Source organism: Barbatula barbatula (assembly GCF_947034865.1).
Source record: "Barbatula barbatula genome assembly, chromosome: 10".
Taxonomy (NCBI): Eukaryota; Metazoa; Chordata; class Actinopteri; order Cypriniformes; family Nemacheilidae; genus Barbatula; species Barbatula barbatula.
This window is the reverse complement of record NC_136773.1, coordinates 939,855-1,084,033: the sequence shown is the minus strand read 5'-3', so window position 1 is coordinate 1,084,033 and position 144,179 is coordinate 939,855. Positions and strand designations below refer to the sequence as shown.

The following is a 144,179-nucleotide window of genomic DNA, read 5'->3' as shown; positions in this document are numbered from 1 at the left end:
TAGCAGGTCAAACAAATAGCCATTGATAACGTCTATCAGATTTTCTGGGCTCCTTCTACTTTTAAGCCCCGTCACACGATCCGAATTCAAGAGAGCATACAGTATTTGCCTTCTCGAAAATCACAGAAGGTACTGCTGGGATCTTTTTTACGACACGTCTTAGCATCCTCTGCATGCATCCTCTACATAGAAAAAATCTTAAACATCCAACAGCGTTGGTGTGGACAATCACACAAAAAACTCCAAACTTCTTAATGCGCAACACAATCTCGGAGACCGACTAACTAGCAGGAGTCGGTTAAGCCGGTGTGCGACAGCAGCCACAAGTCACTGATGACAAGCTTTCCACGCGCAAAGAACCGTTGACCCCGACCTTCAGATCGGGAGTCAGATGCGCGACTTCCGGGAAGCCAAACCAGGGTGGGCTCGATCCCAGCAAACAAACTCCGCGATCGGGGGTCACCTACACGCCCAACGTGGGGCTCGAACCCACGACCCTGAGATTAAGAGTCTCATGCTCTACCGACTGAGCTAGCCGGGCGTTTCGCTGCATGCGACACACTTTTGTGTCGCATTGGGCCGTGGCCAACCCGCACCACCAACTCAGACTCAGACATTAACTGAAGATAAATGCAAGACTTTTTTGGGTATCACAAAAATAGAATAATGGTAAGTGCCCAGCTGGCAAAACGATCCAATGGAGTGCTATTCGGGACTTGGGATGTGTGCAGAAGCAAGGCTGAAAGGTGGGCCCATAAAGAGTGTTGTGCACACTTTCCTGAACCTCCTCTGGTCCACGGTGGGATTCTCACCAGATAATCACACTTTAACCTGTTGTCGAAAAGGAATTCAGTGGAGGAAGAAGGGGGCCTTACCCTATCCTTGTTCTGCTTCAGCTGGAGTTGCCAGAGATTGAAGATTTTTTCTTTGTTTCCTGGGCAGATCCAGATCAGAGCACCTGTGGTCGGCAGGCTGTTAGCTTGAGGAACATTTCTGCAGAGTTGGCGATTGCAGTAGTCTGTAAGTGGAAGAGAACTTCATCTCTTTAGCCCTTCCCAGAGGGAATGATCAGGGAGGAGACTGCACCAAAGATCACCCCCTTGAACGTTGCGGCGCGACATAGGAAGCACACTGGTTCGAGAGCTGGTGGGTGTAGCTCGGGCTTCTCTACGTATACATCTTCCACCTGTTACCAGAGATTTCCGTGAAGTGAAACCGCCGTGTGTTCAGTGTACTTCTGCACGGCTCCGCTCACAGCGGGTCGCCGCGAATGTGTCAAGAACCAGACAGTTCAAGAATCAGCCTCTGCTGGATTGCCTCTGCACATCGTTGTCTCCTGCCTGTTTTTAGGCTCTTGGTTTTCCTCAGCTTGTTGCGACTTTATCGTCAGCCCCCGCTCAGATAGACAAGTGGAGAGTCTTATGCGATGCTCTTCAGATGCGTGTTGTTACTTCGCTTCTTCTGTGCCTGGAAACAGTTGATGTGCACATACTCTCCAGGTTGGGAGGCCAGCGCTGCGGTCTCCCATATGGTCTAGCGGTTAGGATTCCTGGTTTTCACCCAGGCGGCCCAGGTTCAACTCCCGGTATGGGAAACCAAGGTTTACTTAGCTGCCTTTTCATTTGGAAATACCCAATTGTTTCACAGTGAGGCTCTGTCGTGTCAGCTGTGTAGCAGGTCAAACAAATAGCCATTGATCACGTCTATCAGACTTTCTGGGCTCCTTCTACTTTTAAGCCCCGTCACACGATCCGAATTCAAGAGAGCATACAGTATTTGCCTTCTCGAAAATCACAGAAGGTACTGCTGGGATCTTTTTTACGACACGTCTTAGCATCCTCTGCATGCATCCTCTACATAGAAAAAATCTTAAACATCCAACAGCGTTGGTGTGGACAATCACACAAAAAACTCCAAACTTCTTAATGCGCAACACAATCTCGGAGACCGACTAACTAGCAGGAGTCGGTTAAGCCGGTGTGCGACAGCAGCCACAAGTCACTGATGACAAGCTTTCCACGCGCAAAGAACCGTTGACCCCGACCTTCAGATCGGGAGTCAGATGCGCGACTTCCGGGAAGCCAAACCAGGGTGGGCTCGATCCCAGCAAACAAACTCCGCGATCGGGGGTCACCTACACGCCCAACGTGGGGCTCGAACCCACGACCCTGAGATTAAGAGTCTCATGCTCCACCGACTGAGCTAGCCGGGCGTTTCGCTGCATGCGACACACTTTTGTGTCGCATTGGGCCGTGGCCAACCCGCACCATCAACTCAGACTCAGACATTAACTGAAGATAAATGCAAGACTTTTTTGGGGTATCAAAAAAATAGAATAATGGTAAGTGCCCAGCTGGCAAAACGATCCAATGGAGTGCTATTCGGGACTTGGGATGTGTGCAGAAGCAAGGCTGAAAGGTGGGCCCATAAAGAGTGTTGTGCACACGTTCCTGAACCTCCTCTGGTCCACGGTGGGATTCTCACCAGATAATCACACTTTAACCTGTTGTCGAAAAGGAATTCAGTGGAGGAAGAAGGGGGCCTTACCCTATCCTTGTTCTGCTTCAGCTGGAGTTGCCAGAGATTGAAGATTTTTTCTTTGTTTCCTGGGCAGATCCAGATCAGAGCACCTGTGGTCGGCAGGCTGTTAGCTTGAGGAACATTTCTGCAGAGTTGGCGATTGCAGTAGTCTGTAAGTGGAAGAGAACTTCATCTCTTTAGCCCTTCCCAGAGGGAATGATCAGGGAGGAGACTGCACCAAAGATCACCCCCTTGAACGTTGCGGCGCGACATAGGAAGCACACTGGTTCGAGAGCTGGTGGGTGTAGCTCGGGCTTCTCTACGTATACATCTTCCACCTGTTACCAGAGATTTCCGTGAAGTGAAACCGCCGTGTGTTCAGTGTACTTCTGCACGGCTCCGCTCACAGCGGGTCGCCGTGAATGTGTCAAGAACCAGACAGTTCAAGAATCAGCCTCTGCTGGATTGCCTCTGCACATCGTTGTCTCCTGCCTGTTTTTAGGCTCTTGGTTTTCCTCAGCTTGTTGCGACTTTATCGTCAGCCCCCGCTCAGATAGACAAGTGGAGAGTCTTATGCGATGCTCTTCAGATGCGTGTTGTTACTTCGCTTCTTCTGTGCCTGGAAACAGTTGATGTGCACATACTCTCCAAGTTGGGAGGCCAGCGCTGCGGTCTCCCATATGGTCTAGCGGTTAGGATTCCTGGTTTTCACCCAGGCGGCCCGGGTTCAACTCCCGGTATGGGAAACCAAGGTTTACTTAGCTGCCTTTTCATTTGGAAATACCCAATTGTTTCACAGTGAGGCTCTGTCGTGTCAGCTGTGTAGCAGGTCAAACAAATAGCCATTGATCACGTCTATCAGACTTTCTGGGCTCCTTCTACTTTTAAGCCCCGTCACACGATCCGAATTCAAGAGAGCATACAGTATTTGCCTTCTCGAAAATCACAGAAGGTACTGCTGGGATCTTTTTTACGACACTTCTTAGCGTCCTCTGCATGCATCCTCTACATAGAAAAAATCTTAAACATCCAACAGCGTTGGTGTGGACAATCACACAAAAAACTCCAAACTTCTTAATGCGCAACACAATCTCGGAGACCGACTTACTAGCAGGATTCGGTTAAGCCGGTGTGCGACAGCAGCCACAAGTCACTGATGACAAGCTTTCCACGCGCAAAGAACCGTTGACCCCGACCTTCAGATCAGGAGTCAGATGCACGACTTCCGGGAAGCCAAACCAGGGTGGGCTCGATCCCAGCAAACAAACTCCGCGATCGGGGGTCACCTACACGCCCAACGTGGGGCTCGAACCCACGACCCTGAGATTAAGAGTCTCATGCTCTACCGACTGAGCTAGCCGGGCGTTTCGCTGCATGCGACACACTTTTGTGTCGCATTGGGCCGTGGCCAACCCGCACCATCAACTCAGACTCAGACATTAACTGAAGATAAATGCAAGACTTTTTTGGGTATCACAAAAATAGAATAATGGTAAGTGCCCAGCTGGCAAAACGATCCAATGGAGTGCTATTCGGGACTTGGGATGTGTGCAGAAGCAAGGCTGAAAGGTGGGCCCATAAAGAGTGTTGTGCACACTTTCCTGAACCTCCTCTGGTCCACGGTGGGATTCTCACCAGATAATCACACTTTAACCTGTTGTCGAAAAGGAATTCAGTGGAGGAAGAAGGGGGCCTTACCCTATCCTTGTTCTGCTTCAGCTGGAGTTGCCAGAGATTGAAGATTTTTTCTTTGTTTCCTGGGCAGATCCAGATCAGAGCACCTGTGGTCAGCAGGCTGTTAGCTTGAGGAACATTTCTGCAGAGTTGGCGATTGCAGTAGTCTGTAAGTGGAAGAGAACTTCATATCTTTAGCCCTTCCCAGAGGGAATGATCAGGGAGGAGCCTGCACCAAAGATCACCCCCTTGAACGTTGCGGCGCGACATAGGAAGCACACTGGTTCGAGAGCTGGTGGGTGTAGCTCGAGCTTCTCTACGTATACATCTTCCACCTGTTACCAGAGATTTCCGTGAAGTGAAACCGCCGTGTGTTCAGTGTACTTTTGCACGGCTCCGCTCACAGCGGGTCGCCGCGAATGTGTTAAGAACCAGACAGTTCAAGAATCAGCCTCTGCTGGATTGCCTCTGCACATAGTTGTCTCCTGCCTGTTTTTAGGCTCTTGGTTTTCCTCAGCTTGTTGCGACTTTATCGTCAGCCCCCGCTCAGATAGACAAGTGGAGAGTCTTATGCGATGCTCTTCAGATGCGTGTTGTTACTTCGCTTCTTCTGTGCCTGGAAACAGTTGATGTGGTGATGCGGGTTCAACTGTCGTGTCAGCTGTGTAGCAGGTCAAACAAATAGCCATTGATCACGTCTATCAGATTTTCTGGGCTCCTTCTACTTTTAAGCCCCGTCACACGATCCGAATTCAAGAGAGCATACAGTATTTGCCTTCTCGAAAATCACAGAAGGTACTGCTGGGATCTTTTTTACGACACGTCTTAGCGTCCTCTGCATGCATCCTCTACATAGAAAAAATCTTAAACATCCAACAGCGTTGGTGTGGACAATCACACAAAAAACTCCAAACTTCTTAATGCGCAACACAATCTCGGAGACCGACTAACTAGCAGGAGTCGGTTAAGCCGGTGTGCGACAGCAGCCACAAGTCACTGATGACAAGCTTTCAACGCGCAAAGAACCGTTGACCCCGACCTTCAGATCAGGAGTCAGATGCGCGACTTCCGGGAAGCCAAACCAGGGTGGGCTCGATCCCAGCAAACAAACTCCGCGATCGGGGGTCACCTACACGCCCAACGTGGGGCTCGAACCCACGACCCTGAGATTAAGAGTCTCATGCTCTACCGACTGAGCTAGCCGGGCGTTTCGCTGCATGCGACACACTTTTCCGACGGTTGGAATGTGTAGTCCATGCTCAGAGACAACACAAAATTACACACATGCTCCCCGTCGGGGAATCGAACACCGGTCTTCCGCGTGACAGCAGAGATACTGTCCACTATACTAACGAGGACTGGCTCAGTGTTGCGGCGGCGGGCCGTGGCCAACCCGCACTATCAACTCAGACTCAGACATTAACTGAAGATAAATGCAACACTTTTTTGGGGTATCACAAAAATAGAATAATGGTAAGTGCCCAGCTGGCAAAACGATCCAATGGAGTGCTATTCGGGACTTGGGATGTGTGCAGAAGCAAGGCTGAAAGGTGGGCCCATAAAGAGTGTTGTGCACACTTTCCTGAACCTCCTCTGGTCCACGGTGGGATTCTCACCAGATAATCACACTTTAACCTGTTGTCGAAAAGGAATTCAGTGGAGGAAGAAGGGGGCCTTACCCTATCCTTGTTCTGCTTCAGCTTGAGTTGCCAGAGATTGAAGATTTTTTCTTTGTTTCCTGGGCAGATCCAGATCAGAGCACCTGTGGTCGGCAGGCTGTTAGCTTGAGGAACATTTCTGCAGAGTTGGCGATTGCAGTAGTCTGTAAGTGGAAGAGAACTTCATCTCTTTAGCCCTTCCCAGAGGGAATGATCAGGGAGGAGACTGCACCAAAGATCACCCCCTTGAACGTTGCGGCGCGACATAGGAAGCACACTGGTTCGAGAGCTGGTGGGTGTAGCTCGGGCTTCTCTACGTATACATCTTCCACCTGTTACCAGAGATTTCTGTGAAGTGAAACCGCCGTGTGTTCAGTGTACTTCTGCACGGCTCCGCTCACAGCGGGTCGCCGCGAATGTGTCAAGAACCAGACAGTTCAAGAATCAGCCTCTGCTGGATTGCCTCTGCACATCGTTGTCTCCTGCCTGTTTTTAGGCTCTTGGTTTTCCTCAGCTTGTTGCGACTTTATCGTCAGCCCCCGCTCAGATAGACAAGTGGAGAGTCTTATGCTCTTCAGATGCGTGTTGTTACTTCGCTTCTTCTGTGCCTGGAAACAGTTGATGTGCACATACTCTCCAGGTTGGGAGGCCAGCGCTGCGGTCTCCCATATGGTCTAGCGGTTAGGATTCCTGGTTTTCACCCAGGCGGCCCGGGTTCAACTCCCGGTATGGGAAACCAAGGTTTACTTAGCTGCCTTTTCATTTGGAAATACCCAATTGTTTCACAGTGAGGCTCTGTCGTGTCAGCTGTGTAGCAGGTCAAACAAATAGCCATTGATCACGTCTATCAGACTTTCTGGGCTCCTTCTACTTTTGAGCCCCGTAACACGATCCGAATTCAAGAGAGCATACAGTATTTGCCTTCTCGAAAATCACAGAAGGTACTGCTGGGATCTTTTTTACGACACGTCTTAGCGTCCTCTGCATGCATCCTCTACATAGAAAAAATCTTAAACATCCAACAGCGTTGGTGTGGACAATCACACAAAAAACTCCAAACTTCTTAATGCGCAACACAATCTCGGAGACCGAATAACTAGCAGGAGTCGGTTAAGCCGGTGTGCGACAGCAGCCACAAGTCACTGATGACAAGCTTTCAACGCGCAAAGAACCGTTGACCCCGACCTTCAGATCAGGAGTCAGATGCGCGACTTCCGGGAAGCCAAACCAGGGTGGGCTCGATCCCAGCAAACAAACTCCGCGTTTGGGGGTCACCTACACGCCCAACGTGGGGCTCGAACCCACGACCCTGAGATTAAGAGTCTCATGCTCTACCGACTGAGCTAGCCGGGCGTTTCGCTGCATGCGACACACTTTTCCGATGGTTGGAATGTGTAGTCCATGCTCAGAGACAACATAAAATTACACACATGCTCCCCGTCGGGGAATCGAACCCCGGTCTTCCGCGTGACAGGCGGAGATACTGTCCACTATACTAACGAGGACTGGCTCGTTGTTGCGGCGGCGGGCCGTGGCCAACCCGCACCATCAACTCAGACTCAGACATTAACTGAAGATAAATGCAAGTCTTTTTTGGGGTATCAAAAAAATAGAATAACGGTAAGTGCCCAGCTGGCAAAACGATCCAATGGAGTGCTATTCGGGACTTGGGATGTGTGCAGAAGCAAGGCTGAAAGGTGGGCCCATAAAGAGTGTTGTGCACACTTTCCTGAACCTCCTCTGGTCCACGGTGGGATTCTCACCAGATAATCACACTTTAAACTGTTGTCGAAAAGGAATTCAGTGGAGGAAGAAGGGGGCCTTACCCTATCCTTGTTCTGCTTCAGCTGGAGTTGCCAGAGATTGAAGATTTTTTCTTTGTTTCCTGGGCAGATCCAGATCAGAGCACCTGTGGTCGGCAGGCTGTTAGCTTGAGGAACATTTCTGCAGAGTTGGCGATTGCAGTAGTCTGCAAGTGGAAGAGAACTTCATCTCTTTAGCCCTTCCCAGAGGGAATGATCAGGGAGGAGCCTGCACCAAAGATCACCCCCTTGAACGTTGCGGCGCGACATAGGAAGCACACTGGTTCGAGAGCTGGTGGGTGTAGCTCGAGCTTCTCTACGTATACATCTTCCACCTGTTACCAGAGATTTCCGTGAAGTGAAACCGCCGTGTGTTCAGTGTACTTTTGCACCGCTCCGCTCACAGCGGATCGCCGCGAATGTGTCAAGAACAGACAGTTCAAGAATCAGCCTCTGCTGGATTGCCTCTGCACATCGTTGTCTCCTGCCTGTTTTTAGGCTCTTGGTTTTCCTCAGCTTGTTGCGACTTTATCGTCAGCCCCCGCTCAGATAGACAAGTGGAGAGTCTTATGCGATGCTCTTCAGATGCGTGTTGTTACTTCGCTTCTTCTGTGCCTGGAAACAGTTGATGTGCACATACTCTCCAGGTTGGGAGGCCAGCGCTGCGGTCTCCCATATGGTCTAGCGGTTAGGATTCCTGGTTTTCACCCAGGCGGCCCGGGTTCAACTGTCGTGTCAGCTGTGTAGCAGGTCAAACAAATAGCCATTGATCACGTCTATCAGACTTTCTGGGCTCCTTCTACTTTTAAGCCCCGTCAACCGATCCGAATTCAAGAGAGCATACAGTATTTGCCTTCTCGAAAATCACAGAAGGTACTGCTGGGATCTTTTTTACGACACGTCTTAGCGTCCTCTGCATGCATCCTCTACATAGAAAAAATCTTAAACATCCAACAGCGTTGGTGTGGACAATCACACAAAAAACTCCAAACTTCTTAATGCGCAACACAATCTCGGAGACCGACTAACTAGCAGGAGTCGGTTAAGCCGGTGTGCGACAGCAGCCACAAGTCACTGATGACAAGCTTTCCACGCGCAAAGAACCGTTGACCCCGACCTTCAGATCAGGAGTCAGATGCGCGACTTCCGGGAAGCCAAACCAGGGTGGGCTCGATCCCAGCAAACAAACTCCGCGATCGGAGGTCACCTACACGCCCAACGTGGGGCTCGAACCCACGACCCTGAGATTAAGAGTCTCATGCTCTAGCGACTGAGCTAGCCGGGCGTTTCGCTGCATGCGACACACTTTTCCGACGGTTGGAATGTGTAGTCCATGCTCAGAGACAACACAAAATTACACACATGCTCCCCGTCGGGGAATCGAACCCCGGTCTTCCGCGTGACAGGCGGAGATACTGTCCACTATACTAACGAGGACTGGCTCGTTGTTGCGGCGGCGGGCCGTGGCCAACCCGCACCATCAACTCAGACTCAGACATTAACTGAAGATAAATGCAAGACTTTTTTGGGGTATCAAAAAAATAGAATAATGGTAAGTGCCCAGCTGGCAAAACGATCCAATGGAGTGCTATTCGGGACTTGGGATGTGTGCAGAAGCAAGGCTGAAAGGTGGGCCCATAAAGAGTGTTGTGCACACTTTCCTGAACCTCCTCTGGTCCACGGTGGGATTCTCACCAGATAATCACACTTTAACCTGTTGTCGAAAAGGAATTCAGTGGAGGAAGAAGGGGGCCTTACCCTATCCTTGTTCTGCTTCAGCTGGAGTTGCCAGAGATTGAAGATTTTTTCTTTGTTTCCTGGGCAGATCCAGATCAGAGCACCTGTGGTCGGCAGGCTGTTAGCTTGAGGAACATTTCTGCAGAGTTGGCGATTGCAGTAGTCTGTAAGTGGAAGAGAACTTCATCTCTTTAGCCCTTCCCAGAGGGAATGATCAGGGAGGAGACTGCACCAAAAATCACCCCCTTGAACGTTGCGGCGCGACATAGGAAGCACACTGGTTCGAGAGCTGGTGGGTGTAGCTCGGGCTTCTCTACGTATACATCTTCCACCTGTTACCAGAGATTTCCGTGAAGTGAAACCGCCGTGTGTTCAGTGTACTTTTGCACGGCTCCGCTCACAGCGGGTCGCCGCGAATGTGTCAAGAACCAGACAGTTCAAGAATCAGCCTCTGCTGGATTGCCTCTGCACATCGTTGTCTCCTGCCTGTTTTTAGGCTCTTGGTTTTCCTCAGCTTGTTGCGACTTTATCGTCAGCCCCCGCTCAGATAGACAAGTGGAGAGTCTTATGCGATGCTCTTCAGATGCGTGTTGTTACTTCGCTTCTTCTGTGCCTGGAAACAGTTGATGTGCACATACTCTCCAGGTTGGGAGGCTAGCGCTGTGGTCTCCCATATGGTCTAGCGGTTAGGATTCCTGGTTTTCACCCAGGCGGCCCGGGTTCAACTGTCGTGTCAGCTGTGTAGCAGGTCAAACAAATAGCCATTGATCACGTCTATCAGACTTTCTGGGCTCCTTCTACTTTTAAGCCCCGTCACACGATCCGAATTCAAGAGAGCATACAGTATTTGCCTTCTCGAAAATCACAGAAGGTACTGCTGGGATCTTTTTTACGACACGTCTTAGCGTCCTCTGCATGCATCCTCTACATAGAAAAAATCTTAAACATCCAACAGCGTTGGTGTGGACAATCACACAAAAAACTCCAAACTTCTTAATGCGCAACACAATCTCGGAGACCGACTAACTAGCAGGAGTCGGTTAAGCCGGTGTGCGACAGCAGCCACAAGTCACTGATGACAAGCTTTCAACGCTCAAAGAACCGTTGACCCCGACCTTCAGATCAGGAGTCAGATGCGCGACTTCCGGGAAGCCAAACCAGGGTGGGCTCGATCCCAGCAAACAAACTCCGCGATCGGGGGTCACCTACACGCCCAACGTGGGGCTCGAACCCACGACCCTGAGATTAAGAGTCTCATGCTCTACCGACTGAGCTAGCCGGGCGTTTCGCTGCATGCGACACACTTTTCCGACGGTTGGAATGTGTAGTCCATGCTCAGAGACAACACAAAATTACACACATGCTCCCCGTCGGGGAATCGAACACCGATTCCCCGGAGTTTTTTGTGTGATTGTCAGTTTTTTGTGTGGATTGGAGTTTTTTGTGTGATTGTCCACACCAACGCTGTTGGATGTTTAAGATTTAGTCTTCCGCGTGACAGGCGGAGATACTGTCCACTATACTAACGAGGACTGGCTCAGTGTTGCGGCGGCGGGCCGTGGCCAACCCGCACCATCAACTCAGACTCAGACATTAACTGAAGATAAATGCAAGACTTTTTTGGGGTATCACAAAAATAGAATAATGGTAAGTGCCCAGCTGGCAAAACGATCCAATGGAGTGCTATTCGGGACTTGGGATGTGTGCAGAAGCAAGGCTGAAAGGTGGGCCCATAAAGAGTGTTGTGCACACTTTCCTGAACCTCCTCTGGTCCACGGTGGGATTCTCACCAGATAATCACACTTTAACCTGTTGTCGAAAAGGAATTCAGTGGAGGAAGAAGGGGGCCTTACCCTATCCTTGTTCTGCTTCAGCTGGAGTTGCCAGAGATTGAAGATTTTTTCTTTGTTTCCTGGGCAGATCCAGATCAGAGCACCTGTGGTCGGCAGGCTGTTAGCTTGAGGAACATTTCTGCAGAGTTGGCGATTGCAGTAGTCTGTAAGTGGAAGAGAACTTCATCTCTTTAGCCCTTCCCAGAGGGAATGATCAGGGAGGAGACTGCACCAAAGATCACCCCCTTGAACGTTGCGGCGCGAAATAGGAAGCACACTGGTTCGAGAGCTGGTGGGTGTAGCTCGGGCTTCTCTACGTATACATCTTCCACCTGTTACCAGAGATTTCCGTGAAGTGAAACCGCCGTGTGTTCAGTGTACTTCTGCACGGCTCCGCTCACAGCGGGTCGCCGCGAATGTGTCAAGAACCAGACAGTTCAAGAATCAGCCTCTGCTGGATTGCCTCTGCACATCGTTGTCTCCTGCCTGTTTTTAGGCTCTTGGTTTTCCTCAGCTTGTTGCGACTTTATCGTCAGCCCCCGCTCAGATAGACAAGTGGAGAGTCTTATGCGATGCTCTTCAGATGCGTGTTGTTACTTCGCTTCTTCTGTGCCTGGAAACAGTTGATGTGCACATACTCTCCAGGTTGGGAGGCCAGCGCTGTGGTCTCCCATATGGTCTAGCGGTTAGGATTCCTGGTTTTCACCCAGGCGGCCCGGGTTCAACTCCCGGTATGGGAAACCAAGGTTTACTTAGCTGCCTTTTCATTTGGAAATACCCAATTGTTTCACAGTGAGGCTCTGTCGTGTCAGCTGTGTAGCAGGTCAAACAAATAGCCATTGATCACGTCTATCAGACTTTCTGGGCTCCTTCTACTTTTAAGCCCCGTCACACGATCCGAATTCAAGAGAGCATACAGTATTTGCCTTCTCGAAAATCACAGAAGGTACTGCTGGGATCTTTTTTACGACACGTCTTAGCGTCCTCTGCATGCATCCTCTACATAGAAAAAATCTTAAACATCCAACAGCGTTGGTGTGGACAATCACACAAAAAACTCCAAACTTCTTAATGCGCAACACAATCTCGGAGACCGACTAACTAGCAGGAGTCGGTTAAGCCGGTGTGCGACAGCAGCCACAAGTCACTGATGACAAGCTTTCAACGCTCAAAGAACCGTTGACCCCGACCTTCAGATCAGGAGTCAGATGCGCGACTTCCGGGAAGCCAAACCAGGGTGGGCTCGATCCCAGCAAACAAACTCCGCGATCGGGGGTCACCTACACGCCCAACGTGGGGCTCGAACCCACGACCCTGAGATTAAGAGTCTCATGCTCTACCGACTGAGCTAGCCAGGCGTTTCGCTGCATACGACACACTTTTCCGACGGTTGGAATGTGTAGTCCATGCTCAGAGACAACACAAAATTACACACATGCTCCCCGTCGGGGAATCGAACACCGATTCCCCGGAGTTTTTTGTGTGATTGTCAGTTTTTTGTGTGGATTGGAGTTTTTTGTGTGATTGTCCACACCAACGCTGTTGGATGTTTAAGATTTAGTCTTCCGCGTGACAGGCGGAGATACTGTCCACTATACTAACGAGGACTGGCTCAGTGTTGCGGCGGCGGGCCGTGGCCAACCCGCACCATCAACTCAGACTCAGACATTAACTGAAGATAAATGCAAGACTTTTTTGGGGTATCACAAAAATAGAATAATGGTAAGTGCCCAGCTGGCAAAACGATCCAATGGAGTGCTATTCGGGACTTGGGATGTGTGCAGAAGCAAGGCTGAAAGGTGGGCCCATAAAGAGTGTTGTGCACACTTTCCTGAACCTCCTCTGGTCCACGGTGGGATTCTCACCAGATAATCACACTTTAACCTGTTGTCGAAAAGGAATTCAGTGGAGGAAGAAGGGGGCCTTACCCTATCCTTGTTCTGCTTCAGCTGGAGTTGCCAGAGATTGAAGATTTTTTCTTTGTTTCCTGGGCAGATCCAGATCAGAGCACCTGTGGTCGGCAGGCTGTTAGCTTGAGGAACATTTCTGCAGAGTTGGCGATTGCAGTAGTCTGTAAGTGGAAGAGAACTTCATCTCTTTAGCCCTTCCCAGAGGGAATGATCAGGGAGGAGACTGCACCAAAGATCACCCCCTTGAACGTTGCGGCGCGAAATAGGAAGCACACTGGTTCGAGAGCTGGTGGGTGTAGCTCGGGCTTCTCTACGTATACATCTTCCACCTGTTACCAGAGATTTCCGTGAAGTGAAACCGCCGTGTGTTCAGTGTACTTCTGCACGGCTCCGCTCACAGCGGGTCGCCGCGAATGTGTCAAGAACCAGACAGTTCAAGAATCAGCCTCTGCTGGATTGCCTCTGCACATCGTTGTCTCCTGCCTGTTTTTAGGCTCTTGGTTTTCCTCAGCTTGTTGCGACTTTATCGTCAGCCCCCGCTCAGATAGACAAGTGGAGAGTCTTATGCGATGCTCTTCAGATGCGTGTTGTTACTTCGCTTCTTCTGTGCCTGGAAACAGTTGATGTGCACATACTCTCCAGGTTGGGAGGCCAGCGCTGTGGTCTCCCATATGGTCTAGCGGTTAGGATTCCTGGTTTTCACCCAGGCGGCCCGGGTTCAACTCCCGGTATGGGAAACCAAGGTTTACTTAGCTGCCTTTTCATTTGGAAATACCCAATTGTTTCACAGTGAGGCTCTGTCGTGTCAGCTGTGTAGCAGGTCAAACAAATAGCCATTGATCACGTCTATCAGACTTTCTGGGCTCCTTCTACTTTTAAGCCCCGTCACACGATCCGAATTCAAGAGAGCATACAGTATTTGCCTTCTCGAAAATCACAGAAGGTACTGCTGGGATCTTTTTTACGACACGTCTTAGCGTCCTCTGCATGCATCCTCTACATAGAAAAAATCTTAAACATCCAACAGCGTTGGTGTGGACAATCACACAAAAAACTCCAAACTTCTTAATGCGCAACACAATCTCGGAGACCGACTAACTAGCAGGAGTCGGTTAAGCCGGTGTGCGACAGCAGCCACAAGTCACTGATGACAAGCTTTCAACGCGCAAAGAACCGTTGACCCCGACCTTCAGATCAGGAGTCAGATGCGCGACTTCCGGGAAGCCAAACCAGGGTGGGCTCGATCCCAGCAAACAAACTCCGCGATCGGGGGTCACCTACACGCCCAACGTGGGGCTCGAACCCACGACCCTGAGATTAAGAGTCTCATGCTCTACCGACTGATCTAGCCGGGCGTTTCGCTGCATGCGACACACTTTTGTGTCGCATTGGGCCGTGGCCAACCCGCACCATCAACTCAGACTCAGACATTAACTGAAGATAAATGCAAGACTTTTTTGGGTATCACAAAAATAGAATAATGGTAAGTGCCCAGCTGGCAAAACGATCCAATGGAGTGCTATTCGGGACTTGGGATGTGTGCAGAAGCAAGGCTGAAAGGTGGGCCCATAAAGAGTGTTGTGCACACTTTCCTGAACCTCCTCTGGTCCACGGTGGGATTCTCACCAGATAATCACACTTTAACCTGTTGTCGAAAAGGAATTCAGTGGAGGAAGAAGGGGGCCTTACCCTATCCTTGTTCTGCTTCAGCTGGAGTTGCCAGAGATTGAAGATTTTTTCTTTGTTTCCTGGGCAGATCCAGATCAGAGCACCTGTGGTCGGCAGGCTGTTAGCTTGAGGAACATTTCTGCAGAGTTGGCGATTGCAGTAGTCTGTAAGTGGAAGAGAACTTCTTCTCTTTAGCCCTTCCCAGAGGGAATGATCAGGGAGGAGCCTGCACCAAAGATCACCCCCTTGAACGTTGCGGCGCGACACAGGAAGCACACTGGTTCGAGAGCTGGTGGGTGTAGCTCGAGCTTCTCTACGTATACATCTTCCACCTGTTACCAGAGATTTCCGTGAAGTGAAACCTCCGTGTGTTCAGTGAACTTTTGCACGGCTCCGCTCACAGCGGGTCGCCGCGAATGTGTCAAGAACCAGACAGTTCAAGAATCAGCCTCTGCTGGATTGCCTCTGCACATCGTTGTCTCCTGCCTGTTTTTAGGCTCTTGGTTTTCCTCAGCTTGTTGCGACTTTATCGTCAGCCCCCGCTCAGATAGACAAGTGGAGAGTCTTATGCGATGCTCTTCAGATGCGTGTTGTTACTTCGCTTCTTCTGTGCCTGGAAACAGTTGATGTGCACATACTCTCCAGGTTGGGAGGCCAGCGCTGCGGTCTCCCATATGGTCTAGCGGTTAGGATTCCTGGTTTTCACCCAGGCGGCCCGGGTTCAACTCCCGGTATGGGAAACCAAGGTTTACTTAGCTGCCTTTTCATTTGGAAATACCCAATTGTTTCACAGTGAGGCTCTGTCGTGTCAGCTGTGTAGCAGGTCAAACAAATAGCCATTGATCACGTCTATCAGACTTTCTGGGCTCCTTCTACTTTTAAGCCCCGTCACACGATCCGAATTCAAGAGAGCATACAGTATTTGCCTTCTCGAAAATCACAGAAGGTACTGCTGGGATCTTTTTTACGACACGTCTTAGCGTCCTCTGCATGCATCCTCTACATAGAAAAAATCTTAAACATCCAACAGCGTTGGTGTGGACAATCACACAAAAAACTCCAAACTTCTTAATGCGCAACACAATCTCGGAGACCGACTAACTAGCAGGAGTCGGTTAAGCCGGTGTGCGACAGCAGCCACAAGTCACTGATGACAAGCTTTCAACGCGCAAAGAACCGTTGACCCCGACCTTCAGATCAGGAGTCAGATGCGCGACTTCCGGGAAGCCAAACCAGGGTGGGCTCGATCCCAGCAAACAAACTCCGCGATCGGGGGTCACCTACACGCCCAACGTGGGGCTCGAACCCACGACCCTGAGATTAAGAGTCTCATGCTCTACCGACTGATCTAGCCGGGCGTTTCGCTGCATGCGACACACTTTTGTGTCGCATTGGGCCGTGGCCAACCCGCACCATCAACTCAGACTCAGACATTAACTGAAGATAAATGCAAGACTTTTTTGGGTATCACAAAAATAGAATAATGGTAAGTGCCCAGCTGGCAAAACGATCCAATGGAGTGCTATTCGGGACTTGGGATGTGTGCAGAAGCAAGGCTGAAAGGTGGGCCCATAAAGAGTGTTGTGCACACTTTCCTGAACCTCCTCTGGTCCACGGTGGGATTCTCACCAGATAATCACACTTTAACCTGTTGTCGAAAAGGAATTCAGTGGAGGAAGAAGGGGGCCTTACCCTATCCTTGTTCTGCTTCAGCTGGAGTTGCCAGAGATTGAAGATTTTTTCTTTGTTTCCTGGGCAGATCCAGATCAGAGCACCTGTGGTCGGCAGGCTGTTAGCTTGAGGAACATTTCTGCAGAGTTGGCGATTGCAGTAGTCTGTAAGTGGAAGAGAACTTCTTCTCTTTAGCCCTTCCCAGAGGGAATGATCAGGGAGGAGCCTGCACCAAAGATCACCCCCTTGAACGTTGCGGCGCGACACAGGAAGCACACTGGTTCGAGAGCTGGTGGGTGTAGCTCGAGCTTCTCTACGTATACATCTTCCACCTGTTACCAGAGATTTCCGTGAAGTGAAACCTCCGTGTGTTCAGTGTACTTTTGCACGGCTCCGCTCACAGCGGGTCGCCGCGAATGTGTCAAGAACCAGACAGTTCAAGAATCAGCCTCTGCTGGATTGCCTCTGCACATCGTTGTCTCCTGCCTGTTTTTAGGCTCTTGGTTTTCCTCAGCTTGTTGCGACTTTATCGTCAGCCCCCGCTCAGATAGACAAGTGGAGAGTCTTATGCGATGCTCTTCAGATGCGTGTTGTTACTTCGCTTCTTCTGTGCCTGGAAACAGTTGATGTGCACATACTCTCCAGGTTGGGAGGCCAGCGCTGCGGTCTCCCATATGGTCTAGCGGTTAGGATTCCTGGTTTTCACCCAGGCGGCCCGGGTTCAACTGTCGTGTCAGCTGTGTAGCAGGTCAAACAAATAGCCATTGATCACGTCTATCAGACTTTCTGGGCTCCTTCTACTTTTAAGCCCCGTCACACGATCCGAATTCAAGAGAGCATACAGTATTTGCCTTCTCGAAAATCACAGAAGGTACTGCTGGGATCTTTTTTACGACACGTCTTAGCGTCCTCTGCATGCATCCTCTACATAGAAAAAATCTTAAACATCCAACAGCGTTGGTGTGGACAATCACACAAAAAACTCCAAACTTCTTAATGCGCAACACAATCTCGGAGACCGACTAACTAGCAGGAGTCGGTTAAGCCGGTGTGCGACAGCAGCCACAAGTCACTGATGACAAGCTTTCCACGCGCAAAGAACCGTTGACCCCGACCTTCAGATCGGGAGTCAGATGCGCGACTTCCGGGAAGCCAAACCAGGGTGGGCTCGATCCCAGCAAACAAACTCCGCGATCGGGGGTCACCTACACGCCCAACGTGGGGCTCGAACCCACGACCCTGAGATTAAGAGTCTCATGCTCTACCGACTGAGCTAGCCGGGCGTTTCGCTGCATGCACAACACTTTTGTGTCGCATTGGGCCGTGGCCAACCCGCACCATCAACTCAGACTCAGACATTAACTGAAGATAAATGCAAGACTTTTTTGGGTATCACAAAAATAGAATAATGGTAAGTGCCCAGCTGGCAAAACGATCCAATGGAGTGCTATTCGGGACTTGGGATGTGTGCAGAAGCAAGGCTGAAAGGTGGGCCCATAAAGAGTGTTGTGCACACTTTCCTGAACCTCCTCTGGTCCACGGTGGGATTCTCACCAGATAATCACACTTTAACCTGTTGTCGAAAAGGAATTCAGTGGAGGAAGAAGGGGCCTTACCCTATCCTTGTTCTGCTTCAGCTGGAGTTGCCAGAGATTGAAGATTTTTTCTTTGTTTCCTGGGCAGATCCAGATCAGAGCACCTGTGGTCGGTAGGCTGTTAGCTTGAGGAACATTTCTGCAGAGTTGGCGATTGCAGTAGTCTGTAAGTGGAAGAGAACTTCATCTCTTTAGCCCTTCCCAGAGGGAATGATCAGGGAGGAGCCTGCACCAAAGATCACCCCCTTGAACGTTGCGGCGCGACATAGGAAGCACACTGGTTCGAGAGCTGGTGGGTGTAGCTCGAGCTTCTCTACGTATACATCTTCCACCTGTTACCAGAGATTTCCGTGAAGTGAAACCGCCGTGTGTTCAGTGTACTTTTGCACGGCTCCGCTCACAGCGGGTCGCCGCGAATGTGTCAAGAACCAGAAAGTTCAAGAATCAGCCTCTGCTGGATTGCCTCTGCACATCGTTGTCTCCTGCCTGTTTTTAGGCTCTTGGTTTTCCTCAGCTTGTTGCGACTTTATCGTCAGCCCCCGCTCAGATAGACAAGTGGAGAGTCTTATGCGATGCTCTTCAGATGCGTGTTGTTACTTCACTTCTTCTGTGCCTGGAAACAGTTGATGTGCACATACTCTCCAGGTTGGGAGGCCAGCGCTGCGGTCTCTCATATGGTCTAGCAGTTAGGATTCCTGGTTTTCACCCAGGCGGCCCGGGTTCAACTCCCGGTATGGGAAACCAAAGTTTACATAGCTGCCTTTTCATTTGGAAATACCCAATTGTTTCACAGTGAGGCTCTGTCGTGTGAGCTGTGTAGCAGGTCAAACAAATAGCCATTGATCACGTCTATCAGACTTTCTGGGCTCCTTCTACTTTTAAGCCCCGTCACACGATCCGAATTCAAGAGAGCATACAGTATTTGCCTTCTCGAAAATCACAGAAGGTACTGCTGGGATCTTTTTTACGACACGTCTTAGCGTCCTCTGCATGCATCCTCTACATAGAAAAAATCTTAAACATCCAACAGCGTTGGTGTGGACAATCACACAAAAAACTCCAAACTTCTTAATGCGCAACACAATCTCGGAGACCGACTAACTAGCAGGAGTCGGTTAAGCCGGTGTGCGACAGCAGCCACAAGTCACTGATGACAAGCTTTCCACGCGCAAAGAACCGTTGACCCCGACCTTCAGATCAGGAGTCAGATGCGCGACTTCCGGGAAGCCAAACCAGGGTGGGCTCGATCCCAGCAAACAAACTCCGCGATCGGGGGTCACCTACACGCCCAACGTGGGGCTCGAACCCACGACCCTGAGATTAAGAGTCTCATGCTCTACCGACTGAGCTAGCCGGGCGTTTCGCTGCATGCGACACACTTTTCCGACGGTTGGAATGTGTAGTCCATGCTCAGAGACAACACAAAATTACACACACGCTCCCCGTCGGGGAATCGAACCCCGGTCTTCCACGTGACAGGCGGAGATACTGTCCACTATACTAACGAGGACTGGCTCGTTGTTGCGGCGGTGGACCGTGGCCAACCCGCACCATCAACTCAGACTCAGACATTAACTGAAGATAAATGCAAGACTTTTTTGGGGTATCACAAAAATAGAATAATGGTAAGTGCCCAGCTGGCAAAACGATCCAATGGAGTGCTATTCGGGACTTGGGATGTGTGCAGAAGCAAGGCTGAAAGGTGGGCCCATAAAGAGTGTTGTGCACACTTTCCTGAACCTCCTCTGGTCAACGGTGGGATTCTCACCAGATAATCACACTTTAACCTGTTGTCGAAAAGGAATTCAGTGGAGGAAGAAGGGGGCCTTACCCTATCCTTGTTCTGCTTCAGCTGGAGTTGCCAGAGATTGAAGATTTTTTCTTTGTTTCCTGGGCAGATCCAGATCAGAGCACCTGTGGTCGGCAGGCTGTTAGCTTGAGGAACATTTCTGCAGAGTTGGCGATTGCAGTAGTCTGTAAGTGGAAGAGAACTTCATCTCTTTAGCCCTTCCCAGAGGGAATGATCAGGGAGGAGACTGCACCAAAGATCACCCCCTTGAACGTTGCGGCGCGACATAGGAAGCACACTGGTTCGAGAGCTGGTGGGTGTAGCTCGGGCTTCTCTACGTATACATCTTCCACCTGTTACCAGAGATTTCCGTGAAGTGAAACCGCTGTGTGTTCAGTGTACTTTTGCACGGCTCCGCTCACAGCGGGTCGCCGCGAATGTGTCAAGAACCAGACAGTTCAAGAATCAGCCTCTGCTGGATTGCCTCTGCACATCGTTGTCTCCTGCCTGTTTTTAGGCTCTTGGTTTTCCTCAGCTTGTTGCGACTTTATCGTCAGCCCCCGCTCAGATAGACAAGTGGAGAGTCTTATGCGATGCTCTTCAGATGCGTGTTGTTACTTCGCTTCTTCTGTGCCTGGAAACAGTTGATGTGCACATACTCTCCAGGTTGGGAGGCTAGCGCTGTGGTCTCCCATATGGTCTAGCGGTTAGGATTCCTGGTTTTCACCCAGGCGGCCCGGGTTCAACTCCCGGTATGGGAAACCAAGGTTTACTTAGCTGCCTTTTCATTTGGAAATACCCAATTGTTTCACAGTGAGGCTCTGTCGTGTCAGCTGTGTAGCAGGTCAAACAAATAGCCATTGATCACGTCTATCAGATTTTCTGGGCTCCTTCTACTTTTAAGCCCCGTCACACGATCCGAATTCAAGAGAGCATACAGTATTTGCCTTCTCGAAAATCACAGAAGGTACTGCTGGGATCTTTTTTACCACACGTCTTAGCGTCCTCTGCATGCATCCTCTACATAGAAAAAATCTTAAACATCCAACAGCGTTGGTGTGGACAATCACACAAAAAACTCCAAACTTCTTAATGCGCAACACAATCTCGGAGACCGACTAACTAGCAGGAGTCGGTTAAGCCGGTGTGCGACAGCAGCCACAAGTCACTGATGACAAGCTTTCAACGCGCAAAGAACCGTTGACCCCGACCTTCAGATCAGGAGTCAGATGCGCGACTTCTGGGAAGCCAAACCAGGGTGGGCTCGATCCCAGCAAACAAACTCCGCGATCGGGGGTCACCTACACGCCCAACGTGGGGCTCGAACCCACGACCCTGAGATTAAGAGTCTCATGCTCTACCGACTGAGCTAGCCAGGCGTTTCGCTGCATGCGACACACTTTTCCGACGGTTGGAATGTGTAGTCCATGCTCAGAGACAACACAAAATTACACACATGCTCCCCGTCGGGGAATCGAACCCCGGTCTTCCGCGTGACAGGCGGAGATACTGTCCACTATACTAACGAGGACTGGCTCGTTGTTGCGGCGGCGGGCCGACGCCAACCCGCACCATCAACTCAGACTCAGACATTAACTGAAGATAAATGCAACACTTTTTTGGGGTATCACAAAAATAGAATAATGGTAAGTGCCCAGCTGGCAAAACGATCCAATGGAGTGCTATTCGGGACTTGGGATGTGTGCAGAAGCAAGGCTGAAAGGTGGGCCCATAAAGAGTGTTGTGCACACTTTCCTGAACCTCCTCTGGTCCACGGTGGGATTCTCACCAGATAATCACACTTTAACCTGTTGTCGAAAAGGAATTCAGTGGAGGAAGAAGGGGGCCTTACCCTATCCTTGTTCTGCTTCAGCTGGAGTTGCCAGAGATTGAAGATTTTTTCTTTGTTTCCTGGGCAGATCCAGATCAGAGCACCTGTGGTCGGCAGGCTGTTAGCTTGAGGAACATTTCTGCAGAGTTGGCGATTGCAGTAGTCTGTAAGTGGAAGAGAACTTCATCTCTTTAGCCCTTCCCAGAGGGAATGATCAGGGAGGAGACTGCACCAAAGATCACCCCCTTGAACGTTGCGGCGCGACATAGGAAGCACACTGGTTCGAGAGCTGGTGGGTGTAGCTCGGGCTTCTCTACGTATACATCTTCCACCTGTTACCAGAGATTTCCGTGAAGTGAAACCGCCGTGTGTTCAGTGTACTTCTGCACGGCTCCGCTCACAGCGGGTCGCCGCGAATGTGTCAAGAACCAGACAGTTCAAGAATCAGCCTCTGCTGGATTGCCTCTGCACATCGTTGCTCCTGCCTCTTTTTAGGCTCTTGGTTTTCCTCAGCTTGTTGCGACTTTATCGTCAGCCCCCGCTCAGATAGACAAGTGGAGAGTCTTATGCGATGCTCTTCAGATGCGTGTTGTTACTTCGCTTCTTCTGTGCCTGGAAACAGTTGATGTGCACATACTCTCCAGGTTGGGAGGCCAGCGCTGCGGTCTCCCATATGGTCTAGCGGTTAGGATTCCTGGTTTTCACCCAGGCGGCCCAGGTTCAACTCCCGGTATGGGAAACCAAGGTTTACTTAGCTGCCTTTTCATTTGGAAATACCCAATTGTTTCACAGTGAGGCTCTGTCGTGTCAGCTGTGTAGCAGGTCAAACAAATAGCCATTGATAACGTCTATCAGATTTTCTGGGCTCCTTCTACTTTTAAGCCCCGTCACACGATCCGAATTCAAGAGAGCATACAGTATTTGCCTTCTCGAAAATCACAGAAGATACTGCTGGGATCTTTTTTACGACACGTCTTAGCGTCCTCTGCATGCATCCTCTACATAGAAAAAATCTTAAACATCCAACAGCGTTGGTGTGGACAATCACACAAAAAACTCCAAACTTCTTAATGCGCAACACAATCTCGGAGACCGACTAACTAGCAGGAGTCGGTTAAGCCGGTGTGCGACAGAAGCCACAAGTCACTGATGACAAGCTTTCCACGCGCAATGAACCGTTGACCCCGACCTTCAGATCGGGAGTCAGATGCGCGACTTCCGGGAAGCCAAACCAGGGTGGGCTCGATCCCAGCAAACAAACTCCGCGATCGGGGGTCACCTACACGCCCAACGTGGGGCTCGAACCCACGACCTTGAGATTAAGAGTCTCATGCTCTACCGACTGATCTAGCCGGGCGTTTCGCTGCATGCGACACACTTTTGTGTCGCATTGGGCCGTGGCCAACCCGCACCATCAACTCAGACTCAGACATTAACTGAAGATAAATGCAAGACTTTTTTGGGTATCACAAAAATAGAATATTGGTAAGTGCCCAGCTGGCAAAACGATCCAATGGAGTGCTATTCGGGACTTGGGATGTGTGCAGAAGCAAGGCTGATAGGTGGGCCCATAAAGAGTGTTGTGCACACTTTCCTGAACCTCCTCTGGTCCACGGTGGGATTCTCACCAGATAATCACACTTTAACCTGTTGTCGAAAAGGAATTCAGTGGAGGAAGAAGGGGGCCTTACCCTATCCTTGTTCTGCTTCAGCTGGAGTTGCCAGAGATTGAAGATTTTTTCTTTGTTTCCTGGGCAGATCCAGATCAGAGCACCTGTGGTCGGCAGGCTGTTAGCTTGAGGAACATTTCTGCAGAGTTGGCGATTGCAGTAGTCTGTAAGTGGAAGAGAACTTCTTCTCTTTAGCCCTTCCCAGAGGGAATGATCAGGGAGGAGCCTGCACCAAAGATCACCCCCTTGAACGTTGCGGCGCGACACAGGAAGCACACTGGTTCGAGAGCTGGTGGGTGTAGCTCGAGCTTCTCTACGTATACATCTTCCACCTGTTACCAGAGATTTCCGTGAAGTGAAACCTCCGTGTGTTCAGTGTACTTTTGCACGGCTCCGCTCACAGCGGGTCGCCGCGAATGTGTCAAGAACCAGACAGTTCAAGAATCAGCCTCTGCTGGATTGCCTCTGCACATCGTTGTCTCCTGCCTGTTTTTAGGCTCTTGGTTTTCCTCAGCTTGTTGCGACTTTATCGTCAGCCCCCGCTCAGATAGACAAGTGGAGAGTCTTATGCGATGCTCTTCAGATGCGTGTTGTTACTTCGCTTCTTCTGTGCCTGGAAACAGTTGATGTGCACATACTCTCCAGGTTGGGAGGCCAGCGCTGCGGTCTCCCATATGGTCTAGCGGTTAGGATTCCTGGTTTTCACCCAGGCGGCCCTGGTTCAACTGTCGTGTCAGCTGTGTAGCAGGTCAAACAAATAGCCATTGATCACGTCTATCAGACTTTCTGGGCTCCTTCTACTTTTAAGCCCCGTCACACGATCCGAATTCAAGAGAGCATACAGTATTTGCCTTCTCGAAAATCACAGAAGGTACTGCTGGGATCTTTTTTACGACACGTCTTAGCGTCCTCTGCATGCATCCTCTACATAGAAAAAATCTTAAACATCCAACAGCGTTGGTGTGGACAATCACACAAAAAACTCCAAACTTCTTAATGCGCAACACAATCTCGGAGACCGACTAACTAGCAGGAGTCGGTTAAGCCGGTGTGCGACAGCAGCCACAAGTCACTGATGACAAGCTTTCCACGCGCAAAGAACCGTTGACCCCGACCTTCAGATCGGGAGTCAGATGCGCGACTTCCGGGAAGCCAAACCAGGGTGGGCTCGATCCCAGCAAACAAACTCCGCGTTTGGGGGTCACCTACACGCCCAACGTGGGGCTCGAACCCACGACCCTGAGATTAAGAGTCTCATGCTCTACCGACTGAGCTAGCCGGGCGTTTCGCTGCATGCACAACACTTTTGTGTCGCTTTGGGCCGTGGCCAACCCGCACCATCAACTCAGACTCAGACATTAACTGAAGATAAATGCAAGACTTTTTTGGGTATCACAAAAATAGAATAATGGTAAGTGCCCAGCTGGCAAAACGATCCAATGGAGTGCTATTCGGGACTTGGGATGTGTGCAGAAGCAAGGCTGAAAGGTGGGCCCATAAAGAGTGTTGTGCACACTTTCCTGAACCTCCTCTGGTCCACGGTGGGATTCTCACCAGATAATCACACTTTAACCTGTTGTCGAAAAGGAATTCAGTGGAGGAAGAAGGGGGCCTTACCCTATCCTTGTTCTGCTTCAGCTGGAGTTGCCAGAGATTGAAGATTTTTTCTTTGTTTCCTGGGCAGATCCAGATCAGAGCACCTGTGGTCGGTAGGCTGTTAGCTTGAGGAACATTTCTGCAGAGTTGGCGATTGCAGTAGTCTGTAAGTGGAAGAGAACTTCATCTCTTTAGCCCTTCCCAGAGGGAATGATCAGGGAGGAGCCTGCACCAAAGATCACCCCCTTGAACGTTGCGGCGCGACATAGGAAGCACACTGGTTCGAGAGCTGGTGGGTGTAGCTCGAGCTTCTCTACGTATACATCTTCCACCTGTTACCAGAGATTTCCGTGAAGTGAAACCGCCGTGTGTTCAGTGTACTTTTGCACGGCTCCGCTCACAGCGGGTCGCCGCGAATGTGTCAAGAACCAGAAAGTTCAAGAATCAGCCTCTGCTGGATTGCCTCTGCACATCGTTGTCTCCTGCCTGTTTTTAGGCTCTTGGTTTTCCTCAGCTTGTTGCGACTTTATCGTCAGCCCCCGCTCAGATAGACAAGTGGAGAGTCTTATGCGATGCTCTTCAGATGCGTGTTGTTACTTCACTTCTTCTGTGCCTGGAAACAGTTGATGTGCACATACTCTCCAGGTTGGGAGGCCAGCGCTGCGGTCTCCCATATGGTCTAGCAGTTAGGATTCCTGGTTTTCACCCAGGCGGCCCGGGTTCAACTCCCGGTATGGGAAACCAAAGTTTACTTAGCTGCCTTTTCATTTGGAAATACCCAATTGTTTCACAGTGAGGCTCTGTCGTGTGAGCTGTGTAGCAGGTCAAACAAATAGCCATTGATCACGTCTATCAGACTTTCTGGGCTCCTTCTACTTTTAAGCCCCGTCACACGATCCGAATTCAAGAGAGCATACAGTATTTGCCTTCTCGAAAATCACAGAAGGTACTGCTGGGATCTTTTTTACGACACGTCTTAGCGTCCTCTGCATGCATCCTCTACATAGAAAAAATCTTAAACATCCAACAGCGTTGGTGTGGACAATCACACAAAAAACTCCAAACTTCTTAATGCGCAACACAATCTCGGAGACCGACTAACTAGCAGGAGTCGGTTAAGCCGGTGTGCGACAGCAGCCACAAGTCACTGATGACAAGCTTTCCACGCGCAAAGAACCGTTGACCCCGACCTTCAGATCAGGAGTCAGATGCGCGACTTCCGGGAAGCCAAACCAGGGTGGGCTCGATCCCAGCAAACAAACTCCGCGATCGAGGGTCACCTACACGCCCAACGTGGGGCTCGAACCCACGACCCTGAGATTAAGAGTCTCATGCTCTACCGACTGAGCTAGCCGGGCGTTTCGCTGCATGCGACACACTTTTCCGACGGTTGAAATGTGTAGTCCATGCTCAGAGACAACACAAAATTACACACACGCTCCCCGTCGGGGAATCGAACCCCGGTCTTCCACGTGACAGGCGGAGATACTGTCCACTATACTAACGAGGACTGGCTCGTTATTGCGGCGGTGGACCGTGGCCAACCCGCACCATCAACTCAGACTCAGACATTAACTGAAGATAAATGCAAGACTTTTTTGGGGTATCACAAAAATAGAATAATGGTAAGTGCCCAGCTGGCAAAACGATCCAATGGAGTGCTATTCGGGACTTGGGATGTGTGCAGAAGCAAGGCTGAAAGGTGGGCCCATAAAGAGTGTTGTGCACACTTTCCTGAACCTCCTCTGGTCAACGGTGGGATTCTCACCAGATAATCACACTTTAACCTGTTGTCGAAAAGGAATTCAGTGGAGGAAGAAGGGGGCCTTACCCTATCCTTGTTCTGCTTCAGCTGGAGTTGCCAGAGATTGAAGATTTTTTCTTTGTTTCCTGGGCAGATCCAGATCAGAGCACCTGTGGTCGGCAGGCTGTTAGCTTGAGGAACATTTCTGCAGAGTTGGCGATTGCAGTAGTCTGTAAGTGGAAGAGAACTTCATCTCTTTAGCCCTTCCCAGAGGGAATGATCAGGGAGGAGACTGCACCAAAGATCACCCCCTTGAACGTTGCGGCGCGACATAGGAAGCACACTGGTTCGAGAGCTGGTGGGTGTAGCTCGGGCTTCTCTACGTATACATCTTCCACCTGTTACCAGAGATTTCCGTGAAGTGAAACCGCCGTGTGTTCAGTGTACTTTTGCACGGCTCCGCTCACAGCGGGTCGCCGCGAATGTGTCAAGAACCAGACAGTTCAAGAATCAGCCTCTGCTGGATTGCCTCTGCACATCGTTGTCTCCTGCCTGTTTTTAGGCTCTTGGTTTTCCTCAGCTTGTTGCGACTTTATCGTCAGCCCCCGCTCAGATAGACAAGTGGAGAGTCTTTTGCGATGCTCTTCAGATGCGTGTTGTTACTTCGCTTCTTCTGTGCCTGGAAACAGTTGATGTGCACATACTCTCCAGGTTGGGAGGCTAGCGCTGTGGTCTCCCATATGGTCTAGCGGTTAGGATTCCTGGTTTTCACCCAGGCGGCCCGGGTTCAACTCCCGGTATGGGAAACCAAGGTTTACTTAGCTGCCTTTTCATTTGGAAATACCCAATTGTTTCACAGTGAGGCTCTGTCGTGTCAGCTGTGTAGCAGGTCAAACAAATAGCCATTGATCACGTCTATCAGATTTTCTGGGCTCCTTCTACTTTTAAGCCCCGTCACACGATCCGAATTCAAGAGAGCATACAGTATTTGCCTTCTCGAAAATCACAGAAGGTACTGCTGGGATCTTTTTTACCACACGTCTTAGCGTCCTCTGCATGCATCCTCTACATAGAAAAAATCTTAAACATCCAACAGCGTTGGTGTGGACAATCACACAAAAAACTCCAAACTTCTTAATGCGCAACACAATCTCGGAGACCGACTAACTAGCAGGAGTCGGTTAAGCCGGTGTGCGACAGCAGCCACAAGTCACTGATGACAAGCTTTCAACGCGCAAAGAACCGTTGACCCCGACCTTCAGATCAGGAGTCAGATGCGCGACTTCCGGGAAGCCAAACCGGGGTGGGCTCGATCCCAGCAAACAAACTCCGCGATCGGGGGTCACCTACACGCCCAACGTGGGGCTCGAACCCACGACCCTGAGATTAAGAGTCTCATGCTCTACCGACTGAGCTAGCCGGGCGTTTCGCTGCATGCGACACACTTTTCCGACGGTTGGAATGTGTAGTCCATGCTCAGAGACAACACAAAATTACACACATGCTCCCCGTCGGGGAATCGAACCCCGGTCTTCCGCGTGACAGGCGGAGATACTGTCCACTATACTAACGAGGACTGGCTCAGTGTTGCGGCGGCGGGCCGTGGCCAACCCGCACCATCAACTCAGACTCAGACATTAACTGAAGATAAATGCAACACTTTTTTGGGGTATCACAAAAATAGAATAATGGTAAGTGCCCAGCTGGCAAAACGATCCAATGGAGTGCTATTCGGGACTTGGGATGTGTGCAGAAGCAAGGCTGAAAGGTGGGCCCATAAAGAGTGTTGTGCACACTTTCCTGAACCTCCTCTGGTCCACGGTGGGATTCTCACCAGATAATCACACTTTAACCTGTTGTCGAAAAGGAATTCAGTGGAGGAAGAAGGGGGCCTTACCCTATCCTTGTTCTGCTTCAGCTGGAGTTGCCAGAGATTGAAGATTTTTTCTTTGTTTCCTGGGCAGATCCAGATCAGAGCACCTGTGGTCGGCAGGCTGTTAGCTTGAGGAACATTTCTGCAGAGTTGGCGATTGCAGTAGTCTGTAAGTGGAAGAGAACTTCATCTCTTTAGCCCTTCCCAGAGGGAATGATCAGGGAGGAGACTGCACCAAAGATCACCCCCTTGAACGTTGCGGCGCGACATAGGAAGCACACTGGTTCGAGAGCTGGTGGGTGTAGCTCGGGCTTCTCTACGTATACATCTTCCACCTGTTACCAGAGATTTCCGTGAAGTGAAACCGCCGTGTGTTCAGTGTACTTCTGCACGGCTCCGCTCACAGCGGGTCGCCGCGAATGTGTCAAGAACCAGACAGTTCAAGAATCAGCCTCTGCTGGATTGCCTCTGCACATCGTTGTCTCCTGCCTGTTTTTAGGCTCTTGGTTTTCCTCAGCTTGTTGCGACTTTATCGTCAGCCCCCGCTCAGATAGACAAGTGGAGAGTCTTATGCTCTTCAGATGCGTGTTGTTACTTCGCTTCTTCTGTGCCTGGAAACAGTTGATGTGCACATACTCTCCAGGTTGGGAGGCCAGCGCTGCGGTCTCCCATATGGTCTAGCGGTTAGGATTCCTGGTTTTCACCCAGGCGGCCCGGGTTCAACTCCCGGTATGGGAAACCAAGGTTTACTTAGCTGCCTTTTCATTTGGAAATACCCAATTGTTTCACAGTGAGGCTCTGTCGTGTCAGCTGTGTAGCAGGTCAAACAAATAGCCATTGATCACGTCTATCAGACTTTCTGGGCTCCTTCTACTTTTGAGCCCCGTAACACGATCCGAATTCAAGAGAGCATACAGTATTTGCCTTCTCGAAAATCACAGAAGGTACTGCTGGGATCTTTTTTACGACACGTCTTAGCGTCCTCTGCATGCATCCTCTACATAGAAAAAATCTTAAACATCCAACAGCGTTGGTGTGGACAATCACACAAAAAACTCCAAACTTCTTAATGCGCAACACAATCTCGGAGACCGACTAACTAGCAGGAGTCGGTTAAGCCGGTGTGCGACAGCAGCCACAAGTCACTGATGACAAGCTTTCAACGCGCAAAGAACCGTTGACCCCGACCTTCAGATCAGGAGTCAGATGCGCGACTTCCGGGAAGCCAAACCAGGGTGGGCTCGATCCCAGCAAACAAACTCCGCGTTTGGGGGTCACCTACACGCCCAACGTGGGGCTCGAACCCACGACCCTGAGATTAAGAGTCTCATGCTCTACCGACTGAGCTAGCCGGGCGTTTCGCTGCATGCGACACACTTTTCCGATGGTTGGAATGTGTAGTCCATGCTCAGAGACAACATAAAATTACACACATGCTCCCCGTCGGGGAATCGAACCCCGGTCTTCCGCGTGACAGGCGGAGATACTGTCCACTATACTAACGAGGACTGGCTCGTTGTTGCGGCGGCGGGCCGTGGCCAACCCGCACCATCAACTCAGACTCAGACATTAACTGAAGATAAATGCAAGTCTTTTTTGGGGTATCAAAAAAATAGAATAACGGTAAGTGCCCAGCTGGCAAAACGATCCAATGGAGTGCTATTCGGGACTTGGGATGTGTGCAGAAGCAAGGCTGAAAGGTGGGCCCATAAAGAGTGTTGTGCACACTTTCCTGAACCTCCTCTGGTCCACGGTGGGATTCTCACCAGATAATCACACTTTAACCTGTTGTCGAAAAGGAATTCAGTGGAGGAAGAAGGGGGCCTTACCCTATCCTTGTTCTGCTTCAGCTGGAGTTGCCAGAGATTGAAGATTTTTTCTTTGTTTCCTGGGCAGATCCAGATCAGAGCACCTGTGGTCGGCAGGCTGTTAGCTTGAGGAACATTTCTGCAGAGTTGGCGATTGCAGTAGTCTGCAAGTGGAAGAGAACTTCATCTCTTTAGCCCTTCCCAGAGGGAATGATCAGGGAGGAGCCTGCACCAAAGATCACCCCCTTGAACGTTGCGGCGCGACATAGGAAGCACACTGGTTCGAGAGCTGGTGGGTGTAGCTCGAGCTTCTCTACGTATACATCTTCCACCTGTTACCAGAGATTTCCGTGAAGTGAAACCGCCGTGTGTTCAGTGTACTTTTGCACCGCTCCGCTCACAGCGGATCGCCGCGAATGTGTCAAGAACAGACAGTTCAAGAATCAGCCTCTGCTGGATTGCCTCTGCACATCGTTGTCTCCTGCCTGTTTTTAGGCTCTTGGTTTTCCTCAGCTTGTTGCGACTTTATCGTCAGCCCCCGCTCAGATAGACAAGTGGAGAGTCTTATGCGATGCTCTTCAGATGCGTGTTGTTACTTCGCTTCTTCTGTGCCTGGAAACAGTTGATGTGCACATACTCTCCAGGTTGGGAGGCCAGCGCTGCGGTCTCCCATATGGTCTAGCGGTTAGGATTCCTGGTTTTCACCCAGGCGGCCCGGGTTCAACTGTCGTGTCAGCTGTGTAGCAGGTCAAACAAATAGCCATTGATCACGTCTATCAGACTTTCTGGGCTCCTTCTACTTTTAAGCCCCGTCACACGATCCGAATTCAAGAGAGCATACAGTATTTGCCTTCTCGAAAATCACAGAAGGTACTGCTGGGATCTTTTTTACGACACGTCTTAGCGTCCTCTGCATGCATCCTCTACATAGAAAAAATCTTAAACATCCAACAGCGTTGGTGTGGACAATCACACAAAAAACTCCAAACTTCTTAATGCGCAACACAATCTCGGAGACCGACTAACTAGCAGGAGTCGGTTAAGCCGGTGTGCGACAGCAGCCACAAGTCACTGATGACAAGCTTTCAACGCTCAAAGAACCGTTGACCCCGACCTTCAGATCAGGAGTCAGATGCGCGACTTCCGGGAAGCCAAACCAGGGTGGGCTCGATCCCAGCAAACAAACTCCGCGATCGGGGGTCACCTACACGCCCAACGTGGGGCTCGAACCCACGACCCTGAGATTAAGAGTCTCATGCTCTACCGACTGAGCTAGCCGGGCGTTTCGCTGCATGCGACACACTTTTCCGATGGTTGGAATGTGTAGTCCATGCTCAGAGACAACACAAAATTACACACATGCTCCCCGTCGGGGAATCGAACACCGATTCCCCGGAGTTTTTTGTGTGATTGTCAGTTTTTTGTGTGGATTGGAGTTTTTTGTGTGATTGTCCACACCAACGCTGTTGGATGTTTAAGATTTAGTCTTCCGCGTGACAGGCGGAGATACTGTCCACTATACTAACGAGGACTGGCTCAGTGTTGCGGCGGCGGGCCGTGGCCAACCCGCACCATCAACTCAGACTCAGACATTAACTGAAGATAAATGCAAGACTTTTTTGGGGTATCACAAAAATAGAATAATGGTAAGTGCCCAGCTGGCAAAACGATCCAATGGAGTGCTATTCGGGACTTGGGATGTGTGCAGAAGCAAGGCTGAAAGGTGGGCCCATAAAGAGTGTTGTGCACACTTTCCTGAACCTCCTCTGGTCCACGGTGGGATTCTCACCAGATAATCACACTTTAACCTGTTGTCGAAAAGGAATTCAGTGGAGGAAGAAGGGGGCCTTACCCTATCCTTGTTCTGCTTCAGCTGGAGTTGCCAGAGATTGAAGATTTTTTCTTTGTTTCCTGGGCAGATCCAGATCAGAGCACCTGTGGTCGGCAGGCTGTTAGCTTGAGGAACATTTCTGCAGAGTTGGCGATTGCAGTAGTCTGTAAGTGGAAGAGAACTTCATCTCTTTAGCCCTTCCCAGAGGGAATGATCAGGGAGGAGACTGCACCAAAGATCACCCCCTTGAACGTTGCGGCGCGAAATAGGAAGCACACTGGTTCGAGAGCTGGTGGGTGTAGCTCGGGCTTCTCTACGTATACATCTTCCACCTGTTACCAGAGATTTCCGTGAAGTGAAACCGCCGTGTGTTCAGTGTACTTCTGCACGGCTCCGCTCACAGCGGGTCGCCGCGAATGTGTCAAGAACCAGACAGTTCAAGAATCAGCCTCTGCTGGATTGCCTCTGCACATCGTTGTCTCCTGCCTGTTTTTAGGCTCTTGGTTTTCCTCAGCTTGTTGCGACTTTATCGTCAGCCCCCGCTCAGATAGACAAGTGGAGAGTCTTATGCGATGCTCTTCAGATGCGTGTTGTTACTTCGCTTCTTCTGTGCCTGGAAACAGTTGATGTGCACATACTCTCCAGGTTGGGAGGCCAGCGCTGTGGTCTCCCATATGGTCTAGCGGTTAGGATTCCTGGTTTTCACCCAGGCGGCCCGGGTTCAACTCCCGGTATGGGAAACCAAGGTTTACTTAGCTGCCTTTTCATTTGGAAATACCCAATTGTTTCACAGTGAGGCTCTGTCGTGTCAGCTGTGTAGCAGGTCAAACAAATAGCCGTTGATAACGTCTATCAGACTTTCTGGGCTCCTTCTACTTTTAAGCCCCGTCACACGATCCGAATTCAAGAGAGCATACAGTATTTGCCTTCTCGAAAATCACAGAAGGTACTGCTGGGATCTTTTTTACGACACGTCTTAGCGTCCTCTGCATGCATCCTCTACATAGAAAAAATCTTAAACATCCAACAGCGTTGGTGTGGACAATCACACAAAAAACTCCAAACTTCTTAATGCGCAACACAATCTCGGAGACCGACTAACTAGCAGGAGTCGGTTAAGCCGGTGTGCGACAGCAGCCACAAGTCACTGATGACAAGCTTTCAACGCGCAAAGAACCGTTGACCCCGACCTTCAGATCAGGAGTCAGATGCGCGACTTCCGGGAAGCCAAACCAGGGTGGGCTCGATCCCAGCAAACAAACTCCGCGATCGGGGGTCACCTACACGCCCAACGTGGGGCTCAAACCCACGACCCTGAGATTAAGAGTCTCATGCTCTACCGACTGAGCTAGCCGGGCGTTTCGCTGCATGCGACACACTTTTCCGACGGTTGGAATGTGTAGTCCATGCTCAGAGACAACACAAAATTACACACATGCTCCCCGTCGGGGAATCGAACACCGGTCTTCCGCGTGACAGGCGGAGATACTGTCCACTATACTAACGAGGACTGGCTCAGTGTTGCGGCGGCGGGCCGTGGCCAACCCGCACCATCAACTCAGACTCAGACATTAACTGAAGATAAATGCAAGACTTTTTTGGGGTATCACAAAAATAGAATAATGGTAAGTGCCCAGCTGGCAAAACGATCCAATGGAGTGCTATTCGGGACTTGGGATGTGTGCAGAAGCAAGGCTGAAAGGTGGGCCCATAAAGAGTGTTGTGCACACTTTCCTGAACCTCCTCTGGTCCACGGTGGGATTCTCACCAGATAATCACACTTTAACCTGTTGTCGAAAAGGAATTCAGTGGAGGAAGAAGGGGGCCTTACCCTATCCTTGTTCTGCTTCAGCTGGAGTTGCCAGAGATTGAAGATTTTTTCTTTGTTTCCTGGGCAGATCCAGATCAGAGCACCTGTGGTCGGCAGGCTGTTAGCTTGAGGAACATTTCTGCAGAGTTGGCGATTGCAGTAGTCTGTAAGTGGAAGAGAACTTCATCTCTTTAGCCCTTCCCAGAGGGAATGATCAGGGAGGAGACTGCACCAAAGATCACCCCCTTGAACGTTGAGGCGCGACATAGGAAGCACACTGGTTCGAGAGCTGGTGGGTGTAGCTCGGGCTTCTCTACGTATACATCTTCCACCTGTTACCAGAGATTTCCGTGAAGTGAAACCGCCGTGTGTTCAGTGTACTTCTGCACGGCTCCGCTCACAGCGGGTCGCCGCGAATGTGTCAAGAACCAGACAGTTCAAGAATCAGCCTCTGCTGGATTGCCTCTGCACATCGTTGCTCCTGCCTCTTTTTAGGCTCTTGGTTTTCCTCAGCTTGTTGCGACTTTATCGTCAGCCCCCGCTCAGATAGACAAGTGGAGAGTCTTATGCGATGCTCTTCAGATGCGTGTTGTTACTTCGCTTCTTCTGTGCCTGGAAACAGTTGATGTGCACATACTCTCCAGGTTGGGAGGCCAGCGCTGCGGTCTCCCATATGATCTAGCGGTTAGGATTCCTGGTTTTCACCCAGGCGGCCCAGGTTCAACTCCCGGTATGGGAAACCAAGGTTTACTTAGCTGCCTTTTCATTTGGAAATACCCAATTGTTTCACAGTGAGGCTCTGTCGTGTCAGCTGTGTAGCAGGTCAAACAAATAGCCATTGATAACGTCTATCAGATTTTCTGGGCTCCTTCATTTTTTAAAGCCCCGTCACACGATCCGAATTCAAGAGAGCATACAGTATTTGCCTTCTCGAAAATCACAGAAGATACTGCTGGGATCTTTTTTACGACACGTCTTAGCGTCCTCTGCATGCATCCTCTACATAGAAAAAATCTTAAACATCCAACAGCGTTGGTGTGGACAATCACACAAAAAACTCCAAACTTCTTAATGCGCAACACAATCTCGGAGACCGACTAACTAGCAGGAGTCGGTTAAGCCGGTGTGCGACAGCAGCCACAAGTCACTGATGACAAGCTTTCCACGCGCAAAGAACCGTTGACCCTGACCTTCAGATCGGGAGTCAGATGCGCGACTTCCGGGAAGCCAAACCAGGGTGGGCTCGATCCCAGCAAACAAACTCCGCGATCGGGGGTCACCTACACGCCCAACGTGGGGCTCGAACCCACGACCCTGAGATTAAGAGTCTCATGCTCTACCGACTGATCTAGCCGGGCGTTTCGCTGCATGCGACACACTTTTGTGTCGCATTGGGCCGTGGCCAACCCGCACCATCAACTCAGACTCAGACATTAACTGAAGATAAATGCAAGACTTTTTTGGGTATCACAAAAATAGAATAATGGTAAGTGCCCAGCTGGCAAAACGATCCAATGGAGTGCTATTCGGGACTTGGGATGTGTGCAGAAGCAAGGCTGAAAGGTGGGCCCATAAAGAGTGTTGTGCACACTTTCCTGAACCTCCTCTGGTCCACGGTGGGATTCTCACCAGATAATCACACTTTAACCTGTTGTCGAAAAGGAATTCAGTGGAGGAAGAAGGGGGCCTTACCCTATCCTTGTTCTGCTTCAGCTGGAGTTGCCAGAGATTGAAGATTTTTTCTTTGTTTCCTGGGCAGATCCAGATCAGAGCACCTGTGGTCGGTAGGCTGTTAGCTTGAGGAACATTTCTGCAGAGTTGGCGATTGCAGTAGTCTGTAAGTGGAAGAGAACTTCATCTCTTTAGCCCTTCCCAGAGGGAATGATCAGGGAGGAGCCTGCACCAAAGATCACCCCCTTGAACGTTGCGGCGCGACATAGGAAGCACACTGGTTCGAGAGCTGGTGGGTGTAGCTCGAGCTTCTCTACGTATACATCTTCCACCTGTTACCAGAGATTTCCGTTAAGTGAAACCGCCGTGTGTTCAATGTACTTTTGCACGGCTCCGCTCACAGCGGGTCGCCGCGAATGTGTCAAGAACCAGAAAGTTCAAGAATCAGACTCTGCTGGATTGCCTCTGCACATCGTTGTCTCCTGCCTGTTTTTAGGCTCTTGGTTTTCCTCAGCTTGTTGCGACTTTACCGTCAGCCCCCGCTCAGATAGACAAGTGGAGAGTCTTATGCGATGCTCTTCAGATGCGTGTTGTTACTTCACTTCTTCTGTGCCTGGAAACAGTTGATGTGCACATACTCTCCAGGTTGGGAGGCCAGCACTGCGGTCTCCCATATGGTCTAGCGGTTAGGATTCCTGGTTTTCACCCAGGCGGCCCGGGTTCAACTCCCGGTATGGGAAACCAAGGTTTACTTAGCTGCCTTTTCATTTGGAAATACCCAATTGTTTCACAGTGAGGCTCTGTCGTGTGAGCTGTGTAGCAGGTCAAACAAATAGCCATTGATCACGTCTATCAGACTTTCTGGGCTCCTTCTACTTTTAAGCCCCGTCACACGATCCGAATTCAAGAGAGCATACAGTATTTGCCTTCTCGAAAATCACAGAAGGTACTGCTGGGATCTTTTTTTTACGACACGTCTTAGCGTCCTCTGCATGCATCCTCTACATAGAAAAAATCTTAAACATCCAACAGCGTTGGTGTGGACAATCACACAAAAAACTCCAAACTTCTTAATGCGCATCACAATCTCGGAGACCGACTAACTAGCAGGAGTCGGTTAAGCCGGTGTGCGACAGCAGCCACAAGTCACTGATGACAAGCTTTCCACGCGCAAAGAACCGTTGACCCCGACCTTCAGATCGGGAGTCAGATGCGCGACTTCCGGGAAGCCAAACCAGGGTGGGCTCGATCCCAGCAAACAAACTCCGCGATCGGGGGTCACCTACATGCCCAACTTGGGGCTCGAAACCACGACCCTGAGATTAAGAGTCTCATGCTCTACCGACTGAGCTAGCCGGGCGTTTCGCTGCATGCGACACACTTTTCCGACGGTTGGAATGTGTAGTCCATGCTCAGAGACAACACAAAATTACACACATGCTCCCCGTCGGGGAATCGAACCCCGGTCTTCCGCGTGACAGGCGGAGATACTGTCCACTATACTAACGAGGACTGGCTCGTTGTTGCGGCGGCGGGCCGTGGCCAACCCGCACCATCAACTCAGACTCAGACATTAACTGAAGATAAATGCAAGACTTTTTTGGGGTATCACAAAAATAGAATAATGGTAAGTGCCCAGCTGGCAAAACGATCCAATGGAGTGCTATTCGGGACTTGGGATGTGTGCAGAAGCAAGGCTGAAAGGTGGGCCCATAAAGAGTGTTGTGCACACTTTCCTGAACCTCCTCTGGTCCACGGTGGGATTCTCACCAGATAATCACACTTTAACCTGTTGTCGAAAAGGAATTCAGTGGAAGAAGAAGGGGGCCTTACCCTATCCTTGTTCTGCTTCAGCTGGAGTTGCCAGAGATTGAAGATTTTTTCTTTGTTTCCTGGGCAGATCCAGATCAGAGCACCTGTGGTCGGCAGGCTGTTAGCTTGAGGAACATTTCTGCAGAGTTGGCGATTGCAGTAGTCTGTAAGTGGAAGAGAACTTCATCTCTTTAGCCCTTCCCAGAGGGAATGATCAGGGAGGAGCCTGCACCAAAGATCACCCCCTTGAACGTTGCGGCGCGACATAGGAAGCACACTGGTTCGAGAGCTGGTGGGTGTAGCTCGAGCTTCTCTACGTATACATCTTCCACCTGTTACCAGAGATTTCCGTGAAGTGAAACCGCCGTGTGTTCAGTGTACTTTTGCACGGCTCCGCTCACAGCGGGTCGCCGCGAATGTGTCAAGAACCAGACAGTTCAAGAATCAGCCTCTGCTGGATTGCCTCTGCACATCGTTGTCTCCTGCCTGTTTTTAGGCTCTTAGTTTTCCTCAGCTTGTTGCGACTTTATCGTCAGCCCCCGCTCAGATAGACAAGTGGAGAGTCTTATGCGATGCTCTTCAGATGCGTGTTGTTACTTCGCTTCTTCTGTGCCTGGAAACAGTTGATGTGCACATACTCTCCAGGTTGGGAGGCCAGCGCTGCAGTCTCCCATATGGTCTAGCGGTTAGGATTCCTGGTTTTCACCCAGGCGGCCCGGGTTCAACTCCCGGTATGGGAAACCAAGGTTTACTTAGCTGCCTTTTCATTTGGAAATACCCAATTGTTTCACAGTGAGGCTCTGTCGTGTCAGCTGTGTAGCAGGTCAAACAAATAGCCATTGATCACGTCTATCAGACTTTCTGGGCTCCTTCTACTTTTATGCCCCGTCACACGATCCGAATTCAAGAGAGCATACAGTATTTGCCTTCTCGAAAATCACAGAAGGTACTGCTGGGATCTTTTTTACGACACGTCTTAGCGTCCTCTGCATGCATCCTCTACATAGAAAAAATCTTAAACATCCAACAGCGTTGGTGTGGACAATCACACAAAAAACTCCAAACTTCTTAATGCGCAACACAATCTCGGAGACCGACTAACTAGCAGGAGTCGGTTAAGCCGGTGTGCGACAGCAGCCACAAGTCACTGATGACAAGCTTTCCACGCGCAAAGAACCGTTGACCCCGACCTTCAGATCGGGAGTCAGATGCGCGACTTCCGGGAAGCCAAACCAGGGTGGGCTCGATCCCAGCAAACAAACTCCGCGATCGGGGGTCACCTACACGCCCAACGTGGGGCTCGAATCCACGACCCTGAGATTAAGAGTCTCATGCTCTACCGACTGAGCTAGCCGGGCGTTTCGCTGCATGTGACACACTTTTCCGACGGTTGGAATGTGTAGTTCATGCTCAGAGACAACACAAAATTACACACATGCTCCCCGTCGGCCAACCCGCACCATAGGGAACTACTGTCCATCTTTATCAAAAGAATCTTTTGGATAAAAGTCGTTCGACGTATTCTGCCAAGCGGGTGGAGTATCTGGCTGTGTCTGTCTTTTTGCCGCTCCTCTTTTGGGATCACGTCAGCTTGGGGTCCGGAGTAGAAATCTCTCGTCCCTGTATGGGGTTAGAGCTGGATTTGCTATGTCCAGGAATGATCAGTCAACTCTAGTCCGTTCTCCGTCAGCCTTGTGATCCCATACATCGTCGCCAAATTGTTGTGGAATTTTCTTATTCCTTAATCAAGGTGAGTTTGATATACTTTAGACAAATTCAACACACAGAGAGCATGAGTTACCTTGAAAGGTATTTTATATTTTATTGACATTCAGTCTGCCTCACAAGCATGGTGCAGAGAGAAGGTGCCCTCCTTCTCGCTTACAGGGCTTTTATATTATTCTTTATATTACAAAGAAAAAATCTTCAATCTCTGGCAACTCCAGCTGAAGCAGAACAAGGATAGGGTAAGGCCCCCTTCTTCCTCCACTGAATTCCTTTTCGCCAACAGGTTAAAGTGTGATTATCTGGTGAGAATCCAGATAAGCATCCAACAGCGTTTAAGTGGACAATCTGTTGGATGTAGCTGGTGGGTGTAACTTACCTTTCAGGTCAGCCGCTTTCAAACTCTTGCAGGGAGCTCAGGTCTTTACTAAGATAGACCTACACAATGCCTATAACCTGGCTCTTCAGCGGTTCCTGGGTTTCGCCAATTTTTACAAGCGATTTTATTCAATTCAATTCAATTTTATTTATATAGCGCTTTTCACAATTTGCATTGTTCCAAAGCAGCTTTACAGGGGAAAAACCCAAGAAAGGGTAAAACACACTACATGGTGTTTTATATAATAAATCCAATTATTCTAGTAAATAATATCTGATGTCAGCATCTCCTGGTGGTTTATTTAGCATATTTTGCATTAAGTGAATGCTTGGCTGCTTGGGTTGTAGTGTGATAGAAGCTCTGTTAGGTAGGTAGGGGCTAAACAAGATCAGCATCAAGATCAGCAGACAAGATCTGCTACAAGATCAGCAGACTCGGTTGCCATCTTTAAAAAAAACGCCTAAAAACGCATCTCTTCCGTCAACACGTCGCTGATTGATTTTTCCTAATTCTCGTCCCTTTCCTTTAAAAAAAAAAATTACTAACCTCACTATTCTTAGCTTGTGATTAAATTCTTAAGTGATTAAAATAACTTTAAAGTCAATACAATAGTTAATGGGTAGCCAGTGAAGGGTTGATAACGTTGGGGTTATGCGATCGTATTTTCTGGACCTGGTTAGAACTCTGGCAGCTGCGTTCTGAACTAACTGTAGTTTGTTTATTGATGATGCAGGACAAACACTAAGTAGCACATTACAGTAGTCAAGTCTTGAGGTCATAAATGCATGAATAAGCTTCTCCGCGTCAGCAACACACAGAATATCTCGTAACTTGGCAACATTTCTTAGGTGGAAAAAGGCTGTTTTTGTGACATTTGAGATGTGATTTCGAAATGACAGGTTGCTGTCTAATATAACGCCTAGATCTTTTACTGTATTTGTCTGAGTAACAGTACATCCTTCAACTTGCAGTTTATAATCAGAAATATTTGGTTTGCGTGTCTTTGGTCCGATAAGTAATATTTCTGTTTTATTAGAATTTAAAAGAAGGAAATTACAAGTCATCCAATGTTGTATATCTTCAATGCACTCTGCCAATTTGGATAGCTGGGAGGAATCATCTGGTCTTGATGAGATATATAGCTGAGTATCATCTGCATAGCAATGGAAGCTAATTCCATGTTTTTTAATAATGTTTCCGAGGGGAAGCATGTATATGGAGAACAGCACGGGTCCCAGAACCGATCCCTGTGGTAATCCATAATTTACTTGCGTTAGATTGGATGATTCCCCATTTAAATGGACAAATTGATGTCTGTCTGACAAGTAAGATCTAAACCATTGTAGTGCCTGTCCCTCAATACCGGTATAATTGTGTAAGCGATCTAGAAGTATGTTATGGTCTACGGTATCGAACGCAGCACTAAGGTCAAGCAGGACCAGGAGTGAGACCAGATTTTATCTGGGGTTTATCCGTTCAGCCAAGAGGCTAAACTCACGCCAGGCCCGCTGGGCACTCTGGGCAGACTTCTTTGGTTGGTTTTGCTTCACCATCTCGTACCGGCCGGGTTCTAAGAACGTCAATTCAACAACGGTGATAATCAAACAAAGAAAGATTAAAGTGGCAATGCAAGCTGGATAACGTCATAGTAAAAAACTAATTCATACATAGCGGTTGATCTGTGTATTTGAATTAGTTTGATGATCGTCACCATTGTTTATGTTTGCATTATGTGTGTTGATGTCTATTTTGTCACAATGTTTGCATTTGTGAACCAAAACTTTCAAATCAGTCATGAAAGATAAACTTCAACATTATTTAGCATTATTGTTTAATCTTTGTTACATCTTTATTTTGACACCCATCACAAAAAGTAACCCTTATAAACCTATCACTGTTCTTATTAAAAAACCTATTGTAAGCACTTAAAGAGAAAAGTAACTTAATGAACATCGAAAGTCAAAAGCCCAATATAAACAAAATCTGATCACAATAATGGTGGTTTGATGAAATTCCAACATTAATTGCGGATGCATAAATGATATTGATTCAATGCAATTGACATTGATATAAGGGTTTTCACCTGCTTTCTTGTTATCAGGGATGTTATTGCTCTGTGTGTTTCATCAAACTACAGGGTTTAAGATTTACCCAGCTTAAGCTGCACAATTTATGAGAGTTTCTGTTCCATGTTTCTCACTGGCCACTAATTCAGCTGGTAAAACTTCTCCAGGGTATAAACACTAATGCTCCTGTAAGGAGATTACTGACTGTCCGTCTTACAGCTTTAATCCTTTCTCCAACCATTTAGACTGCAGCCTGCTTCAAGCACACATCCATTGAAAGGTAAATATGAATAAATGTATTGTGCTTTCAAAAATACAATTATTTAGGTCATTATAAAAATGTCTGTGGATGAATATAAAGCTTTGGCTTAATGGAATGTCTGACTCTGTTAATAAGGTCACTGAATTGGCTACTATTCTTCTTTAGTGAATAACTTGCATTGGTGGATTTCTGACAGTGACATTACACTAAACATTTGCTTCTGTTATTGATTACTTAAAGGAAACTTAGAAAGCATACATAAAGGTCACTTTTACCTAAATCGTTTCAGCTACAATCGTTACACACACATAAAGCATTTCCCTGTCACACACTTGGTCACAACACGACTAGCTGTGTCTCATTTCAAAAGCTGACAAATGTGACCTGGAGGATGCAGCCTTTAAAATGAGACTGCAAAAGAATTTGAAAATGACAAAATCTGATCATGTCTTGTGTTTAAATAGCTTTTACAATAGAGGGTATGGCCGTGTTGTCACTTTACCACGAAAACACTGCGTGAGTACAGCAGAGCGCAACAAAATGACCGCTTACAATATCTGGAAACGCAATTCCGTGCAACATTTCAGTGTCCCGGAACACCTGATTCCTTCGGCAGTCATAGGGAAGTCTTAAGGATAACCGTCAAGTCCAGCGGCTTGTAATTTCAGCAAAAAATGCATACCCTCTATTGTTATGCGTTACATATTTCCAATAATTCCGAACGCACATGAAGGCAGTATTAAATCCCAGTGTTATCAGTTGTTGTACCTGTTATGGTGGTGTTTCATGTTTTCAGGTCAATACCATTCTCAGGGATCCTGGTTTCTTGTTTCCCTGTTCTCATGTTATTTTGGTACTTAATTATATTCAATGACTGCATTTGGATCCGCTCTTTCTGCCTGTTTTTCCCACACCATAACAATATTCGACAAAGTGACACAGTTTTGTGACGTTATGTAATGACATCATGACGTAATTACCACATATAGTCATTTAGACACTTTAAGCAACAAATCAACCTGCAAATGAACAAAATTGATTAGAAAAAGTGATCTTATCCAAATGACTTGCAGCCACTTATTGCTAGTCAGAGGTATGGTGTATTTTACTGGTGCAACATTAATTCCCAATAGTTTGAGTTTATTTTCCTGTTAGAAAAAGTGTTAAAATTGTGCGAAAATCTTCAAATACTAGCAAATAAACGACCTAAAAGCTAATATTAATTGAGTAAATTTGACATTTTAACTGTACTTATTAGCTGAAGTGAATACATTTGTTTGCTTCTCTTGTTTACAGGCTCATCCTCAACAAGACACAAAGATGTGTGACCAGACGTTTTTGGCCATCACGTTTGGCCCGTGTGATAACTGCAGTCAGAACAAACCTCTGATGAACATCTATCTAAAGAATGAGCCCATCAACTACTGCTCGCTGTGTGTGGAGCTGGTATGTTTTCACAGACTACCCTGCCAATACAGCTTTGTTGTTACAACGTATCTCGACCAAACCATATTTGTTGCAGGGATCTTTTAAATAACATTCCTCCGTGTGATTCCTCCGGGTACTTCTCAAACTGAAGGCTACATCCTTCGAAGCCTGCATATCTTGGCCTCCCTTGTCATTAAGCGTCGTTGTATGACAACTTAATCTGAAGGATCCTTGGAAGACAGTCTTTGTTTTGTGCCCTTTATTCTATCTCTGAAGGACTCAGAGGATACACTTCATGCATTCTAACCCATTCTAAAAAAACATGAGTGAGCTCCGAGCTTCCCCAATTTTATCAAAATAGTTTTCAGAAATTAAAGCGTTTTTTGTTGTTGTATGTTAAGCACATAATGCTTAACTACACATATTATTAAGCGCTTGGAGACCCCAAACGGTATATATATATATATATATATATATATATAAATGTATGTTTGTTAGGGCTCTGTATTTGCATTAGTTTTTTTTCTTCTTCGAAGTTTTCATTCTGTGACTGAGTGGCCAGAAACGGTTATGACACTGCCATGGATACTGACTACAGCGTCTCATTTTAGTGTTTAATGGAAAGAAGTACACCAAAGAGAGGACACAGCCTCAGGTTTGAGAAGCACCCTATATTCGTTTGGGCAACGTAACATCGAACGATGCTGGAACACGACAAAAAGGTCTTAGCGATCAAACTAGCACGTTTTTGAAAATGCAGCTGGATCAGAGCACAATTGTCACAGCGACATACCAAATAATTTTGATGAGATGTGGCAAGTACATCCCAGCAACCAAACTGAACATTGTTTGTCTATTAATTGTCTATTGTATATTAAAAATATATATTAACCATCACATCTGTAAGTTATCAAGTAAAGAAAGAAAATCAACTACTAAACTAAACATTCACGGTCATTTCGTTTTACCTTAGTTAATGAAAATCTGACTTTTTCTATGTTTAAGTGCTATAATCGGGTCTCTGGTGCATCTGTCAATTCAGAAAACACGAAAAAATGACAGCCCAGTAACTTTGTTTATGCAAGCCTATCTCAGCAAGCCTTTGAGAAAGCCATCCATTCAGATTTTGCTCCCCTTAGGTAGCTGTTCTTATTATCATATTACTATGCACCCCCTTTTCTGAACGTGTACGCCATTTTGTTTTCACAAGCGACATACGTGACTTAGTTCCGACACATGGCAAAAGTAAGCAGAGCAAAGCGTGCTAACTGTTCTGTTGTTTGCCGCACAGACCAGCACAGGACACTGTTTCTGTTTCCAGCCTCACGAGAGACAAGAGAGCAATGGATCTATTTTTCTTTCAATGGAAATCATCCAGACCTAAATGAGTAAATGTATTTTAAAACTTTAACTTCTTAAAATATATGTATGTTCGCTGTGTTAAATTATTACTTTGAAAGTATCACTTAATATTTTGTTTTGTATAAATGTGTTAATTTATTGGTTTGTCTCAGAGAAGGATACTTGAAATGCGCCCTCGTGTCATCACTTATAGAAATCACTTGTAGAATGCTTTATCTTCGAACTCTCAAATAACACATCAGTCATGAGAGGGCCTCTGAAGTACAGTGCTATCACGTATCACTTATACGGCTATAGCTTATAAAATATATGCACAATCTTTATATGGCAAATAAACATTATAACAAGAGCACCATCAAAACCATAATCTGCACCATAATAAGTTTATTTCTGTAAAGGTAAGAGTAGCCTATGTAATGCATAGGAATTTACATTATGATTGCATTAAAGTGCTTTGGGTGTAAACGCCTCTTTCTCATGTGTATAGCCTTTAAGATGTGTTTATTTTGTGATTATTATACAGACCATGTGGTGCAAACTCTGAAGTAACGCACACGGAATATTTCGGGCTACAGTCAAAGTGGGCTACAAAAATAAATGTGTGATGCGGATGGTGCTGATTTGTCACGTGACACGCCGGTGCCGGTGACGTTTGCGCAGCATCAGTTTCAGCTCCTGAAAAGCCTGTGTTTATATGATCTAACTTTGTTTCCTTGAAGATGGCCTGTCAGGGACTGGCAAAGGGCGAAACCATAAACACACTTAAAGCCGAGTCTGAGTCTCTCAAAGTCAAGCTGGAGGAGGAGAGAACAAAACTACACGATGTCGAACGTAAGTGAAAACACTTTGCAGCCGATTTACTAAAGTGCGCGTTAGTGCGCATCACAGGCATTGTACTTTCTTCTCAGCATTAATAGTAGCGGAGTTGTGACAAACTTTGACTGTATTTGCAGCAATTTTCACTAAATACTAAAATATTACATTCACTGATTTTTATGTTGATTACATTTAAAATAACATTTTGTCTGGCAAGTGTTAGAAAGACAGTATTAATCAAATGTGTGTGTTTCATTTGACTAGGAAGAATGCATAATTTAGAAACAATAACAGTATGCATGCTTTTATGTTTCTCGTGCTTCTATGATCACCAGTACATCCCAATGTTAAATTATGTTATAATGAAAGTCACCAGATGACATCACACACTATTTAGCATGTCTAGGACTCTACTTATGTTTGGAAAGACATCCGTGTGGCAGTTGTCCAAAACATCCATAAGGGAAAAGAAACAATGACCAACTTATTTCTCCCTATGCAGAAATTGAAAGAAAACGCAAATAAAACGCCGTAGTGTTCACATGGCATCCTCAGTAGTTCAGCCTGAGCCTGGCAGAAACACATCTGCTGCATGCATTAGTCCTTATGGAACGGGCTGTCAAATTGACTGATTTGTCGGCCTAAAATGTCAATCCATAGTTGATTGAGATCTGCATTGTCTTTTATGCCTGTGGATTTGCACAAGGTACACTCTTTTAGTCGGTCCGGTAGCTTCCTCACTCTGGTGCTGCTGACATCCCAGTGGGAAATGTAATTATTATTCCATTAGTTCATCTGTCAACTTTAATACTTTCTCAAAATAATTTCGCGCATTTTCTCGAAACATTTCTCGTGATTGATATTGTGCTGTTCTGTAGCGTATTGGTAGCAACATCACTGGTCTCAAACCTATTTACCAAACGCCACCAATAGAAATAAATTTTTTGGTCGGCATTTGATGCGTAAGAGAATCAGCTTCGGGTTTCGTTTGACCACTTGTTTCAGAGAATTCCGCCAGTGTTTCAGTGACGTGAAATAACGGCAGTACTTTGCTGATTTTGAACTCCACCTTGTATCTATAGATCACTTAAGTTCAAGACACTTTCTGTGAGGATAAAGTTCCTTCTGGTTGAAGTCTGTGCAAGCTGCAGTGGAAGCTGCAGTTTTAGGATCATGTGCACACGTCCTTTGTTACCCGACATGACAGAAGCCTCGTCAAAGCTAAAGCCAACAACGAGAGATGGGTCGAGCTGCAGTGGCTCAATGACTTGCAAATTTTTTGCAGAAATCCCATTTGCGCTCATATCTCCCGATTCAAGAAATCCAACAGCTCTCTCTTTAATGATGCCGGCATGGACATACCTTACACACACAGCCACCAGCTCGCGTTTTGATATGTCCTTGCATTCGTCGGCAAAAATCGTATAGTAGGTGTCTGGAGGCTCATGTAACTCTGCCTTGATTTTTTGTAGAAGTAATGAGGCAGCACATTCAAGGCAGCTCATTTTGAATTTCTGGACTCATTAGTCTGGCATTTCTGGGTATCTGCTCCAGACGATTTTTGAAGTTTGGGTCATGCTTTGCAATTACGCTAAACAACAAAACAAAATTGCCCTTATACAAGGCCTCTTCATTCTCATTGTGCCCGCACAGAACATAACAATGTCAATAACCACTTTAATGTTTTTGTGCGGTCATCCGGAAAGAACTGGTCTAAAACAGTTCCCTTTAATTAACTGGTTGCTTTTATCCCTAGTGTTTAGAAAGGAACAGGGAATGTGATTTACTGGCTTGGTGTCTGATGCATGATCGTGTTTGGAGTCATAGAAAATTTCTGTGCATGGGTCGGGAAAATGCTGACATGCTTTGCAAAATACAGCATTCCTTGTTGCGCTATACTCAAGCCATGTGAATATGGCAAATTAGTGTAAGGGAACGCGGTCATCACTAGTGGCGAAGGGGGTTCGTCAGTCATAGAAAATCTGTTGGTGTGATGTCTCCTCCTGGCTCTGTCTCAGATACTGATGACACATCGTAATTTAATGAAAAAATATTAATATTTGTGTCTCGGAGTCTGTGTGATAAAATTTTGCCTCAAAAGATTTGAGCGTAGGCTACGCACACCCCATGACATACTTAAACCAATAATTAGTTTTAAAAAAGCAGGCCACACTGACTTGCCAATCGATCAAAGTAACAAATCAACACTAACTTATTTTTCCAAAATCTGAGGGGGCCGGACATGTAAATTAGGGGGCCTAGTCCCCTTGTGGCTACGCTACTGGCCTACTGACATGGAGAGAATTAAAACATTTCAATGCTTGTCATTTAAACGCAGGTCAATACTTTCATATTAATGAATGCATATTTCATGAAATGTTTTTCATATTTATATCTTTAAAGGTCTAGTCAATAATATCTAGCAGCAAGGTTGTGAATTGCAACCAAGAGCTCACTAGGGATGTGCATTTTCCACATATATTACATTTGAATATTTGAGCTCATAAAAAACGAAGTAGGTCTACGCGTCTTTGCATTGACTTAACATGCAAATCACTTGTGCTTAACGCTTCATTCGCGTTTGGTGTGAACACTCTATTAGTCTATTAACGATAAGCCCAGCTGCGGAGAAAACACACTCTGCTGGCACAGATGTCGCTGGGACACACAAATAACGGTGCCCTAAGTCACTAAGCTTAATGAACCGCATCGTGTTTTCGTTCCACCACTTGTTTGGGTTCTAATCTGGAGGAATGCATGGTTCCAGCAAGAATTGTTCCCAGCTAGTCTCTTTGTAATCATTGCCGAAGAACTGGTTGGCGTGTGCATCCGCGCTACTCACATCCAGAGAAATGCCCTGATATTGTTCAAAAAGTTTTTTTCTCACTCCTTCTCTCCTGTCTTTCACTGTGCACTCCACCCAGTGAATATACGTATAACTGTTAGTTTTTGTTTACGTGCTTGGCCAGCAGAGCAATATTTTAGCTAAATCCGAATAGCCATTTTATTATTCGAATAACTACTGCAGATCGAATATTCGACCCTCCCTTTCGAAACTCTACGACGGGTGACAGATCTTGACCAATTACATGCAATGAGACCTGCCATGTATGTAGATAGAAATAGCTCATTCTGAGGTAATGAAGACATAACGCTTCATTGTGTACATTCTTTATACACATCTGAAGGCAGAGCTAAAAAATTACACACTGGACCTTTAAAATACATTTACATTAAATTTAGTCATTTAGCAGATGCTTTTATCCAAAGCGACTTACAAAGAGTTCGGGGAGCAATAAGCGGTATGTCCTAAAAGAGCAATAAAACATTAGGTGCTAATATAAAGTTACTAGTTTCAACAAAAGCTAGACCACTACCTGTTGAGAGAAGAGGGTTAGTGTACTTTTCTTCTTTATTTTCTCATTTGTCTGTCAAGTATTCGCCGAAGAGGTGTGATTTAAGTAGTTTTTTGAAGGTTGTGAGAGATGTGTTGTATGCGCACAAAACCAGTGCAAGTGAATGGTGCCAGTAAAAAAAATCTTCAAAATATCTTCTTGTGTGTTCTGCGGAAGAAAGTCATACAGGTTTGAAATGATACGAGTGTGAGAAATCATTTTTGGGTGAACTATCACATAACGGGTGATGTATCTGTCTGGCTGTAGTAAATCAGGTGGCAGAGAAGATAGAGACTCTCGGTCAGCTTGCCATGAAGACGAGGAGAACTTTAAAGGGACACGGAAAAAAGGTGCTGTGTATGGACTGGTGCCTGGACAAGAGAAGAATGGTCAGCTCCTCTCAGGTAACGTTACTCATACTGCTTGATCACAAGAAATAGCTTTTAACATGTGTTGCAAAAGGAAATGTTGTGTTTTGTTCTGAAGGGTTTCATTCCATTTTCTCATGTCTCCTGTAGGATGGAAAAGTCATTGTGTGGGATGCATACACAACTAATAAGGTAAATATTTCAATATGTGTCACTTCTGTATGGAACATAGAGACATTAATATCTGGAAAAAAGACAAAGCTAACTTTGTATAAGACAATCATTTCACTGTCCTTTTCCAGATGTATAACACTATCTTCACTTAACATGCTTATTTGTCTATACAGCTTAATGAAAATAAGTGCATAACTAAAAGTGGAAAGCGATTGTTGTCCTAATTGTGTCCTAAAATGCTCTGATGATTATAATTAAATACAATTAAAAACACAACATTCATGCTCTGATATTTAATGAAACTTATAGTTTTCTCATTTATTTTAAAACTACATTTTAAGAAAACATTAGCAATTGTTTGTATAATCAGTCATTGAGTTTGGCCTGAGATCTCGATGCTTCTACGACATTTTTACCAGTAGGTGGCGCCAGCATGCGGTGTTTCGACAGCTTTGAAAAAATGAATCATTTTGCGAAGCACTTGGTTCAATTGATTCAAAGCTTCGAAAAGCTCTGTTTCTCCATCATTAGTATCTCTACCATAATAGAACACTCTATTGAGAGATTCAGAGTAACACAATACAAGACTTCACGAAGACAGACTGAATCAACAGCGTCTGTAAAGAGAGGTCACAAGGCCAATGAGATGCAGTGGGGGGTAATGAGTCCAGAACTGGGAATAGTCCATGTGATGTGGAGTGTGCCCTCTAGCGGACCTGAGGGGGCACTCCAGCTGGTGATCGTAACATGCAAGCACTGGCATCAAGCCTTCAAAGCACCTGAACAAAACTTAAGAAGTAGGTCACGAACGCATCTTTAGAGAGATCTCGCTTTCTGTCCAGGTCTAAACTAAATATTTAGCACTCCCTGCTTAAGTTGAACAAATAAAAGTTATCCGTCCTAAAATGCGAAATAATGTATTCAATATAATATCATATAAAAAAGTATAATACTAAAAGCATTAAATCTGACTTTTGTGTACACGTCAACACCAATTTCATGTTTTGAAATACATTTTGAGCAAACTGTTTGTGTTGCTTCAAATTATTTTGAGTCTAAAAATCCCTACGTACAAATTTGAGAGGATTTTGGTAAAATACATTTTTACAGTTTCATTTTTGACAACTGCAGTTTAAAAGAGACTTGTTCCCCCCCATTTTTGCTCAATCTATGAAGCTTAATATCGCATAATGACTTTTAGTGCAGATAGAATCTTCTAAATCCAAGGTGATGAATTGAAGAATAAATGTAAATATAAATTTGTAAATTGTAAATGAAAAATAAAATAAACAAGCACAATACATATTCATTTTACTGTGAGCAATGCCTTGATTAAAACAACACTTACATAGTGTAATTCAACATTATAGAGAAAAACAAACAGAATGTGAGATGGTCCACGAGATCGGCCAAATATATTGCATCACGCAGCCAATAGATCTCTAGTATTGGCTGCTTCTGTGCCCTGTCAATCATATGCAAAGGTTTCTTATTTTCCTAACTGCTTCTTGAAAATGTAATTGTTGCCTCAGCTGTTATATCTGCCCGTTGTTTCTTCTGTCCCGCTGGTCACATTTCTAACTGTGATGTGTGTGTTTGTGTGTATTGAACAGGAGCATGTGATCACTATGCCTTGCACGTGGGTGATGGCATGTGCTTACGCCCCTTCTGGCTGTGCTGTGGCGTGTGGGTAGGTCTGAATTTCAATGATTTAGCTATTAAAGGTCGGCAATGTTCTAGCTAGTATTGTATTGTATATAATATGTTTATTAGGGGCGATCACATAGAAAATGTTTTTCATGTTTTGTCACGCGCGCTGCCCTTTTGGTTGACTCTTTGAAAAGAACAGCGTTTATTTTGTTGCTACGTAACCACCGAAGCAGCTGTCAGTCAAGGATTTTAAGGCAGGCACTCTAGTTGCTGTTGACTGTCATATTATCAGAAACTTTAAAACGGTACAAGCAGAGGGCGCTGGCTCTGAACCAGCCAACACAGGATCTCCTCCATCATTCGGTCTTCGGATGTTTTAAGCAATTGTAAAGTTCCGTCACCACAGGGCCGCCTCTCCTTTCATTCCATTGGACAATGGGGGAAAAAGGAGCATGACGTTGAGCGCTTTTCTGGTCAGATTTGAGTTTATTTCAACTTCAACTGAAAACAATTCAAAAGAGATGCGTCTATCTATGTGATCGGCTCCTTATACAGTAATATATATTTTGTTGAATCCAAAGATAATCGCATTTAACCAGCGTCATGCCCATTTATAGGGTCACCTGTCGTCATATGCGTGCGTCATCGGTTTCCACCTTCAGAAATCATGTGGTTTCAACCGCATTGTGGTGGCTCATCTGTGGATGGCATCAAAGTATTGCGAGAGCGCTTTTAATTTCCCTCTCGTGATGCAGTCAAACCCAAATTTATTCAGACACTTTCAGCTATTCTCACATTCTCACAGGTTATTGGCCAAAGTTTAGAAAATGGTCAGGAACGGTGCGCCATCCATGAACGTGACCTGTAAGTCTCATCAGATTGATTTCCATCGGCAGTGGAAGGGAAGACCACAACTCCCACCATTCCGTGCTCCTTCACATAGTCATCAAGCTACGATTTGTTATTTTTTGCAACCTATAGCGCTGAAAAAGCTATACTGTGCCTCTAAATGGAAGTGGCAACACTGAGATGTGAGACGAGAGTAATGTCAACTACTGAAAATTTTACATTCTCTGCTTTCTCTCTTTTCTCCTTCTCTTAGTGGTCTGGATAATAAATGCTCCGTCTATCCTCTCTCTTTGGATAAAAATGAGAATTTGGCAGCTAAGAGGAAATCTGTGGCGATGCACACCAACTATGTGTCTTCCTGCAGCTTTACTAGGTCTGATATGCAGGTGGGTGTGTGTGTGTGTGTGTGTGTTTCGGTGAAGCCGTCTGATATACAGTAGAACAACCAAAACATGTCAGTTTGACATGAAATGACCTGTTTCAGTCATGAAACTCCGTAGGCGCCGGCTGAAAGGTCCTGATGTATAATCAGTCAACCATACACATTGGTTTGAAATGTTTTTCATGATCTTCAAACACTTTGATCTGAAGGCATATGTTTGAAATTAGTCAGGTATATTCATATATAATTGAAGTTATTTTCTTTGATTACAGAGCAAACATTGAAATAGTTTTTTAAAGGGATCATCGGATGAACATTTTTGGCATGATTTATTAGGGTCTTCGTGAAATGTCTGTAACATATTTTGCTTAAAAACACCACACCCTTTATGCTTTGACAAAAGCACCGATACTCACAGCAACCCATTTTGGTGCATGTCTCCTTAAATGTTCGAATTAAACATTCATCCTGATTCAACTCATCAGCTTGTTAAGATATTATAATAAGAACCCCTTTCTATGTCACAAGAAGAGTGAAATCTGATCGTCTCCATTTCTCACATTCTTGCTGCAAAAGGCTGAGAAAGAGAGTATAAGAAAACCTCCTCCACCAGCTTTCACTTTCTTATATTAACTGAGTGGATTTGATTTTATGAAACATAAATGAGCTTCTATACAAAGGTGATGTTTACACAATATATTTCTGACAGAAAACATTTTATGCTTTTGGCTTTTTGTTTACACAGCTCTGTGTAAACGGTGAAAATGCAAAACTGAAATAGCAATAATTGTAATAAATTTGCCTCCAGTAATGTGTGCTTGTGCTATGCAACATACGTATAAACGTTTTCCAGCAAAGTGTAGATTTACTGCACCACTATGACCAATATATTATTTACATAAAACAACTGTTAACACACACAGCAACAAAGATTATTTAAAAATTCCTTTTTGCTTAAAACTGGGTATGTGTATATGCTTTGCATATGTAAATGCAGAACATCATGGTTTGCTCATAAAACTTTTCTAAACACAAACGAAAAACAATTTTGTAATCCATCATTACCATGTAAACATACTCTAAGTGGGCTGGATAGACCTGTGAATACCCAGAGGCCTCGCAAATCGATTTTAATATTGTTACAGAAGAATAAACGGATACAAATTGCAAGAATAAATATCTCTTTATTGAGCCGATAATAAGAGTCCAGCGTGTTGCAGCCAGCCAGAGAGTGATGACGCAGGGACCTCGATGGGCTTCCCGTGATGATGTCCGAGGCGAGCAAGGAAATCTCCGGAGTGAGGTGTGGAGGCTGGTGATATTCCCGGTGTGAAACCTCAGAGGGAGACCAGGCCTAACCAGGGGATTCCAGTTCCCCTCTGGCAAAAACTGCTGCAGCCTCTGCACAAGCTCGACAGTGCTTGCACAACAAGGCAAAATAAACAACAAAGTCAGATTAAAAATGATCATTAATAATCTAATAGCGACTGAAGTTTTGTAGAGTCGCCACATCCTTCGTCCAGCATTTGTCAGGTCTGGGAATGGATTGCGCCCTGCCCGCTCCGGTAACCTTGGACTGCGTCCTGCCCGCTCCGGTAACCTTGGACTGCATTCTGCCCGCTCTGGTAACCTTGGACTGCGTCCTGCCCGCTCTGGTAACCTTGGACTGCATTCTGCCCGCTCTGGTAACCTTGGACTGCGTCCTGCCCGCTCTGGTAACCTTGGACTGCATCCTGCCCGCTCTGGTAACCTTGGAACAATGAGACAAGACTGGCTGAGAGTAGAGTACTGTTCTGCACTCTTTGATGCAACAAATGCATCAGTTATTATTGGAAGTGTTCCTGGTTCCGGTTGATCTAACTAGTGCAGCCTAGATCTTTGAAATATATATATTATGATAGTGTAGTGTATGCAAGATTAAAAAGATGCGTCTTTAGTCTAGATTTACACTGACAGAGTGTGTCTGCCTCCCGGACAGTGCAGGGAAGACTGTTCCAAAGTTTAGGCGCTAGATAGGAAAAGGATCTGCCGCCTGCTCTTGATTTTGAAATTCTAGGTATTACCAACTGACCTGACACCTGAGAGCGTAGTGCACGTGATGGACTATAATACGTTAGAAGTTCTCTCAAGTAGTGAGGAGCTAAACCATGCAAGGCTTTATAGGTAATAAGCAAGATTTTAAAGTTTATGCGATGCTTTACAGGTACAGGTTAGTCCAGGAGGACCAGGAAACAACTCGGGATTCACCAACAACGATCTGACAAACATGAGATGAAAGACAGGGCAATAAATAGGGAGGTAAATTGCTTGCAGATGCCGCTGATCACAGATGATCAGCGATAATGCCCACATGAAACAATCAGCGTAATTAGACAGCCAATATGATTCAATTAAAACCATTTCTTTTTCACTCAGATTGAAACTCAGATGTTTTAAAGGTGGGGATCAGAGTCTGATTCTCTACTTTCAATTAGATTCAGACTTTTACCTTCCAGGTCTTTCTCATAGTTTTGACACATCGCTTTGACCAGACGCATATACAGTAAGTGTAGCATCATCGTTAGCACTTCACAGCTTTAACATTTTTCAGCAGCTTTAAACAGTGGACCAAGTTCAGAAATCTATAAGAATGCACTTTGTTTATGTAACGGAATGACCAAGAACTACAGTTAAACGTGAAGACAGTTTATTGACAGGACGGGAACAGGAAGGTGCACTCGGTAAGTATAATACAACGGTATGAGACAGTCACAGGTATAAACATTCGCAGGTAAGACCATCTACGAGTAAAACATCCAGGGCTAAGAACATCTACAGGTACAGACAACAAGTATAAAAAAAGGTAAGTATCTCAGGTAGGTATAATAACTAGCGTGAGAACAACGGCAAACAACAACTAGTCCTGACCAAGAGTGTATGGAATGGGTCCAGGGGAGGCGGACAACGGGGCAGATGTGCAAGCGGGCAGAAAACCATGGCGGGGCAGACAGAGGAAGGGACCAGGGTGATCCCGAGGGCCAAGATGTTATACATTTCTCAAGCTAAAGCAGGCTTTGTTTCGGAAGGCCGCAGTGGAGGCGGAGCAATAGAGGACAAAGGGGACATCTATGGGAGGGAGAAGCTCAAGAGAGCCAGAGGAAAGGAACAATGGAATGTAATACAGAGGCGATGGCGGGTCGATGACCAACCAAGGCGGAGCCAGAAGGACAAGGGAACCCACCTGAGCTGGTGTGCTGACGGGCCACAGGGTCGAGATGAGGGAGCTAGGAACCATGATGGAGACTCAGGGTCAACTGGCCAAAGCGGAGTCCAAGATAGAATACAGAGGCGATGGCGGGTCAACAACCGACCAAGGTGGAGCCAGAAGGACGAGGTAGCTGCCGTAAGTGGTGGACTGACGGGCCACAGTGGAGATGAGGGAGCTAGGAGCCATGATGGAGCCGTGGTCATTGGGCCACGATGGAGACCGAGACTCAGAGGTTGAAGGCAAAGCCCAGGGAACGTTCAACCTTGATGGGGACGACAAAAAAAGAAGCCAAATTTATTTTTGGTCATTCCGCCGACCCCTATCTAACAATCATCAAACAACTTGAGCTAAACGGAGTCATGAATAAGTTTTGTAGTATGATGTTCCCCAGCAGGCATTGCATGTAGCATGAAGCTTTCTTTTGTTTATTGTCACCATTGTTGTTTAACACAATGATTATTTATGTATACATTGATGTAGCACTTATTTTCTGTTAATAAGTAGAAGTTTTATAGCTGTATCACTGCTTTAATCTCACACTGTAGTATCACAATATTCACACATTAATAACAACACAAGTGTGAGTAATTATTTAGGTAACCTCACAACAGCGTTATCTAATCTTAGTTTTTATTGTCTCAAGAAATGTGTGTTAGCTCACTGTTATAACAGTCAAGAATAAACTAGTGTGATTTGCTTATTTTTTTGCAAATAATAAATACAGTGCATCCAACTAGTTTATTATATGTACATTGTGTTTAGATTCAACAATTTCATTTTTCCTAGCACTCTAACCGGATGAGATCAATGATTCTAACCACAAGATGATGGTGATTTCCACGACCACCAATAAAATCCATTGGATTAGATTCTCATTGCATTGCTATAACAACAGTAAATCACATGCACACAGTTACAACATGCCACAAAATCTAACACTTATCATCAATGTACAAGAGTCCAACTCAAGGAAACACTGATCATCATGATGGTGACTTTTGTTGGCTGGGAACGTTCTTAAAACATTCAACGAACTGGACATTTTGTATGTTTTTAAAACGTTTTCAAAAACATTAAATACAGCTAAGGAACGTTCTTACAACATACTTTTGTTAGCTGGGCAGTCTCAGAGCATTTGCGGATGGTGTGGTTGAAGCAACAGGAAAATATCTGTAAAGACAGCATCCCATGCTCTGAGGGATTTACAGCTATGTAATAGATGGTTTGTGGTTAGGGTAGATCCAGATTTGTTTTTGTCGGTACAACATATCCTGTTGCTCCCTAATTATATCGCTTACGCTTTCAATTTAAACCTCAATCTTGTCTTGAAAGGCGGTCCGGGACATCTCCCAGTCCAAATAATCGAAACATTCTTGTAATAAAGAATCTGATTATGTCCAACAAGCACTGGATCATTCTGAGGGCGAGTGATTCCTGCTTCAGTGACTATAACTGGGAAGAAATAGAACTAAAGAGTCGTCTGCTGTGATAAAATCAGCTTTGAATGGCCATTTTTCTGTATATATTTCTGACCTTTCCCGCAAGACTAATATATACCAATTTATTAGAAGATAATAAAGAAGCACAAGTTATAATGTGGTGTGATCATCAGTCCAAGATCATAGAAGACATTGTTCATACGACAAATGATCAGCTTAACGACTGAACGGTAAAAAAACACTCTCTAGTGTGTAGACCAGCAGAACGGGCAGCAGACGGGTTAAGTGAAGCGAGAGCTGATCTCAGCCTGCAGTCTTTCTCTTGCTCACAGCGACAGGACATGGCATGCGCAGTCAGCAGGGCGACTGGACAGAGAACAGCTATAACTTCTATCTGCTATCATGTGATGTAAGGGCTAGAGTAACTAACAGCTTGCGGCAGCACAAATGCCTTTTTTCGCGTAAAAATAAGTATTCTCTGTATTTACTAAAGACAGGCAGTGAAAATTTGTCCTGAAGAGGCGTGGACACGTCTGTTATTGCGACTGACCTCACTGCATATGCATTGGTAGGCGTTTCAGACGCAAACTTTATGATAGGAGAGTATTTAAATAAATCACACAACGCAATTTACTAAGGTTTGAGCTTGTCATTGGACTGGTTTTTGCAGCATTATTTAACATTCAAGAAATGCATGTCTTGTACAAATTTGCGCTGCTCTTGAGAGATTGTGTCGGTCAGATATTGCTTCTTTGTTTTAATGGGCACATTGTTAGTAAATCACCAGCTGAAATGTCCACTCCGATCTGCGCTTTTCTGAAATAGCGCTCTAGCTCTATTTTGCCCTATTTAGTAAATCTGGCCCTTTTGTATTGTAAATACTGTTTAGCATTAACATGACAATAAGTAGTCCTTCTTAACTCTTGGTTGGTGATGAAATTGCCTGAGCTGGAGTCGGGATGGTCAGCCAGTCCGCAGGCTCTCACAGGAGGATGGCACAGGATGTTTAACTGTAGCTGGCGTAATCTCTAGTTAGGGATGGGCATGTGACGTACATCTGCGCTTGCCGTAATCTATCCCTACCTCACAGAGTTTGTTGTCCAGACACCGGACATCTGCCAGAACTGGGTAACAGGGGTCTCCTTTTCCGTCTGCATTTAGCTACCAGTCAGCCCCTAAGCAAAGGATTCACTGGTGTGTATGTAAACAGCGGGTCAATATTAAGAGGTAGTTTTTAAAGTCTTAAATGTATTTTAGTGAAGTTTCTTCAGTGTGCTACTGCGGAACTGATATCAAGAACAAACCATAATAAAGAATTACAGTAGGAAATGCTTCAAGCTATACTGTAAATACCTGAATCAATACCTCTTTCATTAGACTTCATCAATTACGACTAATATAGCATGTGATGTGTTTACTCTGGTCTAAGATCACACCAGCTGTTAGCAGTAATAGAATAGACACCGTTTGTGATGACTGTGTTACATGAAGACTGTTCTGGGGTTTTCTGTCTCGGTGAAGTATTACAATATGTCAGAGATTGTTCCTCTTTTATGGTTCCTGCCAAACACAGTAATAAAAAGATGAAGTGAAATATTTCTGTCAAGGCAGGGGATTTTATGCAGTTATTTAAAGAGCAGTTCAAAGTCTGCACAAAGAAGGGATTATCCCTCCTAAAACATTTGAGTGATCTGGAGAAATCACCTTTGAAAAACAGGTGGGCAATGCCAGAAGTTATGGATGTGACATTTGCGGTCCAAACTTGAAATATAACGTCTAAGAGAATCTATTAATTATATTGAATGCCGAATATTGACCTCTTAGTTCATGGTAAGGTTGACATTTGCATGGAATTGCCCAGGTCAGGTGTAATGTAGTGTCTACTACAGTGTGCTTGTTTTTATTATATTAGTGTAGGCCTATGGCTGTATCACTGATATCACATAGACACATATACAGAGACACTAAGGCCTTTTCCACACAAACACAGGTATTTTCAAAACCGCAGTTTAGTCGTTCGTCCAAACGCAAACAAATTACCCTTTTACTGATACCAAACTTTTTTGAAAACTCCGGCCAGGGTGAGGATTTTTACATTTCTGGTTTCAGTGTTGTCGCGTAGACGGTGAAACCGGAGATTTAGTGCATGACGTTGGAATGAATGCCGCCATCTGCTTTGTTTGACGTCAGATTCTAGGCTTTTGATTGGCCAACACAGCTTTACATTTACATTTATTCATTTGGCAGATGCTTTTATCCAAAGCGACTTACAAGTAGTTTTTTTACAGTGTCACATTACTGCAGAGCAATCAGGGGTAAGGTGTCTTGCTCAAGGGCCCTTCAGTCATGACCTGCTGATCACAAGCCCAACGCTCTAACCACCAGCTTTATGGTTAGGGTTATATCACCACCTGTTGGTTTGGCATGCTTTTGACAGCACTTTCGTGTGGATGCTGGGTTATTTTTAAAAAGAAGGAAAAACTCAGTTTATAAAAATACCAGTGTACGTGTGGACAAGGCCTTAGTGGGTAGTGAGCTGCTGTCTCCGTATAGAAAAAATATATCCAAACATTACCCTCTGTCAAGCCAGCCAGGAATATTACCTCAAATGTTCATGTGAGTTTGGAGCAGGAATGCTGTCAATTCACATCTATTTCACATCTTGGCTAATTAGCATGAATTATTATGGATTTATTTTGTTTTCAGTTCCTTCTATAACAGGTTGTGGCTCGAGCTTCTATCTTGCATTTTTCTAATATGTTTTTGTATGATTGATTTTGTACACATTTATTCAAAATCACTTCCTACTCAGATTGGTACTTTTTACTACAGGGTAGTTTGTTCAAACAAGTGGCACTTGTGGCACAGAAACTAAAACGTCATACATGCTTCACCTGTAAGCTTAATTGACAGCATTTGAGGAATAATACTGATAATAAAAACTTGTATTGCTGTTTTTCTTTTCTTTAAGCCGTTTATGCCACAGGTGCTGTTAATGCTGCGAATCACACATTAGACTCTGAGTTCTCTGAGGTTCGGGGGAAAGTAAGTGTTATGACCGGGGTCCTCAGATCCGGACCTCTTGATCCACTTTCCTACAGAGTTTTCTCCAACCCTAATCCAACACACCTGGACAAGCATATCAAGATCTTAGCACAGGTTGACTACAAACTCGCAGGTTGCCCTGATAGCAAGAGAGAATATGAAAACCCTTAATTGTGGGTTCAATGTTAATGACATTGAATCAAACTTAATTTTGCACCTGCAATTTATGTAAAAAAAGATGAATCACCATTATTGTGATCAGTGTTTGCTTTGGGTGAGCTCTTGATCCCAAAATGTGTTAGTTAAGACTCATGCGCCTACATTAGTGGTTCAATAAGAACATTTGGGTATTGTAATGCTAAAACATTTCTAACAAAAGTAAGAAGTTGCTTTGGAATATGCAGAGCTCTATGCTTTCGTGACTGATATGAATGTTCTAGTTCACAGATGTAAAATTACTTTTCAGTCAAATGAAACATAACTCTACTGATACACTTTAACCTCAACAGTGGTGACAATCATCAAACTAACAATGCATGCTGGGAGTTATGAATGAGTTTTGTACTGTTGTTACACAACATGCATTGCAGCATGAAGCTTTCGCTTGTTGATTGTCACCACTGTTGAGTTTCATACACTGATTATTGATTACTTATTGATTCAGCAATTTCTTTGTAGGTTCTGTGAGTTGAGACTACGATGGCTATAGCACTGTTATCTCCCAACACTCACATTAATAGCACAGCAAATTGAAGGGAAATTACATAAACAACTTCACATCGATTATATTGCTACTTAGACATCCGCATCATCACGTGATCCCATTAACTCCTTGTCTTTCTTTGACACAACAAATGCATCTATCTTCAAAACACTGATCACAACAATGGTGGTTTGTTGAGATGTCAACATTTATAATGGGTGCAAAAGTGATATTGATTCAGTTCAATTAACAATTTTTATAATTGATTCAATGGTTTTAATGCTTTCTCTTGCTATGGGTGCTACCTGGGAGTTTGTAGGAATCCTAAAGATCTTGATAGGCTTGTTCAGGTGTGTTTGATAAGGGTTGGCGCTTAACTCTGCTGGAAAGTAGACCATAAATTTGGCGTTAAGAACCCCTGCTTTATGCTTTATGAGGCCCTCGTGGTAACAGCCAATTTCTTGCCAATGCCTTCACTAAATGGTGATTATCAAGAAACCCTCAACACCTTGATTGAGATTGGAGCAGAAATCTTCAGGAGCAGGGTTGGAGACTCCTGCTTTATACCTTATTTCTTCCAAAAGGTAATTGTTATGATATGCAGGTTTGTGTATGTGTGTTTCAGATTCTGACATCAAGCGGTGATGGCTCATGTGCACTATGGGATGTAGAAAGTGCGCAGCTGCTCCAGAGTTTCCATGGTCACACCGCAGATGTTCTCTCATTGAACATCGCACCTTCTGAGACTGGAAACACCTTTGTGTCAGGGGTCAGAGCTACAATGCCTGCTCATACATCTAAACACTCCCTGTCTACACTCAAACACACACAACAACTTTGAATATTGAAGCTATTGTTCCCCTGTGTGGGATATCGGTTATGTTGGATTGTCATTCTGCAGGTCTCTGGAGTGCTTTGTGTGTGTGTTTCAGGGCTGTGACAAAAAGGCTAATGTGTGGGACATGCGATCAGGGCAGAACGTTCAGTCCTTTGAGACCCATGAGTCTGACATCAACAGTGTGAAGTGAGTGACCCATAAAACACATCTACTGTATACCAACAAAAATCTTCCAAATTTGCCAGCCGTATATGGCAACGAAATCATTCACCTGTCTTTCCTTGAATGTCTATTGCTGCGACCCAGTTCACCACCTTATAGTATGTCCTAAAAGTATGTACTGTTTTTTTCGTGTAAAAGTATTTAACATTTTAGTGCGTAGCAAAACTGTGTGCAAGTACTGGGACTAAATAACGCAACACGGAAGTGGCTGTGGTTGTCTAGACGGCATTTTGACGAACATCAAAATGCATCTCTTCTTTGCATCTAAGTATTTATTCATTCTTTATTTCATATGTAATTTTTACTGTATACTTACATTTATTAATTTAGCGGACCATATGTTATTTTATCAATGCAGTGGTCTCACTAAACTCCGCCCTCTCGCAGAGAGTTGTGGGTAATATCAGCCGTTAAGTATCCATGGATTCACACTTCACATTTTTACTGGAAATAGTTGACAATCCGGGTACTTTGAGAATACTCATTTCAGCATACTATGATTTGAGACATACTAATTCTATTTTCGAATACTATTTAGGACGGATAGAATGCGAATGGGGACACAGTTTATGATATTGTGCTGCAAAATATGTCAAATGAATTGGCCACATTTTATCATGCTGTACTGAGCTTTACTTCAATGTCACACTTTGATTCATAACACAAACCATAACAATATAAACATTCTAGTTCACAAATGTAAAATTCCAAATTGAACAGATTACTTTATTGACACACTTAGACACGAACACGCATCATACAAACCTTAACAATGGTGACCATCATCAAACTGATTTTGTTAAAGCAATAAACCGCAATACATGCTGGGAATCATGAATGAGTTTTGTACTATGGTGTTACCCAGCATGCATTGCAGCCATGAGGCTTTCTTTTGTTCATTGTCACCATTGTTGAGCTTCGTACACTGATTCTTGATGTCTTTGTGTGTCTAATTCATTCAGTTGTTTAGCAGTGAAATTATTTGTTAGTTCCTAAGACAATATCACAGTCATAACAATGCTTTAACCTCATATTAATAACAAAGTCCCAATCACTAACCTTGATTAAAACAACTTCATAATGAATATATCATCATTAGAAGTCTGATCTCACTGTCTTTTAGCTTCATTTCCCACAACAAATGTATTTTAACCCGCGATTACAACGGCTCATGTCAGACAAGGAGACTCAAGTGCAGAAACGTTTATTTAAGAGCAAGTCCACAAAATTCCAAGTGCCAGGCACCACCGGTCAACAGTGACCAGCGGGGAGCGGATCGACGTGCTGGAGAGATAAAGAACTTGCAGAGGAGAGAGCAGGACCCACTTGGGGAGACACACCACGGAGAACAGAATGAGGGGAGAATACTCGACCCGACATCTCACGTAGAGAGTGATGGGAATCGTCCTCCGCCGGCAAGGCGGTGCCTGGTGGTCGGAGAGGCGGCGGTCAGGGATGCCAACGGGTACTGGGGGAGGCGATAGGACAAGACAAACTCAACTGAGGGTACTGTGGTTAAGGCTTAGACAAAAGGCTAGACATACTAGACCAACCAGTAACTGGTACAAACAAAATAGTACAACGGTCAGACACAAGACAAGAGGGATAAAATAGAGAAACCTATTGATAGGGAAGGGGCTGCAGGTGCGAGGAGACTGAGGGCGATTATTATCGGGGAAATAATCTACAGGTGAAAGAGTGATGAGGTGATGAAAAACCGTTGAGAGGGAAAGCCTGACAGGGAAACATGAGGGTGGGGTGAATGATGCAGACACCAAGCACATGGCGAGCTGTCAAAACACATGTGCTCGACAAAAACAAACAAACACACACACACACACACACACACAAGGCCCTGACATGACCGGGATCATGACACCCAACTTAGTCAAGAGTCCACCTAAACCAAAGACTTATCACAACAACGATGGTTTTCCCAATTCATTGCGGATGCAAACGTGATATTGATTCAATGCTATTAACACTGACAAATTAACAATTTATAAATGGATTCTGTGGTTGCTTGCTATCAGGGCATAAATAAACTAACTGCATTCAGATCATTCAACTCAATAAGTGAAAACTGAAATTTGTTTGAAAAACGCCACATTGCACAAGTTTTAACTCCGTTCAGAGGTCCCAAGACGTCAAAAAAGCCTTTGCGTTGGGGTTCATGCTGAATAAACATAAATGAAAAGCAAGTAAATGGTGAATGTATACATTTCAGCAAAATACAGAGCAATACAAATATATAATGGGAAGAGAAATTGAAAAGAGGATACAAACATATTCATTTGCACCACTTCTATAGAATGACCATATAACGTACAGCCGCGGGGGGATTAAGAGACCATCACGATTACCAAAGCGTTTTTTTAGTTTTTCTGAATTAATTATTTATTGGTATGTGTTTAGATAAAATTATTTCAATTTCATTATTTCATTCTGTGAATTACATTCTATATTTCTTGCAAATTTCAAATAAAATGAAAACTGGAGAACATGTGAAAATAAATATATGCTTTGCATTTTTTCAGACCTCAAATTCTGCACAGAAAGTTCATATTCACTCTCAAACAATACTACAGAAAGAAAATACTATTTTGGGATAACCTGGATTTTGATCACAGTTTTCACGTGTCCTGTCTTTCATGTTGCATGAGTTTGTCATTCATGAGGTTTGATTGGAATGACCACAATACATCTAGAAATGCTGAATGCATTATCTTTAGCGTGCTGTTGTTGGGCCTGGTGATATTTCTATGTGTTTGATTATTTATTGATTGATTTTTTGCAGGTATTATCCTAGTGGTGATGCTTTTGCATCTGGATCTGATGATGCTACGGTGAGTTTACTGAACAACAGTGATCACGTCTGTTTCCAATTGCCTTGTGTACACGGTGAATGCTCCCTCCAAACATACATACAGATGACATTTACATTTAGGGATTTGGAAGACGCTTTTATCCAAAGCAACTTACATTGCATTATCCTAGATGACCGAATCAGTTTGACTTTAGTCAGTGAATCTTTCACTGATCATTTGATCAGATTTTTATCTTAATGCCTTTTATATGTAGTGTGTATGAGTTGATAAATGCAGGTTTAGAGACTCGTGTCTGTGTGTGTGTGTGCGTTGTTCGTCTGATGTAGATATCACGGATCAAGGTTCATGCAACGTGTCATTCCTTTCAAATTAAATTATGGGACTGTTAGTCATCAAGTGATCTACGAGAAGCCAGTCAATCCATCCTTCTGTGATCTCATTTCAGTGTCGCCTGTATGACTTGCGAGCTGACCGCGAGGTGGCCATCTACTCTAAAGAGAGTATATTATTTGGAGCCTCCAGTGTGGACTTTTCCCTCAGTGGTGAGACACCGGAATCAAGTCTTTCTATCTCAAAAACAAAATCCAACCCTACAAAATGAGTCATTTCATTGTAATAGTTCACCCCCCAAAACATTAACTTTTAATTTGTTTGATTCACTTTTGTATTCCAAACCCCATGATCTTTCTTTCTGGAACACAAGATATGATTGTATTTTTAAAGTCTTTTATAAAAGCAGTACATGCTCAATAACTTCAATAGCTCTGTGTGAGAAACAACGATTTTTGCGGGGATTATAACTGGAGAAAAAAACACCTCGAACGTTTGATGATGTGGAAACCGTATCTTTTGTGTTCTCTATGCTCTTTTCTCAGGTCGGTTGCTGTTTGCTGGATATAATGACTACACCATTAACGTTTGGGATGTGCTGAAAGGTACCAGGGTGGGGGTTCTCTTTGGCCATGAAAACCGGATCAGCACTGTCCGAGTTTCTCCTGATGGTACGGCATTCTGCTCGGGATCATGGGACAACACCTTGCGGGTGAGTATCTGCTCCGGACATTGTTACCTACTAGGCTTCATGTCATACATTAACCATACACTGAAGTTACAGTTGCGACACATACAAATTCAAACCGTCTGAAAGACCTGTCGTATACTTTGTGAAAGTTATTAAACTAAGTTTGGAATGGTCATGTAATGTGGAGTGAAAACAGCATCAAAATACAGGTAAAAGATCAACATTCATGCACTACGATTTACAAATGCACGCAAAAGTTCCACACTCACAGCAGTCCACACGCCCTCTATTTACAAATGCATTCACATTAATGCACATATCCACAAATATACTTTATATATACATGTAACTGCAATTTCACGCACATAAATCACATGTGCTTTGCATTTGACTTGTGAATATGCGCTTTTGTACCTGTGGATTCTTTTGAGACAGTTGTACTGCAGCTTTGATTCACAAATACACAGAAGCCGATCACTGTGTTTTTTTCTGCAGATTTGGGCTTGAGGCGTTGCTCTGTACCAGTGTGACGATATGTTCTACATGGACTTCTTTGCATCACTGTAGGGACTGTACTAATCTTCCAGGTTATTTCTTAGCACAAATTCGTAAATGTAATTTATCTTGTCTCTAAAGCTATCACCGAAATGATCTAAGAATAGCATAGTATATTTTAATTCTATTTTTTAGAAATATCTTTATGGTAATGAGTGAGACCTTGTGGAACAGGTCTAGTTTAAATGGCTATGGGGTGGTTTCCCATACAGGGTTTAATACTAGCTCTAGACCACAATAAGCTGTCTAAACTGAAAACAGCTTGCATTGAGTCATCTTAAGATACATCTGTGCCATTTCTTTCATCTAACCCACGCTTTTATGTTTTTCTGTAAGGCATGCTTGTAAAAACTAATAAATGTCCTCATTTATCTATGGTCTTGGCTTAATCTAAACCCTGTCCGTGAAACCGACCTATAAATAATGAAAACTGTCTTTAAAATTGACTTTACTGCTATTAATTCATATATACTGTAATGTGTGTATCTTACATGATTCTATTATTAGAGCAATATGATTTTTGGCTGCGCTATAAATGTAAAGAAAACCCTTTTCCCGTAGTCCTTTTTAGATCAAGTGTGTTCTAGTGTTGATCTGAATGTGTTTTTCCAGTTGATATGCCCTGTGTATTCATTATTGTTTGATGTCTCCAGTTGTGTAATATAGCCACTGTATGAAGAAGAATTAAATGGAATATTTGAGTGTTCAGTGTGGACATTTTCTTGCTGTGGAGTTGTACATAAATATTGTTTACGCAAAACAACATCTTTCTTTGTCATAAAGTAAATGATCAGTTTATAGATGTATATATTTTAGAAATATATTTTTCTTAAACAATTTAATGCTGAATGAATGAACATTAATTAAGGAAGAAAATCTGACTTTGCTTTTGATTTCAAAATAATATTGTAAATAATAAAATAAATGAAAATGTCACAGACAAAAATGATGAGACCCCTAACCTAACCCAATCACTCAATGAGACTTTTGCACCTGTGCACCTGTTAACATGTTTGGCTCACTCTTCCTGAGAAAACTGCTTTCATTTTTCTCTTTTCCTTCAGTTTAATAACACTTTTTATTTAAGGTTGAAGCTGCTTGCTGTACTATTAAATATAGTGTTGAAACAACAGGTCTCGTGTCACTTTCGTATGGCGTTTTTGTCTTGCAATTCTTTCCAGTTGCTGGATTTTCAACTTTCAACTTTATTATTTTGATATTGCATGTCTACATCCACAGTCTTTGTCTTTCTTGCACTATTCTGTAGGAACAGAGAGACTTATTTGATGGGATGCTGTTGGCATGTTGTTTGTCCCAGTCTAAGAGGGGCTAGTCAGTGTCCTGCAGACAATAATATTAGAAAAATGTGAGCACCTCACCACACAAGTGGGCCTTCAATCTTACAATCAAACAGTCATTACTGTACCTTACATCTCTGTAAACATAGACAGACACATTCCTCTGAATTCAAACTTTATTGACAATAAATTACTTCAAAACTAAATTTCATTTGTCACAACAGATTACCTTTATCATCCAATAAATGGGCAACAGCCCAAATCCCCTTTGATTCCCATCTCTCCCAACAAAGAGATTTTCTACCCAACCTTATATACAGTATCTATTATTCCAAATGTGAGTGTTATGAGGTGGAAAATTATGTTTAAACAATAACTTCCGGTATAAAAGCACTTGTTGGTGGAAATTGGATTGTTTAACTGGTTTAGACAAGCACACAAAATCACAACGTAACAGAAAAATTATACCCCCTAATTTTTGGAAAACTGCATTGGGGACAATATACCAAAAGGAGTGACAATTCTGAATGTAAGACTTTAACCATTTCAATTTGAATACACCAATTTTTAAATATATTGATCTTCCTTTCTAATATACGGACACTTATGCTTTCCATATTAATTTAAATTTCACCCTGTTTGTACATTTGATCATTTTTGTTGATATGGCTAAGAGAGAGAGCTGGATAAATGAATCTAGCCATACTATCAATTTTCGACAAAAGAACACTTCCAAAAATTGTAAGATCCCTCTGCAACCATCTATTTAATATAAGCTTACATTAATCTATATTATCCCAAACATTTTCTCCATGATTTGTCTATCCTTTGAGACGGTGATCCCCAAATATAAAAAAACGTTTTTCTTTATTCGAATGTTATATGACGACTCTAAAATTTAACTTTACATGACGTAAAGTTAACATTTCACATAGATTCAACCACAAACCTGAAGCTTTAGAAAACTGTTTGATAGAATGCAAGGCCAATGGCACTTGACGTTCATTTATTTAAAATAAAGTAAACTGAGTTATAATTATTTGTTCACCTGACACCTTTAACCCTTCAATACCACTATATTGAATCAAAATGATAACAATTCAGAGACCATTAAAAATAACAGCGGTGAACTCTTTTGATCAGAAACCTTGAAGGTGTTCCTTGACTCAAAGCCACAGAGCTATTTATATCATAATATAACATTTTAATATAATGCAACAAATGCGCATGCGTCCAACTGCCGGCACGCCCCTTCCGGTCAGGATCGTGTGTCCTGAAACGAGTGGCCTGGATACCAATCTGGCAACCCCTCTCCGTCGATCGAAGTATGACATCATATATCGGGGCGTGGCTAAGAGAAAGGAGGCGTGGATGATGCGCGGAATGTCGGAAGAGCGTCTGATCTGAGATCTGCCTGCCGGAGCGCGCAGTCCGACATCGCTGGGAGGGTGAGTCGCTGTTTTATTTTCACGTTCGTACTCAACTCATCTGAGAATAGAGAATAGAATAGTGTAGTGTAAAGAGAGTTATAATAAATGGAGGAGGAGTCTGTGTGTATGTTTAGACGCACTGTGTGTGTCGCCGGCCGCGCGTCTTTGTGTTCTGGTGCGCAATGGCGAAGCCGGCTTTGTGTTTCACACCGTTGCGCTCGACAATATTCTGTTTCATCACATCTGATTCATTCATGTAGCTTCAGCTATTTAAACAAGCTCGAGGTTTCTAGTGGTTCATCTGAATCCGAGAGTTATTACAGAGATGAAGGCCGTCACTATTATAAACGACTGACCGATGTCTGGCTCGTGCGCACTGCACACTGTGCATGAACTTAAAATGAAAGTAAAACTTCTGATATGGTGACATTTCGGGAGGAGTTTCACAATAATAACAATAGTTGTTAGAGACAATACCAATTTGCCAACGATTCCTATGTTTTTGGGCTTAAGATAAGTGTATAATGAAAAACACACTGCTCAGATCAGCTATATTTGATGAGAAAGGAAAGCACACAGCCTGGTGTAATACACACATGTACGTTTGATCCTGACTTTCAGAAAATGTCCTGTTGGTTGAGGAAAGAGACTTTTGTGCTGGCAGAAGATTACGTGGGTTTCTGCAGCGGGATCCAACAGACGCCTCCCAGCGAGTCCGCTCGAGCCATGAGACACCTGGCCAAAGAGATGGAGCAGCAGCACAGGAGCAAATTCAGATCGCTCTCCCAGGAGTTCCTCGGCACCTGCGGATCCGATCCCAGCGAGTGTCTGCACAGCGTCATGAGGGAACTGGTGGGAGATGGGAAAATGAACTGGGGAAGGGTGGTCTCCATCTTTACTTTCACTGGAGTGCTGGCCAGTGAGCTTCTCTCCAGGCGAGGGAATTCGGAGTGCTCTCCGAGACTGGCCGAGACCGTAGCGGACTACCTGGGAGGGGAAAAGCGAGAATGGCTGATGGAAAACGGAGGCTGGGTAAGCATAGCAATATACTGTGTTTCGCGTGGTACCCATCGATGTTCTACATAATGGTTTCAGCGCCTTGGTCAGGGGAAGGCCCTAGATGTAATCCATAGGTTTTTGGCGAGGGAGTTTCCACACAAGAAGAAACCAAGCCATGCAGCCCACGCTCTCGTTTTGGTTGATGTGTGGGTGTTGAAAATGTCTTGCATCACATTTCTGGTAATTGTTCGTGTGTGCGCTTTGTTTTAAAGGCCAACCCATTTGTGCCGCGTGTTTGATCTTTTGGGTTTTCTTTCTATCTGTGTCCTTTTCATGTCGACCTTTTATACTGTAATCGGTAGGTAGGGATCTTTTAATGGAGAACAGCATCCGCCTTCGTGACTGCTGGAAGCCAAAGAATCCTGGGAATGCTTGTGGGGACGTTATACTGCTCTTTAAAGTACATTTAAAACTGCTCTAAAATGTCTCGCCAAGTCTGAGTTCTTCCACTCGAATGCGCTGAACTATGAAGGTTTTAATCCACAGTTCCCTGCCAAAAGAGCTCCAGGAGATCATCTGGAATTACATGCCGACACATGTTGTGTGCGGCCAAATTTGTACCTGATTAAATCAGATGTTTATCTAAACAAAGTAGCCGTGTCCGAATTCACCCCATTTGTCCTTTATGGTGCACTATATCCTTTTATGTCATTTAAAAATATTATTTATCATTGAGAAATTGCTCAAGCAGCATCGTCTACTGCATTTAAGGTGGCACAACATTAGGTATATATTATATTGCAACTCAAATGTTGTGGTAGTTATGTATTCACTTTAATACAAAAATGATATTAATACCGTCTTGTAAAATGTAGCTGCTGACAGTATCACCTGAAAGTGTCTACTGGCTCCACTGGATCTATTTTTTCTGTTCTACTTTAAAGCATCAGACCACTTGGACTCCTTCCACTACCGTACTTGCACATAGCCTGACATTTGTTTATAATTGTGATGATGGTGTTTGTGATGCTATTGACACAATAAAGAAAAGGGTTTGTTGAAGTCACGACTACAGTTGTTGTGCTTCTGTCAGCTGGCTTTCTGATTGGGTTTGTCCTCTGGGTTCCCCCACACATCCGGATTTCTGATCGTACATGTTGAATATTCACGATTTGTGTTGGGGTGTGCTTCCGATCAGGTTCATTCACTCTTCACACACATAACACCACAGGAAAATCGGATAAAATAATCTGTAGAGCTGTTTAAGATCATCAGGACTTGGATTGTCAGAAGGGGAGAAATCGACCCGATTATCCTGTGGTGAATTCTTTTCTAGGTTTTAAGAATAAAGATTAAATGAATGTGATAAACGGTAGTGTTTTATTTCAAATTTACAAAATAACAATTTGCATGTAGCGGCCCATAGAAACATGTATACAACATCTATGGTCATGGCAGTGACGGAGTGATATGGAACTCATCAGATCGCATCATTGAAGTGGAAAGAAAGTAAATGTGTGCATGTCCGTATATCCATGTTTCCCCAAATGTTTTGGACTACAGGTCCTAATGGATGCTGCTAAGCGAAGCCTTGTGATCACAAATGAACGTGTGTGTCTCACGGTGTTCTATTCCAAAGGTCAACAACAGATTATTTTGCACTGACCTGCTGTGTCTAACTTTGGCTGATGCTGAACGGTGTGACTTTCCTATCGCCTGTTTTTTATAGGAGGAGATATTTTCTAAAATGTCGCCGCTGTTTTTTCATACAGTGCTCTATGGAGCTCGAGAGCCTCTGGTAAAAGTACCATAACATGATCAGAAATGTGTTTTATTATAATGCCTTCTAAAGTCATTTGCTTGCCTTGTGTAAGAAACCGAGAAAAAGTATTTGACTGTGCTCGTGCCCTTAAACCTTGTCTGTTGTGAGTCACGCATGAGCGAATAGTTTGTGGCATCCTTCCAGGTGGGAATAACATGACATAAACCTAAGGGGTTAAAGAGACCGTACACATTCTGTTCTTTGGTCTGCCGTCATGCCACCAGTGATGTTTGATATCGTACAGTTCAACTCCAAGTCTTGTGCCATAAGGCAAATGGCAACATGCATGTGAATGAACAGTTTTATAGGCCTGGCGTAACTCTTTCTCTGCTCTGTTTTGTCTTTTGGCCTTTAACAGCTGCCACATAAACACAAAGACCTCTCATCCATTTAGTCTATTGTGTATAAAGCGCATGGTTGGTTTCTATTGCTTTGCTCATATGATTATAAGCTGTGCACCTGGACTCACTCGGAGCGGTAGAGCAGGTGTTGTGTCTGAAGAAGCTTTGTGTTTGTTTGCTGCTTACACGCAGCAGTAAAACCCGTATGTGCTTGTGAGCTCGCTGTATCCATGTAGAACTGTAATAGGGTTGTATTTGTAAGTAGTGCATTAGCTAGCACGAACAACTCTTCTTCAGCATTTATTCATCTTAGTTCAGGATCATTTCAGCATTTAGTGGAACTACATATATTTTATGAAGATGAATAAATGCTTAGAAATGACTTTATTCATAGTTAGTTCATGTTATTTCATGCATTTACTCGATTACAAATACAACCTGATTGAAAAGTTAAAAGCTATTTAAGAAAGCTATTTGCTTCGGTTTGGGATTATTCCTGTTCCCTTACGAAAATGAACCATGGATTTACTACAACAAACAGTGTTATTATAGTTCAACTATGGTAAGCAATAATTCACCATGGTTTTGCTACAGTTACCATAGATTCTTACACTGTGCCTTCACCGGATGCGGCGAAATGAGGCCGTTCTTAAGGGATCGTCGCATCCAGTATAATGGGTTCTATTGTTGAGCCGCGTCCAGTGTGGACACGGTGTTAATATTAAAGGTGCTTCAATGCCATAGAACCAATTTTCCAAATAAGCTATCAATAGCTTAGGTACAGTATATAGGGTGTAATTTTACAGTTATCACATTGATATGGTTGATGTCACGTGGGTCTTAGATTTAACAGTAAAATGTGAGGAGAGTCAAGAGCTGACTGACAGGACGATGGCCGAGGTCATCTGTCACAGAACATGTAGGAGAGGATGTAAGGACTGTCGTCAAGAGCCGGTTAAGGTTTCAGTTTCATCTTTCATTGCATCAAAACTAGTCCATTTTACATAAAAGTTTTTCGTTTCCTATTCCTTTCTTATTAGTTTCTTTTTGATTTATTTGTTGTTCAATGTGTGCCGTGATTACTCTTTTTGTTAATATAGGCAATTTGTCTAGCGTAAATGTTTTTCATTTTCGTTTCTTGTTTATTTTCTGCTTGATGTGTGCTGTGATTATTCTGTGTTTAATGGAAGCAAATGTCATTGTTTTTTTTTATTAAAAAAGGTATTGAAACCATCATTACCCTCTTCTCTCAACAGGTAGTGGTCTAGCTTTTGTTGAAACTAGTAACTTTGTATAAGCACCTATTGTACTATTGCTCTTTGTATGACATATCGCTTATTTATCCAAGTCGCTTTGGATAAAAGCATCTGCTACATGACTAAATGTAAATCTTTAATACCCGTTCCCGAATTGCATTGATTTTAACCCCCCCACAGCAAACCCTTGTATTTTACACATCCATTACCCGGTGGGAAAATTCCATCACCGCAGCATCCCTAGTTCTAATAAGTTTCTAATGTCTGTATGTCGCGTGGCGTCACGCCGGTCCCGTCCGCTGTAGACACGTGTTTGGTAATTCTCCCGAATGCTCAGAGTGAGGAACTGGCCATGATGTTATGTTACCGTCTTCAATTGCTGTGTTTTCTTCATTGTGTCATGCTTAAGCTCACCCTGACTCCTTCTGTCTGTTTCAGGAGGGTTTCTACAGGTTTTTCCACACCGCCAGAGAGGTAAAGCAAGAGTCCTCGATGAAGACGGCACTGTTTGCAGCAGCAGGAGTGGGTTTAGCTGGTCTAACCTTTCTCTTGGTCCGCTGAACGCTTTTACCGACAAACACACACACCTGCCTTTACTTTCCTGTTCAAATCTGTCCTATCGACAAAGAAAACATGGCTCTTAAAGGGTAACAAATCTTCAAGTTCTCAGTCAAATTATTATCATTATTTTTATCATTTTCTCCTCATCCAAACGTATAAAGCACACCGGTGATTCAGGTTGATTGTGCATCTTGTTAGTTTAGAGAGGATTTACTGTTTGTTTTGCGAGTATAGAATAATACCACAGTTCGCTTGTGATATTTTCCTCAGTCGAGCAAGCGTTCACTTTAAATTGACAGAGAGAATATATTTTATAATGACGCCTATTCTTCACCGCAAACTCATCACACCACTTTTTGGTTTACATTTGATATTTACACTTTTTGGGATGCCACTCGGTTTTGTCTCAAAGGTCATTTGTTTTAAAGGTGCTTGCTTGTTGAGTTTCTTTCATAATTTGTGATTATTCTGCCCAATTGTAAATGACCAGTTTACGTTGTAAATGTATTTATTTACCTTTCAAGAACAAATGATTCATATTTAGGAAATTCCCAACAATTGACAAAACATTATATTTTTTCATTGTTTTATTTATTAACCTCTTTCTTAATAAAAACGATGTAACTGTAAAGATGAAGTCAATGGAATCTTGTGTATTTTGTGCGCTGTATGCAGTGGGCTTGAGTGTATGCATTGGTATCATTTGGGACACATTTGTATGGCGCTCCTCAGAAACAAACTACTGTGTTTTACATCTAGTTTCCTGAATGTTAACCTACATGGCTGGCAGCCAAGCATTTTAAATGGAGGTTTATCGCCTCCTTTAAGAGGTTTGTTGTTGCCACAAGAATGTTGCTTACGTATGTGCAAACCAACTTGTTTGCATTTCTTTAGTACCTTAAAGCTGATCGTTGATTTAAAGTCATTATTAATTTGCAGATCTTTTTAAATATCCTGATGAATTTATAAGTAAAATAGGGAATTCTCCACAGTTTTGGGAAAGGTTTAAATGTTTAAAGTCTGCTTTATGGCTCAATTTCAGGGTTCCAGATCTCCGTAACAAAACCATCCCAGTGGCAAATCAAGTCTAGCCCTGAACTCAAAATGTCACACCTATACCTAAAACACATACAGTCACTATTATGCAAAATATAAACATTGTTTGAAGTTCTTCTGAATAAATGAAGGTAACAAATGATAAATTGAATTGCGTATTAAAATGCAAATTCAGTTTACAGAGAATCCTGTTGTCAGCTCTGGAATTGCTTTGGAATTTTGGATGGATCACAGCTCTGCCTAAGTCCGCAGCGTGTCTGTATTTACACAGCTTTTTATTATCTTGCACATTTAGTTTGCATTGGTGGACTGAATTTGTCAGCGCTTTGCATTCGCTCTTCCGTTCTGGCCCTTTTCTGTATGTCTTTCACAGATATAATGAGGCATCATATTGAGGGAACAAGGATGTATTTTCTCCCTTCACACCTGGACTTTATCCTGCTCTTTGTTCAAACTATCATGCAATCGTTCAGCTTGGCTCAAACCCAGACCAGTCCAACAAAACCTGGATGTTTTGTATGAATATGTAATAATACAGCGATTTTTAAGATTATTTATTTTTGCGGAACAGTAAATAAAAATGCATTCATATCATTTTTGTATCTACTCTCGTCATAACATGAGTAGTCTCTTTGAAGCCATTCTCTGCTGTGTTTTAATGAACAATCGTACAAATACCAGCATCAAAGTCCCAGTGGTGATGTGGGCTATCTTTGATTCTATTGTAAGTAACTTGCTCTTCAAAGGCATGCTGGTCCTGAGAACGCAAGAGTTTCTGCGCGTTCTATAAAAAGGTATCGAGAGCGTTGGATGAATTGGTCACTGGTCACACCTTTGCTTCACACAGACTAGTGCTCATATAGTTTGTTTTGTCTAATATGTTCCTTTTAGAATTACTCGGGAGAAGTAAAAACAGACAATAACATGAGTAATCAAACGCTTGTTTCAGTGTTCAGATCTGATGGTAACAGAACATCTGCTGAGCTGAACTCTGGTGTTTTTGGTCTAGCAGTCTGTCTTGGCCAAAGTGTGTTTTCCTGTCACGATTCTGAGAATTTGTACCAATGAAAGCGCTGAGCTGTATCCTGTTTCTTCACAGCTTCTGACAACGTGCATGTCTGCCGAAAAGATACCGTTACTACAATCCAAAATGTATAACTGCAATTTAAAAAGGGATGGGTTAAGAGTGTTAAAGCAGTGTGGTGGTTCTTTGTGTGATGCTATTTATTGTAGAATGTCTGAGAAAACTGAGCTGGACCAATATCAATATGTCCCTTTGTCTGGAAGCATAAAACCTCATCACCCAGACAGCTTGTATTCGGAACCCTGTTTTTGAACCGCTTTTCAACATGTCTTTGGCACAAAACACTAATATGTACATGACTGTGTATATTCATTCATCGTAAACACTGTGATCATTCACGAAAGAACAAGACGCAAAAGAAGCTGTGTAATGTTTTGGCAAAAATGCAATATAATATACATAACTAGATGTATATAAAGACCTCACATAATCAAGCGTTATGATTTTATTTCTATCTACATACACTGCGGGTCCCCTAGCATTGAATTCTCCATGTTGTTCCTGCAGTAGCCCTAAACGCATAAAGTGCTCTACAGAGCTTGTTCCCAAGCCATTACCTCCTTCAGCTAAGAAGCAAAAACTTGACGACATCTTAGATGTTATTTCAGCCAGCGTAGTGCTTCGAAAGGGAGCGGAGGAGTGAGCCATTGGTTGCAATGTTAACCTCACCACTAGATGCCGCTAAAATCTCCACATTGCTCCTTTAAAGACTTTCAAATGTTTGATAGCACTAGCCACAAAATTAAATGTCAGTTTCTGTCCAAAATGAGCTTTCTTTGTATATGTTTTAATTGATCTTGAATCGTATTATGTTGAATCCCTAGATACTATCTATTACACATCTGCCCAATCCCAAGTGAAGAAAATCTTCAGTTACCACTTGTAGTACACATTGGTGTATAAAAGAAGGGTTCAAGTCTACTTCAAGTAGTAACTAAAAATCTTTTTTATACAGAGATAGGATGCTATCAGCAGATTCTAGTTCATATTCATGGTGTCACAGTTAAGGACCCTCAGATGTTGTAAAGATTATTTGAAGTACTAAAGAATAATTGTTAGTATAAAAATGTGTGCGTGAAAGTAGAGCACTTTTAGTACAGTATGGAAGTGCACTTTTTCTCACCTGGGATATAATATCATTAGGTTTATCTTGGATCACATTGGCTAAAGTTTAGTTCTGCTTATAATTTTCATTATGTAAGCCTAGTGGGCATTGTTTTGATCTTGTAAGTATGGAGGACAGCTTATGCAGCGAGCTGCGGAACAGAGCCTCCCTCCTGACTCACCATTGTTTCCAGTGTTTCTTGAAATATTCATCATCATTAGGACTGTCCATCTGCACGTTGTTCTTGTCTGGGACATTTGGCCGTCTGGTGACAGGTGCTTCACACCACAGTGTCACGTTGCCTCGTTGTCATTTATCCGCTGTCTGCAGGCCAAAGCTTGTAAATGAGATACGGACGCCATGCGTTTCGTCCTCTGATCTGCATCACACGCCGAAATGATAGGAGGGATCAGATAAACCTTTCATACTGCAGTAGTGTGTTCTGCGTGTTTAAACGACACAGGTGAGACGAAGTAATTTCCCATTTGGCTATATCATCATTCTTACAGAATTTGTGTCTGGGGAAACTCACGAGATGCCTCTCATTGAGAAATCATGTTCTTTATCCACTTTAGTTCAAGGCCTCTGCTATGAAACCTAGTCAGCTGTCTTCTGCCTACATAGGCAACTGAACCTAATACTGTAAGTGACCCTACCTAGACAACTCTCTGAATGTCATACAAATATTGATAATCTCATGGCAATTTGCATACCTCTATGCTGAAGTGTTTCCAGTAAAGTGTACCATATATGCATCTATGTCTTAGACTGAGCCTAGATTTTGTCTAATAGTTGTACGTTTTTGTGCGACTCACATTCATAAGAAGACAAAATCCCACGTCACAGAAAGGTTTCTTGTTAGATGAAGTTAGGATGAAATATTGCATAGAAACTGTAGTAAATTAGATTTTACTTTCATTTCTCAAAGTGCGTACGTGTGATTCATAGGATGAACGTTCTTTTTCAAATGTGAAATCTATAAATCGCAATTACGGTTTCAGATATCCACCTTTTAATGATGTCTATTTAAAATTATTGACATATACATATTGTAATTTAGATCAAGTATTGAAATAAGCAACTCCATGCCGAAGGTAAGTAATTTGCATAAAACACTGCTAAACCAGCTCCACTTAAGGACTTTTCACATGCTACGAAGTGAAAATTATTATGATGATATACACTCACCTAAAGGATTTTTAGGAACACCTGTTCAATTTCTAATTAATGCAATTATGGTTAAATGTAGACCGTTTTATCTGCCACGGGAATTCACTTCCACCATTATAACGGCAGCTTATATTCCACCGGATGCTGATACCAAGCTTGCTATGAAAGAACTCCATGCAGCCATCAGTAAACAACAGACTGCTCACCCGGAGGCTGCATTTATTGTTGCAGGAGATTTTAATCACTGAAACTTAAAGACAGTGCTCCATAAATTTCATCAGCATGTTTCCTGCCACACAAGAGGAAACAAAACTTTGGATCATGTCTACACAAACATGGCTAAAGCTTACGCCGCGACCCCCATCCCCCACCTGGGTCAATCTGATCACCTTTCTTTGTTCCTCACCCCCAAGTACATTAATCACATTAATCGTGTGAAGCCATCAGTGAAGACCATCAAGGTGTGGCCTGCGGGGGCAGACTTTTCACTCCAGGAAAGGTTTCTACACACAGACTGGAGTCTGTTTGCTTCTCAGGCCACCAGTGGCTCTCACACGGACATCAACAGTTACACCTCCTCTGTATTGGACTACATAAATTCCACCATTGATAGTGTCACAACCCAGAAGCAGATCACCACGTACCCTAATCAGAAGCCATGGATGAACAAGGAAGTGCGCCTCCTGTTGAAATTCCCTTCCGATCGGATGATGCACAGGCCTACAGTACTTCTAGGGCAAATCTGAAGAGGGGCATCAAAAAGGCCAAGCACTGCTACAAGTTGAAGCTAGAGGAGCATTTTTCTAATTCTGACCCTCGACGCATGTGGCAGGGCATCCAGGCCATCAGTGATTACAAACCCAACCACTTCACCCCCATAGCCACAGATGCCGTCTTCCTGAACGAGCTTAATGACTTTTATGCTCGCTTTGAGAGAGACAACAAGGAAACAGCTACCAGGCTCCCACCCTAGGCTGACCACCCAATCATCACACTTAACGCCACTGAAGTTCACAATGCACTTAGCCGGATCAACGCGCGCAAGGCTGCTGGTCCAGATGGCATCCCTGGTCGCGTACTCCGTGCATGTTCAGAGCAGCTCGCGGGGGCCTTCACGGACATCTTCAACCTGTCCCTCGCCCAAGCAGTGGTTCCAGCATGTTTTAAATCCACGTCCATTGTGCCCATTCCAAAAAATTCTAACCCGACGTGCCTGAACGTCTACCGACCTGTAGCACTCACACCCATTGTCATGAAGTGCTTTGAGCGGCTGGTCCTGGCACACCTAAAGGACTCTCTACCACCCACACTGGACCCATACCGATTTGCCTATCGCAACAATATGAGCACAGATGATGCAGTGTCCATGGCGCTGCACTCCGTGCTCACACATCTGGACAATAAGGACACTTATGCACGTATGCTGTTCGTAGACTCCAGTTCTGCTTTCAATACCGTCATCCCTTCCAAGCTAATCGTCAAACTTGGAAACCTAGGCATCAACAACCCTACCTGCAACTGGATTATGGACTTCCTGACGAACAGGCCTCAGCTTGTTAGGTTAGGCCCCATCTGCTCCATCACCACCACCCTCAACACTGGTGTACCACAGGGCTGCGTACTGAGCCCCTTTCTCTACTCCCTTTTCACACTCGACTGCAGGCCTGTGAACGGATCTAACTCCTTCATCAAGTTTGCAGACGATACAACAGTGATTGGTCTCATCAGCAACAACGATGAGACTGCATACAGGGAGGAGGTCCGGCACCTGGCCACATCGTGCTCAGACAACAACCTGCTCCTTAACACCGCCAAGACAAAGGAGATCATCGTGGACTTCAGGAAGGCGAAAGGAGGCACACACGACCCCATCCACATTAATGGGATGGCTGTTGAACATGTTTCCAGTTTTAAGTTCCTGGGGACTCTCACATTTCGGAGGACCTGTCCTGGACCACCAACACCTCATGCCTGGTCAAGAAGGCTCACCAGCGTCTCTTCTTTCTGAGGACACTGAAGAAGAACCAACTGTCTTCAACTATCCTTGTGAACTTCTATCGCTGTACGATAGAGAGCATCCTGACCAACTGTGTCACAGTCTGGTACGGGAACTGTTCTGTTGCTGAGCACAAGCTCCAATGCTGCTATAACATTGTTTACATTGCACTACAGGGCTGCATGCATGACTGAACTGTACACACCAGTACTTCATGTTATCTGCTCTACCGGACTGTTTACACACACACAGCATCATTTGCACTCTATACTGCTCACTTGCACACCAGGAATATTTAACTGAATGCTCATTTGCACTAATGGACCACTTCCATAACTGCACTAACCTATCTACTGAACTGTAATTCTATTAACTGCATCTACTCATCTATTGCACTGTAACTTCAATAACTGCATTAACTAATCTACGGCACTGTAACCTATAAACTGCATTAACTCATCTATTGCACTGTAACTTCAATAACTGCATTAACTAATCTACTGCACGGTAACTGTTAACTGCATCTACTCATCTATTGCACTGTAACTTCAATAACTGCATTAACTTATCTACTGCTCTGTAACCTATAAACTGCATTAACTCATCTTCTGGACTGCAACCTATTAACTGCATTAACTCGTATACTTCACCGTAACTTTAATAACTGCATTAACTTCAACAACTGCATTAACTCACCTATTGCATTGCAACTTTAATAGCTAATGTCAATAATTGATGCATACCTAAGTCACTTGCACTATTTTAGTCTAAATTATTATCTGTTCATATCCACCTGTACATTAATGTTCATAGTATATAGCCATCTGTATATATTGTTCATAGTATATACCTACTGTCATATTTTCATAGAACATTCCTACTGCAAAATATTTTTATAGTCCATGCCCACTGTATTATATTCTCTCATACTGTATTCTGTATTTATTCTAACTGTATATCCTGCACTTGCTAACTGCACTTCTGGTTAGACCTAAACCACATTTCGTTACATCATGCCTTGTTACCACTGTGCAGGCTGGTGGTGGTGGTGTAATGGTGTTGGAGATGTTTTCTTGGCACACTTTAGGCCCCTAAGTGCCAATTGGGCATCGTTTAAATGCCACGGCCAAACTGAGCATTGTTTCTGACAATGTCCATCCCTTTATGACCATCCTCTGATGGCTACTTCCAGCAGGATAATGCACCATGTCACAAAGCTCGAATCAAACACAGTATTAGAATGGTGTTCCTAATAATCCTTTAGGTGAGTGTATAGTAATGAAAGAAAAATGTACTGATAATAATCGAGAAACTTACTGTCATGTGAAATTTATCTTTTTTTAAATAGAATGCATAATACAGAAAGAATATAAAGAGTTAAGTTGCATAAATGAGCAGGGTTCTTGATGGGGTGTAGGAGTGTAGTAGGGTGTGAAAGTATGCCGGTGCAGATCCAGTGATAGTCCTGTATGCAAACATCAGTGACTTGAATCTGATCCGGGCTTCAACCGGTAGCCAGTGGAGAGAGATGAAAAGGGGTGTCACATGAACCCTTTTGGGTTGTTGGAAGATGAGGCATGCTGCTGCGTTTTGAACCAGCTGGAGTGGTTTGATAGCCTTTGCAGGAAGACCAGCAAGGAGAGCATTGGAGTAGTCCAACCTTGAGATTACCAGGGCCTGGACAAGGAGTTGTGCCGCATGCTCAGTGAGGTAGGGTCTAACCTTTTGAAAGTTGAATTAGGCATATCAGCATGATCGCATTGTCTTTGCAATGTGATCATTGAAGGACAGCTGTTCATCAAATATGACTCAGAGGTTCCTGGCTGTTTTGGAAGAAGTGATTGTGGTATTGCCAAGCTGGATGGTGAGATCGTGTTGCACTGTGGGGTCTGCCAGGAAACACGAGTAGTTCTGTCTTGGCAGGGTTCCTGTAATGTGAGCCACTACAGTGATATCGCCTGGGTGAAATTAGGGTGTTGTCACCATAACAGTGATAGGAGAAGCTGTGTGCCTGTATGATGGGTCCCAATGATGTCATGTAGAAAGAGGAAAGGAGCGGTCCAAACACTGATCTGTGAGGAACCCCAGTGATTATGTGGTGAGGAGTGGAGAGCGAGCCCCTCCATGACACCCTGAAGGATCTGCCGGAGAGGTAGGATTTGAACCAGTGGAGAGGAGTGCCTGAGATTCCTCGAGGTGACAAGGTTGCTAGCTGTATCTGGTGATTGACAGTTTTGAACGCTGCAGACAAGTCTAGCAGAATCATGACCAAGGATTTAGATTCCGCCTTGGCTAGCCGTTGTGCTTTTGTGACCGATAGCAGTGCAGTCTCAGTGAAGGGGTTTATTTTGAAGACAGACTGCTTGTAATCTAGTAGTTTATTCTGGGATAGGTAGGAAGACACCTGGTTGAAAACTGCCCTTTCAAGAGTTTTTGAAATAAATGGGAGGAGAGAGACCCCAGTCTCAACTGCCATAAATGTTACTGTTTCCAAATATATAGAGACCGTATGTGTCCCCCGAATAATACTACTAAGTAATTATTTTGGCAAAAGTCAGTGGAAAAATCTGATCGTGATTAAACCTGAAGACAATGTAATAAACAACCAAAACCAATTCATAAAGTTTGGCCTACTTAATATTAGATCACTAAATTATGGGCAGTTATTGTAAATGAAATGATTACAGACAACAGTTTTGATTACCGAGACCTGGCTTAAACCAATTGATTATTTCTGTCTAAATGAGTGTACCCCACCAAGCTACTGTTATATGCATGAGCCACGTCCGGTTGGTCGGGGTGGCGGTGTCGCTACAATATTTAGAAACTTTCTTACTGTAACTCAGAGAACAGAGCATAAATTTAAATCATTTGAAATGCTTGCGTTGAACATAAGTATTCCTACCAAAAGTAAAAAACCATTGCTTTCTTTTACAATGGCTACGGTGTATAGACCCCCTGGTCCCTATACTGATTTTCTGAAAGAGTTCGTGGACTTCCTATCGGACCTATTGATTAACGTTGATAAAATACTAATTGTCTGAGATTTTAATATCCACGTAGATAGCGCTAACGATGCATTAGCACTGGCGTTTACAGAACTACTACAATCTTTTGGAGTAGTACGACACATCAAAGGACCCACTCATCGATTTAATCATACACTAGACCTGATTATATCTCACGGAGCCGATCTAACCAATATAGATATTATTCCTCAAAGCGACGATGTCACCAATCACTATCTTATGACAGATACTTTGCGCACATCAGGAATCAGCCCTTTAACTCGTTATCGACAAGGTAGAACAATCACCTCCGCTACTAAAGATAGTTTCGCAAAGAGCTTGCCAGATCTGACTCCTTTAAAAACCTTACCAATAAATAAAGAATCGCTCGATGACATGACCAGCAAATTGGGCACTATTTTCTCTAATACATTAGAAACTGTCGCACCTATGAAGTCAAACAAGATTAATGAGAAAAATATTGCACCATGGTACAATAGCAACACCCGCGCCCTTAAAAGAGAAACACGTAAACTAGAGCGCAAATGGATAAAATCGCAATTAGAGGTCTTTAAAATGGCGTGGAAAGAGACTGCAAACTGTTATAGAAAGGCACTAAAAGCAGCAAAGGCTGAGCACCTTCGTAACCTCATAGAAACCAACAAAAACAATCTGTTGCTAAATTAACAAATAAACAGACACCACCTGACCTGGCTATTCCGCCGCACCTCGGTAGCAATGAATTCATGATATATTAACAGAGAAAATCGAAAACATTTGCGACAAAATAATAAAAAAACTCAACCTCCAAGTCTGTCCTCTGAATTAGCACCAACCATCGCTCCAAAAGAAAGGCTACAGCGTTTTTCACCTATAAAACAGGAAGATTTAATCAAACTTATTGCAACATCTAAACCTACAACTTGCTTATTAGACCCCATACCAACTAAATTATTAAAAGAGCTACTACCTGTTGTAATTGAGCCCATTTATAACATTATCAACTCGTCAATTAATCTAGGCCATGTCCCAGGACCCTTTAAGATGGCCGTCATTAAGACTCTAATCAAGAAACCAAACTTAGTTCCAAATGAATTAGGAAATTATAGACCGATTTCAAATTTCCCATACCTGTCTAAAATACTAGAAAAAGTAGTGTGCACTCAGTTGTGCTCTTTCTTACAAAATAATGACATACACGAAACATTTCAGTCAGGCTTTAGACCGCATCATAGTAATGAAACTGCACTCGTTAAAATTACAAACGACCTGCTTATAGCATCAGATAAAGGTCACATCTCACTCCTGGTCCTGCTTGACCTTAGTGCTGCGTTCCATACCGTAGACCATAACATACTTCTAGATCGCTTAAACAATTATACCTGTATTGAGAGACAGGCTCTTACTTGTCAGACAGACATCAATTTGTCCATTTAAATGGGGAATCATCCAATCTAACGCAAGTAAATTATGGATTACCACAGGGATCGGTTCTGGGACCCGTGCTGTTCTCCATATACATGCTTCCCCTCGGAAACATTATTAAAAAACATGGAATTAGCTTCCATTGCTATGCAGATGATACTCAGCTATATATCTCATCAAGACCAGATGATTCCTCCCAGCTATCCAAATTAGCAGAAGATATTAAACATTGGATGACTTGTAATTTCCTTCTTTTAAATTCTAATAAAACAGAAATATTACTTATCGGACCAAAGACACGCAAACCGAATACTTCTGATTATAAACTGCAAGTTGAAGGATGTACTGTTACTCCAACAAATACAGTAAAAGATCTAGACGTTATATTAGACAGCAACCTGTCATTTCAAAATCACAACTCAAATGTCACAAAAACAGCCTTTTTCCACCTAAGAAATGTTGCCAAATGATGAAATATTCTATGTGTTGCTGACGCGGAGAAGCTTATTCATGCATTTATGACCTCAAGACTTGACTACTGTAATGCGCTACTTAGTGTTTGTCCTGCATCATCAATAAACAAACTACAGTTAGTTCAGAAAATACCATCACATAACCCCAATGTTATCAACCCTTCACTGGCTACACATTAAATATTGACTTTAAAGTTCTTTTAATCACTTATAAAGCCTTAAAGGGTTTAGCCCCTACCTACCTAACAGAGCTTCTATCACACTACAACCCATCACGCTCTCTAAGATCTCAAAACTCAGGACTTTTGATAACACCTAGAATAACTAAATCCACCAAAGGGGGTCGAGCTTTCTCATACGTAGCACCTAAACTCTGGAATAGACTTCCTGATATTATTCCAGGATCAGACACACTCACCCAATTTAAATCTAGATTAAAGACACATCTTTTCAGCCAAGCATTCACTTAATGCAAAATATGCAAAATAAACCAACGGGAGACTGCTGACATTAGATATTATTAACCAGGTGTTTATATAACAAGTTAAACTATTCATGTGCTGTGTATTACCTTTTTTGTGTTTTTCATATTTTCCCCTGCAAAGCTGCTTTGGAACAATGCAAATTGTAAAAAGCGCTATATAAATAAAATTGAATTGAATTGAATCGAGAGAGAGAGACGGGTCTGTAGTAGGGGCGTGACCTGGGCCTGTTTGAATGTGGATGGAAAAGTGCCAGTGAGCAGGGAGGTGATGATGATGTGTGTGAGTGCAGGTGTGACTGTGCTGGATATGGCCTGGAGGAGATGGGAGGGGATTGGGTTAAGGGGGCAGGTGGTGGGGTGGCTGGAGAGAAATCTGGTGACTCAGTGGGGCGAAAGAGGAGAGTTCAATGTTTGAAGTGAGGGTAGTGTGTACCGAGGTCTGAAGTGCTGAGAATTGTTTGCTGATGAATGATGCTTTCTCAGTGAGAAATACAGCAAAGTCCTCCGCAGTCAAAGATGAAGTGGGCGGGGGAGGAGGGGGGCAAAGAAGAGAGTTAAATGTCTTGAAAAGCTGCCATGTGTTAGGTGCATTGCTCACCTAGGTGGTGTAGAAATACGTTTTAGCTCTGGTAACACCAGCAGAGAAAGAGGAGAGTAGTGACCAGCAGACCCTTAGGTCAGCAGGATTCTTGGTCTTGCAGCATTTCCTTTTAGCAGCCCTGAATGTGCTCTGTTGTTCACAGAGGATGTCAGACAGCCAAGGCCAAGAGAGGGTAGTGCAAGGTGATCTGGAGGACTGAGGACAAAGGTTATAAGTGTAGAGCATGAGGTGTCAGTGGCAGTGTGAACATCTAGAGATGCAAAGTTGGAGGGAACAGATGATGTCACTTTAGCAAATAGGGTGCTAGGGGAGAGAGAGTGAATGTTCCATCGAAAATAAACTGGTGGTGGTGAGGAGCATGTTGAAAGTGATGTAGAAGTGGTCAGAAATGTGAAGAGGTGTGACTTTAATGTTATCTGTGGTGCAGTTACGGGGATGAGATCAAGCTGGTTTCCTGATCTGTTAGTACCGGCTGTGGCATGGTGCATGAGGTCGAATGAGGCGGTGAGGGCGTGGAAGTCAGAAGCATATGGTTTCTCCAGGAGGATGTTGAAGTCCCCAAAGACAAGAGAGAGTCGCTATCCTCCGGGAATGATGAGAGCAGCACATCTAACTCTTCAATTAAGTTGTGCAGAGGACCTGGTGGGCGGTAAACTACGACAACACTGAGCTGAGTGGGAGAAGTGATATTAATTGTGTGGTATTCAAATGAATAGTTCTTGCTTAGTTGAGATAGTGGGAAACATTTACAATTATTGTTGATAAGCAAACCTGTGCCTCCTCTTCCCCGTTTGGCGGGGAGAGTGAAAGAATCAGTAGTTTGTGGAGTCCTCAGGGTATTGGATCTAAACTCTTTATATGAATTTAATGAAGATGCAGCATCTCTCCACTATTATTATTGGCACCCTTGGTAAATATGACAAAAGAAGGCTGTAAAAATAAATCTGCATTGTTTCTCCTTTTGATCTTTTATTTTTATCTACAATATTCCAACATTTAATTAGAGTAAAACAATTTGAATTGGGGGGAATATCACATTGTAAAAAATGTTTTCTCTAATACACCCTGGTCACAATGATTGCACCCTTGTATTCAAAACTTTCTGCAATCTCCATTTGCATGAAAAATAGCTCTGAGTCTTTTCTTTTACGTCTGACATTTTATACGAGAATATATGGCAAGTCGTCCGAGTCCATTCCTTCATACAAAATCTCTTAAGATCCTTCAAATGTTGGTGCTCCCTCTTTTTCAGTTCATCTCACTCATGTTCTGTAATGTTCAGATCAGAGAACTGGGATGGCTATGGCAGGATCTTGGTTTTGTGTTCAGTGACCCATTTTATGTTGATTTGGACATTTGTTTAGAACCAATGGAATATCGAACCACAACATATAATAATATTTCTAGCAGAACAAGTCAGGTTTTGATTGTGCACCAAATCTATCTTGTGTTATTCATTTAATATGGCCACAGACTCCGGTCCTGTCTGAAGTTCAGTATGGCAGATTAATATGGTGGAATTTGTTTTTGCATTAGAGCAGAAGATGTGTTTCTTGAACAGTGTCCCAAACAACTTGTGCTGATGGAGGTTTTCCTTTATATTTATTAAATGCTTCCTGACCCCAAAATTCAACTGATTACTGCAATTCTCCATCTTTGCTATTTGCAGAGTCTTTGGCCACTCAGATTCTTCTCCTCACTGTGCATTGACACAATATAGACACGCATCCTATTAAGAGCTGATTTGCCACATCTCCAGTCCATTGAAACTTCTTGATCATTGTCCTGATGTTGGAAATGAGATATTTTATTGTTTTAACTATTTTCTTAAAGCCATTTTCTTAATCAATATTTTGTCAATTGTGATGAATGTTTAAAGGGGTTTGGGCTTTGTGTTACTAATATTAATTCTCCTGTAAAACAAGAAGTCGTGACTGGACAACATCATGTCATCTTGGTGTGCTAAGAAAATGTTAATATCACTGTGTGTTGTGAATTATTTATATCACATATTGATGTTTTGGGTTTGTATATTGTGGGAGCTTTATTATGTAAATATGCACTACGCAACTTCTAGCTTGATACGTGTTTGGCGTAAATGACGCGTTATTGGTTGCGTATACAGAGCCGATCGATGTGAAGCATCTTCCACCTGTGCAGGATCTCTATGTGCAGGGCAAAGTTATTGACCAAGGAAGTTTGCTCCATGGCTGTGTCATACTGGATGTTTAAACGGCTAATCTGTTTGTACATTAAGCTTGTGAATTTATTGGTGCTTCGTGATCTTTATGATGCTTAATTTCTTACGTAAAACGCACGTGGAAGTGACGCTAGCATCGCGGCTAATCCTGCTACCGTTGCTAATATCTAATGTAATATGTTTACAATATATTCTCCACATTTGTTATGTTTCTCATATCGTAATGAGGATGTTGTGTAATGTACCTCAATTTGTTTATATGCACCTTTTGTTTGCACCCCGTAATCACTAGTTCCATATGGCACGCTAATTGAGTTGTTATCGCTTCATTTGACATGCGCTGTTTTAATGGAATAGTATGCGAATGTTTATGTTAGACATTGAGTTATTTACTTAGTTTCTGCAATGAACAATAAACAATCTCCAATGCATATCAGCATGTGTATATGCTACATGGTGAAACCCTGTGCATAAATAAAAGATTCAAAGACATTTGATGACTCCGATTCCCTGATCAGAGTGCTGAAGTGGTTGAGAACTTTAAAGAATCGGCATTAGGTGGTCAATCCACAACACTGTGAATATACTGTCTTTAGCTCCGTCCCCTTGTTCTCCGTTAGCGCCCCATTTGTGTTCATCCCTCTCACCTGTCCCGTGTCATCTTCCTGCTAGTTTTTTATATCCTTGTCACGTCCCTGTTCTATTTTCCCTGGTTATGTTTTTACTATATATTGTCTCAGGTCCCTTTGTCCCTGGTCGGTGCATTGTGCTTTGTACATGTGTTTGTCCTGTCTGATCCATGGAGTAACTGGTTCCTGTGTGAGAATCGTGTCTTTGACTTATTATTTATAGTAATTCTGGATCTTGTTTGCTTTGTTTCCCTCGTGGAAGTTTTTGATTCTTGCTTTAGTTGTGTTTTCCCCATTGTGGGTTTTTGTTTATTTAAATTAAAGTTTTGGAAACCCTTCATTACCTGCAACTGGGTTCTGTCTGCTATCGTGACAATAATATGGAGGGTGCTGTATACATTATTATATAAAATATGTGTGATTTTATATAGGGCCACCACATTTATAGTGTTTAATTATCGAGTATGTGTCTATAGTTTACATGAGGTTAAAATTCTTAGTAATTTTTTTTAAACATTTAGGATAAATTTCAGTGCAAACGTATCTACAGGATCATGGTTTGTTTGTGAAAACGTGTGCCTAAATAAAAGCCAATACATTAAAGTAACTGTGCTTTCAGACCTTTAAAACAGCCTTTAGATCGCTTGTTTTGGAACAGAATTCATGCATACGTATTTCATACAAACATGTGTTTACTGGGGGATGGTTAAATATTCAGTGACCTCATTCATATGATCACAAACAACAGATGCTACATAATGAGAAGTAGGGGTGCTTAACATGCAGCACTTTGATAGATCACATCATGTAAGATGCTGATATCGAGAAATTTAGTCGTGTTTGTTAAGTCGCAACATCATTCGTTGTTAGTGCTGCCATTAAGAGAGCTGATGATCATTAGGGCTGGCCTCTTTTAATTGTGGCCAATACCACAAAACAACACACATGGAAAGGCAGGGACACAAAGTTGCTGAAATGTGTTCCAAATTCTCTGCAAGCATGTACAGTGAATAGCAGCAAAATAATTTCCTGATGCAGTAAGTCACCAATGGCACTGTTGACTTCCAATATTGTTGGTGATAAAATTCGGATACCACATCACAACATTCCCGTTTATGTTAATCTCATGAAACATCTGGTCCTGAAAATGTCTGGTCTTGCTCATGAAGTTGTTTGTCTTTGGGATTACAGAGATTATTGAAATGGGGAAATTCCACAATCTCTGTGATGTTGATCTCCTTCACAATGAGCAGCTGAATGTTAATATCCAGACCATCAGCATTTTCTCAGTAGGGTAAGAGGAGCAAACTAATCATTTACAGTCAGCTGGGGAAAGGGAGGATTCATTCACGCAAACCCTTACATCACGACAAGCCCTGGCATGACGTTCCTTTGTGACATCCCTCCAGATGTAACTCTGCAAACTGCCTGACAACATCTGTGACATCAAAACAACGGTGAAGGTCATGGATTTGGAGTTGTATGCAATGTGTTATTAATGTATGACCCCCTCATCACAATCCTCCTCAAATGACACATCCAAGATAATATCATCGTGCTAATCATGATCCGGCTAATTGGGTTCTTCGAAAACACCTGTTGTTTATGATTAGTATCGCTGGATTGAGTTATCTGAGATAATTGCGCGCTCTTGCGTTGGTTTAAAAGGGGATATGTATCGATAGTAGAAACAACGATCAGCAACTGTGTTATTGGCTGTTCAGCATGGCTAAAGAACGCGTCCAGTTTTCCTCCCAAGCAGAACAAGAGCTTTTAATGGAAGGTTATGCCGAATTTGAACATTTCATTAAAACGCCAGGGAACACCTCAAAGTCTGCAAAAGCCAGGAGAGAGGGCTGGAAAAAAGTAGCAGACTTTTTTTATTTCATATTTACTTTGTTCTTTTATTTCATATTTACTTTGTTCTTTTATTTCATATTTACTTTGTTCTTTTATGTTAGAGCCACCACGGGACCCACTAGAACATGGGAATAATTAAAAGTGAAATATTCCACAAAATGGTAGCCTTTACTTCTTGTACAGTCCTTATTTTAAAAAGCCACTTTTTTCCTCTTTTTAAAATCCACTGTTAAATGATGTGTTTGTCTATTTATAACAGCAACCAAGAAAAAGGCTGAAAGAAAAAAAACAGGTGGTGCACCCCACAATATACCCCAGCAGAAGAGCTGGCCCTTGGGTCGAATTCAAACTGACCCATTGTGGAGGGCATCCCTGGGTGCAGCTCTTCCTTAGACCCAAAGCCAGGGACCAGTAGCAGCAACACCTTCATTACTGGTAGGCTAAATTAACTTTCAATTCTCTTAGTACACTGTAAAATGGTTTGTTGCTGCATTAAATGAAGTATAATCCAAATGGCTGGTACAGTCATTTCAAATGTTTGTGAAAGTGAAAACTTCTAAACTTCTAGTTCATATAAAATATGTTGCCATGAGTTATTGATCACATTATTTTTTTTACAGTGTAGTTAATTGTAATGACATTATGTCCCCCCTCTTTTGTGCAGTTATAGATAATACACCAACACTTTTACCTGTTCCCAAGCAAGTGGTGGCTGCAGCATATGCAGTAAGTTGTGTACTTTTTCTAACTTTTACAAAAAAAACGGGAAGAGTGCAACACTTTGTAATACCCATTTATTTTCATTGCACGTGTTGTGAAGAAATCCTCTCAGATGACTGTCCTTTGGAGGAAGAACCTGTAAGTGCATAAATAACTTGACCCTAATTTATATATACTTGTGTACCTATTCTTTCTGTCTGCAACTTGAGTTGCAGGAGTCCACACCTACAGAAAGGCTTACAGACAATCTGCACATAGAACTGATACAGAGGTGGAAAGTGTTGTACTTTTACTTTTGTTGCGTGAGGCATGTTTTGACCCTTTTTTTCACAACATTACACAGGATGACATCCGTTTCCTATATAAGCGGCATCTTAAACAAAAAATAGAGTATTTTGAGGTGAAAAAATAGAAATTAAGAGGAGAAATTGAACCCGACAACTTAAAAAAGAGAAAAATTGGACTGGAAATAGAGTTGCTTCAAAAGGACCTTCAGTTAAGTGCTATACACTATTTCACACATAGCAGTATTGCAGATTTCACATAACTATCTCTTATTGCAGGTAAAAGATGACTTGCTGGCTTTTCTTTATAAAGAATCTTTTAAATAAAACTCAAGGAACTAAGCATATTTGTCTTGTCTTTTATTCAATTCAAAAATGGTGTTCCACATTCGGTCCCGTGCAGCTCTGCCACTAGGTTGGTCCAAGTGCACCGGCTGGAGGTCATCATCAGGCTGCATCCCCACCACAGGGGTCCTCTCCTTTCTGATAGTGGCAATGTTATGCAATATGGCACATGCAACAATTCTGTCACAGGCCCTGTCCGGTGCAACCCTCAGACTTTTCAGACACTGAAATCTTCCCTTTAGTTGCCCAAAGGTCATTTCAATGCGTGCCCTTGTCCTGGATAGAGCTGCATTGTAACGGGATTGTGGTCCAGGGTTTGGCTCAGGGAAGGGCGTCATAAAATACTGCCTGCAGGCATAGCCCCTGTCTCCAAGCAGGATCCCGTCAAAATCCCCTGTATAATGGAAAAATGCAGTTCTGTTAGGCTCAGCATAATACTGTGTATAATACTGTGAGCTTGAAATGTATATGTTCCCTTACCACGTTCAAATAATGTGCATAAATGTGACTCTCTGAAAATTCTTGAGTCATGCACTGATCTTGGCCATTTTGCTTCCATCATTGGTTATATGGAGCATAGAGTCACACACCATCTAAGAGATTTTAGTCAGTCAACTGCATACTTTTTGATTTCATTCCTTTTTTTCCCAAGTAATATATTACTAATCTGGAATATAAAAATTATAATAGGAATTTACGTGCACATTTAAACTGTGAACCCCCTTTTGGTTCACAAAATCCCCCTCATTGGGGCCTGGTGGGGCCTTGATGGGGATGTGTGTGCAGTCTATGGCACCAATCACGTTAGGGAAGCCTGAAGGACACATACTGTTAGTCACACTTATTGGCATGGTCATGATTGCATGTCATTAACAATTATAAATGTACCTGCAATAGCGAAAAATACTGCTTTACAACCTGTGGTCTTAAGTGGCTTGGAAATACCACAAAACCCCCTAAAAACTGCTTGAGCGCCAGATAAACTTTGCGAATGGCACGACAGACAGCACTTTTAACCAAGTTCTCTGCATCTCCAATAGTGTAAAGGAAAGTGCCACTCGCAAAGAATCTCAGGCCAATGCACACAGTCTGTGCTGTTGTTAAAGCCCCGCTCCTCCGTGTTGAACACGTAATGTGTGGTTCCATCAAATTAATGATGTAAATAACACCCTCACTAGAAAAACGGTATCTCTCAACAATTACGCTATCGCGCTGCGCTAAAGGATCCTGTCTATCCCGCAATACACAGTTAATTTAAAAAACTCTGCAAATTATTCTTGCACCTTCCGCAACAGGTTGCTGTCGTATAAATGGACAAGACATGGCTGCGACAGACTTACCTATGTCCTCCGCTTATAAAGCCGCAATCTAATCCTGTTTACATGAAGTATGCCTGCTCCCGAGCAGGTTCAAGCTTACGGACCTGTTGCTATGACAGCAAGTTCAGGATGAGCGTCCAAGAACCAAACAATCTAAGATCATGCCAAATCGTCAACAATCAAATCCATCTGAGGGACTTAGCGACGTACGAAGAACGGACTCAAGGAAGAGAAGATCCCTTGAATTTAAAGGTCATTCGGTAAAAAACATTCAGCAACAATGTTTACAGATCAGAATGTTCAAAGACAAACCTGCAAGTCTCTCTACTTAAACATTGATTACTTATTTTCTTTTGACTGAGTATGATAGACTTGGATGAGATTGCATCAGATGTGATGACAGGTGTTTTAACATCTAAGGGTTATTTCCCTGTGATTTGAAGGGCCGAGCCAGTGGAATAAGATAAAAATCTTTCTTTCTGATGAGAAGAGATCTGTCTGATCCTCGCAATACATGGTATGTAGGCCAACCAAACTTCATTATGTTCTGTTCTCTACGGCTACCTCTCAACACTTTCTTTGTCTATTTAGGTAAAAGTGAATTTTATTTTACTATAAAAGTTATATTATTATATATTATTTTAGTTTTTCACAGGATAATTTTACATTTCATTAATCATTCATTTGTTGTATTATAAATATTTAGATATAACATCCTAACGATGTAATCTTTGTCGTTATATTATTCTTACATTTACATTTTACATTTAGTCATTTAGCAGACGCTTTTATCCAAAGCGACTTACAGATGAGGAAACATGATAACAACATAGGCAACAAAATACATAAGTGCACTTTTTTTTAAGAAGGAAAGCGAAGACAATTAGGATAAATCAATCAGAGACGTGTTGACGGAAGAGATGTGTTTTTAGGTGTTTTTTAAAGATGGCAACCGAGTCTGCTGATCTTGTAGCAGCTGGTAGATCATTCCACCAATGTGGAACAGATCCAGAGAAGGTACGGGAGAGTGACTTTTTTCCTTTTTGGGATGGTACCACTAGTCGTTGTTCCTTTGCAGACCGCAGTGATCGGGCAGGAACATAGATCTGCATTAGCGAGTGGAGATACGATGGTGCAGATCCGGTGTTGGTCTTGTAGGCCAGGAGCAAAGCTTTGAACTTTATGCGGGCGGCAACAGGGAGCCAGTGTAACCTGATGAAGAGCGGAGTTACATGCGCTCTCTTCCGTTCATTGAAGACATTATTCTTAGTGTTGAAATGTTATATTGATAGGAGTTTTTTGATAGAATTGAAAAGTATTAAGATAGAAGAACACCATGTTATTGTCATTTTGGTTACAATAAAAGGACCACGCCGCAATCGTAATGTTTAATAATGTATTAGAGTGATAAACATAACAAGAAAAGAACGGAGAGAAAATGTGAAGGCTTTCAAATGAAATCAGAGCAACCTTAGTAGATCATGTCATCAACCATGGGCTGACAATGCGTGAGGCTGGACAGAGAGTGCAGCCAAACTTGAGCCGTTTTACTGTCGCCTCTGTCATCCGGACCTTTAGACTGGAGAACAGGTATGTAACCAAAATTTTATGTAGTACACATGTAGTATACCCCATGTCGTAGTGTATCAGTTGGGGGACACCTGTTTACTTGGTGTATGACATCAGCCATTCATGAACTGTACAAGTTTCCTGTACAATGTAGTCTACTGTGGGGGAAAAAATTTAGGCTGCATTGTCCAAGCCCTATATATATTTTTATTTTATATTTTCTGAAGGACTGAGAGACGACACCATGGTGGAGGAAGGGGCCAAATGTTCACCGGGGTACAGGAAGCTGCCATTGTAAACTTGGTTTTGGAAAATAATGAAATCAGATTACGAGAAATTCAAAGCCACATCATCCAAGACAACACCTTATTCAACAACATTCAACAAGTCAGTCTGTCCACATTGGCTCTCATTCTCAAGCAAAACCAAATCAGAATGAAACAACTTTATAAGGTGCCATTTGAGAGAAACTCTGAAAGAAACAAAGAGTTCAGATGAGCATATGTGGATGTAAGTACTATATTGACTGCAGTACACTACATGCAACATTGTTTCCCAGTGTACTGGATAACACCATATTGACTGTTCTTTGTTTTCAGGGAGTACTGGAAATGGAAGCTCATGCAATCCCACATGAGTTCATCTTTATAGATGAGGATGGGTTCAACCTAGCAAAGACCAGAAGAAGGGGGAGAAACTTCATTGGCCACAGAGCCATTATAGATGTTCCTGGCCAACGTGGTGGGAACCTCACAATGTGCGCTGCCATCTCCAGTATGCATGGTGTCCTCCACCGTCATGCCAACCTTGGACCATACAACACAGCCCATATTCTCACATTTCTGGACAGACTTCACAACATTCTCATACCACCAGAGCGTATGAATGATGCAGACCATCAAAGAAACCGGTACATTGTACTATGGGACAACGTGTAGCTCCGGTCCAAAACTGGTTTGCGGTGGAAGGTATACGACCGGCAACCCTTTGTGCGCATGCCTCTTGTGCAAGCCATGGAAGAGGCATGTGATGAGATTGATGTGAGTGCAATTCAGGGATGGATAAGGCACTCAAGGCACTTCTTTCCTCGATGTCTGGCAATGGAAGATATTGCCTGTGATGTTGACGTGGTGTGGCCAGACCCGGCTGTGCGGCAAGATGCTGCCTAATTATTTTTCTAGCTTCTTTTTTTTACTGTAATATATATTTTTCGAAATTTTCTTTTTCAGTTTACTGTTTTTTTGTAAGAATATTTTTGTTCAGTCCCATGTAAATATATATGCTGTGCATATGTTGGGCTGAATTGTTTACTGTAGTGATTTTTTTAAATGTTGCAACAGCATGTGTGTGTATCTGCAAATATTTCTGTGCATGTGAACAATCTGATACATATTGTAGTATTATGGCAAAGCATACTAAAGATGGCGGTGCTTTTCATTATGCCCAACAGTGTGTAGTTGGTTAGGCAAAAATCTGGTAATATGAATGAAGTGTGTGGCATTTCATGCAAAAGTTTGATTTTGATAATGCTATGTGTAGTTTCGGTTGCAGTGCTTCCTTTTGCAGGATATATGAGGTATTTTGCAGTTTGGGTGTGTGGTTTTGTGAATTGTGTTAAGTATTTTGATAAAACCAGACTAGTTTGAAAAATTGAGTGTTAACAATTGGAAAAAACTGTAAATATATTTGTGTGTTCTGACAATAAAAACTATATATTTATATATATACTAAAAATATTTTACAACACACTTATATATGTACTGTCTGTAGTAAGTGTAACACTGAACCATATAAAGAGCAAAGTCATTATGATGAATGGAGAAGTGTTTTCCATTCATTATAGTGTTTTATAAAGAGCACATCAGTGTTCAACTGGTTCTTATAAATGTTTATTCATATGATGGTTTGTGTGTTATTTGAAAACAAAATACCATTTTGAGAAGAAAGAACATTGTTTTGAATGTAAAGTTTCATTTTGCAGGAGAATTGAGGGGTTTTGCCCATTGTGTTTGTGTTTTTTGATTTGTGTGTAGATTTCACGAGTTCACCTGCGCAGATAACAGTGATGTTGATAGGGATAATAAAGCAAGAGCTTGGTTATGAAGGTTATGCGTATTTGGCGTGCTGTCCGGGAAGCGGGCTCCGAGCTCGCCGGATCTATCCGAACCCGAAACACTACACTTGGTCAGGGTGAGTGCGCCGAGCTCGGAACCGGTTTGAGCCCAGAGCACACCCCCCGGGGCTCTTGCAAAAGAAAAGTGAGTTTGGGAGAGGAGCCGGGGTGGAGGAGGGATGCTTAATCTTAGGAGATCGAGCAGGTAAGATGGATTCTCTATTTATGAGCGAGCTCGCTATGGCTAATTGTGTATGTGCAGTGATTGCTGATTGTGGACCAGCCGGCTGATTATATGCTACGGCTCCTCCCGAACTTTGTTAATTAAACATCATTTCTGAGAGTATGAGGCATGCTTTCAGAAAATGTGTGTAAACAATTGAGAAAAACTGTAAGATTAATTTATTTCTTAGTTTAAAGCATTAAAAACTATTTCTTTGCTCTCAGCAGCTTTGTGAATATGTTTTAAGAATAAAGAAATTCAGGCTACTTCTGTTAGTGGTAAGATACATTATACATATACAACCCCATATACAGCAGTGTGACAACGTGCCCCTACTCGGGTCAACGTGTGAGTCTGGGTTTGTTCACAAACACTGAGAGGGAAGTTAGGGTTAGACTAGAGAAAAGAAAGCATGTGGAAATAACCCAAATAAGAACACACAAGTCTTATCCACTTAAAATGAAAGAATTAGAATCACAAAGGACACAGATAATAGCAGCACAGCAAAAATGACAGAATAGATAGCCCTTAATAAAGGGACACCAAGTGGTGAAATAGGAGCCAGCCCGCCTCGGGAAGCACTCAGCTCCTACAACAATTTTTTTTTTAAATGTATAGATGAAACAAATACTGAAACAGAACAAACTAACAAAATGAAACCCCAGAAGAAATCAACACAAAATATTATATGAACAATATACATTACAAATTGATCAGATGTAGGGTTGCTACCCCTCCATTAAAATACATCATCAGGACGGGTTTTGTCCCATATTGTTTTATAGTTTTTTTAAAGCAGTGTCTCAGGCAAATCATCCCACAAGCATTTTATGAAGACACTTCCTTTCCTACTCTTGATTGGGTAATACTTGATGTCATTGCTGGTTTGATTGGTTTGTTTAACTATCACACTGAGGAGGGCGGGAACAGGACTGTAAAGTCTTGGCAGGACTGTAAAGTCTTGGCAGAGAATCATTTTAAAACAATGGTGGAGGTGGCTCCAGGTAACCCCCCATGTCTTAAGGTTTCAGATCTTAAATGTAAGCGGTTGCAGGAATATACCACAGAGCGTGAGAGGAAACAAATATTTGGCTGCAGAGTTTTAGCGGAAATTATTATCAAGCCAACTGCACAATTTGTCGGAATTAATGGCTAAAATCAAACTTTATCTCAGAATTAGATTTTGATACGTTGACCTGGGTTTCACACACTGGGTCACAGATTGTCATTTGTAGAATATTCTGTAAATTACCATGTAAATGGATCACATTCCAATGTAATATTATGATTTGTTTATTAAGGTTATGTTATGATCCCGCCTTCCCAGCAGTTATTTCTCTTGTTCTGGCCGACGGGATCATGACAGCCCCATTTCTTGTGTTTTGGAAGCCATGTGCTCTCCCGTCCTCCATCTTAGCCCCGCCCCCTCGTTTCCTTATTTCATTATTAGTGTACGCCCTTCACCTGTTGCCCTCGTTACCTCCCCTTAGTTTCTTTCCTCTTTAAAGCCTGTGTGCTTTTTTGTCTTTAAATTTTTTTGGTTCTGCTTCATGCACTTCATGACAGACCGGTCCAGCCATCTAAGTACCCAGCAGACAGCTCACAGGGCACCTCTCCAGTGTGGATCTTCCCGGGGTGCCCTCCAGGGTTGATCTCCTCAGGGTCCCTCTCAAGGGTCGATGTACCCTCCTGGGTCCTCCTGAGTGTGTTTCTGCTTTCGACTTTAAGTTATTTGAAGTCCTTTGATTTCGATTTTATTTGTTCTAGTTGAGTTGTCTCTTGGGGGAGGGGTACTGTCATGATCCCGCCTTCTTAGGAGTTATTTCTCTTGTTCTGGCCAACGGAATCATGACAGCCCTATTCTTTGTGTTTTGTGTTGGAAGCCATGTGCTCTACGGCCTTCATCAGGTTAAATCAGACACAAAAGCATTAATTTATTACATGAAACATTACATTTAATACATTCATAAACAACATATAATGCCCATGTGAAGAAAATAAACTAGTAAATTGCAACTTTAAATATTTTAAAACTTTACTAGCTACTATTTGTATGTGCTGTTTTAATGTTTGGATAGGTGTTACTGCACACAATGACAAATAGTTTAGCCAAAATCTGTGATCTGTGTATCTGTTCATTTACGGATGGCTACTGTCACAAACTTTGTTTGACCTATTATGGCCTTTGTTAACTATTGCCATAGCTGTGTTCAGATATGATTATATGATCATTCCAGAAGTCTGTTGGGTTGTAAAAGAGAAAGACTGACTGCACCTGTTCAGACAGATTTCAATAAAAGATAGTTTATTATAATGTCTAAATGTTCATACTTTCCTGAAAACATATTTTAAGTTATGATTTACCACCACTGGCATGCCATTGGGCCTGTGATCACTGTTTTCCCTTGTTTGGTGTGTGTGTGAAGAATGTTTGCCCAATCAGCAGCAACATGTATATAACCCACGTTGTATTAAAGAGACAGCTCGCATAATGGGCCCAAGTAAAGTCGTTTACAAATGTGTCCGCTGCAGCTCGATATAGGCAACAATTGAAGATATAAGAAGACATGTATTTTGCAGGCAGTGGCGGTTCTACATTGAATTGCACCCCGGGCAAGAACATCTTTGAGCGCCCCCCCCCCCTCGAAAAAAATAAATTATGTCATATTTTTCTTGACCTAAACTACAGTGGTACAAATTGAATTTGTCATTAAAATGTTTGGAAAATTCTGTTTGCTCATTACGGGACCTTATGTTAACCCAACTGATGGAAATGAATAATAATAACTGAACTTGTAACAGTTTTGTTGCAAAGCACAATATTATGGTGAAATTAGATCTCGTGTTTGTTGACTTAAAACCAAATTTGTTGTATAAGTGTTATCGGTTCTACCTGCCCTGCGCGGGCCTCGAACCGGCGTCTGTCCGAATGAGAGTCGAGCGCTCTAACGACTAGGCTAAACACCAAAGTGACTTTTCACACTGAGTAAGAGTTATTAAGCCTACAGTTAAAATAAGCCCTTCAGATGACAACATGGATACAGTAATCATAACACAGAGAGAACATTATAGTTGCATACCTTTATCTTTTCAGCATGCAGGGGCGCCAATTTGCCAATTCCCCACACAATGAATGATAGATAATAGATAACCGATTTGCGGCGGCCCAGTTTTTTTTACTGCTCGTGCCGCCCCTCACGTGACATGAAAAAATGCCGCCCCGGGCGACTGCCCGGTTCGCCCGTGCCTAAAACCGCCACTGTTTGCAGGATTCACTAAACTTACCTGGAAGTGAGCAGCACACTACACACAGTGCATCTCCATAGCCCAGAGTCAAGCTTATTAGACCGAAACACTTAAAATTTTACTGCAATGCTGCACGAAATAAAAGCTTTAAAAGGCAAGCATTAAAAAGGGCCCAGGGTTACATTATACAAAATTACATTATACGTTAAAGTCCCTAAACATAGCAGAGCAGCTATTGGCTACAATCGCATACTTCCATAGTCAACAATGGCAAAGGAAAGGAGGTCCTTGACCATGACACACACCATGTTGCATTCAGCCCCGACAAAACGTTTTTGAACACCCTGTTTTGATGACGCAAGAGTAGAACTGAGCAGCTGAGAAGGCCATTCTTTGTGTTCTTTTTGAAGAATTTTCGGAGCTTGATACAAAGCTGATGTAAAATACATCTCTTCTAATATCTTCAATTGTTGCATTACCGGGCTGCAGAGGACACATTTGTTAAGGACTTCACTTGGACCCTGCTTGTGAGCTGTCTCTTTAATATCAAGGTACATGTTGCGGATATATGCGTACATGTTGCTACTGATTGGGCTGACATTCTTGACACACCACCCAAACAAGAGAAAACATATCTCAAACCCTGTTGCACACCGTTTCCAAGAAACCAGGTTTCCAGCTTTGAGCTTGACATGCCCCAAGACGCATAACCAACAGGTATATACAGTATAGTAAAGCGTGGCACCGATTCATTGACTGCATAATTAATGCTGCTGATGCATTTCCTGTCACAAGCATCACTACGCAAGCATTAATTCTGTGCTTTATAACACTGTTTCAGTGCTCTGCTCGACTTCCATGTGTTGACAGGCTAAAAATACCCCCTGCCCTTACATGTTAAGCAAAGTGAAATTATACACTTGTAACTGAGAGCATGACACATTTCTATCAGCCAGCTCACAGCGATATTAATATCCAGCAGAGAACAAACATCAGCCTAATTAACATCTTACAAAATCTTTGAGTTTCTCAACAGTAATGTCCAGTCAGCTGGTCATTCAGAAACTTATTACAAGGCTACTATACCAAACAAAGACATACATGAATTGTATCCTAAAGAATTTAATAGAGACACCACACTAAAACAAGCCAATAACCAAAGGTTAATTAATATCAGAGGTAGAACAAGAAACATAATTGAGACTCAAAGAGGTTGACATTGTGAATAAAGTTTGTAAGGAGCGTGGTCTACGCATTTCCGGTTAAATCTCAGGGTGCTAAAGCTCTTCAGGGTTGTATTCACCCACAGCAAATTTGCCTAACCAGCGCTCATTTTTTAGGGACAAAAGAAAAACGCAGAACTGCTAAGTTCACTAGATGCGCATTTACTGGGGGCAGACGCCGGCGTTCTGGCTGATAACCCGGAAACTCTACTCTGTGTTTACCAGCAGACGCACGCTTGTATATAAGTGGATCTTCGCAAAATGTCTGACGATTTCATATAGAGTGACTATCCAACAACTTTAACCATGATGTCTATGAGGAGGCCTGGAAATTCTCGGATGTCACCTAAATATCTTTATTTGTGCTCTGAAGACGCCGGAAGGTCTCAAAACATATTTAACATCATGTGGGTGAGTTAAAAATCACACAAATTACATTTTGGGATGAACTTGCCCTTAAAGGTTACAGCTATCCTTTGGTGTGTCCTGTTCCTAAACTTTGTGGCTTCTTTGACTTTATCATAATTCATGTCATCTTCTCGCTGTTCTCTTCGGTCATCTGATTCTGACTGGGAGCTTTGAAAAAACTAGAAATGGTTTGGAAATCACACTCGTTACATAACAATGGGAGGTAAGTGAGAATGTTCACATTTATTAAAAAAACATCCAAGTTACTGGCATCAACATAATTATGTTACACAACAAATTAAAAACCAATTCAGTATTTACACATTATCTATACCTTTTAAAACCCAAGCGGTGTGTGTTTCTTTTCAGCAAACCTGTATATCAGAGCTATATGATAGATGTAAACATATTTGTGTTCCCGGGAACTGTGTTATTGCTATCTGGTCATATTCATACAAATTTGTTGTTTAAAGGTAAAGATATGAGTGCTGAAAATCATTGATAAACTCGGTGTAAAGATTATATTATTCAGTGTTTTCCAACCTTAAATGCTAAGATTTGCTAATAGCAATAGCATCCAAGCTGTCAATGTATTTTTAAACGTATAGTTTAAAGTGTTTCTCCCTAGCTGACAGTCTCACAATGCAGACGAACATCATTTGTAGTAATCTGGCGAACTTTATGTTTAAACTTTATTGTTGTTTTAAGCCCTTTAGCCTAGGGTTATTTGATAGACAACAGTTAAAGTGAAATTAATGTCAGTTATGTGAATGTGTGTTCCCTATCAAAAGCTACTCTCGATGCTGCGTTTCAAACTCTATGGGAGAACATTCTTTGTTCGACCGGTTGTTAAGCATGTGTGTTAAACACGGCAAGAATTGTCTTTAAATAACCTCGGCAGGTGACGTGGCTAATTACCCCCGCACCTGCAGATTATAAATACACGTGAAGCAGACAGGTACCTTGTTCCCAACTGAGCTGAAGCCACAGAAGTCAGGGTGAGCTAGAACTCCACAGCACATGCTACGACGCTATGCTACGACATTCTATCTTTTTTAAAGGCACAGACGACTGACGATCCAACGACACGTCCAACCGGAGTGCTGGACCCTTGGACTGTACCCCCGTGGCTTTGTTTCCTCTGCTGCCACGGGGCTGTTCAATAAAGTCACCTCTCAGGCTTCTGACCCTCAAGATGGTTTTTCTAATGGCAATCACTTCTCTTAGAGAACTTGAAGGCACTCTTAAACTCGCCATACTGTTTAATTTTTACCCCTGGGAGGGTCAATGCTATTCTGCATCCTCACCCAAGTTATCTGCCTAAAGTTCCGTTCTGTGCATCCGGTTGTTCTTGAGGCCTTCTGTCCTACGCCGTTCACAACTTCAGGGCAGGAATGATTACACCCACTGTGCCCAGTATGTGCTTTTCGGAATTATGTCCACCGTACCAGCCAGTGGCGTATATCGGAGCAGCTTTTCATATGCTATGGGAGCCGCAACCAGGGGGCGGCTGCCGTCACGCAAACAATGGCGCATTGGGTTAGGGATGCTATTGCTCTGGCCTATGGGGGCACGGTCAAGCTTCACCTCTAGGAGTCAGAGCTCCTTTAATAAGGAGGGTTTAATCTTCTACTGCCCTAGCAAGAGGTGTCTCCTTGCAGCAAGTGCGTGATGCAGCGGGTTGGTCCTATCCGCACAGATTTTATAGTCTGGACGTCCATGCTACTCCAGGCTCAGGCATCCTGGAGTCTACATCCCAGAGTAACGTCTGAAGCCTCTCCTCGGCTTGCGCACATACACCACACAAGCTTGGGGTGTCCAGACACTTCCAGCTTGGTGGCATCAACCACACCTCTCAGAAAGGAACTTAATTTTGTAGTGGGATTACATGAATTATTTTGTTAATGCCGCTTATTGCTCCCTGAATTCTTTGTAAGTCGCTTTGGATAAAAGCGTCTTCTAAATTATTAAATGTAATGTTACTAACTGAAGAGCGGATTTAGAGTTACCAGTATGCTTTGCATGTGATGGCATTCTGAGAGTAATTATTGTGAAAAAGTGGTATTTTATGCGCTTCTCAATAAAATGAAAGACTTGATAGTCTTGATAGTTCTGCTTGAAGGAGCAGGAGAGCAGAAGCTTAGATAAAGGGGCAGGGTTGACCTTGTTGCTATGGATGATGTCAGCAAGCTTACAGACTATAACCACACCGATTGGCTGATAGAGGATGGGTCTATGTCAGTCATTTATTCATAGAAATATTATAGAATGAGGTCTCATGCTGACATATTTAAATTAAGATCTTAAAATACAAATGTAGTCAAATCAAATATTTTCAAAAAGAGTATTGTTGCCATTTTCAAATTAGGATGATAAAATATACACTAAATTACTAATTCAATAAAGGGAAGAGTATATTTACAAAAGCAGATGAGTCATTTTTTTCTTAATTTATGTTTGTGTTGTGCATTACAATACATATCAATCAAACCTTTTAGAAAGATTTCATGACAATGATATTAAGTTACAAGGCAGACTGCCTTTAGGATTGGTCTTAGTCACTTGGGAGTCCTCTTCTCTACTCCTAACAGTTTGGGAGCAAGTATTATCACGAAGTGATCTATAGTTTGTACAGTTTAAAATAAACTGTTAATTCATTATGTCTAGATAAAGTCCCCACAATATATAAAAACAGACCTCTGTGTCGGTGTGTGTGTGTGCTTCTTGGGGGTTTGTGTTGTGGTTTCTGAGTATGATTGGCGAGTCAGCAGTGCTCCAAATACTGAAATACCCGTTCAGCAGGTCCTGTGGCGCCACCTCCTGAACTTTCATCGCTCGCTGTCTGTCACACACACAAAGAAACCTGACTCACACGCACATACTGGGATTAACATCACATCAATTTCTCTCGTTTGTATTTAGACTTTAAAGTATTTCTTACCCCTGCACTGTGATCTTGCATGTACATTTTTTCTGTTTTTATCATTTCAGCCTTTATTATCTTTTTGTGGACATTGGCTGTCAGATTTTGCTTATGTTACATTCAGAGTTCCCACAAACCATGACAGAGACCTAAGGTCCAGCTTACCAAAGTCTTTTTAGGATATTTTGTACTTCTCCATACACACACATTTATGCAACTACATTTGTATCCTTAAGAACAGACATGTATTGTTATAATATACAGTATGATATTATATAGTAAATAAATACATTAGGTATATATTTTATTGCATGATTAGATTACTCGAACCGCAACCCTTCCGCATAAAGAGAACACTTTGCATTTGTATCATATTGTATTATATTGGGGGAATGATTGATTTCATAGCATCTTCAAGGTGGCGTGGTCCCTCATAACTGCTAATAAAGGTCAAACAAATCTCTTCCCATGTGAAAATTACCTACAGTTTTAATATAGTTAACCTCACAACCTAGTGAGAGAACAAATAAGGACTGTGTTTACGCATGCAGCATTAATACGCATAGTCGGCTCTGATGAAGTCCTTTTAAATCCAAATTAGCATCTTCTCTTTGATCTAATACTCTTAACATTACATTTATTAATGAGGACTTAGACATGACCAAACAAAAGATCAAACTGCATGAACGTAGTGCTTGAGTTTTAATATCTGCAAACATGGAATAATAACACGTGTGTGTGTGTCAAGATCAAGGCCTTTACATACCACACCAAACCCTCATGTTCTCTAGTAAACTAGTACTAAACAGTCCTTGATAGATGACGTATCCAAACCAGAAAAACCTTCTTCTGAAGCATGGTGACTCCGAATGAATCACTAGGCTCGGCACACGGCGATCCAGAGGCGTTTGTTCTTCTGTCATCTTTATCAATGGCACATTTTGGGCGTGTGTTTTCAACTGCTATGTGTCTGTGTCCTGGGGTCTTTGAGGATTTCGGGGTGTGTAAATGAACAACGGTGACCTTGAATATAACGTTTCTTAACACCACCATCAGCTGACGACCCAAAAAAGCAGCTTATGGTTTTGTTCCCCGGGCTCGAGCACGTTTATTTTTAACCCACTGCTCAGTTCACCAGAGGGCAAGGCAGATCGGCTGTAATGGATCCGATGAGGTCACGGGAAACAGAAGCAAGTGATGCATCATTATTTATAACCTGCTCCTGCTGATGTGTGAAGAGTAACAGGAAACACTAATGGAGAGAGAGAGAGAGCTAAGGGTGTTTGGGGTGAAATCTCACTTATCACTTTAAAATCTTTATTAACTTTGGTTAGACACTTTACAGGGGGTAATGTGGGCTGTTGAGAAGAGGGGTTTCCCAAACAATCATTTTGATTCGTTATTAATTGCTAGATCACAAAACATGTGAAAACACAGCTTCATTAAGATCAGGACACTCACAGCACTAGCACCAGTCTGATAACAACACATGAACATTGCTAATTGAAATTCAGTTCATTACTTTTTTAATCAATGTGTATCAATCGTTTCTCAGAGGTGGCTCCTTCACGGCAATCTGATTCAAGAGAGAAGTTCAAATGTAGCTGCTTAGAAGATCCTATAGATGATAGAGGCAAAATAATCTGTGTTTAGCTGCATTGGCCGAAACATGATTTTGATGCAGGCTTGGGAGATCTGTGCTCAGTTTGTGACATCACTTCTGAAAAGGAAAAATATCTGAGACGCAGGAGAAAAGCACGAGTGAGGACTGAATTCCCATCAGAGCGATGCGAGCAGATCAGCGTTTCCCTTGCGGTTCTTTAAGAACGTCACATGGCCTGAGGTTACCATGTCCACACTATGCGACATGTTCCAGACACACATTATTCCACTGCTTTCTGCTTTGTTGAACCTAAATTCCCACCCATGGAAAGATGGTAAGGACACGTCTACTGTACGCCTCGGAGCATGTGGAACATTTACAATTACAAGACAGACTTCGATTTTGGGAGGAAAAGATGGCCTTCATCTATTGCTGCAGCAGGGAAATGCTAGACGAGCAGATGGGTGCTTACCGTCTGCTGGCAAAGCCCGGTGTAGAAGTGCACGGGACTTGTTCGTCCATTGATTTTGCCTGTGCTCGGCTGCATGCGAGTTGGTTTTAGATTAGTAACCGTTTGCATTTCGACAGACGCGGATGATGATGTCTCCACCACCTTAATGTATAGAATTATTTCTTCAATCAGAAAAAAAATGAGTCAAGATGACAGCGAGATCTTTGCTGGTCAGTTTATTGATGTTTCTTTACAGTGGAACAAATGATAATATAAACCAGCACTTAATAGCAAAATAAAAAAAGAAACAAAAGAAAATTGTTACGTGTACTACATGCTAGACCTCAACCTAATTCAACCATGCTTGCTTGGAAAAAAGAACTCGTAATAAAAACATACATTTAAAATAAAATTAATGACTTACAATATACTTCACCATTAACTTCATTTTAATGTACCTTCCATGGGTTTTCTTCCACGCACAAGTCTAACAATGTTTATAATAGATATAAAAAAGGAAAATTAAGACTTTCAGGCGCATAAAATGCCATAAAGCAGTATTCCACTTGTACAAAGCACCTAACAAGTAAAAAAAATTCCTTATGGTGAATCCTTTTGAAAACAAATTCTGAAACTCGGGAGAGCATTGTGAATTTCTGTACAACTCAAAGGGATGAGAGATCATCCGCAGCTAACAAACACAGAGCGCCAAGACAGACCAGAACAGAAGTCCAACGACTCGCATAAAAAGAATTACAACGTTCTTAAAATAAATATCTCACATCTACTAAAAATAAATAATGGTCCTAACACTTCATTATGGCGAACGCAAAATGAAAGTAGAAGTGGATGAAAGTGATTCATTAAAGCACTACAGTCGGGAGACAAAACCTTCTGCTGTTACCTTGAGGTAGATAACGCCTTTACAAACCTACAGTTAACGCTTTCCGTGCTGGCATTGTGTTTCAGGAAGATAACATTATGAATAAAACGCCTAAAGGCAATCGCTTTAAACAGAAACGAGATGGAAAAACGTAATAAATAAAAAGCCTCAGTCGGGTAAGATTCAGAAGGGCAAAGATGCACTGCTTATGTCTCCTATTGGCTGTCAGTCAGAAGGTCACATTACTGTAAGTTAGTGCTTTATATCACGCTCGCTGTCTCAATTGCTTTGCCTACATCAAATTCTGTTGAACAGTCTTTCTCTATCATCAACCTACAGTACACTGTGTGCAAATGTCATGCCATTAGTTTGTATTCTTATTATTATTTCTATCAGAGTCAGAGGGTTTTCATGTTTGGGAAGTGAACACAGTCCAGCACTTTTAAATTAACTTACGAACTGAATTAATTTACGTTTTGGGATAAAAAGAATGCTTCCATAAAAGTAAAAAGATATGAAATGATTCAAGTACAGAAATACACAACTCTATAAAAAATAAGCTGGACTCTGCTTGAATGGGAGGAGCTTAATTCAAATGCTTGAGAATGCTGCTGTAGGTTTTGTGGGCGATTTGAGGGGAGCGCTTAACAGCAGAGGGCGTCAGTGAGGCCTGGATGGATTTCAGAGGAATGTCGCCGGCTCCTTCGAAGCCCGGAATGCCCAGAGACTCTAGCTGCACATTGAGGACGATGTCGTTGCCGCAAGATATCAAGTCGTCCTCTGGGACGGGTGCTTCGACGGTGCCGGACAGAACATCGGTCTCCGCCTCCTCGCGTTTGCTGAAGAGCCGGTCCAGGTAACTACTCTGGCAGCTGCTGTTCTCCTTCTGGAGCTGCTCATCTTTGCGAACGTCCCAGCAGGCCACGTCGATCAGGCTGCCCTCGTCCACGCCACCAGTGTCACTGTCCCAAGGACAAGGCGCCCAGACAGCGAGCTGGGCCAGGTTAACCAGACACTTTTCCTCTTTCTCCTGACTGATGGACTTGGACATGGAACCGGCGGGGAAGCGGGTGTCCAGCTGAGAAACCGAGGTGTTCAGCTCGTTCAGCAGGTCCACGTCACCGAGTTCTGGCTGCAGGCTGAGCTTGATGGTGCTGGCTATGAAGGAGTCAAAATCGAAGCCCTGGTTGTGGTTTTGGTGTTTCTCCTGCTCACGGTCCTTCTCGGGCACGACGTGGTTCTGAGTCGCCTCCCGCAGAGCCATCTGGGCCTTCACCAGGCCGTTCTTCTCGCACTTGCTCTTGCCCTTCTTGTCAATTTTCTCTTTGTTTTGTTGCTCCTTCCAGTTGGAGAGATCGATGATGAGCTTCGGCTCGTAGTAGTGGTTCACCTCGCTGTCCCTCCAGATCAGGTTATCCAGGTAGGATGGGGACACGGCTTTGTAGTTGCAGGTGTAGCTGCACTCCTGGTCGCAGTACTTGTTCTCGTGGTGATCTTCCTGTTCCCACGAGTGCTCTGGGGGGAGGTCGAATGTTGGGTCTTCCAAGAACTTCTCGCACTCTCCATCCATGTATTTGCGTGGGTCTACCTGGACCTCCTCCTCGTCTGTCCCGTCAGACATGGCCCGGGGATCCCGCTGTACGTCCTCGGGCTCGTGGGTGCTGTGCAGGTGCCAGTCTTGATCAGAGAACTGACTGTCATGATACCTGCAGAGAGAAGAGATAACATCATAAAGCGTCCCCTGACACTATGGCTTCACCGAAATTAAAGTTCTTGGCTGAAGCAGAATACAAATTAAACACTTGCCGAACATGGCTTTTCATATTTCTTCTATTTCTTCGGCCAATTTTTTCACTATACTATAAGAATATACTGAACTCTGTACCCCGACAACAAAACACTTCATTAAAGTGTCATTCAACAGTAGAAGCTAAAAATATGAATAAACGAAAACTGTTGGATTATTTTAGGCTGCACTGAAAATGATTTGAAATGGTTGTCAGTCAAAATTGCTTGCATGGATGTTTTGTTTCTTCAGTTCACGTCTCTCCTCCAAACTCCTCCCACAAAAGCTGACTCGTGAAAGGGATGCACAGAACATACTTTGACAAGTTGTTTAGTTCAGGGAATTGTGTGCTCGCGACCACTGTATGATGTTAAAGGCTTCTGTCAGACCAAACATTTGGTGCAACCCCTACCTGACACACCTTTCCCCCTCTCTTTGTACACACATCCCTTTTACTACGGGTCCGTTTATACTAAAAAAAAAATGTATGCATATTGGCTGTTCATTCACACAGCTTATGAAGACTGCGATAATTGTTTCGATCCAAACTGTGATAACGCTGGCGCTGTGCCCGTGCGTTCCAAGTGTTCAGACTACACGCATGCCCAAGTGGACCCAAAACAACAATGTGGTCAGTTGTATGTTTTTGTGGAGAGTTTTACAGCGCCTTAGGACAGGTATATTAAAACGAATATAAACACACCTATCCCAGTTGGAGGTGTGACTGTGGCTCTCGTCCATGAGTAAGATGTCATCCACCTCATCCTCGATGTGAAAGGGATGCGAGGACACTGGTTCATCCAGAGGATAAGAGTAATCTCTCATGTATGGGTGAGCCAGGGCCTCTTCTGCAGTGAGCCGGTCATGAGGGTTGAAGGTCAAGATCTTCTCCAGGAAATCCAAGGCTGAAACGAAATTTTAAAAAAATGAGCAAAAGGAGTATAAATGACCCTTCTTTCTAAATTATAAACCACAGTTCTGAATAGAGAATGTTGCAGGGTTTTCTGCTAATTCTGTCAACAGGCTTGAAAACTGACCCTCAGGACTGACACCGGGCAGTAACTTGGCAAGTGGAGTGTGTGGTTCTGACATGTCACTCTTGATAAAGACAGGTATGATGCTTTGTAGTTCCAATCTGTCTTCTTCATGGACAACAGGAATGGATTCCAGAATCAACTGCATCTGTTCCAGCTCGTGAGCTCCTGTAAACGCAGACAGGCACACAAACACATTTAGTTCAGAAAAAATGTTTCGCGGTAAAAAACTGCCAATACTCGCCACCCTAAACAGAAGTACCAGGAAGATCTATCTTAGTGTGCATGTTTATGTTTGGGCAAGAGGAGGGAAACAGTCAACTAACCACAGGACTGCCACACCTTAGTATATTTACTTTGCACAGACACTTGTCTATTCTAATCTAATATTTAATAAATGTGCATTGTCTGTTGGTCATGCAAATAAATCAAAATGAGTATCCCAAAGACATAACCGTATGGTTGATAATTGGAAAATATCTTTGGTGCATTTCCAAACATATTTGCGCATTTTTTAAAACCCCAGACAGATAAAAAATATGGCCGTCAGATTTCAGCAGCTAACAACATGAAAACTGAAAGGCCTACCATTACAAAAAATAGGGCTGTCTCCGACAGATTTTTAAGTCATTCATTTAGTCGACTATTTGAGAGTTTAAGTTATTAATTTAAATATTTAAATATACACTGAGGAATGGGGACATCAGATGATGGTTTAAGCTTCATGGATGGGAAAGATATTTTAAGTAACGTTGCTCTATATACAAAACCCTTATGATGAGCGATCAAGCGCACACATAGTGCAATCCGTTGTCAAGGAGGAGTTGAAGAGGACTTCAGTGGCAACCTGTGAAGCTCTGGTGAACTCCATGCCCAAGAGGGTTAAGGCAGTGCTGGGAAATAATGGTGGCCACACAAAATATTGACATTTTGGGCTAAATATTAACATTTTCACACAGGGGTGTACTCACTTTTGTTGCCAGCTTAGTTTAGACACAGTGGCTGTGTTTCGAGTTATTTTGAGGGGACCGCAAATTTACACTGATAGACAAGCTGTACACTCACTACTTAACATTGAAGAAATGACACTTTGCTGCAGTGTTGTCACATGAAAAGATATAATAAAATATTTACTAAAATGTGAGAGGTGTACTCACTTCGATAAAAAATGAACACCACTACCAGAATAGTCGTGCAAGATTAGATAAGAGACCAAAATACTGTGGCCGAACAGATGAGTGAGTCAATGATCTATTTTATGCACATAATACTAAAATACCTGCAAAGAGTGTTCTTCCAGTCAACATCTCAGCAAAGATGCATCCAGCAGCCCACATGTCAATGGCTTTGGTGTAGTTATTTGGGGAGAGAAGCAGCCGAGGAGAACGATACCATTTAGTGACTAGACCCTCAGAGAGATGCCCCTAAAAAGGAACACAATCAATGTCATTATGAACTCTCGACAGTTTACATGAAATCAAAACTCGATAATAGATTACTAATTCACAAAATGATTTTTTTGCACAGGCACTTTACGTTGATTTGTGTTCCATTTATAGGAGATCAGGTACCACATTGTCCTTTACAAAATAGCGTGCAGCACTCCACTGGGCAATTTTGGTTGCATATGCTCCCGAAATGTAACCTGTCAAAATATATTTGGAAGCATGTGTAACAGAGGCCAGCAGGAGAGTGATGTGCAAGGTAAACGTCACTCCCCGACCAACAGAGATGCCCTAGCGACAGACACTATAGACCAGCGGTCTCCAACGTGGTGCCCATGGACACCTGGTAGCTCACATGAACTCTGTAAGGTGCCCACTAAACACAGGGCTCACCAATAATGCTAAAGACAGTTGACAAATCTGCGACTATACCGATCAGCCAAGTGCTACACAGTCATGAAAGTTTATTATTAGCTTTATTATATATTCAAGTGCAAAAATATCTGAAAGAAAACTGAATTTGGTTCTGTGAGCGTAAAAATAAGGCATCACGTGTTTAAAGTTTGAATGTATGTTATCTAGAAGATTTATGATATTTTGGTAGCCCTCGCTTACAAAAAGGTTGGAGACCCACGCTACAGACTGTGGTTTTTAGCGTCCTTGTCAGAGCGCCTCTTACCCATCCGGACCGATGCTGGGTCAAGTCCCGCAGGGAGTAGAAATGGTTACATGTGTGTGCAAGTACACCTTTTCTTGCGGTGCAATCAGCTTTCATTCATTCACTAATGACGATGAGTATTTGCATGCTGTGAGCTGTGACCGTGAGCCCTGACCGGTACCTTATGTTGTTCCCGTTTGATCACACACAAGTAGTTAACAATAGACACAAAATCAGATCAAATTATTATTTCCCTCACTGTGTTATACGAGTAAGTTTGCCTACTTAGAAATGATGGGTCTATAATTTTTATGGTAAGTTTATTTTATCTGATAGAAACAAAATGCAGAGACATGTCAAATGTCAAAACACATTAAATAAAAGTTATAAATTGATTTGCATTTCATGAAGTAAAACAATTATTTGATCCATGAACAAACCATAACCTTGTAATTGGTAGAGAAAACCTTGTTGTCAAGCACAGAGGTCGGATGTTTCTTATTGTTGGTCAAGAGGTTTGCACATGTGTCAGGAGACATTTTGTTCCACCTCTCTTGGTCTGCCAAAGCAGCTTTACACCAGAAAATAAGAAAAACATAAAGCCCAGTAGAGTACATGGTGTTTATATAACAAGCAATATTATTCTAGTAAATAATATCTAATGTCAGCAGTCTCCCGGTGGTTTATTTAGCATGAAGTGAATGCTTGTCTGTAAAGATGTGTCTTTAATCTAGATTTAAATTGGGCGAGTGTGTCCTGGAATAATATCAGGAAGGTTATTCCAGAGTTTAGGTGCTACGTATAAGAAAGCTCGACCTCCTTTGGTGGATTTAGTTATTCTAGGTGTTATCAAAAGTCCTGAGTTTTGAGATCTTAGAGAGCGTGATGGGTTGTAGTGTGATAGAAGCTCTGTTAGGTAGGTAGGAGCTAAACCCTTTAAGGCTTTATAAGTGATTTAAAGAACTTTAAAGTCAATATTTAATGTGTAGCCAGTGAAGGGTTGATAACATTGGGGTTATGTGATGGTATTTTCTGAACTAACTGTAGTTTGTTTATTGATGATGAAGGACAAACACTAAGTAGCACATTACAGTAGTCAAGTCTTGAGGTCATAAATGCATGAATAAGCTTCTCCGCGTCAGCAACACACAGAATATTTCATCATTTGGCAACATTTCTTAGGTGGAAAAAGGCTGTTTTTGTGACATTTGAGATGTGATTTTGAAATGACAGGTTGCTGTCTAATATAACGTCTAGATATTTTACTGTAATTGTTGGAGTAACAGGCCTTCAATTTGCAGGTTCTAATCGCAACAGAAAAATAATCGCTAGATTAATCGTTTACCCCCAGCCGCAGTTTTATATCTTCGGTGCACACTGCCAATTTGGATAGCTTTCAATTTCAATATATTGTGGCATAGCGTGTTACCAATGGTTTACTTGATTTCAAGGCAGTCGTTACCATCGTTACCATTAACAAGCTTCTTCCGTGTAGTTCTACGAGGATCTTTACCCCATTGGGAAAATCTTGCAGGGAGCACCAGACTAAGGGCAATTGATGGTTATTTTGCATTTCTTTTATTTCCAAATAATCACAAGCCTCCTTCTCACCAAGATTGTGTATGATGTTCTTGAAGCCCATTCCAGCTTCGTGCAGGTCTAAAATCTTGTCCCTGACATCCTTTGAAACCCATTTAGTCTTGACCATGGTGGTGTGGAGGTTGAAATGGAAGATACAGATTCTGTTTGTCAGACACCTTTATGTACATAAGCTGATTTAGGAGTACTTTCTTAAAGTGTCAGGACTAATCTGTGGTAAATATAGGCACATGACCAATCAACGGGAGCCAGAATTCTTACTGGTAGGGGATTAAATACTTATTTCACTGACTGAAATACAAATGAAGCATTTTATAAAGGATATACATTTATTTCACCAGATTTTCTTGTTGATATTCGGCCTCTATCTGTAACAATGAAACTGCAATTAAATTTCTTTGTCAGTGGCTAAACGTACAAAATTAGCAGGGATTAAATAACTTTCCCCTCAGTGTATAATGCGGATTGCGGTCATACATGTGTATATGTATACATCCATATTTGCCAATAAAGAAAAGCGGCTTTTATTTGTGCACAAATCCCGCTTGTCATAGATAAATGCGCACATTACCCCACTCCTCTATACTATTATGTATCGGCCATCTGACAAGCTGGCGATAGAACGATCTGAATATGGAGCATATCGCTCGACTCTTATCGGAGTTTGTTTTGCAATAACAACCAGCTTCCTGGGCACAGTTGCATAAACTTCTAATTTAAGACTGCATCTTAACATAACAATTCGTTAGGACTAATCAGTCTTAATCCACACATTTCAATTAGCCCAATCTACTTTTTTATGTTAGAGATTTAAAAAGTTATGAGATGAGATGACCAACTTCTATTTAGTTTAGTCCAAGCAGTTTATGCAACCGGCCACTGTACATTATCCTGCTTATTACGCAGATGCTTACCTCGTAATTATTTAGTATGAAATATTGATTTTTAATATTTGATTAGCATGTTTCTTGATGTTTATAGTGTTCTTACGGCTAAATATTCCCATAGTCCAGTGTGAGGGATATTTCTGTCCGTGTGCTCACTACGAGCCCGATTTATCAAGTGCCTGTTGAGGCCTACATTTGAGTCACTTCCAGAACCAACCATTTGAAAATTCCTCTCTGGACTAACACAAACCTTCAAAGACCAGTGGGCAGAGATTTATTTTTACAGTCACGCTCAGATGTCCACCACTTCAGTTCCTCCAAAATCAGCATAGACGTTAAGGAACAATCGTCGCAGCCATAGTGTTTAAGGGTTACGTAATGCAATAGTACCTTAAAGTAGATCACAAATGTTCAATTCAAATAGCAGCTACAACCGAGTAAAAAAAAGATATAAGACCACTGCCTGTTCAAAACACTAGACTACCATCTTCACAGAGCATGAGCCCAGAAATAGCTTAGCAATCACCAATACACACAGCAAAAATCAGATCGTAAGAACATGTTTATTTACGGTGTTCACAGACTCTTGCGTCGCAGCGGTCAGGACGTTTCACCTTCCACAAGTTACTTGAGGAAACCCGCTTCTCACTTCTCCCCTTTCAGTGAAACACAACCGTCTGCATGAAGAGAGTGAGAGCCAATATATCCAAACCAGTCTTGACAAATGTTCAGCGACTCATTTGAATGTTAAATTAAATCCCTCTGTAGTGGCGTGTGACTCACATGGACTGTGGGAGGGCTCTCAAACAACCACATACAGCTTTAAATGTTAGACACACATACCTGTGGAAAACCTGGCCAAGACTATTTCAGTTAATTCATACAAGCAAGAAGTAAAGAGACATCACTTTTTCTTCTTCAGAGGGCACAAAAGTGGGTCAAATGTAAATCCGGTGGGTGAGTCAGTTCAGACGGTTTTTGTGCTAGTTGAGGGCAGATCGTCTGTAAAACAATGAGGTCAATGAGAGACACAGCTGAGTCGTCAAACATGCCAAAGTCCTGTGTGTGTGTTCACACAACACATTAAATGTCTGCACATGCACACAGCTCAAGCAGACTTCACAAAAACAGACTCGAGAGCTCCAGAGACCAGGCAGAACAAGTCTAAACCCAAAGACAGTGGGGTGAATACCATACATTCCTCAGACGGGGTCGTATAGCAGAACTGCACGAAAAGCAAAGACCATGTTAACACAAGCAGTTGCCCTTCACAACACAAACCTACTGAGAAACCTAATTCTTATAGAACTGATGTTTATTATTAAGTCCTCTTCACTTAGTGTTGGGCGATATTCTTGATACTATAGTCCAGGGGTGGCCAACCGGCGGCTCGCAAGCCTCATGCGGCTCTTTAACTAGTTTCATGCGGCTCTTCAAAGCTTCAAATCTTCAGCGTCCCTTCCGCTCACTCCACCCTAACTGTGTGTTCACACCGGGCGCGAATGAGGCGTCAAACGCTAGTGATTTACATGTTAAGTCAATGTAAAGACGCGCTTGCGGCGCGAATGAGGCAGCGCGAAAGACGCGAATTGCGTTAGTTGAAAAATCTGAACTTTGGCGAAAATTTGCGCCGCGTTAACCAATCAGGAGCCTGCTCTAGTAGTGACGTAGACGACTCAGCCCCTCCTATGAAGCGAATTTCACGCGCGAATAGCACGAATGACACAAAATGTTCAAGCGTCCAACTACTCGCGAATAGCGCGTTTTTGACGCCTCATGTGAACACACAGTAACATCGAACAGGAATTTCCAAAAGGGACTGAACTTCGCAAGAACAAGTTAGCACACAATGTTAACTGTTGAAAATTACTAATATTATCATGTTGGTGTGGTTATTTTCATTAGATCTGGCTGAGCAGAGGTCTGTGAATGCGTGCATACATGATTAAAAGATGATGTTAATGTTTACCCATGTGTATGATGTGGCTCTTTGCAGTAACACAGAAAAAAAAGTGGCTCTTAGTCTCTGACTAGTTGGCCACCCCTGCTATAGTCAGATCATTCAATCGATCGACAATGAATGATCAAAAACAACATGATTGAGTTCTTTACCTTGCAAGAAGAACTAACATAACAATGAACGACTTTTGTGTTTAATTGCATGTTTTCTGAAAATCTCATCATCGCCATGCGTCTAGTTTAGGGATTTAAGGATTCTCCGTGAGCCGGTTGAACATCGATTATAAAATGAGATTGTTTTTTTGGCATAAAAAGTGAGATTTGTCATTAAAATGTAGTGATGTACAGTAATAAGTATCCAGCCAAATCATACTCAAGAAAATGTAATTCGTTACTTCCCCCCCCTCTGAACTAAATAAACCTCCAAATCAGGGTATTTAGCCTATTACGTACAAATTTGGTTTTACTAATATAATATTTGATTTTGTAATTTAAAACACCTCTCCCCTGTAAACTTTAAAACTGTGCGGCTTGAAGAGATGCATGCAAAACACGTCACTTACAAACTGCGCACAGAGAGACACGTTTGACTAAAAAACTGCGCAACTCATGCTGCACGAAGAGACTCATGCACTTTCAGAAAAATATACGTTTTAAAAATAAATAAATGTCAGACTCCGTTATCATTGTGTTTAAAAACATTATCGTTTAAAAATACAAATAGTTGATTTACTTTTTTTTCAAATTATGTTTGATGTCAAGATGTTGTGAGAATCACCCTACTTGTTATATGAAGAAGGGTGTGCTATATTAAGAATATAACCAAAAGTCTAAATATATTCTGGTCAAAATGGCATTTCATATTATACAACAATATCAGCACATTGCCATGCTTTTATGAACAGTGTGAATATACAACTCTTTACCTAGACAAAGTAATATCTTACAAGGGTTGTAGTGAATCATTAGCTCTGTCCAGTTGTGAGAAACACTGATCAAACATTACTCGTCCAAACAGAGCCAGAGGCTAGCATACATGTTTAGCACTTAAATGGCATGTTTGCGTTAGAATGTTATAGGGCTGTAGTCAACCAAAGAAATGCTTAGTCGACCAAAGTCCTGTCCTGCGCAGCGATCAGTCGACTAAAAAAAAAAAAAAAAAAAAAAAAAAAAAAAAAAAAAGACGCGATGTTTTGCATTTTGATTGAACATTTATTAAACAATCGTCATAGAACATTTATAAAACAACAACGAAAAGACATCAATAATACATACAACTATAATAATAATACAATTCTTTGAAAATTAAGTGATTTTTTTTAAATAGCCGAAATTAAAGTATTTAAAGTTGGGGATGAAACATAGGCTAAAAAAAATAGGCAACTGGTCGACCAATGAGAATGTCAGTCGACCAAGACGGCATCGACCGATTAGTCGACTAAACGACTAAAGTTGACAGCCCTAGAATGTTAGTGTATATATATATATATATATATATATATAACCTTTAAAAATTGACCCTGTTCACATGGGATTGAAACACTGCCCCACGGAACACCATTAACACAACTTGTTCTTTCAGCCTGTCGCGATAGCTACTTTTTGTTGCGCAATTCAACCGCCAAATACTTGTAAATTGATCAGGGGTACATTGAAGCCACAATTAAAATGCCATCAGTCATAATAAAAAAATTGTTTTTTCTCAGTTGCAAGACTACAGTAAAATTGTACTTCTGTTAATGAAATTTTGGTAGGCTGATTTCCACACTGAGATTAAATTACATTATATGAAATTGTACTGCAGGTTATTTATATGGCATTATGCTTTTTTTTTTTAAGTGATGGTGTTGTAGTGGTAAATTTGACCATATTTGAGTTACAATATATACACTAAAATGTGCAATATGTAGGCACAACAGCTCCCCTTGTGTCTTCTATAGAGATTTGCGATGATCTGAAACAGTCGCGACTAGGTCAAACAATCGCGACGAGACAATTTCTAATAATCGTGGCAGCCCTAGATGTGACAGATCAGAGAGTAGAAGAAAAACATATCAAGTGCCAAGACTAGACCAAACGCCAATGCGACATGAAAATAACACGTGGGAGTCAATGTTCATATGTCAGAAGCTTGACAAATCAAGAAAGAATACGCAATGCTCTTGAAGACCCAATCTGTGAGCGCATGTGGGCAGCCACACCTAAGTTTCAAAAGTTTTTGTTTTCGTCCATCTACTAATACACAACCCCAGAAATTTCAAACTAATAAAGGGTGTTTCCAAAAGGATGGTTGAAAACTCTGGACTAGTGTGGTTGCCAAGTTTAACTATAGTGCGTATATGTCTTAAGATGCATAACTTTTGCTAATGTCAAAACCACCTCAAACACAAACCATTTCACCACGCATCTACATATAAAAACCTGCTTAAGCTGGTCAGTAAAAACAAGCACAGAGCAGTTTGACAACAAGTTTGGTAACACGGTCTACAAACCCTGGCATCACGGTTACTTTCAAAGGTGTTATAGGTTAGTGATTCTGAAAGCCTTAAGGTTTAAAATTAAGAGCATACTTGATATCAAAACAACTAGCCAATCGGGACAACAAAAAAACTGCAAGTTTCCACAAGTCAGTAAGAGCAGCTGACCAGAGAATTGCACTCAGTAAATAAAAGGCTTGAACTTGATATCATCCCTTCAGCTCCCTGTAGGAATAAAACCCAGACAACAGTATTAGCGGGGGAGAGACGACAGCTATTCATAGACCTGTTGTGCTCTCTCTCTCTCAGAAGGTGACTGAGTACATCTGTGAGGAAAGATCTGGCTTGCATAAGGATCATGTGAGCCCACAGAGGAGAACCAAAGACAAACTTAAGACACGTGTACACTTGGATCAAGCTCCAAACACCTACATCAGCCAGTGGAGTCACCACCAACACAACCAAATAAATAACCAAGAAAACGTTTTCACTGAAACTCTATTCTAGAAAGCACATTCAGTATCTGAATAGCATCTGTATGTGGAGAACACACTGGAAGTCAACGTACAGGAAAAGTTTGAACAGAAACAGGAAACATGAAAAATACATTCTTGTAGACAAACTCACTTAAAGGGATAGTTCACCCAAAAACACAATTCTGTTATAATTTACATTTACTTCATTTAATACCAGTATAAGTTACTTTATTACAAATATCTTTCCGTTTCGGGATATCTTTGACATCAATGAAATGGTAGTAAAAGGTTTTCCTAAATTCTATATTTTTATTCCTACTATGGTCGTGCATGATAATTGCTAACATTCTTCCAAATATCTTTCTCTGTGTTGGTCGGAACAAATCAATGTATACAGGTTTGGAACAACCTGAGGGGGAGTAAATGACAGAATTTTCATTTTTGCGTGAACTATACCTTTAATGGAAAAATCCAATAAAGACCTATTGATAGCCCTCCCAAACAAAAGACGTCATCCGGATAACTATAAATGACAAGAAAAACAGCTTCTAAACACTGAAAGAAGTAACTGAGTGAAATAAATACCTTATGGGAATAGTGGGGGTCCATGATTCTGGCGAGCCCAAAGTCCCCGATTTTCAATACCAAGTCCTCAGTGTTGACAAAGAGGTTGGCGGGCTTCAGGTCGCGGTGAAGCACATTTGCAGAGTGGATGTATTTGAGTCCACGCAGCAGCTGGTACATGAAGAGGCGAGCGTGATCTTCAGACAGCAAGCCCTGTTCGAGTACTTTACAGAGGTCCGTCTCCATGTACTCCTGCACAATGTAGACGGAGCTGACCTCTGTCAGGGAGCTCACGTCCTCTGTCAGGTGCCGGCCACTGGGGCCCAGTGTTTCAAACACCTTGACGATGTTGTCGTGGTCGAGTCTACGGATGATCTTGATCTCGCGGAGCGCATGTTTGACGCTCTGAGGGTCAGTCAGGACGATCTTTTTCACAGCGACCCTCTTGTCGCAATCAGTGTCGACGGCAGAAAACACAAGGCCGCTACCCCCGTACCCCAGCGGCTTCAAGTCCATGTAGCGCGGGCCCAGGTCGAAGCCATGAATGTTCATAAGGCTTTCGAATTTCTCTGCCATTTTTACGCCTAGAAAATCAGCTCTGTGCAGATCTTATAATGGAAAGTGATATGCAGCGCTTGACCCCACCTACTGGAGCTAGTTGAAAAATGTTTCAAAAAGAAAAAACAAGGTCCAAGGACTGCAGCGTCCCAGACCGGTTGTCACAGCAAACTCTGAGAGGTGTTGGGAGCCGATTCAGATGCGTTACTGCAATATGATGACATCGTCCAAAATACAGTTAGCTGATTTTTAGCAGAAGGTTCAATGTTTTCAATGCTCTTTAGTTCAATGTTTAATGGGGAATAAACGGAATGAATTTGGAGGCCAATAAAAAATATCTGAATACAACCGAAAAACTCATAACCTATAAAACCATTGTCACAGTGAGAAATGTTTCAGTGTATGACCGGCCCTGAGCAGCAGCATTACACAACAGCCAAAAAAACACACTAAATTTACTTGTTTTTTCTCGATCAAAGCACCTGATGCAGGGAAAACTGAAGGAACAGTCGATCTCAGTGAGATGTTTCCTTCTCAATGATCAGGCGGCTCCAGCTCACCGCAGTCACAATCAAAGCTATCCTCCATTTTACACTGGGGTTCTCTGAAACACAGAAGAAAAATAAGCCATTAGAAATGTGCCATATACTGGAACATCCATTCATTACAAACTCACATCCCCATGTCTACCGAACAAACAACCGTGTGTAACAGAAGTGTGTTGATATTGAATACTGACGTTCATGTAAATATGAATACAGCAGTTTAGCCATGAGGCCCATTCACACCAAGAACAATAACTTTATTAAAGTAACAGTACAGCGTTTTTAAACAGGATCTATTGACAGAAATGCAATATAATATCCAAAACTACTCCTTCAGAGTTACGGGATTGAACCGTTATGTTTGAAATACCTTAGAATAAGCGATTTATATCTACATACCGCCATGTTTTGAACAGCAGCCCAAAACAGACGAACGACTCTACAGCTCGCGTTTCCCCTTAAAAGATGCTCTTGCTCACTCTCCAGTTTTAGCGCCAATGCTCTCCAGTATCTGGACGAGTACAATATTAAAGCGGTTCCAAACAATGACGCTCCACCATCACACAGCTAATATTACAACAACAATCATATCTTTGTTCTAACAAACACACTGATCGGAATCAAAGCAACCTCCTCTGGGTGATTTTTAGACGATCGGTCTCTCTGCTGGAAAGTATTTCCATAGATATCTACGAGTATCTCCTCAGGGACAGAGATATGCAAATCTATAATACAACGCTAGTGGCCGCAGTAAATCATAAACTGTGCCTTTAATACCCACACCAAAGGACGGTAAGATTTTGTTTGTGAGCAGTGGTTTTAACTTTGACAAGTCTAAATCCATTTGACTATTAATGTTTTACTGTTCAATAGCTCTGAAAGTGATCCCAACAATATGTGTACAATTCTGCTATTCAATGTAGAATGGATCGTGGTTATCATCCTTGGCATGAACAGACCTTTACCAAACTCGATGAAGATAACCCACGGAGACACACTTTGGTGAAAGTCTCATGCAATGTTTCCAGTGTGTGTTACGTCTCATGTACTCGATCTCTAAAGCCACCACACTATCTGATGTCATGGGTCCCCGTTTCCTCCTCCAGAGCAGAAGAACACACCACGCTGACGGTGAGGGATGAGAACACAACAAGGCCTTGTGTCTACACACACATGTGGTTATGACTGGAGGTTATAGATGATTCAGCCACTGCAGCAGTGTGATAGTTAGCGACTGACAGCCATTTTGTTAACTAAAGGTGGAAACCAACAAATAGAAAATCGATTACACAGTGTCCTTAAAACAACACCTACGGGTGTTATTTAACCATGTAAATGAGATGTTGGTTGCGTGCGTGTTAAATTAACAGTAAATGACGCTGTTAAGGACTCCTGCATACATCTACTTTACTAAACGTATAACTTCATTCATAAACTTCATTCGTCCCAGTCAGTACTGAAGAAGAAAACGAATTAAAACATTCAATGTCGACAGTGTAAATATACAACAATGACGTAAAGTTATACGTTGTGTAGAGGCAGTTGTTGTTATACCCAGTAGTTGTGTAAAGTTTACAGTCGATTTCGTGTCAGTTTCTGTCCTCCATTTTACTCTTAAGCTAACGTTACATGCTAAAGCTAAACCCGAACCGGTAAACACCGGCTCACACCGAAACACTTTTCGACTCAACGCGTCTGAATATACAATTAATAACCAGAAACATTACATACACGACAGTGTGACATTCAAACAAAACACATATATAATCCACGGCTTATGTCAACACCAACTCGCCATTAAAACCAGAAAGAAAACGTGTGAAATAACCCATCGTATCTGATACTTCTGTCTCGGATAGAAATGAAACGCTTTTTGGGTGAAAAGTGGCGTTTTTCAGGCGCTTCTCTGGAGTCTCCGGAACAAAGACGCGTATTATTCTGAGGCTGATCCTCGCGCCACCCTTTGCTGATACGAACACCTCGTCAACATTTTACAATAAACACATTCAAGCCACTCACGCCTCGGACACGTGAGGTTATAAAGTGAAAAAGCTTACTGTTGTCGCGTCTGTCATGTGTGCTTTATTTGCTGAGGTATCCGAGCGCCGCAGCACTCCGTCCTTCTCACTGACTGCTGTGAGTGACGCGCTGGTGTTAAAGGCAATGCGTATTATTGACCGCTGCTGCGCATGCGCACTGCAAGCTTCCATTTCAGTCAAGACCAGTAGCTTCCAGGCGTTCACAGGCACGCGCAACGCTTGAGCTCCTCCCCCTATGGCAAGCCGAATTAGCTTTTAATCATTTTCACATTTTTACTAGTGAAAACTATCATTCCTGATATCAAGAATGGAATTTCTACTAGTAACAATTGCTATTTTGATATCAGTAATTACATTTGCACAAGTAAAAATGTGAATTCTTGATATCAACAATGACGTCATCACTCACAGTAATGTGTATTCTTGATATCAAAAATGTATTTCAACTAGTAAAAAACGAAATACTTGATATCTGTAATTGCATTTTTACAATTGAAATATCACAATAGACTGCCATTCGAATTTAATTTCAGATATCAACAAATAATTTATTTCACGTTAAGTCTTACTCCAGATATCAGAAATGCAATTCCTACACTATTCCTCCCATCACTAGTCCACTGGTGATAATGTCTATTCTTGATATCAAGAATTGAATTACTACATGTAAAAATGCCAATTTCTGATATCAAGAATTACATTTTCACTAGTGACAATGTTAATCCTTGATATCAATAATTTGATTGTTACTAGTGAGAAAGCCATTTTATATATCTACAATTACGCTCAGATTTATTGAAATCTGAAATGTATTTCCTGATATCAGAAATACCAAATGCAACATGTTAAAATTCATTTACAGATATCAAGAATGAGCATTTCAACTAGTGAAAATGTAATTATTGATATCAGGAATTAACATTTTTACTAGTAACAAGTGATTGATTAAAAGCTAATTCGGCTTGCCATACTCCCCTCACATTTTATGGGTAACATACACCAAACTTTCAAATTCACCTAAAATCACTTCACTGGTCCATGACTGTGGCGCACGAGACTATTACACTGGTAACATTACATGAATAAATGCACAGCTTAATAAATCAATAATAAAATTCACGACCTGATTTAAATGACTGGTATCTTTGTATTAGCACCTATACTATTGCTCTTTGTATGACATGTCGCTTATTGCTCCCTGAACTCTTTGTAAGTCGCTCTGGATAAAAGCGTCCGCTAAATGACTCAATGTAAATGTAAATTCCTGTTACGCAATTGAATTGATGAGTTTTTACATTATTTTAGGAACCTAAAACAAGTCCTCCGTAACAGTCAGTAGGCTGCAGGATGTATTTCGCATGTGGTTCAATCCGAGGAGGCGATGTGTCAGAAAGATGAGAGATCTCTGTGTGGTCGTGTAACGCTTACACCTTCAGCTGATGTTTAATGGCAGTCTAATTCCTGATGTTACATCAGAGATCGGCTCGAAGCGTCCTGTAGTTGTTGTTGCTGACGATATTAAATCCGCCGGTAGGAGCAGAGTGATTCAGATCTCAATGTTCCCATCAAGATTTATTGCCATGACGTTAATAAGCGGCTTGAAAATACTTCATTGAGTTGTATTCAGCATTTTATGAGTGCAATAAATGAATGCGTGTACTTTTTATTTAAGAAAATGTCATTTTATTTATTTATTTTATTATTTACATAACATCATTTGTCACCTGAAATCCCGGTCTTTGCAATTTTGAAACGTGAAGATATTATATATGAATCTTTGAATATGAATGTGATGAATGTTCCTGTATATGTACGGATGAAATAGACCGTGCGACCAGCTGTACTTACTGCAGTTCTGTTGATCGATCGCTCAATGTTCAGTTTTCCAGAATAATCTTAACTGTTATAAATTATCCGATTGTCTTCATATGGAAGTAAGCAGAGGACTGTAGATTGCACCACTCCATAATGATGCTGCATCATTACCGCAGACGAGCCGTCTGAACGCCATCCAACGTCCACAATTCAGCCTCTCTGACGGATTCGATAACAGAGACGTGTAACTAACACATTACGCCGAGAGGAGCGACATGTGCCGGAAGAGAATGTTCAGGACACGACTGCATGTTCTGCACCGCAGTGCTGCTGAATGAAAGGATGCGGCGGAGCATCAGCATCACACAGCATCAGCAGCGCGCTCATGTGAATCCCCATGTGCTCGTCTCTGCCGCACTATACGACTCGAGCCACAGTACGGCCACGTGCCTGCCCTGCGTATCTTATCATTCACTCGCTCACTCTTCTGAACTAAATCAAGCCATTAATAAAAAGACTTTGGCTTTTTAAGGTCGTGCTTTATTAGGCGCTTTGATGCATAATACTCAATATAAAGTCCTTTGGTTGAATATTAAAAATGATATGCTTTGTTTCATGGAAGTTGTAGCAAAATAACCATGACTGTGGATATCAAGCTAAACAGTAGACTATTAAACATAAGTCATTATTCTCCATAAGCTACTATTGCCTTGACAATTGTTCTATTGAACACCAAGAATGTCAATTATCACCAAATGCAGTCAGAAAATTCTGTCAGGGGACAACTTACTTAAAATGTTTATTTGAGCGAGTGTCCTGTCTGTTCGACCCACTAAAGAAATCATTTGTCTGACTGTAGATCCTACTGTCACAATGTATTTATACAAGGCCATCTCAAGATGTTGCGTTACTCGTAATTAACATTTTATGGTAGTCAAGTTCACACAGCCCCAAACGTCTTAAAGGTCAGTCGCTCGAGGACACCAAAACAGGTCACACAACATGCCCAAACACAGATAAACACAAGCAGGTGGTGTACCTGACAATGGGGACTTTGCATCTGCCTGCAGTGTGCAGAAGGAGGACAGAGGGTGTTGAGAAATACTTCAGGTGTGTCATTCCCTTGAATACGTCAAACATTCTGCTTTATAACCCTGTCTATGTCTTAAACAAACAGGTGCTAATAACACACTTTCACAACTCAGTAGTTAACTTTAATAAAGGGATGTCATTTTTCAGAAATGTCTCTTTTATGAGCTACATGCTGCCAATTTTTCTTACGACTATATAGAGCGTTTCCTTATAAGGTGATGGTAACCATGTTAATGCTCATATTGACCAAACACCAACAACTCAAGTAATAGGCTTCAGAATGTGCTGTCTTTTGCGGAAACAAATACTTCGATGAACTTTTAGAGACATCATACAGACGTTCAGAAATGCTCCTGAAAGTCAGGCCTACTTCAACATTGAGGCAGCCTATTTGAAACACTTACAAACCATTAACAGAGTTTCTTTGCATGAAGCAGGTCATCCCAATGAATTGATCTCCCTGAAGCCATCACGATTACGAGCATGATGTAAGGCAGTCTGCGGTCCTTGGGTCACCTCTGACTTGGCATCAAATCTGCAGTCTTTGTAAAGCAATAGGTTACCACCGCATAACACTGACACCATTATATTACCGTTAGATGATTGACAGCTCTGTCCTACAGACAGAGACTTCAAATTAGAAATGACTGATTGAAACATTAAAGCCGTGCAGGAATGTTCCTTAATCTAGGTTTTACATAATCCAGTGAGCCGTTTATTACGGTCCATTGAGCCTCCTACACCCTGTCACGATTCGCTGGGATCCATGTGTATACCACGCGCTGTTTACTGTCTATGAAAACAACCTCCAGTCTTATTAGGGAAGCAGCGCTCTTCACATGCTTTGTACATCATATTATTACATTTTGGAGCTATAAAGAGTGCAAATGTTCAGATGTTCAGAAGCTCAGGCTGCGTAAAGTGTACATGCAATGGGTTTTTAGACTAAGCCATGCCAGGACCTTTCCATCAATGTCACCTCTTAAATTCTGATGCACCCTGTTCCTGGGACCTTTCCCAACCTGTCATCATAAATCGTCCCGAGCAGTCTAGAGTGACTATGCTATATGTTCCCAAAGAGACCAGAAGAAATGTTCCTACCAGAGTTTGTGTGTATTCTTACAAGAGTGACCTCATCAGTGTCCTTCCACCAAGGATCACAAGTTAAGCTACAATGTTCTGCAAGTCAATACAGGTAGAAAACACAGAACTCACCCGAGCTGAATTCACCAAACAACCGCTGGAAACACATTTTTATGTCAGTAATCCATCCAAGTGTGTCAAAGAAGTAAGAAAGTATCCAGCACAGACGTGTTAAAGGCAGTCCAATAGACACCGACAGAAAGTGTCAAGAGAGGTTGTGGCGTGAAGTGTTTCTGGGCTCTGGCTCCATAGGGAGCTCTTATAGGCTGGGAGAGAAAGGGGCGGAGTTTCTTCTGTGTATGGTTCTGTTAGTCAATGCCAACAATAGTCCAATAGGGCTTGGGCGTCGTGACGTCATGGCGGCCATGTTGATGGCCTCCTTTACTGCTCTGCGCACTGTTTATAGACGTACTCCCACTCAGTCGTGATTAATTTGGCGTTATTATTTCAACCGATAATAATCGCCATGGGAAAAAGATCGAAAATTGATTAACTTGGAAAGTTGTCATGGCGATTACGTGTGGCGTTGTTACACCCTACAATATAGCACCGGTTTACCATGGTTGAAATAATAACATGGGGTCAGCTGTGGCCTGGTGGTTAGAGAGTTGGGCTTGTGATCAGAAGGTCATGACTGAAGGGCCCTTGAGCAAGACACCTTACCCCTGATCGCTCTGCAGTAATGTGACACTGTAAAAAACTACTTGTAAGTCGCTTTGGATAAAAGCGTCTGCCAAATGAATAAATGTAAATGTAAACAGTGCGCAGAGCAGTAAAGGAGGCCATCAACATGGCCGCCATGACGTCACGACGCCCAAGCCCTATTCCAGACTAGTCCAGACTCTCTCTCTCTTCTCTCTTCTCATCTTTCTCTTAGTGCCAAACTCCTTTCCTAATTCTTCTATCCATTATTTCTTTCATCTTTAAACCTGTGTGTTTAGTGCAGATGAGCTTTGTAAGCTATGGATCTCAAAAATGGAGTCAACGTAGCATACCGTTAGCATACAGATCCAAAGCTTTGAAACTTTCATTCCTAAATAAAAAAACGAAAACGGCTTCATCTGTCTTTTTAATGTAAATTGAATGATATTGAGAAATCAATAATGTAGTTTACACACAGAAATATGTTTCATTAACTGCGTTTTTTTGCCCAGGGACATCCACAACTGCAGTATAACTAGAGACTACAAACAGTTTACCCCCACCCTAACAAACACCAGATATTATTATGTATGGCAATCTAAGAGCCATGGTATTACCACCTGAAACCGTTACTGTACTACGGTGTCACCACAGGAGTGTTTTGGCTCAAACAGCAGAAGAACTGTTTTGTTATGCTATGTCTCTGGGAAGATAAATGACTTAACCGGTTTACAGGTTTGGATCTTTACCAGAGAGTGTAATAAAGTTTCAGGTCATGTGTGATGGGTCATTGTGTGTTATGTTGCATATCTCTCTCTCTCTCTCTCTCTCTCTTTCTCTCTCCGTTCTGCTCATGCTGAGAATGTTGCATGCATGTGTGTTTTGTGTGTCCATGAGATCAACATTTCCACCAGCAGATGCCTCTACCAGGGGTGTGATGTTATCAAAATAAAGTCTCTGAAGGGCTGGCAGCTGACCAGTGAAATGTGTGTCTGTTAGTTTCATTACAGGCTGGCCTTCTGTATTTCCAGGGCCACATCAGACCATGTTACTGTGGCACACATGTTTTTATGCACAAACACAGTTAGCGGGCGATAACACAGAATGAGAGGTGCGCACCTTTTCTCTTTTGGTTGAATCTTTGAAAAGAGCGACGCACAGCGTTTTTTTATGGTGCTAGGTAACCACCGAAACAGTTGTCAGTCAAGGATTTTAGGGCGGGCACTCTAGTTGCTGTTAACTGTCATATTATCAGAAAAGGTACGAGCAGAGGGCGCTGGCTTTGACCTTGCTCAGTTAACCCGCGTCAGCCAACACAAGTTTCTCCTCCATCTTTGCAGTCTACGGATGTTAAAAGGAACCTTGGGAACAGAAATATGTAAGACTTAATAAATGTGAAATAAAAAAAGAGTGTACCTGTCACAGTATTCATCAACTTTGTAAAAATATTCCTTTATTTAAAATATAGCAAAATTATGTAAAACGGTTGCAACCTAAACATGTTCTCTTTCGCTACAGCGAAGCACACAGGATTTCCATATATAACAGTAAAATATGAGACGTCAAACATAAGATCAGATATATAAACACACAGGGACAGTAGGTGGCGGTATGTCCTCCTGACACAAGCCAGCCTGCCTGCCATAAAAGAAGAACGCGTTCAGTATCAGTAAGCTTCTGTTTAAGGTAAACTTGCATTGAATCATCGCTTTAAACCACCACCTTTAAGACATTTAAGACTATTTAAGACATCAGCATTCACCATAATCGTATACTTTATACATTATGAGAATATACTGATAAATGCAATAATAAGATGCTTGTTGTTTGGTTATTTATTCTGTATTAGAGCACACATGAATACAAGCCCCTGTCAGCTAATGACCGAGAGAGAGACAACAATAGGCTAAAAAGTCAGAGCACTCCACCAAAAACGCGAGGCGCAGAAGGCGGCAAAAACGCGAGGCGCGCACAAGTGGCGAGCAAAGCGCACCCTGCCAACTGAAAACCAATCAAAAGAGGCGTGTCTAACAATAAAAGACGAGTTCTGTCAGATCTTGCCCTAATGCCGGGTTCACACCAAACACGAACAATCGCGTTCCACACTCTTTATTACTCGCGGGAAAATTTACTACTGATGTAGTTGAACTTAATACTGTGTAATATATTCAACAGTGGAAATACATCAAAATTATAAGTATAACTTGTATGTATACAATAATGGAATTTACTTCATAATTCATAGTATAACTATAAATGCATGCTTTAATTATCCTTCTCACATTTGTAATACGTTGGTCAGTTAATAAGAAGACTTTATATCGTTTTATATTATTTATTTGAATGAATTAAAAGAGCTGTTTCATGTCCATCCTTAAATCACAAAGGATATAGAAAGTAATTAGTAATAAGTAATTCAATCATTTTTGGAGAGAGTAATTTGTGCAGAAATCTAATAACACTATTGAATATGTAATTAGTTACTACATATTACTTTTCAGAGTCACTTACCCAACACTGGTTACATGTTTACTATTATATAGTTGTGCCACTTTCTTTGGGCAAATTTTGAACGAAGATAGATTCATTTGAGTGATACAAAACAAATAAAGAGTTGAATCAAGATTCTCCAACTCAAGTTCACTAGGTGACTGTTGAGTAGGCTACAAAAATGTTACTTGAGACAACAGGTGCTATAAACCCAGAGGTGGTTGGAAACCAAAAATGCATTGAAACGGGGTTAAACCCGTGGTGTTCTGATGGAGGTTGTTTTGCTGATGTTTATGGTAATATGACCTCACATATTTCCTGATCTCCTAGATCTTGCGCTCAGTCTGGCCATTGGCTTGAGGATGGTATCCAGAGGTGTGGCTAACCAACACAGTGGTTGAACACCTGGTTGAAGAGAGTTTCAGTGGTTTCCATTGCAGTGGGCAGCTGAGGTAAGTGAATTACCTTGCAACCCACTATTATTTTGTAAAGTCGACAGCTACGTGAGGCCAAGGACGTTGTGGGACTGGCAGAGGTAAGAGTACTCCGTGGGGAAGATGACAGGGAACTTGATGTCCTGGGCCATACCGGACCACCAGTAATGCTTGGACAGAAGCGAGAGGGATTGATGGCTGCCTGGGTGACCCGATCCTGGAACAGAGTGATCTGAGTCCATGAGGGCAATGTGCAGATCAGCTGGTACATACAATTTCCCCTCAGGACCTCATGGCATAGCTGGATTGAGACAGAGGGCCTAAAGGATCTGATCATCAATGGCCCACTGTATGGATACAATTACCATGGCTGAGTATGGGCTCAGGAATAACCGAGTTTCCATCAAAAGTTGTGAATTTAGCTTATGCGCAAAATTGGAATATCTTAAACAACATTTGCGAATAAGCACCGTTTCCATTCAACTAGTCAACCGTCACTTCCTAATAAACTGCCACTAAATATCAGTAAGAAAAGTAAGAGAAGCCACTGAATATAATCATTTTCATGTATAGTAATACTAGCGCAAGCAGATGATTACGAAACACAATCAATGCAGTTCTTTTGCTGCTGTTTGGGAAACATAGTCGTGATAGTTCTAAAAGGCAAATACAGCAATACTTGAAGACTTTGCTCAGGCATTTAAAAATGACCATCACAACATTTCAGATGCTGTTTAACAAGATCAGTAGTACTCGGTTAGTCAAGTTACGCTGTCTCAAAGTGCAATTACATGCAGAGAAATGTAGTCGGCAAATGCGTTTCCATCCCCCATTGTTCCCTTTTTTACCTGTGTTACCAACCTGTGTGACCTTCCTGTGTTCCCTACCTGACCTCCTATGTTATATTCCAAGTCTTCCAAGTCCCCCTCATGCTGCACTTCCTGACCTGTACCACACCGGATTCCACAGCACACCGTCCACAATCTTATACAACACAAGGACAGTATTATAGAGTGACCTACTCATCAGTCTATATCATATACTCATTACCTATCTGTTTCACTTCTTGTGTTCAATAAACATTGTTGAAGTTCATATCTCTCAGCGTCTTACTTGTGCTGTTACAGCATGGAGGATTCCCCTGCTACTGGGAATCCACTACTACAGTAGTGGATGCGTCAACTTTTACCACATAATTCACTTTATATCAGGATGTCGTCAATATAGATGATCACAAACATGTTGAGAAAGTCTCGAAAGATCTCTTTATTAAGTTCTGAAAGATAGCAGGAGCATTGACCAGTCTGAAAGACTATGTACACATTACTATGTACTCGTAGTGAGCTGAAGGGTTAATAAAGGCTGTTGTATCTCCCTTGTGTATTCTGATGGGATTGTATGCGCTTCGAAAATCAAGTTTGAAGAAAATCCTACATTGTAAAACTTTGCTGTAATTTCGCAGCAGGTTTGCCAGTAACTTACTGTAGATTTAATGGACAACGCATAAAGTACCTAGTTTATATATTTTTCTTTCATAAAACAAGACTAAATATATTGGGTCACTGTTCTTATCTAAATGTATCTCAATTTAAGAAGTTTTGAATATTTTTAAAGAAAACAAGAGGAAAATGCTTAGGAAGAATGTCATATTTTGCAGTGTTGCTGTGCTAATGCTTATCTCTTCTTGCTCATTTTGAATCTCAAAAGTAAAAGGGTTTTAATTTTGATTAAAGAAATTGAAAACAGTAGTAATTGCAAAGTATATTAAGTAGTAATTAAATTAATTAAATTAAAACTGGCAAACCTGCTGCAAAATCTACAGCAACGTTTTACAGTGTAGCTCCATGGAGTTGTTCTAAGGCAGCTTGGAACAGAGGAAGGGGATACCAGAACTTGACTGTGTGAGTGTTGAGCGAACGGAAGTCTAATGCCCAGGTCAGAAGCTTTTCACTGGCAACTAATCTCCAAAGGTGCTCGCAAACACACCACCGGCAAGAGTTTTTAGTGCAGTATAGAGTATTGTTAGCCCTTTCTGGTCCTCTCTGAAACCAAGGCCATTATGTCGAGCGTGCAGCATCTCACCATCCCTAGTGTGTGGTGCAGTGTACCTGTTGGGCTGTCTTCTACATAAATGCTATTGCTTCCGTCAAACCATTTACCAGACAGTTTGTCAAGCTTTGCCTACTCCTTCTTGAATCTTTAACGGAAAGGAGGTGAATTGGTGCACAGAAGTGTCTGTAAAGCAAAAATGTCTAATCACTTCCTTTATCCATTCACACTAGTAACCTGGAGGTCATGGGGATTTGAGTCAAAGTTCTGATCCTGTTAATTGTTAAAGCATATCTGCCATTGCTGATAATAAATGACTCAGCTTCAGAAGATATCAGACTTTAACTCAGAAAAAGAGAGAAATATTCAAATGAAGACCACAAGGGTTAACAAGGGTCAAGGGAAGAGTCGTGCTTGTCGTGGTCACTCATTACGTTTTCTTTTGGAGAAGAGAACATCACGCACAACACAACAGAGAAACACACATAACATGTTCAACTCGTTTACCTCGTGATGGTCTGAGGTCAGCGATGGACCTTTCTCACATATCCCGCACGTAAGCAAGAGCGGCCGTCACACTTTTACACTGACTGCACTTTTACAAAGGTATAAATTCTGAAATAAAGTGATTTGCATTGTAGATAATCAATGTGTATAGTTGCAAAAACTTATCAAAAACCCCACATATTTTTGAGGGCATAGTACAAGCACGGGGAATGGGATGCAGCAGAAAGGAATAACATTTTCAGTAAGACATGGAGCTGCTGAATATACTGAAATTTGGCCTTCATGATGTAGTTTTGGGGCTGAAATGCTGAAAGGGGCTTGATATGCAATGTTCAGACTGCTTAAAGAGTTTTGTTTAGGTCTAGGCGCAACAGATCAACTTAATATTCTTGTTTCACACCAGAACAAGGCATAAAGTGATTTTATACCAGATCTTAGGTCGACGGCCAAAAGTCTGGCTTGGCAATATTAGAGAGTGATTGTGGGAGGGCAGGTCTGGGGTCAGTGAATAGCCTAGAACAGTGGTTCCCAAACCTTTTGCCACGGCACCCCAACCCTGATTGAACTAAATGTACATGCGTACATACAGTACATATATAAAATCTAATCCAGAATGCAAATTAAGTATAAACAGCTGCATGGATTTATTAGAAATGCATTACTTAACTCTTTCAATAATAATAAACAACTTGCATTATATTTCTCTTTAGGTTCTTATTTGCTTTATTCAAACGTGACCTTCCAACCTAAAAAGGAAACTAAAATACCTGTGCATGTAACAGTGTTACGGGTATTCTTAATGTGCCTGCTTTTGGTGGCACAGCCTCTTGATACGGGCGTAGATTGAGGAGTTTTTTCAGGGATGAGAACACTAGCTCACACAAGTAGGAGGTTGAAAACGGCAACAGCACACCTTCAGCGACTTGGCGTTTTCATATTCGCCAGAGTTCGGTTTGTTTAGGTGATGTGAACACTGTCTTCCGGACTGTACCTGAGTCCGCTTAAAAAGGGAGGTTGTGTGTGTGTCTAAGTCACTTTTCTGACGATCGTGACTGGCGCGCTCCAAGCAGAGAGCTGTATATCTCCTTTCTGATCGCCTTCAGCGTTCTTAAAAGCATTTACAGTACATTCATAGACGAAAGTGACGTTATGTACTGAAGCTTTGGAAACAAAACAATGGATCAAAAACATAAATGTTTCAAAAGTGAAGCGTGCAATGTAATCCCTTTTGCCGCCTTCTCCTTCGTCGGTGATACTAGCGACAGGGTGACTGGCGATTCGGACCCCCAAAAAATTATTGAATTCAGTAGCAATGGAACTAACTGAAACCAGCCTGAGATCGTGTCCCACATGAGCGCGCATCACTACAGTGATTAAAGATTAGTAAATGATACTGGAGAAAACCTGACATCCGTTGGCACCCCAGCCAGTTGTCACGGCACCAATTTTGGGAACCACTGGCCTAGAAGACAGATGCTTGATTGGGACAGCTCTGGGGTCAGTGACAGGACGTCTCTTCCAGTCAGGACAACTCTATGGTCAGTGAATTCTGTCAATGAGATGTTGGCTGTATACTGAGTTATGTAATGTAGCACGTTGTAGACTCTCGTCTGAGGACAGACATCACTGTCACATCGTGTCCTTGTTGTGTATGTTTGTGTGTGTGTGTGTGTGTGTGTGTGTGTGTGTGTGTGTGTGTTTTGAGTACAATTTAGGATATGGTGGAATCTGGATTTTCTGTGATGTAACTGGATTTGCTAACCACGGCATTCATAAACAGGACTTGGAGGCCAATAAAAGTAGCCAGTCAGGTTCCTTTATCTTTCTGTGAGACTGATATAGAGAAACAGGCTTTGGTGGCATTTATGCTAATGTATTTTCATTTAAAAAACGGTTGTGCCTGGGGTTCACACTACTCAGGAGTTTTCCATTTTTAACAGCAAGATAATAAGGTACATTTCGCCAGGAACCTTTAGATCAGTTTAAACCTGCTAAAGCCAGCAAATCACTCTAGACTGATGCATTGTGGGGGAACAACTGCAGCAAAAAAGGCACCAATGAGCACCATTCACTCATAAAACTTGTGATCATTCAAGGGATGGTTCACAAAAATAAAATTGTCATCATTTACTCCCCTTTGAGTTCCAAATCTGAGTTCTGATGAACACTGAGAAATATATTTGGAAGAATGCTTATAACCAGACACTTGTTTTGTTCGGTTGAACACATATTTTTATAGCAAACAGTTCTGGAGCACTTTTAATGACCATTGTCATTTTTCCTACTATGGTAGTCAATGGGGTCCAAGATCCGTTTGATTGCAAGCATTCGTGTCTTATACAAACAAAGACATTTACACAGGTTTAGAACAACTGGAGAGAGAGGAATTCATAACAGAACTATCCCTTTACTTGCTGCATGTGAGTAATGGACAGAAAAGGTAAAGATACTGTAAACATAGAAAGACTTTACGTTTATACATTTAGTAGACGCTTATATAAAGTGACTTGCTATTGAGGGACATTTGTAACATTCTGACAACAATTAACATGGGAGTACGGATGCTGCTCAGAGAAGAGATTGTGCTATATGATCATGTTTCTCTCACTGTGCGTGTGCGTTCCACTGACCTCCCAACATGTCCAGCGTTTTCTCACCACGCAGTTATGGGTAATCTTTACCAGCAAAACCAAAGGGAACACTTTACTTAATGCATTTTAAAAGTAGTGTAAATGCACCTTTTAATGCATTGTAACGTGTCGTGTATAATTGTTACTAAAACACCGATCAATTCATTGTTACACTATGTATTTGCTATTCGGTCATAGTTCTCTGAAACAACATATAATATACACACAATATGAAAAATTAAAATGCATTATACCATTTAATAACCCTTTATAATAAAAAGGCTTTAAGTCAAGTCTTACCTGCCCACCTGATACTATGTTTATGATTGGTATTTATTTTGCCACCCATGTTATAGGTCACAGCATTCACACAACAGCACACGCACATTTGGATTCAGTCCAGTGTGATTGTGTAAGATCATTGTAAATCCACAGCTCTGCTGTCTGTTTGTTGATGCGTGTGTTTTGTTACCAAGTCTTTTATTGCATGTTTAGTTTCAGACACAAAGATAAGTTCAATAGAAACAGCATATTGTTTTGCAGCAGCTTCTTTATTTGGGCGAGTGTGTGTCTACATGCAAATGTAAGTGATGCCTTCAGCGTTGCTTTGGTAACGGCAGTAAAGTGCCTGTTGGTGGGTCAGTTACATAATTCTCCCTTTCTTTATCACTGTGAACACATCACGGCTCTTTCATCCAGTTTCCATGGCCTGGCTTTAATCTGATAGGTTTCATTTTAATGCTAAAACATGAAATATCCTTGCTTTAAATCTTAATATCTCAAACTGTATTTAAAGAGGCCGACGGGTTTTTTTTAGATCAAAAATCTCGAAATGCAATTTGAACGGCAGTATTTTTTTTGTAAGATTGTTTAACAATTATTATCAATTTGTCTTAAAACATTTTTAATAGGAATCAGAGACAAAGTTGATATTTCCTTGAAACAAAGCTACAAATCCTGTTACGTTGTTTCCTCTGGCAAACTTGTTAACTTCTTTTACATTCAACTTAGTCTAACCTAAACGTGTCCATGAGTAAGGCACGGACAGAAGGTTGAGTTTAGCTAATGCGTAACATTGCCGTAGGTGCTCTTAGAACAAAACAGTGGGCTGTGTCCTGCCCTCCATTAAAGCAATGTTTCACTGGCCTGAACAATATGTAACCGGGTCATTGCCTGGTATTACAGCCTTCTGTGGAGTGGATCGATAGGTCTCATGGATTCTTTACGCCACATTAACCAGAACAGATGGCAGTGTTGGATTAAACCAATGAGCAACATGTACAAATGGACTAGGAATATTGTGTTCCATTGAGCATTGCTAAAGATCTTTTTTTCTCTTCCGTAATCATTGCTTGTTAAAAGGTCTTCCGTGACTCTGGAAAAGTACTACATCACGAGCAGGGACGTCTGGGGGCGTTTGATCCCGGTTCCTGTGGTGGATACACACCGAGCACTGCCCCAAAATCCACGTCCATGTCTCTGCACAAATCTAGGTGTCTGAATGTCTCTGTGTCAGGTGTCTGCTGTGCATGACTTTTCCCAGCATTTTGAAACCTATAGTAGACCTGACTTTTTCTGCCCGTCCCCGTCGTCCTTCTCTTTCCCTCTCTGTGACTCAACAACACTGTTATGTTCTCCTCGTGGTCCTGTTGAATGTTCTCTAACAGACTCAGAATAACAAACAGGTTCAGTAGGTCAGGTTTTGTTTTCTTCTTATTTTATTTGCCCTCATGTGGTGATCTGAGCTGTTGTTCTTTGTTGACTTAAATTGATTGAGAGGTCGGGTTTAGCTGATTAGCATGGGCAGTTAACTCTTATTAATGGTATATTTGACAAATTATTGAATAAAAAACGAATATTTCGTTACATTATCAGTACCTGATTTTTCAATGGCCCATCCAGATAATAAAACAAAACATCATTATCATTATCAGCTATAATTTAATGCACAGTTGTTTGAATTACTTTTTGTAAACATCAGGATATTAACTCGCAAGCAGGGCCGGCCCAAGCCTTCAGGGGGCCCGGAGCAGAATTCTGTGCAATCCTTTATTATTGGCACACTATAAATCTAAAACACCCATCATCCATTTGATTTGCTGTAGCTGTGTTGCTTACATCATACCAATGTTTTTACCCTTCTACGGATTTTAATTGTAACAGTAGCAAACCCACAGGAGTGATCAGGTGATCATTTGCACTTTAACATTTAAAGTCTTGCCGTACCAAGTGGCACACTTAATGTGGTGTACTGAAAATGAGCTAAATAAACTAGTAGACAATGCATTTACATGTTTTTAACTACGTTTGGTTAGAAACATTAGCAACGTGCAAAACATGCAATACATTCAACTACAAATAAAATAACTGAAGATAAACATCTTTATATAAAAAAGAATTTAAATGGATAATATTAAACTAATTAATAAAATAATAACAAAATGAACAGATCAGATGGATCTGTAACAAGGTGGTTCAAGAATAAAATATAATGCTGAATACCAATCAACTACAAATAAATTCGAATACCAACAGGATCTTCCTATATGAAAAATAAATAAAATTGTAACGAAAATGTACGTAATGTTAAGCTGTTATCAGTACCAAAGTTATAAAACAGAAGCCAAATATTTATTATCTGTACAGGGCTCCAGATAAAAAAATCAACTAAGGCGCCATTGGCTACTATGGAGGAAAAACCAGGAGCCAAATAGTTTTTTAAGAGCCACATAACATGAACCTGAAACTACTTTGAGTTATCCTGTTGTATGTTCATCTTCCCCCTCATAGGCTTTGCTCACATAGTTTTTCTTCCAAGTTGTTTTTCCTCATAAGAAAGTACATAAAGAATCTGCAGACTTTTCATGTTAACTCTGCACTAAAATTAGGGAAAAATCTGCAGAATTCTGTGGAATAGTATCAAATGTGTTTACATTTGTCCACAAATATAATTGTGTGAAAATGTGTTCAAATAGTCTTAAAATGCTGCCTGTCTATACTGTATATTTTAACGCAGTTGATAGCCGGTTTGGTTCTAGAAGATTTTTTATTGATTGATGCAGAAACGACTGTTTAAACTATGAATACACCAGTACAAAATTGTACTCTGAATTCATTTGAACCAACAGAATAGGTGCATGTTAAGACCATATGAATATATTATACATACTGTATGAAAGAGTAAACATTTTATTTCTTATAGAGTTTAAAGCAAAAAGAAAGGGGTTGTGTTAAAACGTTATTATGTTGATTTTAGTTTGAAATAATGAAAGAAGATAACTTCAGATAAAACTTATAAGAGAATTAGCATTATTTGCCCCCACTATGAATGGATTTGAAAAGATCCAGTTGTGTCTCAAGTAATAGACAAATAAATTACGTTCCCTAAACTTCTCAGTGGATAGTTTAGTTTAAAACGTCTCAAATATCACATTGTTCGTCCTCAGGCTCACTAAAATCTGTCACAGCAAACAGCATCATAGTAATGTGCTCATGCTGTGTTTGTATATTGTCAATAGCAAACTCTGAGTTTTCTGCGGAGATCTGCCGGCGCTTATTCCACGCTGCATTTTCTCTTCCTTTTTCATTTCTCTGCACCAGAAGGATATCAGACTCTAGCTGTGCATGCATCCTGCTGCAGAAGCCTGTTAACATTGCGTCTGGTTTTTCTTTCATTGAATAATGCATTTTGTATCATTACCCATATCCCCAAAAAACTATGTCAAGAAATGGCCCAAGAGTACATGAAATGACAGCGTTTTTATAGTCTCTAAGGAGCCGCTTAGTTTGCTTATGCCTCAGGCCGGCTCTGCTTGCAAGTTTGCTTGTGTCTCTTCGTTGTCTCTTTTACTCACACCTGAGCATGAAAGGTCATCATTCCTGTTTATTCCGGGATTCCATAGGTAAATTGGCCTTTCTGACATTCTATGATCTGTCTCATAATCTCCTCCAACCATCTCCAGGTAGGCTCTCTTTTCATACTCTGTAATCAGCCCAATCACAACTGTCATCAATAGGCTTTAATGAAGACTGCGGAAAACAGAAGAGGGCTCAATACAGAACCCTGGGGGATATTCATGAAAGGTTAAAGGGACAGTTCACCCAAATATGAAAATTCCTCACTCTCTATTATCTATCTGTTATTCCCAAGCTGTAAAAATGTCTTTGATAGGTTGAACACAGAGAAAGATATTTGGACGAATGCTTGTAAGCAACCAGTTCTTGGACCCCATTGAAAAGGGCCCCAGAGTTGTTTGCTGTCATACATTCTTCAAAAATTTGTCTTCAACTAAAAGAAAAGTAAATGTAAAGTTATTTTTCCTACTACGGTGGTCAATGGGGTCAAGGAATTGTTTGGTAAGAAGCATTCAAATATTTTCCCCTGTTTTGATCACAACAAAAACATTTATACAGATTTGGAACGACTTGAAGGTGAGAAAAGGATGACAGAATTTACATTTCTGGGTGAACTTACCCTTAAGGGGCAATAATATTTTAGTTGCCAATCCTCACCACCTGATGCATGCATGTCAGGAAGTCCAGACATAGTATTTAAACTTCTATATATACAGCAGTTCTCATGCTTGTGACGCTGATGAATCTGATAAGATGTTTTTCAGACTAGCATCAATATTACCAGGTCAAATAGTACTTCTCTGATTGATTTGTTGACATAATGATGTCATTACGAATTCATCCATTTCACCCTTGTCATCTTAGTTTCACAAGGGAAATTTAGCTGTACAGACTTTTGTTTACCAACACGTCACTCTGGTAATATTTAACCTAGTTTCTGAGTATTCTGTCAATCTTTGGTTATCTGTGGATGTTATCATATGTTTAAATGATACAGTCACATGTTCAATTGAATATGGGATAAGTTCACTTTAATTGCTGATTTAACATGTTTTAAAACCACGATCTCTACTAAAAGCTTTGAAACTAGCTTATAGTGAAATATCAAACATGAACTTCACAATAGTATTAAATCTGCGCTTGTTTTCTATAACATATTCTGTACACACCTACTGTAGTATTCAATTCTATTTTATTTATATAGCGCTTTTCACAATTTGCATTGTTCCAAAGTAGCTTTACAGGAGAAAATAAGAAAAATACAAAAAAGGTAAAACACAGTACATGAATAGTTTAAGTTAGTTAAATAAACACCTGGTAAATAATATCTAATGTCAGCAGTTTCCTGGTGGTTTATTTTGCATGAAGTGAATGTTTGGCTGAAAAGATGTGTCTTTAATCTAGATTTAAATTGGGCGAGTGTGTCTGATCCTGGAATAATATCAGGAAGGTTATTCCAGAGTTTAGGTGCTACGTATGAGAAAGCTCGACCCCCTTTGGTGGATTTAGTTATTCTAGGTGTTATCAAAAGAGTTTTGAGATCTTAGAGAGCGTGATGGGTTGTAGTGTGATAGAAGCTCTGTTAGGTAGGTAGGGGCTAAACCCTTTAAGGCTTTATAAGTGATTAAAAGAACTTTAAAGTCAATACGATACTTAATGTGTAGCCAGTGAAGGGTTGATAACATTGGGGTTATGTGATGGTATTTTCTGAACTAACTGTAGTTTGTTTATTTATGATGCAGGACAAACACTAAGTAGCGCATTACAGTAGTCAAGTCTTGAGGTCATAAATGCATGAATAAGCTTCTTCGCGTCAGCAACACACAGAATATTTCATCATTTGGCAACATTTCTTAGTGACATTTGAGATGTGACAAATGACAGGTTGCTGTCTAATATAATGCCTAGATATTTTAGTAGAAAAGCATTTTGCAAAGGTCTTTGGCTGAGATTACACAGCCACAGAATGTATACACCCCACTCTCTATCAGCTAAAGTGCTTGTGCCATTAAATTCATAAATAGACAAACAATAATGAGTGGACATGACACGGACTGTGATTTATTTTTAGCCCCTCGTGAACGATCTTCCCCCTTGTTTGATCCAGCCAAGGCTACAGTGTCCTGAACGAAGATTACCAAGCTGCAGTGATGGCTGGACTGAGAACATTAAAAGACCACAAAAATATTTATTTCTATGCATTTAACTACATTTCATGGTATTCTGTGTATAATCATGGGGCTTTTAGATTCAGAGGCTGTTTAAAGTGTCAACACCCTCTGAAAAAGTTGCATAACGTGTGTAAACATTAGGTTCAAATGATAGTTTGAGTGATGTCAATGGTGACATAGTTTAAAGCATACTTCTAGGAATCATTCAATTATAAAAGTAAGGCGTTGTCTGACTCTGCATGTGGTTTTATTGTTTAACTCCCCGTCCCTTATGATATTATGGGCACACTGAAATTCTCATGTTGCAACACAGGTTATTTAGTTAAATCTAAGAGGCTCTGACGGTTAAAAGAAGAGCGAGGAAAAATGTCTTAGGAGGGCTTGGACTGATACTGCAGGTGCAAAACAGCCTTGTGTGGAACCTCACCACTAAATTTTATACACTGGAACTTTAAAAGAGCTCTTTATACATATTTCTCCTTTTAGCAAAAGCTTTTATTCACAGCATCGTGTTTTAATGTCATGTTTTTATCAGCCGCAGTGCATCTCTCTTGTTTGCATTGCAGTGAAATCACAAAACAAAACAGCGGTTTGATTTAGTTGAATTAAATGATATAACAGGGCAGGGACCTTTTTTCACCTGGAAAAGAACTCAAACTAAAATTGTCATTAGAACAGGTCTTCTTTTGGATTGAATATTTTTCTTTCATAGAACCACAAGTTCAAGTTCAATTTTATTTATATAGCACATTTAAAAACAACCGTGGTTGACCAAAGTGCTTCACAATGTCACAAGAATACAATAGGAAAAATTATAATAAAAGTAATATAAATATATATACATATAATATATACGTATATTTAATATAAAAACATTAAAATGTCTCAACAAGCCAAAGAATACAGGTCCTTCTTAAGTAATGACATAAAAATGGCAACAGTCTGAGTAGTTCTTAAGTG

At 42.6% G+C, this 144,179-nt stretch overlaps 3 protein-coding genes across 12 annotated transcripts; 2 read left to right on the top strand and 1 right to left on the bottom strand.

Moving 5' to 3' along the window:
• Nucleotides 1–41,903: 41,903 nt before the first annotated feature.
• gnb5b (guanine nucleotide binding protein (G protein), beta 5b) lies at nt 41,904–67,380 on the top strand. The gene is made up of 13 exons (XM_079466316.1): nt 41,904–41,952; nt 43,231–43,380; nt 45,444–45,555; nt 49,203–49,339; nt 49,454–49,495; nt 51,091–51,167; nt 52,230–52,362; nt 61,418–61,561; nt 61,725–61,816; nt 64,650–64,698; nt 65,126–65,222; nt 65,556–65,722; nt 66,197–67,380. The coding sequence occupies exons 2-13, from the start codon at nt 43,255–43,257 to the stop codon at nt 66,206–66,208; spliced, it is 1,188 nt and encodes a 395-aa protein (XP_079322442.1). The 5' UTR covers nt 41,904–41,952; nt 43,231–43,254; the 3' UTR covers nt 66,209–67,380.
• Nucleotides 67,381–68,793: 1,413 nt separating this feature from the next.
• On the top strand, nt 68,794–92,397 carry bcl2l10 (BCL2 like 10). Of its 3 annotated transcripts, XM_079465366.1 has the most exons (6): nt 68,910–69,002; nt 69,606–70,016; nt 73,841–74,049; nt 91,314–91,489; nt 91,719–91,780; nt 91,875–92,397. In XM_079465366.1, exons 2-3 carry the CDS (start codon nt 69,609–69,611, stop codon nt 73,961–73,963), a joined length of 531 nt encoding a protein of 176 aa, XP_079321492.1. In that variant the 5' UTR covers nt 68,910–69,002; nt 69,606–69,608; the 3' UTR covers nt 73,964–74,049; nt 91,314–91,489; nt 91,719–91,780; nt 91,875–92,397. The 3 variants fall into 3 exon arrangements, with proteins under 3 accessions (XP_079321491.1, XP_079321492.1, XP_079321493.1); XM_079465365.1 differs by lacking the exons at nt 91,314–91,489; nt 91,719–91,780; nt 91,875–92,397 and having other exon boundaries at nt 68,794–69,002; nt 73,841–74,600; XM_079465367.1 differs by lacking the exons at nt 73,841–74,049; nt 91,314–91,489; nt 91,719–91,780; nt 91,875–92,397 and adding an exon at nt 70,346–71,048 and having other exon boundaries at nt 68,914–69,002; nt 69,606–70,223.
• A 15,305-nt stretch (nt 92,398–107,702) lies between these two features.
• Nucleotides 107,703–128,676, bottom strand: mapk6 (mitogen-activated protein kinase 6). Of its 8 annotated transcripts, XM_079466095.1 has the most exons (8): nt 124,410–124,497; nt 123,312–123,605; nt 122,290–122,411; nt 121,271–122,014; nt 112,464–112,608; nt 111,188–111,352; nt 110,854–111,055; nt 107,703–110,070 (listed from the first exon to the last, which is right to left on the bottom strand). In XM_079466095.1, exons 4-8 carry the CDS (start codon nt 121,823–121,825, stop codon nt 108,951–108,953), a joined length of 2,187 nt encoding a protein of 728 aa, XP_079322221.1. In that variant the 5' UTR covers nt 121,826–122,014; nt 122,290–122,411; nt 123,312–123,605; nt 124,410–124,497; the 3' UTR covers nt 107,703–108,950. The 8 variants fall into 8 exon arrangements, with proteins under 8 accessions (XP_079322221.1, XP_079322219.1, XP_079322220.1 ...); XM_079466093.1 differs by lacking the exon at nt 123,312–123,605 and having other exon boundaries at nt 122,267–122,411; nt 124,410–124,499; XM_079466094.1 differs by lacking the exon at nt 123,312–123,605.
• Between the last annotated feature and the right edge of the window lie 15,503 nt (nt 128,677–144,179).

What these genes read in the sequence shown, in the direction of transcription:
- gnb5b (XM_079466316.1), top strand. Translation starts at nt 43,255, where the DNA reads ATGTGTGACCAGACGTTTTTGGCCATCACGTTTGGCCCGTGTGATAAC. An exon ending in TTACTAGGTCTGATATGCAG is followed by an intron (nt 52,363 to 61,417) that starts GTGGGTGTGTGT and finishes TGTGTGTTTCAG; the next exon opens with ATTCTGACATCAAGCGGTGA. An exon ending in CTGGATCTGATGATGCTACG is followed by an intron (nt 64,699 to 65,125) that starts GTGAGTTTACTG and finishes ATCTCATTTCAG; the next exon opens with TGTCGCCTGTATGACTTGCG.
- bcl2l10 (XM_079465366.1), top strand. Translation starts at nt 69,609, where the DNA reads ATGTCCTGTTGGTTGAGGAAAGAGACTTTTGTGCTGGCAGAAGATTAC. An exon ending in TGATGGAAAACGGAGGCTGG is followed by an intron (nt 70,017 to 73,840) that starts GTAAGCATAGCA and finishes TGTCTGTTTCAG; the next exon opens with GAGGGTTTCTACAGGTTTTT.
- mapk6 (XM_079466091.1), bottom strand. Translation starts at nt 121,825, where the DNA reads ATGGCAGAGAAATTCGAAAGCCTTATGAACATTCATGGCTTCGACCTG. An exon ending in TGGAAGAACACTCTTTGCAG is followed by an intron (nt 111,353 to 112,463) that starts GTATTTTAGTAT and finishes CTGCGTTTACAG; the next exon opens with GAGCTCACGAGCTGGAACAG. An exon ending in CACACCTCCAACTGGGATAG is followed by an intron (nt 110,071 to 110,853) that starts GTGTGTTTATAT and finishes TTCTCTCTGCAG; the next exon opens with GTATCATGACAGTCAGTTCT.